Source organism: Struthio camelus, chromosome W, assembly GCF_040807025.1.
Source record: "Struthio camelus isolate bStrCam1 chromosome W, bStrCam1.hap1, whole genome shotgun sequence".
Lineage (NCBI taxonomy): Eukaryota > Metazoa > Chordata > Aves > Struthioniformes > Struthionidae > Struthio > Struthio camelus.
In genome coordinates, this window is record NC_090981.1 from 70,195,768 (window position 1) to 70,330,191 (window position 134,424).

The 134,424-nt window shown below is 60.7% G+C and overlaps 1 protein-coding gene and 7 long non-coding RNA genes across 34 annotated transcripts; 7 read left to right on the forward strand and 1 right to left on the reverse strand.

The window, feature by feature from the left end:
- Positions 1-6,284: 6,284 nt before the first annotated feature.
- Positions 6,285-13,165, reverse strand: LOC104139073 (uncharacterized). 3 transcript variants are annotated; one of them, XR_011137522.1, is made up of 3 exons: positions 8,616-13,165; positions 7,688-7,834; positions 6,285-6,758 (listed from the first exon to the last, which is right to left on the reverse strand). It is a non-coding gene; the product is annotated as an uncharacterized lncRNA (long non-coding RNA). The 3 variants fall into 3 exon arrangements; XR_693043.2 differs by having other exon boundaries at positions 6,285-6,766; XR_693038.2 differs by lacking the exon at positions 6,285-6,758 and adding an exon at positions 6,779-7,205.
- Positions 13,166-13,401: 236 nt separating this feature from the next.
- LOC138064223 (uncharacterized) lies at positions 13,402-16,781 on the forward strand. Its single transcript, XR_011137500.1, has 3 exons — positions 13,402-13,792; positions 14,243-14,326; positions 15,936-16,781. It is a non-coding gene; the product is annotated as an uncharacterized lncRNA (long non-coding RNA).
- A 13,364-nt stretch (positions 16,782-30,145) lies between these two features.
- LOC138064148 (uncharacterized) lies at positions 30,146-37,847 on the forward strand. Of its 5 annotated transcripts, XR_011137430.1 has the most exons (3): positions 30,167-30,524; positions 30,720-30,858; positions 34,297-37,847. It is a non-coding gene; the product is annotated as an uncharacterized lncRNA (long non-coding RNA). The 5 variants fall into 5 exon arrangements; XR_011137431.1 differs by lacking the exon at positions 30,720-30,858 and having other exon boundaries at positions 30,146-30,524; XR_011137428.1 differs by lacking the exons at positions 30,167-30,524; positions 30,720-30,858 and adding an exon at positions 30,865-32,858.
- A 1,203-nt stretch (positions 37,848-39,050) lies between these two features.
- LOC138064114 (uncharacterized) lies at positions 39,051-58,364 on the forward strand. Of its 15 annotated transcripts, none has more exons than XM_068925186.1 (5): positions 39,078-39,486; positions 39,910-39,993; positions 41,603-41,754; positions 54,814-55,232; positions 57,091-58,364. In XM_068925186.1, the coding sequence occupies exons 3-5, from the start codon at positions 41,739-41,741 to the stop codon at positions 57,334-57,336; spliced, it is 681 nt and encodes a 226-aa protein (XP_068781287.1). In that variant the 5' UTR covers positions 39,078-39,486; positions 39,910-39,993; positions 41,603-41,738; the 3' UTR covers positions 57,337-58,364. The 15 variants fall into 15 exon arrangements, 5 of the variants coding, with proteins under 5 accessions (XP_068781287.1, XP_068781286.1, XP_068781288.1 ...); XM_068925185.1 differs by having other exon boundaries at positions 39,078-39,461; XM_068925187.1 differs by having other exon boundaries at positions 39,078-39,461; positions 41,606-41,754.
- Positions 58,365-59,566: 1,202 nt separating this feature from the next.
- On the forward strand, positions 59,567-63,206 carry LOC138064224 (uncharacterized). Of its 2 annotated transcripts, none has more exons than XR_011137502.1 (3): positions 59,567-60,003; positions 60,426-60,509; positions 62,119-63,206. It is a non-coding gene; the product is annotated as an uncharacterized lncRNA (long non-coding RNA). The 2 variants fall into 2 exon arrangements; XR_011137501.1 differs by having other exon boundaries at positions 59,569-59,978.
- A 40,480-nt stretch (positions 63,207-103,686) lies between these two features.
- Positions 103,687-111,277, forward strand: LOC138064147 (uncharacterized). Of its 5 annotated transcripts, XR_011137424.1 has the most exons (3): positions 103,725-103,954; positions 104,150-104,288; positions 107,727-111,277. It is a non-coding gene; the product is annotated as an uncharacterized lncRNA (long non-coding RNA). The 5 variants fall into 5 exon arrangements; XR_011137425.1 differs by lacking the exon at positions 104,150-104,288 and having other exon boundaries at positions 103,687-103,954; XR_011137422.1 differs by lacking the exons at positions 103,725-103,954; positions 104,150-104,288 and adding an exon at positions 104,295-106,288.
- Positions 111,278-112,479: 1,202 nt separating this feature from the next.
- LOC138064227 (uncharacterized) lies at positions 112,480-116,118 on the forward strand. Of its 2 annotated transcripts, none has more exons than XR_011137505.1 (3): positions 112,480-112,916; positions 113,338-113,421; positions 115,031-116,118. It is a non-coding gene; the product is annotated as an uncharacterized lncRNA (long non-coding RNA). The 2 variants fall into 2 exon arrangements; XR_011137504.1 differs by having other exon boundaries at positions 112,481-112,891.
- An 11,746-nt stretch (positions 116,119-127,864) lies between these two features.
- LOC138064254 (uncharacterized) lies at positions 127,865-128,938 on the forward strand. Its single transcript, XR_011137528.1, has 2 exons — positions 127,865-128,002; positions 128,780-128,938. It is a non-coding gene; the product is annotated as an uncharacterized lncRNA (long non-coding RNA).
- Positions 128,939-134,424: the final 5,486 nt, after the last annotated feature.

Below are 134,424 nucleotides of genomic sequence, written 5' to 3' on the forward strand. Positions count from 1 at the left end.
AAAACACAATGAAAAACTGCAGTGATGGTTTGAGCACATTCATTCCTCAGCAAGTATGGGGATGAAAAGAAACAGCAGAATCGTGGCGTACAGGGCAGACGCAAGGAGAAAGCGCGTGTCCAAAGCGAGGGAAAGGTGGGTGTAGCGTTAACAGGCTGGCAGAGCTCCCAGGCAATGGGCTGGGCCCAGGGGTCTCGGGGAAATCCTATGCTGCCCAGAAGAGACGACAGCAGTCAGGGTGCCAGCACACATTTTGAGGGAACAATGCAGCCGGTGCTTCGCTGTGCAGAGGTGCTGTGTTCAGGTAGCTACTGCGCACTCCTTGACAGCTTCCACCTTTGTGCTATTCAACTGATTGTGGGGCCAAGCAACGAACTAGATGGAGGAACCGAGCTATGTTAAAAATATTGCCCGCTCCTGTTAGTTTAATTTGGAGTTTCTTGATCGAGTTCACTGCATAGTTCCCCTGTGCATGTACCAGCCTTGCTGGGTAGGAGGAAACAGAAAGAACAGTGGGGAAGGATGAGACAGGCTGAAAGTGTCTTAACCATTGAGGGAAATGCTTGTCTATCCTTGAGCAGGAGAGACTTTCAAGCAGTTTTAAGGAAGGACACACACCTGAGGAGCACATCTTTGCCATCTATTTTACAAGGTTTCTTAATATAAGCAGTCAGCTGCAAACTGGAAAATGTAAGTACACGGTGATAAATGCAGACTGGAGAGAGCTCTTATATTCCAGGCTGTGAGAGTATTTATGAAGCTAATGTAGCCCATACAGACAAGACGGCAGTGCATGAGTGCCCCCTTTTGCTCCAACGAGTCTTTAAGAGCTGTAAAGGAATCGTATACAGAAGAAAGGCTTCACAGCATTGAAAGGTGACTTTTACAATGGAAAAAGTGGCATGTACAGGGGATGTTGAGGAAGCTGAGCAGGTCTGTTACGAAGCACTAATACTGGAAGAATAGAGTAAGGAAAATCAAGAGATATATGCAACAATAGGGCAGAAAGGGGAGCAGGCAGAAGTTCTTGGTGTGCTAGTCTGGCCCAAAAAATGGTGGGAAGTATAGTAGCAGCAGGATCTAGGGTTATGTATTGCTCAGGCATAGCAAAGAGACTGAAAAGAAATGACATATCTCAGCCACATACCATAAGAACACGGGAAATACCGCTTGGCCTAACCAAGCTGGGCGCTCTGTCTGATGGGACAATAGGCAGTTCTGCCTACGGGAGCACATGGGCCCAGCTGGTGTCTACTGCCTCATCCTCCACGTTCCCCAGCCTCCACAGCTTCTGGATTAGGGTGCCAGGGAGTGTCAAGGGCAGCTGCTCCCTATGGGAAGGAGACCCAGGAGCTGCAAGGACAGTGAGGCTGACAGGGCACTGGGAATCCTGCCACTGAGCTGTCCCATCACTGAGGTGGGTGATGGGAGTTAAATACAACACCCCTTTTCTCTACAGTCCTCCCTAGGAAAGCAGACAAAACTGAGCATTCAGAATGATGAGTAACGTGTCTGTGTGCAGCGTGCACTTCATTCTCTGGATCACAAGAATCTTTTTACTTGGATGCACTTAGCTACCTCTCTCTGCCTTAGGCTTTAGGGCTTCTAAAGGCAGATAAAGTCCTGCCCTGGCAGAATCTTTCCTTCTGCCCACTGGAACCCTAGAAGTCATCTATGCTTGATACTTCAGAAGAAATTTTATTACTGCATGTGGTCCCTGCACTGGTGAATTCCTATGTATGACCTGGGGCTATAGAGAATACCTGGTCAAGCCTTCTATTCAGTTTGATCAAAAGAGTCCTGACACAACAAAGCATTTAGCTGAATGAGCATTTCACTATGAATAGCACAAATATTTGGATTCAAGTGTACGTCAGCAGCAATCAGTGGAAATCTTAATAATGAAGGCCTGTGGGAACTAAATGGAGATGAAAAGAAGAGGAAAAGATTCTTTGCAGGGATAAGTCAGGACATAAAGACATGCCTGCTCTATGTAAGCAGGGCAGCTGTGTTCTGCACAGAGCCAGAAATGTGCAGAAACTGTAGTATTCTGCCTAGCCCCTGCAGACCAACAATAAGGTGGTTATGGTGAAAGCAGATTGTAAATTTGCACCTACTGATAAAAGAATATAATATAACCTGCCCAGAACTGGTGGGCTGAGTGATTGCAGTAGAAGAAAGCTAGTGATTAATGCAGTGCTTTGGTCTGTGGTTTATGTATTTACATGTGAAATAACACATGGGGGCTAACAGAGGCAGCAAGTGATAGAGCTGGAAACGCACCAAACAGCTGTTATCCCAAAGGAGAGCAACAGCTGTGACCTTAGAGGAAACTAGATAGCTATAGGGTGATGGTCCCTGTTTTAAAAAGACTCAGCGCATATTGCTTTGAAGAACGTCATTGGGGAGCCAGAGCAACACCTATAAAGGAAAGAAAATGAGCAGAGAAAATCTACATGATTAAGCTGTCACAGGGCTTATCACACTGAGATAAAAAGGTCTTCTTTCAAGAACCAAATGCCTTAAAGAAACAGAGAGGAAACAGTACCAGAAAATATATTAGCTCTAAGGTAGAAAAGGTAAATATATATGAAAAAAAAGACTATGTACATAAGACACCTTTCCCTCACACACACATAAGTTATGATTCAGTGATGGAAGAAGGCACATTTTTAACAAATCGCCTGCATAGAGGTACCTCTCATTTAGGATGCTATTAGACAGGTGTCTGTTGGGGGATTTATCTGTTTGTTGTACTCTTCTTTATTATATTGTTATTTTAAACGCTGAGAGACGTTGAAAATAGCAAGATGCAAAATCTAACTAATTTGCGGCATTTGGAGCCACAAGAGGTGTATCCAGCACTTAAATGTGAAGGTATCCCTAGTGTCCAAGAGCAACGCATTAAACTGAAACAGTCAGCTATCCCTACTGCCTGCACAACAGGGTAACAGGCCGGGGCAGGGGCAACACCAAAACCAGTGGGTGTTACAACAAAGACTGCTCAGTACCTGCAAATGCTTCTCCACACATTTAGAAACTTAACTGTGTTCACACGTTTGTTCCTTAAGGACCAGGCCTTCATTTTTGACTCAGTCAGAATGTAAGCAATATTGACATCTTGAGCAAACACCCCCAAGAATACCTTTAAGTGGCTTAACTAGCACAAAAACCTGAGACTTCCTATATAGCCTCTTCTCCGCTCCCCATTCAGCCTGGAAATATCTCACTAAGTTGCCAGTTGCCTGCTTTCACCAGCACAGCACTGGGCAAAATGTCTGTGGGCAAAATGGTGATCCCAATGAGGTCAATGACTTCAGTGGTCTAGGAACTTCTGCCCAGCAGCTCATACAAATCTTCTCTTTCCTGAGTAATCCCTTCGGTAGCCTGACAGCCCTTCCTACATCAGATTATGGCATGGGGTGCAAAGGGCAAACCTTCTGGAGAGAGTCATAAACAGCTAGGTTAATTCCCTGGTGTCAGATGTTGAGGAGTTGCCAAATCTGGCAGAGACGAGGCTGCTGCAGCCCCACGCCCCCAGGTCCCACCAGCTGCGAGGCCGAGCATGTGTCCCCAGTAGGCACACACACAAACACACACATACAACGCACACATAGACACGTGGCCAGGCACACAGACCAGCACAGACAGACACACTCAGCACTCACACAAACACCACCAACGGCCTCGTCCTGTTCCCCTCTGGCCAATCAGGACCAAGGCTCGTTAGTGGGAAATACTCATACGTGCAATGTGGATCCCCCAGTGGCTGGCCTCAGACGTTCTCCCCGTCCAGTAGCTGCCCTGGATCCCTGGTCTCCCCAGCTGCTGGCACATGGACTTATGAGCCCCCGAGGCCTGCAGCCCCATGCCAGCTGCTGGAACAGACTCTCCCCCCCCCCCCCCCAACACATACAGACCGTGGATCCCTCCAGCAACTGGGCATAGACATGCAGTCCCTCTAGCAGCTGGTCCTAGGTCCTCGCTCTCCCCAGTTGCCTCCTGCAGAGGCACACAGATACAGACAGGTCTCTCAGTTGACCCCCCAAAGCTTATGGTCTCTCCAGCAGTTGGCCTGGACCTCCTGGTCCCTCCGGTCGCCAACTCGTCCTGGTGTCTCGCCCTCAGACACACAAACACACACACACACACACGTCTGGTTTCCAAGCCACTTGACCTCTTTGCCAGTTAGTCCAGCTTGATATTCGCCAGCAACCACGCACTGACTTACGCACCCTCGCTTGCTCCAGTTGCTGGCACCTGCTGACAGAGGCCCCTGTGACCCATGGGCCCACTCCAGTTCTTGGTGCTCAGACCTCCGTACACACACACAGACACAAGAATAGAGAACCCCTCACCCAAGAAAACAGTCAGAAATGGAGTTTACTGAGAAGACAGGACAGAACGATCAAGCGCAGGGCATGGCCAGACAAGCGTACCGACCAGCAGCCTGTTTGCAGGCAACCAGCCCCTTTTATCTCCTCCTCCTTCTCTTTTCCCACGCTTGTGCCTCCCCAAACCGCCGCGATCCCTCCCTTTCCCCTTTCCTTTGGTTCTGCCCTCAACATCCCACAGCAAGGCTCGCACGGTCCCCAAACGCTCGTCCCCTGCGTCCCGTAACGCGCCCCACACCCTCGGCCGTCATCCCCTCAGCGTGTGAGGTGATCCGGAGGCCTCTCCCGGGACTCCTCGCGGGGGTGTCCCCCGGCCCGTGGGGCTGCTGGTCTCCTGGGACAGCCCGGGGGGCCGGGGCTGCGGTTCATTTCTCTGACCAGCTCGTTGGGGCTCCCCTGCCTGGCACTGTGCTGCCCCGCACCTCCATGTGTGTGGAGCCTTTTATGGGTTGATCTCTCTCCTGTGATAGCTCTGCGATAGGTATTATTCCAGTTCCCTCACCTGCAATTGTTCCTGTGCACTCCTTGCTCCTTTGTGTGAGTGAAGATAAGCTTTTTATAATATAATCTAACACAGAACCACACTTCAAGCTTTGGAAAAATGCTCTAAAATTAGAATTGCACAATGACTTTGGTAGCTTGATTTGTCTCCAGGATAATCCCGAGGGCCAGCAACTTGAAGAAAAGCAGCTTGACCCATTCTGTTGATTTCAGTGATGTTGTTTTAAGGAAGCATGTAAATACAGAAGGGGCCTGGGATGGGTAGCAAACAAAAAAGGAAAGAGCAAGGAAGGTTTGAGAGAGAGGAAAAAGTAAGTGCCGAGAGTGACTGAAGTTGCTAAGGGCTGAGAGATCTGGGGGTTAAGCATGTGCATATGAGAGTCTGAGCGGGGATAATGCACAACAACAGTAACATACAGTGACTGATTTGCTTTCCAGTCTGGACTGATGCATGTGCCCTCGTTCTTGCAAGCGCAGACACTCTGGAGCTGTGCAGAGGCAAGCAGGTAGGCGCACAAGCAGCTTTTGGGCATGGGGTGCCTGGACTGAGCAGGTGCATGCCGGGGTGGGGGGAGCCCTGTGTGACAGGCAGGTGGGGAGTGAGCGGGGCTGGAGCAGGGTGAGGGCTGTTCTGGGACGTCTCGTCTTGGGCAAACACGGGCAGAGCGCATAGAGAGGAGAGCAGGAAGGAATACGGGGCACAAGCTCTTCATCCCCAGCAAGGTCACTGAGAACTGCTCCTCCTCAAGGGTTCCCCATGGGAACCAGCACCCCACCGGGACAGGACCACCCTGACCCCCCTGCCTGCAAACCCTTCCATCCGTGGCCATGCAGGTGCCCCCTAAACCAGCCCTCCCCAAAGCCCCTAGCCCCATAAGCCTGCTCAAACAGCATCACCGACCTCTAAAGCCCCCAGACCTCACAACCATGCCAAAACCCAGCCTCAGCAGCCCCCAGTCACCCCCAGCTCCTGCCCCCGCAGCACCACACCACTCTCCTCCCGAGAACTCCCACGGACCCCAAACACCCCAAGCCTTTCCCCGAAGCTCGCATCGGCCCCCCAGGCACCCACCAACCCTGGCCCCCAAGGGTGCCCCAAAACCTGTCCCAGGAGGCGGAGGTGTGGGGCGAAGGGTGGGGAGGGGGCTTGGGCGCGGTCTGCCGGCAGCGCGGGTCTGACCGTCCCTTTCCCCTGTGTCGCCCCCAGGGCCCCGGTTCCTCCCCGGCACGGCCGGGGTGGCACTCGCCCCCGCAGAGGCAGCCGGAGGAGCGGGGAGGCTGGCGGCCCCCGGAGCTCCTGCTGTGCGGGCCTGCCTGAGGGTGCTGGTATGCTGCAAGGAGGTTTAAAGCCGCTGGACCGAACAGACTGAAGGCCAGTTTGAGTCAGGAACAGCAAGTGCAGTCCCAAGTTATTTACTTGAGAATTGTAGCTAGGTGATGGATAGAAGAAAAATATTCCCGGACACCCAGAGGCCTCCCCCAGTCACAGACTGTGGGCACCAGCTAACCTGGGTGCCAGCTGGTCGAACCCCCCCCCACTGTGCCCTCCTATATAGCTGCCCCAAAGCCGTGGGGTTCCCTAGTCCAGTACGCGTCAATCAGTCCTCTGTTGTGTCTGACATCCACTCCGCAGGCACACGTACGCTGCACAGGGCTGTCGATATTTCCAGCAGTGACACAGCAGCCTGATGCCTCTTCTTGTCTGGGACGTGGGGTCCTTCACAGCTCTTCTGGGATATGGGGCCCTTGATGAACTCCCTGCTGCCTCTTCTGGCGTTCTCTACAAGCTCATAGATCCCTCCTCTTCCTCCTCCTCCTCCTCCTCCTCCTCCCCTGTGGTGGGGTGCAGACCAGTGGCTCTTCCTGCAAAGCTGACAGCCACATGCAGCACTACTACGCACTCAGTACTCATCTGGGATGGCACCCCCGCCCTGAGGGCCCTGCAGATTCCCACCCTTCCTGCAACCAGGCCCCCTAAAGCTGTGAAACTACTCAGAAGTCCTGCCCCGACACTCTCACAGACCCCAAAATGCCTCCAAACCCTGCTGCAACATTGTCGCTGACTCCAGACCTTCCCCTAAACTCTGTCCCCAAGCCCCAAACAATCCTAAAACCACTCCTAGACCCTGTCCCCACAGCAGCGAGGTGTCCTAATTAGAGGGTGTGATCTGTGTCCCCCTTGACTCAGTCCTGCTTTGGAGAAAAGAGAATTTGCAGCACTTCTTGGTGAAGAATGTTGGCAGGTGGGTGCACAGATGACAAACCGATTTTTCTCTCTTCTTCTGAGCCACCTCTCGGGACCCTCTGTGCCTGCAAGAGAACTCTCTAAATGCGGCTGGTCTAGGATAATTGTGCTCTGTGCAATGCTTAAGGAGAACATTAACATACAATTGCAGGCTAAGGAATAACCTAAACAAATAAAAGGCTCAGGAAAAGCCTAAGGGAACGCTGAAGGGCTATGGGAAGCCCCCAACCATACTGTAGAAAAAAGCGTGGGTCTTAGGCACGTCCTCAGAGAAGGAGAGATATGTTACTGCAACCCATAGACAATGGGTGCTATTAATTACCACCTTTAATTACCAAAAGTGTTGTGAAAGCAGAAGGGGCTAGAGATGATGCATAGCAGATTATTGACTATCGGCAAAGTTGAAACAAACAACCCCCTCTTAAAATAGAAATGGGTTAGTCCTAAGTAGCAGATGAACTTTGAGTTCATCTTTGAGTAATGTGAAGAGCAGCGGTTATGTCAATCACCCTGAAAGCCTTAGAGAAGCAGTACAAAAATCTGATACCCTCATGGCCTCATCAGTCTTTTGGGTTTGTTTGGCAGGGCAATCCACCGACGGAGGACATCTTGAAGAGAAGCAGCCTAGACCTCATGATCCAGGTGTTCACTTTGGTCATCACCTCTGAGACAAGCATCCACTTATAGGAGGAATCTAGGAGATGTATCAAAAAGGTAATAGATTCAAAACAGAGGCAAGCAAATTAAATGCTATCATTCTTCCACGCAGTTAAAGACTGAGAGAATTGTGCACTAAGCATGTGTATACAAGGGTTTGAGAAAGGATACTGGACAGTACGATAATACTGTACCAGAATAAACGTAATGTTTCATGGAAGATCGTGTAGGTAACTATTAGGTAATGTGCCTGCCTGTCTCATAACCTAGCTTTAACTGCTATATGTAATGTTTCCAGACAGTTTACCCTGTAATGTATGATGGCAAGTGCTGTGCTAAGACCTTTCCTTTAAGGAAAAGAAAAGGAAAAAGAAAAAAGAAAAAGAATATGGTAAAGAGAAAAAGAACGTGCATAAATCTAGAGCCTTTCATTGAAAGGAAAATGCAAGTTTATCTGTTTGTTATAGAGATGGAAGCAACGACAGCAAATGCTGACAAAGAGAAAAGATGGATGAGCAGTTTTTTGTGATTAATATGTAAGGGACTGCATGAAACAAGGAAGCAAAAATGCAGTGGACCCTTGATATCACCAGAAACTGCTACAGCAGGATGTGTTCTGGCATGCGTAATTAGGGTAAGTATTGATAATGACTGTTTGTTATTTCAGCCTCCCAGGGGCAAGACTGAGGACCAAGTAACCCATTCCCAGTGTGGATGTTGTTAACTGTATCTGGCTTAGCTTAGTTTTGCTTTGGTCATTTCTATTTTGTTTTGTTATCATATCTGCATATATAAAAAGGGAACGACATAATACTTACTTTTTAGATTAATTGCTATGGTTGAAGTTGAAGAGACCAGAAAAACGTAAGCAAGCTGAAGTAATAAAATCAAATGGATCCAAATGAAAGCTGTCTCCATCTCCCAACAAGAGAAACTCCATTCCTTCTGTAGAGGAAGTATCCCTATGAATAGCGATCAGGATAATAGATCACCAACATATAACAGAAGGTCTGTAAGCGTTATGAAAAGTACACTGCATACATACATTTCTCTGCATGTGACTTTATGTATCTAGGAAGGATCATATTTTATGAGCTTCAAGACAGCAAATTATTATCTTAGGTGAATGATAGTCAAGTGACCAGAGTTACCAAAGAGGAAGTGGCAGACACAAGTGTCTGAATTGTAAAATTAAGAGGTGAATTTCAGGAAGGCTCAATTGGTTGCAACCCCATGTTAATTACATGGGAATTGTGTTTGGGAAAACGGGAAGACAGGTAGATGAAAGAAAGGTTAAAGCTTTGCGGAATCAAGGCTCCTTCTCATCAGTTCCAACTTAAAGCAATTTCAGGAGGACTTAAATTCTTACAGCAGTGTTAATGTAGCTTTGGTGGTATCAGCAGACTGTGGTGGGAATTATGGGAAAGGAGTCAGAACTGTGTGCTGTCATGAGCTACAGGCTACCACCCTCAGACCTTGGTTACCACGTATCAAGAGCAGCCAGGAGAACCCAAATGGCTCTGGAGAGGTTCTCTGACAGGTCCTGATGAGGATCCCTCAGCTGTAGGAAGGTTGGCAGTGTCCTTACCGGACTTGTGAGCAATAAGCCACAATTCATGGATCAGCAAAGGAGAGCGGGAGTAGCAACTGGCAGCCTCGTGAATATGGCATTGCTATTGATAGCAGCACCACAGGCTCTGTCTGTAGCCTCACCTGCCTGTTTGCAGCTTTACTTTGGCCTGTTTATCTGGAATACCCAGTAAGGTCTAAAACGCAAATTTTCGTGGCTAGATGGGTAACCTGTGACCCCACCTGTCTTTGCCTTGCTTTGCTGCTTAACGCAATAACAGTAACTTGGGACCCCAGAATAAAAACTGTTACAATGCTTAAGGGAGGATCTGCATTTGCCCAGGTTAGGGAACCAAAATTAAAGTTTTTTGGGAAAAAAAAGCTCTAAAACGAGAATCTCCCAGTGACCTTGGTGGTCTGATTCATTTGCAGGATAATGTTCTGAGGGCCGGCAACTTGAAGATAAGCAGCTCAACCCGTTTTGTTGATTTTTGGTGATACTGTTTTAAGGAAGCATGTAAGTACCGGAGGGTCTGGGAGGGTTTTCAAACAAGACAGGGAAGAGCAAGGAAGATTTGAGAGTGTGGAAAAACTAGGTGCTATAGGTACTGAAGCTGTTAAGGGCTGAGAGAATTTGGGGTTAAGCATGTGCATATGAAAGTCTGAAAGGGGCTAATGCATGAGGAATAGTAAAATACTGTGACTGAACACAAGGATCCTCCCCAGTCTGGGCCTGTGGGTGCACCCTCGCTCTTGCAGACACAGACGCTCTGGAGGTGTAGGATACAGGCAAGCAGGCCCACAAGCGGACTTTGGGCACAGCAGCATGCAGAGAGCTCTGCATGCTCAGCAGGTGAGCAGAAGTGGAGTGTGTTGAAGGCTGTTCCGGGTTGTCTGGATCCATCCAGTTCCATTCCCTGTCCCTCTGTCCAGTTCTCCAGCTTTCTGTTTCTTTTCCCGTAGCTCTGTCCAGCACCCCGTCCCTTTGTTTAGCTACTCATTCCTCTGCCCAGCTCCCCATTCCTCTTGTACTCTTTCCATCCCTCTGTCAATATTTACATCCCTCTGACTGGCTCCCTATCACTCTATCCAGCTCTTGATCATCCTTTTCCCCTCTCTGTCCCACTACCTGCCCGCTGTCCATCTGTCCAGCTCCCCCTCCCACTGCCACTCTCTGCCGCTCTTGTCTGTCTCTTTGTACCTTTCCAGCCTTCTGTCCCCCTCTCCAGCCTTCTCTTTCTCTTTCCATCCCTCTGTTCAGCTCCCCATCCATTTGTCTCCTTATCCCTCTTTCTCCCTGTTCTATCTCATCTCTCTGACTTCCCCTCCCTCTTTTTCTCTCTCCACCTTTCGAGCTGGCTCTTCATCCTTCTCATTCTCTTCCCATTGCTCTGACTGGCTCCCTTTCCCTCTCTTCCAGTCCCCGTTCCTCTGTCTGGTTCTCCACCCTTCTCTTTTGCTTCCCGTCCCTCTGTCTGCTTCCCCTTCCCTCCTTTCCTCTCTTTATTCTTCTGTCCACTTCTACATCCCTCTTTTTCTCTCTTCTGCTCCCTGGTCCTCTGTCCAGCCCTCTATCCATTTGTCTGGCTCTCCATGCCTCTCTTTCTCTTCCTTTGTCCAGGGCCTTGACCCTGGGGCTAGGTCTCTATCCTTCTCTTTCTTTTTCCAATCATAATTGTGGGAATAGTTACGGGCCTTGGACTAGGGAGTAGTGCTAGGAGGGCTGTGCAGTTGCCTGGCCTCTCAGTAACTGTTCTGGCCTCTTTGCAGGTGCTGAAGCGTAGTCTAGCTGTGACAACGCTCCTTCGACTGCTAGCAGCTCTGCAGAGATCTGCGGCTGGCCGTGGAGGACAAGCTGTGACTTGCAGCATGGATACAGCTAAGTCCTGGGGCTGCGTTGTATGTGAGCAGGGCTGGGAGGTGGAAGGTGGTTGTCCCCTAGGTGGTTACTGGAGTCACTGGCTGTGGATGTTTGCCCATGGAGCTGAGGGGACCAAAAATATTAGTTGTCTGTAATGGAGATGAGTTAGTGCTTGCAGTGTTTCAGGTAGGTTCAGTGGAAGTGCAGCGTAGTGCGCTCTGCGGAGCAATGCTTGCACGTGCTCATGTTTGGTGGCTAAAGCCAAGCCTATAAACAGCAACTGTAACATGATTCTGATGCGCATCTTCCTGTTCTGCTGCACTTCTAAATGAATTATTACTTTATTTTGTGGGGTTGTCTTTATCAGTCAGGGTTTACAGTTTGCTGACTTAGCAATCAGGGTGCAGGATTTAAAATTTTAAAGCCTCTGCAACCATTTGGGTTCCAAGACTTGCAGTTTTTCACTTCAGGGTTTATGCCTTACTGATAAACGACAAGGGCTAAATCCTTAGGCTTCAGGGCTTACAGCTTATTACCTAAGCAGCAGGGTGCAAACCCTTCTCTGGGGTTCCTAACCTTCCCCTGTTCCCAGCGTTCAGCTTTGTGCACTGACCTGAGGTCTGGATTTGATAAGGCGCAGGCCCATCGCACTGAGAGTGGTGATGTGACAGGTGAGGTGAGAGCTGTGAAAGTGTCTTGCAGGGCTCTAGTCTGGGGTAGGGCAGTAGTGCAGACAGGCAGGATCAGAGATCAAAGATCTTCTCACCTGTCAGAGCTGAATCCTATCCCTGAAGGAAAAAGTAGAGGGGATAGGCTGTCAGCTACTCAGACGCCTGCCGCGTCAAGGGCAGCAGCAGGAGCTGACCCTTCCCCAAAGGACCGACGAACGCTGGTGCGGAGATGACTCTTCGGGTGTCACAGGGTAAGGGGAAGCATGCTGGCACTGAGCTCCATGGCAAACTCCCTCCCAGGTGTTGCTTCTGCGCAGTAAAACAATAAACAGTTGCTTTATTCTTTGCACTCGTGTCTGTGGTTCCTGCCGTCGCTTTGCCTGAAGATGATGCCCAGGGGAGGAGGTTACACATTGTGTCTGGGATTGGGAGCTGGTCCCCACATCCTTTGTTCTTGGGGGTCCCTGCGGTTCCCAGGGACCCCAGTGCTGTTCACAGGGCTCTGGGTAACTTCCCTTGCATTGCCTCGACCCTTGGGGCTCTTGGTGGAGTTTCCCATTATCCTGGGGGCAGCCAGGGCTCCGCAGGGCAGTGTGAGGGCCCCAGACTGCTCCCAGATTTGCTTTCAGCACTCTGCAACGTCTCTCATGTGTCGGTGGCGGGGGCCTGTGCGCCTGGGGCTGGGAGACACTTTCCCTGGGGACAGGGGGAGCCTGCAGGCACCGTCCCGTCAGCCGCGCTGAGCCCTGTGACATGTCCTGCTGCCCCTTCGGTGTGCACTGAGACCCTGCACTCGTACTTTGCTTTGCCCCACAGCCCTGCGTTTGCCCTCCGACGCCCTCAGGACCCCTCCGTTCACGTTCTGAGGTGCCCCCGATCCCTCTGTGTGCCCCGGGGCCCAGTGCTGGTTTTGCAGCACGCCACAAAGTTCTCTGCTGAGCTTTCTCCCCTGCCCAGGAGCTGTCCGGGTGCCTTCTGGCGCCTCCGGGCCCCGCAGAGTCCCTCCGTCTGCGCTGTCGTCGCCCGGTAACTTCCTTTTTTCCACTGTTCCTTTACGGCGGGGCTGGGAGTGGTGTCGGGAGGGCGGAGGGGTCCCAGGGGAGCCCTGCGGAGGGTCGCGGCGGTGCCGGGGATCGCGGGGCCGGGGGGCTCCGGGCTCCACGGCGGCTGCCGGGGACGGGACGGGATCGCCGCTGGGTCCAACCTCACGGAGCGCTGCTGCCCGCGGCATCCTGGGAGATGTAGTCTTCCGGCGCCGGGCGGCCATGCTGGTTTGGGAGTGCGGCATGCCGGGAGCAGTAGTCTTCCGGCGCCGGGCTTCCGGGCGGCCATTTTAGTCTGCAGAGCATTCTGGGAGATGTATTCTTCCGGTACCGAGCTTCCGGGCGGCCATGTTGTTTTGGGGGCGCGGCATGCCGGGAGCAGTAGTCTTCCGGCGCCGGGCTGCCGGGCGGCCATTTTCATCTGCGGAGCATTCTGGGAGATGTAGTGTCCCAGCACCGAGCTTCCGGGCGGCCATTTTAATCTGTTAGGCATGCCGGGAGGCGTTGGCTTCCCTTGCTGGGTTTCTGGGAGATCATGTTGTGCCTGTCGAGGTGGCAGGAGGTGCAGCTGTCAACAGGGTTCCCACCCGCTGGCCACGTCGTGCTCTGTGGCAGCCAGGAGCTGCCGTTCCAGGTGCCTGTGCCTCCTCAGCACTGCAGCAGTGGGCCAGTGTGTCTGTTCCTTACTTGTCATGTCATGGGGGAAGGACTATATGCTGCCGTGAAGAACTACGGGCTGCTGCCCTCAGACCTCTGTCAGTTATCGCGTGTCAGGAGCGGCCAGGAGAATCCAAATGCCAGCGGAAAGGTTCTCTGCCCGGTCCCGAAGAGGAGCCTTCGGCCGTAGGAAGGTTGGCAGCGTCCTTACCGTGACCCGTGAGCCACGCTTCGTGGACCAGCAAAGGAGAGGGGGGAGTAGCGCCTGGTAGCCCAGTCGCTATGGCATCGCTGGCGCTAGCAGGCCCGCGAGGTCTGTGTGAAGCCTCACCTGCCTGTCTGGAGCTTTATTTTGGTCTGTTTACCCGGAGTAACCGGCGAGGCCTAAAATGAGAATTTAGGATGGCTAGATGGGTAACCTGTGACCCGACCTGTCCTCGCCTTGCTTTGCTGCCTAGCAGCAAGTAATAACGGGAACTTGGGACCCCAGAATAAAAACTGTTGCAGTGCTTAAGGGAGGACCTGCGTTTGCCCAGGTTAGGGAACCGTAATGAAAGCTTGGGGGGGGGGGGGAGCGGGAGGGGGGAGAGGAAGCTCCAAAACAGGAACCTCCCGGTGACCTTGGTGGTTTGATTCATTTGCAGAATAGTGTTCCGAGGGCCAGCAACCTGAGGAGGAGCCGCTCGACCCGTTTTGTTGATTTCGGTGATGCTGTTTTAAGGAAGCACGTAAGTACAGAAGAGCTCTGGGAGGGTTTTCAAACAAGACGGGGAAGAGCGTGGGAAAGCTAGGTGCCGTGAGTACGGAAGTTGTTAAGGGCTGAGAGAATTTGGGGGGTTAAGCGTGCGCACGTGACGGTCTGAAAGGGGCTGATGCACAAGCAGTAGTAAAAGGGCGTGACGGAGTGCAAGGTTCCTCCCCGGTGTGGGCCCGTGCGTGCGCCCTCGCTCTCGCGGACGCAGGCGCTCTGGAGGCGCAGGGATTCGGGCAAGCAGGCCCACAGGCGGACTTGGGGAAAACGGTGTGCAGAGCGCTCGGCGGGTGAGCGGGGCTGGAGCGGGTCGAGGGCTGTCCCGGGCGGGCTGCCTGGGTCCATCCGGTTCTGCTCCCTGTCCCTCTGTCCAGCTCTCCATCTTTCTCTTTCTTTCCCCATAGCTCTGTCCGGTGCCCCATCCCTTTGTTTAACTACTCGTTGCTCTGCCCAGCTCCCCATCCCTCTTGTACTCTTCCCGTCCCTCTGTCAATACCTGCTTCCCTCTGTCTGCTTCTCCATCCCTCTGACTGGCTCCCTATCGCTCTGTCCAGCTCTTCGTCGTCCTCTTTCTCTCCCGATCCCACTACCTGCCTGCTGTCCCTCTGCCTGGCTCCCCATCCCTCCACCACCCCCCCCAACTGCTCTGTCTATCTGCCTCTTCATACCTCTCTTTGCCCCTTCAGCCCTCCATCCACCTCTCCAGTCTTCTCTGTTTCCATCCCTCTGTTCAGCTCCTCATCCATCTATTTGCCGCCTCCTTATCCCTCTTTTCCCCTGTACCATCCCATCTCTCTGTCCGACTTCCCCTCTCTCTTTTGGGGGGTTTAGTACCTTTTTTGGCAGACAATCGCGTGTCCCTTTAGGCCCCAGGAAGCAGAAAGTTCTGACCTGACAGCAAAGTATTTGGTCTTTTTAACGCTCTTGCGGCTGAAGGTGACTCCTAATGAAAAGCAATGAGAATTCTGAGGATTCACTGGAAACGTAAGAGACAGTATCTGCCCTTTTTAAAAGGCTGTGTGCTTCCGCTAATAATACCTGTAGTAATCAAGCCACTAGATTTTTCTGACAATAAGAGCCTTTAAGCTGCGATCGCTACTCGAAAAGTCCAGATATTTTAGAAACTGAACGAGCCTTCTGAGCTTGCTGACTGCAGTACCTCGAAAGATGATCAGAGTGCTGATGTTTTCATGCTTTAGTGTGGTAGAGATGCTCTGTGCAAACATCCCTTGTGTTTAATCTTCAAAACTGCGCAGACTGTCACGGAGCTCTCTTTTGACTATCTACTTTGCGTAACAAACAGAAAGGCAGGAGGTTGACAGTGCTAAATGAGTAAGGTCATTGCTTGTTTAGGGGTTGCAAATTTTATGGAATTTTGTCCTTTTAAATCTCATCTAGAATATGCTTGCAAAAAATCCCTGGGAAGAAAACAAGGAGTATAAGCAGCTTTTTAATATTATTAGCAATACTTACACGTTCTGGATGGGTTCTTAGGGTCCCCCATGGTCTTCTGCCCTCCCCATTACCCCCAAATTTACCCATTTTGCAGTGTTTTGGCACTTATTTTGCTCTTTCTTGTCCCGAAGCAGGTCAGGGTTTGGTGTGGACAGAGGGGGGAAGGAGCCAGCTGTGGGTAAATGGGCCCTGGATGGCATCGCGGGGACACGGCGAATCCTGGCACAGCCCATCTTCAGCACGGGGAGAGGCCGGAGTGCTGCCGTGATGAGTGCTGAGAAAGGTACCTCTCTTTGGATTATGTGCACCCCAGAGCCCACCTTCTGGCCTTTCATTCTCCCCCGATCCCTCCTGTCAAGTATTTGTGCTCTGCGGATGCCTGAGTTTGGCTTTTTGTGACTTGTAGGTTCCTCCGCTGAGGTTCTTTTTGCCCCTGAGGTCCTCCCTTTCACCATCTTGTCCCCACAGAACCCTGAATTGTTTCTTCTCCCTCGCCCAGCCCACAACATCCCTTCCTTTTCCTTTTCTTTTTTGCTGCCCCTCGATCCTTCCTTTTGCAATTTTGCACCACCAGTTCACTCTGTTAAGCTCTTCTCTCTTTTGGGCTTTTTGCACCCCCCACCCCCCACCCCCTTTGTAAAGCTTTTTTTGTGCCGCTTACAAGCTTCTGGCTTTTTTTCCCCTGAGAAGCCTTCCTTCTGGCTTTGTGTGTCAGCACCCTCCCCTTTTTGAATAAAGCAGAGATTAAAGGCAAACTCGGTATCTCTTTATGCAGCTGCAACCCTTTGGAGGGGAAGCAAATACGTTATTGTGGTTTGTAGTATTTCTGGGCTAACTCTGGGGAAATCCTCATCACAGTTTGGATTTTTTGTTGTTGTTTCTATAAGTTCGTTGCTTTGAAAGTTTGAAACTAGTATTCGTTTGGCTTACTGCCTTACTGTCATAACTGAGCGTAAAGCAGAGATTGTGTTGCCATTGCATATGACCTCCCTCATATGGTGCTTGCGTTCATATACGTGTGTTCTCCCCAGGAGTACTCTTGCCTTTTCCTTTCCTTTAGTAAACAAACGCCTTTCTGAGCCAATACCGAGCAACACGGTGGATGTGCTTCTAGCGCTAACGTCGCGTCGCAGGAGGCAGCTGAGAGCAGTCGATAAGCCGGTGCTCTAGACATGCAAAGGCAGGAAGAAGCGGACTAGCTATTGAGCTTCCCTCGAGAGCAGAGGAAGAGGAGAAGAAACCCAGGGGGCGGTCATACGCCCGCTGACGATTCCGGAGGCTTTGCCTTGCAATGCGTTTCTCCTGGTAGGCGGCAGCACTCATTGCCCGTGGCGGGTAAGGGCCGGAACCACCTTGCGCTGAGGGCTCAGCAGAACCAGAGAGGCGAGGGTGTCCCTGGGGTGGCTGCGGGTGCCTGGATTTCTCCGGCCCACCTCAAGGCATGCGTTGCGGGGAGAAAAGGGTGCGGGCTTTCAGGGGCCTGGCAGTGCTCTGCTCCGTGCGGGCACAGGGCAGGGTCTGCCCTGAACACATGTTTGCCTCTCCCTGTCTTTGTTTTAATTCCTGCCTTTAGGGCTGAGGTTCCTCCCCAGAGCAGACTTGTACGTGTGCCCTCGCTCGTGTAGATGCAGATGGCCTGGAGGTGTGGGGAGGCAGGCTGTCCCGCGAGAAGGACTTTTGCGCGGCGTCCCGGGGAGGATAGCTGCGATGTACCTCGTGCACCCAAGGGTGTTGGTAAGCGACAAGATAACAAGTGGCTGTTTCCTGGTCACTCCCCTCACTAGAGAAAAATCGATTTACAGATTGGCTTTCACATGGAGAGAGAAACAGTACACCTTTCCTCAGGTCTGGTTGGGGTTTCACAGTGTGCCTGCACTAACACGTGGTCGTTGTCAGAGACGGTTTAGACGGGTTGCCTGCAGAGAGGTAGGAAAGGCATTACCTTTCGTGGACAGTGCTGTGGTGGGCAGAGCTACGGACGAAGAGGTGTGAGAGCGAGGTGCCTGAGCCTTAAAACTGACTGGAAGGGACAGGATTCAAGGCCGGTTGGTGCACAGCACACAGCGCAACGCCAGGCTCATTACAAAGGTACTGTAATTGGGGAAACGGCCCGCTGACAGAAGAAGAAAGGTTAAAGCTCTGTGTGAAATAAAGGGTCCTTCCCATCAGTGCTGAGGAAGAGGGTCGCGTTTCTTAGAGCAGCATATCCGTCGTTTTTCTGGTAGCAGCAGAGCACCGCAGTGGGAGGTTCTGGAAGAGTCAGGAGCAGAACTGGCAGGAGGCTCTTTTCCCTGTCCGGATGGAAAAACGGCTGTAAGCACGCTTGCCAGAAACCGAGGAGGCCGAGGACGAGGCCCGGCTGGGGCCCTTGCCTTGGGCCCTGACTGCGGGCACCCGGCGCGCCCTGCCACCCGAGGCCTGCTCGCCCCAGGCGCGACTGCCACCGCCACCACCCCTCGGCGCTGCTGCGCCCCGGTGCTGCACCGCCGCCGAGACACGGGGTGCTCGTGAGGTCCCCGCCACCGTCTCCTCCTGCAGGACACAGGTGCCCGGGGGGAGGGTACGAAAGGGTCGGGGCGGCCCGACCGGAGGGTGCGGGGAGCGGCGGCGGCCGCTGCCGGCCTAGGCCAGCGGGGTCGCGCATGCGCACTGGATCAGACCGGCTCGCGGCTGCGGCAAGCGGAGTGGCGCATGCGCATTGGGGGGCGACCCGCTTACTCCCTGCTGCCCTCAAGTGACTACGAACCGGTACTGCAGGCAGGGGATTAACGCATGCGCACTGCTCCAGATGTGCTCCATGCTGCCCTCGGGTGATACCACCCCAATAGTGCAGCCAGCCGACGAACGCATGCGTCCTGGACGCATCGGTTCCTTGGTGCCCCTCGAGCGATGAAAGCCTGCCAGCCAACCAGCCGCCTCGCGCATGCGCGCCGCCCCGACACTGCTCCCTGCGGCCCTCAGCTACGAACAGCGTAGTACTGCAGGCAGCCGCAGCGCGCAGGCGCACTTGCTCGGCGTGGCTCGCTGGTGCCCTCGGCTGGCCAGAAATCGGTACTGCAGCCCGAAAAATCAGTACTGCAGCCGAAGCGGGGCGCAGGCGCAGTGGTTTCGGCGTGGCTCGTTGGTGCCCTCGGCTGGCCAAAAATCGGTACTGCAGCCCGAAATATCGGTCCTGCAGGCGAAGCGGGGCGCAGGCGCAGTGGTTTCGGCGTGGCTCGTGGGGGCCCTCGGCTGGCCAGAAATCGGTACTGCAGGCGAAGCGGGGCGCAGGCGCAGTGGTTTCGGCGTGGCTCGTTGGTGCCCTCGGCTGGCCAGAAATCGGTACTGCAGGCGAAGCGGGGCGCAGGCGCAGTGGTTTCGGCGTGGCTCGTGGGTGCCCTCGGCTGGCGAGAAATCGGTACTGCAGGCGAAGCGGGGCGCAGGCGCAGTGGTTTCGGCGTGGCTCGTTGGTGCCCTCGGCTGGCCAGAAATCGGTACTGCAGCGCGAAAAATCGGTACTGCAGGCGAAGCGGGGCGCATGCGCACTGGGTTTCGGTGTGGCTCGTTGGTGCCCTCGGCTGGCGAAAAATCGGTACTGCAGGCGAAGCGGGGCGCAGGCGCAGTGGTTTCGGCGTGGCTCGTTGGTGCCCTCGGCTGGCCAGAAATCGGTACTGCAGGCGAAGCGGGGTGCATGCGCAGTGGTTTCGGCGTGGCTCGTTGGTGCCCTCGGCTGGCCAGAAATCGGTACTGCAGGCGAAGCGGGGCGCATGCGCAGTGGTTTCGGCGTGGCTCGTTGGTGCCCTCGGCTGGCCAGAAATCGGTACTGCAGGCGAAGCGGGGCGCATGCGCAGTGGTTTCGGCGTGGCTCGTTGGTGCCCTCGGCTGGCCAGAAATCGGTACTGCAGGCGAAGCGGGGCGCATGCGCAGTGGTTTCGGCGTGGCTCGTTGGTGCCCTCGGCTGGCGAAAAATCGGTACTGCAGGCGAAGCGGGGCGCAGGCGCACTGGGTTTCGGCGTGGCTCGTTGGTGCCCTCGGCTGGCGAAAAATCGGTACTGCAGGCGAAGCGGGGCGCAGGCGCACTGGGTTTCGGCGTGGCTCGTTGGTGCCCTCGGCTGGCCAGAAATCGGTACTGCAGGCGAAGCGGGGCGCATGCCCACTGGGTTTCGGCGTGGCTCGTTGGTGCCCTCGGCTGGCCAGAAATCGGTACTGCAGGCGAAGCGGGGCGCAGGCGCACTGGGTTTCGGCGTGGCTCGTTGGTGCCCTCGGCTGGCGAAAAATCGGTACTGCAGGCGAAGCGGGGCGCAGGCGCACTGGGTTTCGGCGTGGCTCGTTGGTGCCCTCGGCTGGCGAAAAATCGGTACTGCAGGCGAAGCGGGGCGCATGCGCAGTGGTTTCGGCGTGGCTCGTTGGTGCCCTCGGCTGACCAGAAATCGGTACTGCAGCCCGAAAAATCGGTACTGCAGGCGAAGCGGGGCGCAGGCGCAGTGGTTTCGGCGTGGCTCGTTGGTGCCCTCGGCTGGCCAGAAATCGGTACTGCAGCCCGAAAAATCGGTACTGCAGGCGAAGCGGGGCGCATGCGCACTGGGTTTCGGCGTGGCTCGTTGGTGCCCTCGGCTGGCCAGAAATCGGTACTGCAGGCGAAGCGGGGCGCATGCGCACTGGTTTCGGCGTGGCTCGTTGGTGCCCTCGGCTGGCCAGAAATCGGTACTGCAGGCGAAGCGGGGCGCAGGCGCAGTGGTTTCGGCGTGGCTCGTTGGTGCCCTCGGCTGGCCAGAAATCGGTACTGCAGGCGAAGCGGGGCGCATGCGCAGTGGTTTCGGCGTGGCTCGTTGGTGCCCTCGGCTGGCCAGAAATCGGTACTGCAGGCGAAGCGGGGCGCATGCGCACTGGGTTTCGGCGTGGCTCGTGGGTGCCCTCGGCTGGCCAGAAATCGGTACTGCAGCCCGAAATATCGGTCCTGCAGGCGAAGCGGAGCGCAGGCGCACTGGGTTTCGGCGTGGGTCGTTGGTGCCCTCGGCTGGCCAGAAATCGGTACTGCAGGCGAAGCGGGGCGCAGGCGCACTGGGTTTCGGCGTGGCTCGTTGGTGCCCTCGGCTGGCCAGAAATCGGTACTGCAGCGCGAAAAATCGGTACTGCAGGCGAAGCGGGGCGCAGGCGCAGTGGTTTCGGCGTGGCTCGTGGGTGCCCTCGGCTGGCCAGAAATCGGTACTGCAGCGCGAAAAATCGGTACTGCAGGCGAAGCGGGGCGCATGCGCAGTGGTTTCGGCGTGGCTCGTTGGTGCCCTCGGCTGGCCAGAAATCGGTCCTGCAGGCGAAGCGGGGCGCATGCGCACTGGGTTTCGGCGTGGCTCGTGGGTGCCCTCGGCTGGCCAGAAATCGGTACTGCAGCCCGAAAAATCGGTACTGCAGGCGAAGCGGGGCGCATGCGCAGTGGTTTCGGCGTGGCTCGTTGGTGCCCTCGGCTGGCCAAAAATCGGTACTGCAGGCGAAGCGGGGTGCATGCGCAGTGGTTTCGGCGTGGCTCGTTGGTGCCCTCGGCTGGCCAGAAATCGGTACTGCAGGCGAAGCGGGGCGCATGCGCAGTGGTTTCGGCGTGGCTCGTTGGTGCCCTCGGCTGGCCAGAAATCGGTACTGCAGGCGAAGCGGGGCGCATGCGCAGTGGTTTCGGCGTGGCTCGTTGGTGCCCTCGGCTGGCCAGAAATCGGTACTGCAGGCGAAGCGGGGCGCAGGCGCAGTGGTTTCGGCGTGGCTCGTTGGTGCCCTCGGCTGGCGAAAAATCGGTACTGCAGGCGAAGCGGGGCGCATGCGCAGTGGTTTCGGCGTGGCTCGTTGGTGCCCTCGGCTGGCCAGAAATCGGTCCTGCAGGCGAAGCGGGGCGCATGCGCACTGGGTTTCGGCGTGGCTCGTTGGTGCCCTCGGCTGGCGAAAAATCGGTACTGCAGGCGAAGCGGGGCGCATGCGCACTGGGTTTCGGCGTGGCTCGTTGGTGCCCTCGGCTGGCCAGAAATCGGTACTGCAGGCGAAGCGGGGCGCAGGCGCAGTGGTTTCGGCGTGGCTCGTTGGTGCCCTCGGCTGGCCAGAAATCGGTACTGCAGCCCGAAAAATCAGTACTGCAGGCGAAGCGGGGCGCAGGCGCACTGGGTTTCGGCGTGGCTCGTTGGTGCCCTCGGCTGGCCAGAAATCGGTACTGCAGGCGAAGCGGGGCGCATGCGGAGTGGTTTCGGCGTGGCTCGTTGGTGCCCTCGGCTGGCCAGAAATCGGTACTGCAGGCGAAGCGGGGCGCATGCGCAGTGGTTTCGGCGTGGCTCGTTGGTGCCCTCGGCTGGCCAGAAATCGGTACTGCAGGCGAAGCGGGGCGCATGCGCAGTGGTTTCGGCGTGGCTCGTGGGTGCCCTCGGCTGGCCAGAAATCGGTACTGCAGGCGAAGCGGGGCGCATGCGCAGTGGTTTCGGCGTGGCTCGTTGGTGCCCTCGGCTGACCAGAAATCGGTACTGCAGCCCGAAAAATCGGTACTGCAGGCGAAGCGGGGCGCAGGCGCAGTGGTTTCGGCGTGGCTCGTTGGTGCCCTCGGCTGGCCAGAAATCGGTACTGCAGGCGAAGCGGGGCGCAGGCGCAGTGGTTTCGGCGTGGCTCGTTGGTGCCCTCGGCTGGCCAGAAATCGGTACTGCAGGCGAAGCGGGGCGCATGCGCACTGGGTTTCGGCGTGGCTCGTGGGTGCCCTCGGCTGGCCAGAAATCGGTACTGCAGGCGAAGCGGGGCGCATGCGCAGTGGTTTCGGCGTGGCTCGTTGGTGCCCTCGGCTGGCCAGAAATCGGTACTGCAGGCGAAGCGGGGCGCATGCGCAGTGGTTTCGGCGTGGCTCGTTGGTGCCCTCGGCTGGCCAGAAATCGGTACTGCAGGCGAAGCGGGGCGCATGCGCACTGAGTTTCGGCGTGGCTCGTGGGTGCCCTCGGCTGGCGAGAAATCGGTACTGCAGGCGAAGCGGGGCGCATGCGCAGTGGTTTCGGCGTGGCTCGTTGGTGCCCTCGGCTGGCCAGAAATCGGTACTGCAGGCGAAGCGGGGCGCAGGCGCAGTGGTTTCGGCGTGGCTCGTTGGTGCCCTCGGCTGGCCAGAAATCGGTACTGCAGGCGAAGCGGGGCGCAGGCGCACTGGGTTTCGGCGTGGCTCGTGGGTGCCCTCGGCTGGCCAGAAATCGGTCCTGCAGGCGAAGCGGGGCGCATGCGCACTGGGTTTCGGCGTGGATCGTGGGTGCCCTCGGCTGGCCAGAAATCGGTACTGCAGCCCGAAAAAACGGTCCTGCAGGCGAAGCGGGGCGCATGCGCACTGGGTTTCGGCGTGGGTCGTTGGTGCCCTCGGCTGGCCAGAAATCGGTACTGCAGGCGAAGCGGGGCGCATGCGCAGTGGTTTCGGCGTGGCTCGTTGGTGCCCTCGGCTGGCCAGAAATCGGTACTGCAGCCCGAAAAATCGGTACTGCAGGCGAAGCGGGGCGCATGCGCAGTGGTTTCGGCGTGGCTCGTTGGTGCCCTCGGCTGACCAGAAATCGGTACTGCAGCCCGAAAAATCGGTACTGCAGGCGAAGCGGGGCGCAGGCGCAGTGGTTTCGGCGTGGCTCGTTGGTGCCCTCGGCTGGCCAGAAATCGGTACTGCAGGCGAAGCGGGGCGCAGGCGCAGTGGTTTCGGCGTGGCTCGTTGGTGCCCTCGGCTGGCCAGAAATCGGTCCTGCAGGCGAAGCGGGGCGCATGCGCACTGGGTTTCGGCGTGGCTCGTGGGTGCCCTCGGCTGGCCAGAAATCGGTACTGCAGGCGAAGCGGGGCGCATGCGCAGTGGTTTCGGCGTGGCTCGTTGGTGCCCTCGGCTGGCCAGAAATCGGTACTGCAGGCGAAGCGTGGCGCATGCGCAGTGGTTTCGGCGTGGCTCGTTGGTGCCCTCGGCTGGCCAGAAATCGGTACTGCAGGCGAAGCGGGGCGCATGCGCACTGAGTTTCGGCGTGGCTCGTGGGTGCCCTCGGCTGGCGAGAAATCGGTACTGCAGGCGAAGCGGGGCGCATGCGCAGTGGTTTCGGCGTGGCTCGTTGGTGCCCTCGGCTGGCCAGAAATCGGTACTGCAGGCGAAGCGGGGCGCAGGCGCAGTGGTTTCGGCGTGGCTCGTTGGTGCCCTCGGCTGGCCAGAAATCGGTACTGCAGGCGAAGCGGGGCGCAGGCGCACTGGGTTTCGGCGTGGCTCGTTGGTGCCCTCGGCTGGCCAGAAATCGGTCCTGCAGGCGAAGCGGGGCGCATGCGCACTGGGTTTCGGCGTGGATCGTGGGTGCCCTCGGCTGGCCAGAAATCGGTACTGCAGCCCGAAAAAACGGTCCTGCAGGCGAAGCGGGGCGCATGCGCACTGGGTTTCGGCGTGGGTCGTTGGTGCCCTCGGCTGGCCAGAAATCGGTACTGCAGGCGAAGCGGGGCGCATGCGCAGTGGTTTCGGCGTGGCTCGTTGGTGCCCTCGGCTGGCCAGAAATCGGTACTGCAGCCCGAAAAATCGGTACTGCGGGCGAAGCGGGGCGCATGCGCAGTGGTTTCGGCGTGGCTCGTTGGTGCCCTCGGCTGACCAGAAATCGGTACTGCAGCCCGAAAAATCGGTACTGCAGGCGAAGCGGGGCGCATGCGCAGTGGTTTCGGCGTGGCTCGTTGGTGCCCTCGGCTGGCCAGTAATCGGTACTGCAGGCGAAGCGGGGCGCATGCGCAGTGGTTTCGGCGTGGCTCGTTGGTGCCCTCGGCTGGCCAGAAATCGGTACTGCAGGCGAAGCGGGGCGCATGCGCACTGGGTTTCGGCGTGGCTCGTTGGTGCCCTCGGCTGGCGAGAAATCGGTACTGCAGGCGAAGCGGGGCGCATGCGCAGTGGTTTCGGCGTGGCTCGTTGGTGCCCTCGGCTGGCGAGAAATCGGTACTGCAGGCGAAGCGGGGCGCATGCGCACTGGGTTTCGGCGTGGCTCGTTGGTGCCCTCGGCTGGCCAGAAATCGGTACTGCAGGCGAAGCGGGGCGCAGGCGCAGTGGTTTCGGCGTGGCTCGTGGGTGCCCTCGGCTGGCCAGAAATCGGTACTGCAGGCGAAGCGGGGCGCATGCGCAGTGGTTTCGGCGTGGCTCGTTGGTGCCCTCGGCTGGCCAGAAATCGGTACTGCAGCCCGAAAAATCGGTACTGCGGGCGAAGCGGGGCGCATGCGCAGTGGTTTCGGCGTGGCTCGTTGGTGCCCTCGGCTGACCAGAAATCGGTACTGCAGCCCGAAAAATCGGTACTGCAGGCGAAGCGGGGCGCAGGCGCAGTGGTTTCGGCGTGGCTCGTTGGTGCCCTCGGCTGGCCAGAAATCGGTACTGCAGGCGAAGCGGGGCGCATGCGCACTGGGTTTCGGCGTGGCTCGTGGGTGCCCTCGGCTGGCGAGAAATCGGTACTGCAGGCGAAGCGGGGCGCATGCGCACTGGGTTTCGGCGTGGCTCGTTGGTGCCCTCGGCTGGCCAGAAATCGGTACTGCAGGCGAAGCGGGGCGCAGGCGCAGTGGTTTCGGCGTGGCTCGTTGGTGCCCTCGGCTGGCCAGAAATCGGTACTGCAGGCGAAGCGGGGCGCAGGCGCAGTGGTTTCGGCGTGGCTCGTTGGTGCCCTCGGCTGGCCAGAAATCGGTACTGCAGGCGAAGCGGGGCGCAGGCGCAGTGGTTTCGGCGTGGCTCGTGGGTGCCCTCGGCTGGCCAGAAATCGGTACTGCAGGCGAAGCGGGGCGCAGGCGCAGTGGTTTCGGCGTGGCTCGTTGGTGCCCTCGGCTGGCCAGAAATCGGTACTGCAGGCGAAGCGGGGCGCATGCGCAGTGGTTTCGGCGTGGCTCGTTGGTGCCCTCGGCTGGCCAGAAATCGGTACTGCAGGCGAAGCGGGGCGCAGGCGCAGTGGTTTCGGCGTGGCTCGTTGGTGCCCTCGGCTGGCCAGAAATCGGTACTGCAGGCGAAGCGGGGCGCATGCGCACTGGGTTTCGGCGTGACTCGTGGGTGCCCTCGGCTGGCCAGAAATCGGTACTGCAGGCGAAGCGGGGCGCATGCGCACTGGGTTTCGGCGTGGCTCGTGGGTGCCCTCGGCTGGCCAGAAATCGGTACTGCAGGCGAAGCGGGGCGCAGGCGCAGTGGTTTCGGCGTGGCTCGTGGGTGCCCTCGGCTGGCCAGAAATCGGTACTGCAGGCGAAGCGGGGCGCATGCGCAGTGGTTTCGGCGTGGCTCGTTGGTGCCCTCGGCTGGCCAGAAATCGGTACTGCAGGCGAAGCGGGGCGCATGCGCAGTGGTTTCGGCGTGGCTCGTGGGTGCCCTCGGCTGGCGAGAAATCGGTACTGCAGGCGAAGCGGGGCGCAGGCGCAGTGGTTTCGGCGTGGCTCGTTGGTGCCCTCGGCTGGCCAGAAATCGGTACTGCAGGCGAAGCGGGGCGCAGGCGCACTGGGTTTCGGCGTGGCTCGTTGGTGCCCTCGGCTGGCCAGAAATCGGTACTGCAGGCGAAGCGGGGCGCATGCGCACTGGGTTTCGGCGTGGATCGTGGGTGCCCTCGGCTGGCCAGAAATCGGTACTGCAGCCCGAAAAAACGGTCCTGCAGGCGAAGCGGGGCGCATGCGCACTGGGTTTCGGCGTGGGTCGTTGGTGCCCTCGGCTGGCCAGAAATCGGTACTGCAGGCGAAGCGGGGCGCATGCGCAGTGGTTTCGGCGTGGCTCGTTGGTGCCCTCGGCTGGCCAAAAATCGGTACTGCAGCCCGAAAAATCGGTACTGCAGGCGAAGCGGGGCGCATGCGCAGTGGTTTCGGCGTGGCTCGTTGGTGCCCTCGGCTGGCCAGAAATCGGTACTGCAGCCCGAAAAATCGGTACTGCAGGCGAAGCGGGGCGCATGCGCAGTGGTTTCGGCGTGGCTCGTTGGTGCCCTCGGCTGGCCAGAAATCGGTCCTGCAGGCGAAGCGGGGCGCATGCGCAGTGGTTTCGGCGTGGCTCGTTGGTGCCCTCGGCTGGCCAGAAATCGGTACTGCAGGCGAAGCGGGGCGCATGCGCAGTGGTTTCGGCGTGGCTCGTTGGTGCCCTCGGCTGGCGAGAAATCGGTACTGCAGGCGAAGCGGGGCGCATGCGCAGTGGTTTCGGCGTGGCTCGTTGGTGCCCTCGGCTGGCCAGAAATCGGTACTGCAGGCGAAGCGGGGCGCATGCGCACTGGGTTTCGGCGTGGCTCGTTGGTGCCCTCGGCTGGCCAGAAATCGGTACTGCAGGCGAAGCGGGGCGCATGCGCAGTGGTTTCGGCGTGGCTCGTTGGTGCCCTCGGCTGGCCAGAAATCGGTACTGCAGGCGAAGCGGGGCGCATGCGCAGTGGTTTCGGCGTGGCTCGTTGGTGCCCTCGGCTGGCCAGAAATCGGTACTGCAGCCCGAAAAATCGGTACTGCGGGCGAAGCGGGGCGCATGCGCAGTGGTTTCGGCGTGGCTCGTTGGTGCCCTCGGCTGACCAGAAATCGGTACTGCAGCCCGAAAAATCGGTACTGCAGGCGAAGCGGGGCGCAGGCGCAGTGGTTTCGGCGTGGCTCGTTGGTGCCCTCGGCTGGCCAGAAATCGGTACTGCAGGCGAAGCGGGGCGCATGCGCACTGGGTTTCGGCGTGGCTCGTGGGTGCCCTCGGCTGGCGAGAAATCGGTACTGCAGGCGAAGCGGGGCGCAGGCGCAGTGGTTTCGGCGTGGCTCGTTGGTGCCCTCGGCTGGCCAGAAATCGGTACTGCAGGCGAAGCGGGGCGCAGGCGCAGTGGTTTCGGCGTGGCTCGTTGGTGCCCTCGGCTGGCCAGAAATCGGTACTGCAGGCGAAGCGGGGCGCAGGCGCAGTGGTTTCGGCGTGGCTCGTGGGTGCCCTCGGCTGGCCAGAAATCGGTACTGCAGGCGAAGCGGGGCGCAGGCGCAGTGGTTTCGGCGTGGCTCGTTGGTGCCCTCGGCTGGCCAGAAATCGGTACTGCAGGCGAAGCGGGGCGCATGCGCACTGGGATTCGGCGTGGCTCGTGGGTGCCCTCGGCTGGCCAGAAATCGGTACTGCAGGCGAAGCGGGGCGCAGGCGCAGTGGTTTCGGCGTGGCTCGTGGGTGCCCTCGGCTGGCCAGAAATCGGTACTGCAGGCGAAGCGGGGCGCATGCGCAGTGGTTTCGGCGTGGCTCGTTGGTGCCCTCGGCTGGCCAGAAATCGGTACTGCAGGCGAAGCGGGGCGCAGGCGCAGTGGTTTCGGCGTGGCTCGTTGGTGCCCTCGGCTGGCCAGAAATCGGTCCTGCAGGCGAAGCGGGGCGCATGCGCACTGGGTTTCGGCGTGACTCGTGGGTGCCCTCGGCTGGCCAGAAATCGGTACTGCAGGCGAAGCGGGGCGCATGCGCACTGGGTTTCGGCGTGGCTCGTTGGTGCCCTCGGCTGGCCAGAAATCGGTACTGCAGGCGAAGCGGGGCGCAGGCGCAGTGGTTTCGGCGTGGCTCGTTGGTGCCCTCGGCTGGCCAGAAATCGGTACTGCAGGCGAAGCGGGGCGCAGGCGCAGTGGTTTCGGCGTGACTCGTGGGTGCCCTCGGCTGGCCAGAAATCGGTACTGCAGGCGAAGCGGGGCGCATGCGCAGTGGTTTCGGCGTGGCTCGTGGGTGCCCTCGGCTGGCCAGAAATCGGTACTGCAGGCGAAGCGGGGCGCAGGCGCAGTGGTTTCGGCGTGACCCGTGGGTGCCCTCGGCTGGCCAGAAATCGGTACTGCAGGCGAAGCGGGGCGCAGGCGCAGTGGTTTCGGCGTGGCTCGTTGGTGCCCTCGGCTGGCGTGAAATCGGTACTGCAGGCGAAGCGGGGCGCAGGCGCAGTGGTTTCGGCGTGGCTCGTTGGTGCCCTCGGCTGGCCAGAAATCGGTACTGCAGGCGAAGCGGGGCGCATGCGCAGTGGTTTCGGAGTGGCTCGTTGGTGCCCTCGGCTGGCCAGAAATCGGTACTGCAGGCGAAGCGGGGCGCATGCGCACTGGGTTTCGGCGTGGCTCGTTGGTGCCCTCGGCTGGCCAGAAATCGGTACTGCAGCCCGAAAAAACGGTCCTGCAGGCGAAGCGGGGCGCATGCGCACTGGGTTTCGGCGTGGCTCGTGGGTGCCCTCGGCTGGCCAGAAATCGGTACTGCAGGCGAAGCGGGGCGCAGGCGCAGTGGTTTCGGCGTGGCTCGTTGGTGCCCTCGGCTGGCCAGAAATCGGTACTGCAGGCGAAGCGGGGCGCATGCGCAGTGGTTTCGGCGTGGCTCGTTGGTGCCCTCGGCTGGCCAGAAATCGGTACTGCAGGCGAAGCGGGGCGCAGGCGCAGTGGTTTCGGCGTGGCTCGTTGGTGCCCTCGGCTGGCCAGAAATCGGTACTGCAGGCGAAGCGGGGCGCAGGCGCAGTGGTTTCGGCGTGGCTCGTTGGTGCCCTCGGCTGGCGAAAAATCGGTACTGCAGGCGAAGCCGGGCGCATGCGCACTGGGTTTCGGCGTGGCTCGTGGGTGCCCTCGGCTGGCCAGAAATCGGTACTGCAGCCCGAAAAAACGGTCCTGCAGGCGAAGCGGGGCGCATGCGCACTGGGTTTCGGCGTGGGTCGTTGGTGCCCTCGGCTGGCCAGAAATCGGTACTGCAGCGCGAAAAATCGGTACTGCAGGCGAAGCGGGGCGCATGCGCAGTGGTTTCGGCGTGGCTCGTTGGTGCCCTCGGCTGGCGAGAAATCGGTACTGCAGGCGAAGCGTGGCGCATGCGCAGTGGTTTCGGCGTGGCTCGTTGGTGCCCTCGGCTGGCCAGAAATCGGTACTGCAGCCCGAAAAATCGGTCCTGCAGGCGAAGCGGGGCGCATGCGCAGTGGTTTCGGCGTGGCTCGTTGGTGCCCTCGGCTAGCCAGAAATCGGTACTGCAGGCGAAGCGGGGCGCAGGCGCAGTGGTTTCGGCGTGGCTCGTTGGTGCCCTCGGCTGGCCAGAAATCGGTACTGCAGGCGAAGCGGGGCGCATGCGCAGTGGTTTCGGCGTGGCTCGTTGGTGCCCTCGGCTGGCCAGAAATCGGTACTGCAGGCGAAGCGGGGCGCAGGCGCAGTGGTTTCGGCGTGGCTCGTTGGTGCCCTCGGCTGGCCAGAAATCGGTACTGCAGGCGAAGCGGGGCGCAGGCGCAGTGGTTTCGGCGTGGCTCGTGGGTGCCCTCGGCTGGCCAGAAATCGGTACTGCAGGCGAAGCGGGGCGCATGCGCAGTGGTTTCGGCGTGGCTCGTGGGTGCCCTCGGCTGGCCAAAAATCGGTACTGCAGGCGAAGCGGGGCGCAGGCGCAGTGGTTTCGGCGTGGCTCGTTGGTGCCCTCGGCTGGCCAGAAATCGGTACTGCAGGCGAAGCGGGGCGCAGGCGCAGTGGTTTCGGCGTGGCTCGTGGGTGCCCTCGGCTGGCCAGAAATCGGTACTGCAGGCGAAGCGGGGCGCAGGCGCAGTGGTTTCGGCGTGGCGAAGCGGGGCGCAGGTGCACTTGCTCGTCGGCGCTCGTTGGTGCCCTCGGCTGGCGAAAAGTGGGTACTGCAGGCGAAGCGGGGCGCATGCGCGGTGCTCGAGAGCCGGGCCCCCCGCGCTCCCGCGCCCCGTTCGCGATCGGCGCATGCGCGGAGGGCGGCGCATGCGCGGCGGCGGGCAGCAGCATGGCGGCGCGCGGGGACGGAGTTTTCGCTGGGGCGGCGGCGGGTGCGGGCCGAGGCCGCCCGGAGTCGGAGATCTGGGGGCCCCGGTGAGGTGAGCGCGTCCCCTCGGGCGGCCGCGGGCGTCGGGCGGTTTCTGCCCGCGGGGGCCGTCGCTGCGTGGAGGCGGAGGTGCGGGGCGAGATTTGGGGAGGGGGCTCGTGCCTGGCGCCGCGCCGCGCCGGCAGCGCGGCCCAGGGTCTGCCGGGAGCGCGGGTTTGACCGTCCGTTTGCCGTGTGTCGCCCTCAGGGCCCCGGTTCCTCCCTGGCGCGGCCGGGGCGGGCGCTCGCCCCTGCGGAGGCGGCCGGGAGGAGCGGCGAGGCTGGCGGGCCCCGGAGCGGCGCTGGGCGGACGGCTCCCGTCGCGGCAGGCCTGCCCGAGGGTGCTGGTAAGTCGCAAGGAAGCTTAAAGCTACCGGACCAAACCGACTTAAGGTCACTTTGAGCCAGGTGCAGTTAGCGCAGCGCCGAGAACGTTTACTTGAGAGTTGTAGCTAGGGAAACGAGAAGGTGGACAGGGGAAAAATACGCCCAGGCGCCCTGAGGCCTCCCCCAGTCGCAGGCACAGACTGTGGGCCCCAGCCAACCCGGGTACCAACTGACTGTAACCCCTGCTGAGCCTCGCTGAGCCCCGCGCCCTCCTGCACAGCTGCCCCACAGCTGTGGGGTTCCCCAGTCCAGTGTGTGTCGATGGGTCCTCCGTTGCCTCTTACATCTCCCCAGGCACGCGTATGCTGCACAGGAGTGTGGGTGTCTCCAGCAGTGGCACAGCAGCCTGATGCCTCTTGTCTGGAAGGTGGGGTCCTTCACAGCTCTTCTGGGCTCTTGGTGAGTTCCCTGCTGCCTCTTCTGGCATTCTGTACAAGCTCGTAGATCCTTCCTCCTCTTCCAGTGGCTTCTCCTGCAAAGCTGACAGCCACATGCAGCACTGCTGTGCACTCAGTACGCATCTGGGGTGGCACCCCTGCCGTTGAGGGCCCTGCAGATTCCCACCCTTCCTGCTTCCAGCTCCCCCAAAAGCCAAGAAACCACCCACAGATCCTGTCCTAACACCCCTACAGACCCCAAAATGCCTCCAAACCCTGCCACAACATTGTCACTGACTCCAGACTTTCCCCCTCCAAGCCCCATACAGTCCTAAAACCACTCCTAGACCCTGTCCCCACAGCAGCGAGGTGTCCTAATTAGAGGGTGTGATCTGTGTCCCCCTTGACTCAGTCCTGCTTTGGAGAAAAGAGAATTTGCAGCACTTCTTGGTGAAGAATGTTGGCAGGTGGGTGCACAGATGACAAACCGATTTTTCTCTCTCTTTTTCTGAGCCACCTCTCGGGACCCTCTGTGCCTGCAAGAGGACTTTCTAAATGCGGCTGGTCTAGGATAATTGTGCTCTGTGCAATGCTTAAGGAGAACATTAACATACAATTGCAGGCTAAGGAATAACCTAAACAAATAAAAGGCTCAGGAAAAGCCTAAGGGAACGCTGAAGGGCTATGGGAAGCCCCCAACCATACTGTAGAAAAAAGTGTGGGTCTTAGGCACGTCCTCAGAGAAGGAGAGATGTGTTACTCCAATCCATGGGACAATGGGTGCTATTAATTACCACCTGTAATTACCAAAAGTTCTGTAAAAGCAGAAGGGGCTAGAGATGATGCATAGCAGATTATGGACTATACGTAAAGTTGAAACAAACAACAACCCCCTCTTAAAATAGAAACAGGTTAGTCCTAGGCAGTAGATGAATGTAGCTTTGAGTAATGTGAAGAGCAGGGGTTATGTCAATCACCCTGAAAGCCCTGGAGAAGTGGTGCAAAAAATCTATACCCTTGTGGCCTCATCAGTCTTTTGGGTTTGTTTGGCAGGGTAGTCCACTGAAGGAGAACGTTTTGAAGAGAAGCAGCTAGACCTAGTGATCCAGTTGTTCACCTTTGGTCATTGCCTCTAAGGCAAGCATCCACGTATAGGAGGAATAATCTAGGAGATGTATCAAAAAGGTAACAGGTTTGAAACAGAGGCAGGCAAATTAAGTGCTGTCATTCTTCCATGTAGTTAAAGACTGAGAGAATTGTTGGTTAAGCATGTGTATACAAGGGTTTGAGAAAGGATATTGAATGGTACAATAACACTGAACCAGACTAAGGTTTCATGGAAGATGGCATAGGTGTGTATTAGGTGATGTGCCTGCCTGTCTAATAACCTAGCCCTAGTTGCTGTATGTTTTGTTACCAAACTGTTTACCTGTAACGTATGATGCCGAGGGCTGTTATAACTGCTGTCTCCATCTCCCCAAAAGGGAAACCCCATTCCTCCTGTTGAGGAAGGATCCCTAGGAATAGTGATCAGGATAACAGATCACCAACATATAACAGAAGGTCTGCACGTGTTACAAAAAGTATGCTGCATACATATTTCTTTGCATGTGACTTTATGTATCTATGAAGCATCATATTTTAAGAGCTACAAGACAGCAACTTATTATCATAGGGGAATGATAGTCAAGTGACCAGAGTTCCCGAAGAGGAAGTGAGAGTGAGAGAGAAGTATCTGAATTGTAAAATTAAGAGGTGAATTTCAGGAAGGCTCAATTGGTGCAACCCCAGGTTCCTGATATGGCAATGGTATTTGGGGAAACAGGAATATAGTAGCTAGAAAAAAGGTTAAAGCCTTATGAAATTAAGACTCTTTCTTGTCAGTTCCAACTTTAGGGCAATTTTAGGAGGATTTAATTTCCTCCGGCAGTGTTAATATAACTTGCGTGGTATCGGCAGACCACGGTGGGAATTACGGGAAAGGAGTCAGGAATGGAGCTGGAACAAGGAACATGATGCTGCTTTCACTCAACTGAAAGAAGCGGCTGTAAAATCTCCTGCCCTCAAATTCCCAGGACAAGGCAAGCCTTTTTCAGTAAGGATTCCCACATCTACTGATTCCATGGGAGCAGCGCTGCTGCAAAAGAGCAGTAGAGGGAAAGTGGGTGCCAGTGGCATCATCCTTACATCCCCTTTGAGGCCCGAACAGAAACTCTCTGGCTGTGAGAAAGACTGTTTAGAAGCAATCTGGGCTGTAACTGTCTTTGAGACTTTTACCTTTTATCAGCCCAGATGCAGCCCAATCTGCTCAATTCCCTCTAAACTAGCTCATGTCAGGGAAATAAATAGGCAGCAGAGTATCCTCTGTCTAAGTGGGACAGTGGGCACTGATCTTAACAAGGGGGGAGTTACAGTGCAAGTGTACCAAGAAGCGGATCATCTTCTGTGCATCTGAATTGAATGAGGGGTAGAGCGTGGTTGTGCCAAAAATGTGGACACAGAAGGCTTCTGAAAGATTAAGCTCTAGGAGCTACTTAGTCTAACTTCCCTTTCACAGCAACCCAAGTGTCTTCATGGCTTCCAAAAGGGGAGTTGGGGGAAGCGGTATTTGTGGCTTGCCTGTGCTCGTTTGCTTTGCTTGTGTGTATATTAGATCTGCTTTTGTGCATATAAACGGGTTTGTCTTATGATTTTCTGCAGAGCTCTGATTTTTTTTTTTTTTTTGCTTTGCTTTATACTTTCGGAGGATGATGGATTTTACCGTGCCTCCATCAACAAGCGCTGGCTGACAAAGTTATAACGTCCCAGCGGAGACTCTTAGGCAAGACGGAGGAGTTCAGACACGCAGCCTGCCAGAAGAACGTCACCTGGGAGGGGTTGCTAGCCTTGAGCTATAGGCGCTGATGCATATGGCTCATTCTGGCAGACACGGAGGGGTTTTCTTTGGTGGCAGAAATTGTAGCTTGACTGTACACCCTATAGCGGCAGTATTTTTGTGTTTATAAATTGTGTTAATCTTAGGTATTCAGAACATCGGGGATCGACTACATGCTGCCATGAAGAACTACAGGCTACCGCGCTCAGACCTTTGTAAGTTACAGCGTGTCAAGAGCGGCCAGGAGAATCCAAATGCCAGTGGAAAGATTCTCTGCGTGGTCCTGCTGAAGAACTTCGGCTGTAGGAAGGTTGGCTGCATCCTCACTGGACTTGTGAGTAATAAGCCACAATTCATGGACCAGCCAAGGAGAGAGGGGAATAGTGGGCCCGTGGGTGCACCCTCGCTCTTGCAGACACAGACACTCTGGAGGTATAGGGATACAGGCAAGCAGGCCCACAAGTGGCCTCCACGTGCCTTTCGGTGTGGCTGCGGGTCCTCCACACAGCAGTGCCCAAGTGGACTTTGGGCCCAGCGGTACACAGAGAGCTCTGCAGCTCAGCAGGTGAGTGGAACTGGAGCGTGTTGAGGGCTGTTCCGGGCTGTCTGGATCCATCTGGTTCCATTCGCTGTCCCTCTGTCCAGCGCTCCATCTTTTTCTTTCTTTCCCCGTAGCTCTGTCCGATACCCCGTCCCTTTGTTTAGCTACTCAGTGCCCTGCCCAGTTCCCCATCCCTCTGGTACTCTTTGCATCCCTCTGTCAATATCTTCCTCCCTCCGACTGGCTCCCTATCGCTCTATCCAGCTCTCCATCATCCTTTTCCCCTCTCTGTCCCACTACCTGCCCGCTGTTCCTCTGTCCAGCTCCCCATCCCTCTGCTGCTCTTGTCTGTCTCTTTGTACCTTTCCAGCCTTCTCTCCCCCTCTCCAGCCTTCTCTTTCTATTTCTGTCCCTCTGTTCAGCTCCCCATCCATCTATTTGTCTCCCTATCCCTCTTTTCCCCTGCTCTATCTCATCTCTCTGTCTGACTTCCCCTCCCTCTTTTTTTTCTCTCCACCTTTCTGGTTGGCTCTTCGTCCTTCTCACTCTCTTCCCATTGCTCTGACTGGCTCCCTTTCCCTCTCTTCCAGTCCCCGTTCCTCTGTCTGGTTCTCCACCCTTCTCTTTTGCTTCCCGTCCCTCTGTCTGCTTCCCCTTCCCTCCTTTCCTCTCTTTATTCTTCTGTCCACTTCTACATCCCTCTTTTTCTCTCTTCTGCTCCCTGGTCCTCTCTTCAGCCCTCCACCTGTCTGGCCCTCTGTCCTCTTTTTCTCTTCCTTTGTCCAGGGCCCTGACCCTGGGGCTAGGTCTCTATCCTTCTCTTTCTTTTTCCATCTGTCAGCCAAGCTCTCTATCCCTCTTTCCTTCTGTTCTGCTCCCTGTCCCTCTGTCCAGCTGAAGGTTCATCATTCCTTTGTGTTTTGTCTGGTGTGGAAGGTGTCAAGAGGCAATTGGTGCTCGGCAGAGACGATCAGTAGCAACCAGAGGGTCCCATCAATCTGCCTGGTTCAGGTCATGTCAGATACCCCTGCAGTGACTCTGTGCAGAGGCATGGGGCTGCGGATGTGCAGTGGGGGAGCACTAATGGGCCAAAGATGCTGTGGGGGGATGTGGTAGACATTAGCATGTGGTAGAGATTAGCAGAGGCTCTGAGTATTCGGGTGTTAGGACAGGTGCAGGTAGGGCAGGGTGTGCTAGGGCAGTCTGGAGCTGCTGTTGTCCGTCTTACACGTCAGCGCAGTCTGCAGTTACTGTGTCTTGTCTGCCTGTGCGCAGACAGGGCTGCTGCGCGGTGCAGTTGGAGTCGTGATTGTGTCGCTGGCATTGAGCCCTGTTTTCTGACTTTATGCAAACTGTTGTCTTCCCTACATCAGCCTTACTCTGCTCCTCTTCCAGGAGCCTGTGCTCAGCTCTGCTTTCCAACACGCTGTCACGTCACAGGGATTTCCAGCACGGTCTGTCTAACTTGGGCCACATGCTAGGCAGCCTGAACGAGTGAAGCAAAATCCTTCTTCTGTCATTGTCCAGGCCAGAGTCAGTTTCCCATCAGCTCAGTCTCCAGAGTTTGGAGTTTTTGGAGGCCTTAGTTTTTATCCTGCCTTGGCTGGACAGTGCTTTCTGAGAGTGTCCGTCAGCGGCACAGTTTCCCTGAGGAGGACCATCTACCGAAGGCTGGAGGTGGCCGAGTGCCTGAGCGAGCCTGACTGTATGTGAGGGCTGCCGTGACATCCTTGCGATAAAACGGAGCCTGAGAGAGTGACTGGAGCAGTGTAGAGGGTCAGTCATAATTGTGGGAACAGTTACGGGCCTTGGACAAGGGAGTAGTTCTAGGAGGGCTGCGCAGTTGCCTGGCCTCTCAGTAACTGTTCTGGCTTCTTTGCAGGTGCTGAAGCATAGTCTGGCAGTCGAAGGAGCGGTGTCACAGCTGGGAGCTCTGCGGAGATCTGTGGTTGGCCATGAAGGTCGAGCTCTGACTTGCAGCGTGGACGCAGCTAAGTCTTGGGGCTGCACTGTGTGTGTGCAGGGCTGGGAGGTGGAAGGTGGTTGTCCCCTAGGTGGTTGCTGGAGTCACTGGCTGTGGATGTTTGCCCATGGAGCTGAGGGGACCAAAAATATTAATTGTCTGTAATGGAGTTGAATAAGCGCTTGCAATGTTTCAGGTAGGTTCAGTGGAAGTGCAGCTTACTGCAGTCCTGTGGAGCGATTCTTGCATGTGCTCACATTTGAATGGTGGCTAAGACCAAGCTTATAAACAGCAACTGTAACGTGATTCTGATGCATATCTTCCTGTTCTGCTGTACTTCTAAATGAAGGGGAAACTTCTTAAGCTGTGGGCAAAACTTGCAAGCTCATGTGTACTTTGGTGTGTCTTGCTTAAAGCTGAGGGTTTGGAGTTTTTCACTTGAGGTTTATTGTTTAGTTTGTTGTTGAGGGTCTGTCACTCAGGGGCTATGGTTTATTACTTTATTTTGTGGGGCTGTCTTTATCAGTCAGGGTTTACAGTTTGCTGACTTAGCGATCAGGGCGCAGGATTTAAAATCCAACCTCATCCGTAAATTTTAAAGCAACCACTTGGGTTCCAAGATTTGCAATTTGTCACATAGGGTTCAGGGCTTACGCCTTACTGATAAATGACAAGGGCTGAATCCTTAGATAATAAACTGTAAGCCCCGAAGCCTAAGCAGCAGGGTGCAAACCCTTCTCTGGGGTTCCTAACCTTCCCCTGTTCCCAGCGTTCAGCTTTGTGCACTGACCTGAGGTCTGGATTTGATAAGGCGCAGGCCCATCGCACTGAGAGTGGTGATGTGACAGGTGAGGTGAGAGCTGTGAAAGTGTCTTGCAGGGCTCTAGTCTGGGGTAGGGCAGTAGTGCAGACAGGCAGGATCAGAGATCAAAGATCTTCTCACCTGTCAGAGCTGAATCCTATCCCTGAAGGAAAAAGTAGAGGGGATAGGCTGTCAGCTACTCAGACGCCTGCCGCGTCAAGGGCAGCAGCAGGAGCTGACCCTTCCCCAAAGGACCGACGAACGCTGGTGCGGAGATGACTCTTCAGGTGTCACAGGGTAAGGGGAAGCATGCTGGCACTGAGCTCCATGGCAAACTCCCTCCCAGGTGTTGCTTCTGCGCAGTAAAACAATAAACAGTTGCTTTACTCTTTGCACTCGTGTCTGTGGTTCCTGCCGTCGCTTTGCCTGAAGATGATGCCCAGGGGAGGAGGTTACACATTGTGTCTGGGATTGGGAGCTGGTCCCCACATCCTTTGTTCTTGGGGGTCCCTGCGGTTCCCAGGGACCCCAGTGCTGTTCACAGGGCTCGGGGTAACTTCCCTTGCATTGCCTCGACCCTTGGGGCTCTTGGTGGAGTTTCCCATTATCCTGGGGGCAGCCAGGGCTCCGCAGGGCAGTGTGAGGGCCCCAGACTGCTCCCAGATTTGCTTTCAGCACTCTGCAACGTCTCTCATGTGTCGGTGGCGGGGGCCTGTGCGCCTGGGGCTGGGAGACACTTTCCCTGGGGACAGGGGGAGCCTGCAGGCACCGTCCCGTCAGCCGCGCTGAGCCCTGTGACATGTCCTGCTGCCCCTTCGGTGTGCACTGAGACCCTGCACTCGTACTTTGCTTTGCCCCACAGCCCTGCGTTTGCCCTCCGACGCCCTCAGGACCCCTCCGTTCACGTTCTGAGGTGCCCCCGATCCCTCTGTGTGCCCCGGGGCCCAGTGCTGGTTTTGCAGCACGCCACAAAGTTCTCTGCTGAGCTTTCTCCCCTGCCCAGGAGCTGTCCGGGTGCCTTCTGGCGCCTCCGGGCCCCGCAGAGTCCCTCCGTCTGCGCTGTCGTCGCCCGGTAACTTCCTTTTTTCCACTGTTCCTTTACGGCGGGGCTGGGAGTGGTGTCGGGAGGGCGGAGGGGTCCCAGGGGAGCCCTGCGGAGGGTCGCGGCGGTGCCGGGGATCGCGGGGCCGGGGGGCTCCGGGCTCCACGGCGGCTGCCGGGGACGGGACGGGATCGCCGCTGGGTCCAACCTCACGGAGCGCTGCTGCCCGCGGCATCCTGGGAGATGTAGTCTTCCGGCGCCGGGCGGCCATGCTGGTTTGGGAGTGCGGCATGCCGGGAGCAGTAGTCTTCCGGCACCGGGCTGCCGGGCGGCCAGGCTGTCTGCGGGGCGCGGCATGCCGGGAGCAGTAGTCTTCCGGCGCCGGGCTTCCGGGCGGCCATTTTAGTCTGCAGAGCATTCTGGGAGATGTATTCTTCCGGTACCGAGCTTCCGGGCGGCCATGTTGTTTTGGGGGCGCGGCATGCCGGGAGCAGTAGTCTTCCGGCGCCGGGCTGCCGGGCGGCCATTTTCATCTGCGGAGCATTCTGGGAGATGTAGTGTCCCAGCACCGAGCTTCCGGGCGGCCATTTTAATCTGTTAGGCATGCCGGGAGGCGTTGGCTTCCCTTGCTGGGTTTCTGGGAGATCATGTTGTGCCTGTCGAGGTGGCAGGAGGTGCAGCTGTCAACAGGGTTCCCACCCGCTGGCCACGTCGTGCTCTGTGGCAGCCAGGAGCTGCCGTTCCAGGTGCCTGTGCCTCCTCAGCACTGCAGCAGTGGGCCAGTGTGTCTGTTCCTTACTTGTCATGTCATGGGGGAAGGACTATATGCTGCCGTGAAGAACTACGGGCTGCTGCCCTCAGACCTCTGTCAGTTATCGCGTGTCAGGAGCGGCCAGGAGAATCCAAATGCCAGCGGAAAGGTTCTCTGCCCGGTCCCGAAGAGGAGCCTTCGGCCGTAGGAAGGTTGGCAGCGTCCTTACCGTGACCCGTGAGCCACGCTTCGTGGACCAGCAAAGGAGAGGGGGGAGTAGCGCCTGGTAGCCCAGTCGCTATGGCATCGCTGGCGCTAGCAGGCCCGCGAGGTCTGTGTGAAGCCTCACCTGCCTGTCTGGAGCTTTATTTTGGTCTGTTTACCCGGAGTAACCGGCGAGGCCTAAAATGAGAATTTAGGATGGCTAGATGGGTTACCTGTGACCCGACCTGTCCTCGCCTTGCTTTGCTGCCTAGCAGCAAGCAATAACGGGAACTTGGGACCCCAGAATAAAAACTGTTGCAGTGCTTAAGGGAGGACCTGCGTTTGCCCAGGTTAGGGAACCGTAATGAAAGCTTGGGGGGGGGGGGGCGGGAGGGGGGAGAGGAAGCTCCAAAACAGGAACCTCCCGGTGACCTTGGTGGTTTGATTCATTTGCAGAATAGTGTTCCGAGGGCCAGCAACCTGAGGAGGAGCCGCTCGACCCGTTTTGTTGATTTCGGTGATGCTGTTTTAAGGAAGCACGTAAGTACAGAAGAGCTCTGGGAGGGTTTTCAAACAAGACGGGGAAGAGCGTGGGAAAGCTAGGTGCCGTGAGTACGGAAGTTGTTAAGGGCTGAGAGAATTTGGGGGGTTAAGCGTGCGCACGTGACGGTCTGAAAGGGGCTGATGCACAAGCAGTAGTAAAAGGGCGTGACGGAGTGCAAGGTTCCTCCCCGGTGTGGGCCCGTGCGTGCGCCCTCGCTCTCGCGGACGCAGGCGCTCTGGAGGCGCAGGGATTCGGGCAAGCAGGCCCACAGGCGGACTTGGGGAAAACGGTGTGCAGAGCGCTCGGCGGGTGAACGGGGCTGGAGCGGGTCGAGGGCTGTCCCGGGCGGGCTGCCTGGGTCCATCCGGTTCTGCTCCCTGTCCCTCTGTCCAGCTCTCCATCTTTCTCTTTCTTTCCCCATAGCTCTGTCCGGTGCCCCATCCCTTTGTTTAACTACTCGTTGCTCTGCCCAGCTCCCCATCCCTCTTGTACTCTTCCCGTCCCTCTGTCAATACCTGCTTCCCTCTGTCTGCTTCTCCATCCCTCTGACTGGCTCCCTATCGCTCTGTCCAGCTCTTCGTCGTCCTCTTTCTCTCCCGATCCCACTACCTGCCTGCTGTCCCTCTGCCTGGCTCCCCATCCCTCCACCACCCCCCCCAACTGCTCTGTCTATCTGCCTCTTCATACCTCTCTTTGCCCCTTCAGCCCTCCATCCACCTCTCCAGTCTTCTCTGTTTCCATCCCTCTGTTCAGCTCCTCATCCATCTATTTGCCGCCTCCTTATCCCTCTTTTCCCCTGTACCATCCCATCTCTCTGTCCGACTTCCCCTCTCTCTTTTGGGGGGTTTAGTACCTGTTTTAGCAGACAATCGCGTGTCCCTTTAGGCCCCAGGAAGCAGAAAGTTCTGACCTGACAGCAAAGTATTTGGTCTTTTTAACGCTCTTGCGGCTGAAGGTGACTCCTAATGAAAAGCAATGAGAATTCTGAGGATTCACTGGAAACGTAAGAGACAGTATCTGCCCTTTTTAAAAGGCTGTGTGCTTCCGCTAATAATACCTGTAGTAATCAAGCCACTAGATTTTTCTGACAATAAGAGCCTTTAAGCTGCGATCGCTACTCGAAAAGTCCAGATATTTTAGAAACTGAACGAGCCTTCTGAGCTTGCTGACTGCAGTACCTCGAAAGATGATCAGAGTGCTGATGTTTTCATGCTTTAGTGTGGTAGAGATGCTCTGTGCAAACATCCCTTGTGTTTAATCTTCAAAACTGCGCAGACTGTCACGGAGCTCTCTTTTGACTATCTACTTTGCGTAACAAACAGAAAGGCAGGAGGTTGACAGTGCTAAATGAGTAAGGTCATTGCTTGTTTAGGGGTTGCAAATTTTATGGAATTTTGTCCTTTTAAATCTCATCTAGAATATGCTTGCAAAAAATCCCTGGGAAGAAAACAAGGAGTATAAGCAGCTTTTGAATATTATTAGCAATACTTACACGTTCTGGATGGGTTCTTAGGGTCCCCCATGGTCTTCTGCCCTCCCCATTACCCCCAAATTTACCCATTTTGCAGTGTTTTGGCACTTATTTTGCTCTTTCTTGTCCCGAAGCAGGTCAGGGTTTGGTGTGGACAGAGGGGGGAAGGAGCCAGCTGTGGGTAAATGGGCCCTGGATGGCATCGCGGGGACACGGCGAATCCTGGCACAGCCCATCTTCAGCACGGGGAGAGGCCGGAGTGCTGCCGTGATGAGTGCTGAGAAAGGTACCTCTCTTTGGATTATGTGCACCCCAGAGCCCACCTTCTGGCCTTTCATTCTCCCCCGATCCCTCCTGTCAAGTATTTGTGCTCTGCGGATGCTTGAGTTTGGCTTTTTGTGACTTGTAGGTTCCTCCGCTGAGGTTCTTTTTGCCCCTGAGGTCCTCCCTTTCACCATCTTGTCCCCACAGAACCCTGAATTGTTTCTTCTCCCTCGCCCAGCCCACAACATCCCTTCCTTTTCCTTTTCTTTTTTGCTGCCCCTCGATCCTTCCTTTTGCAATTTTGCACCACCAGTTCACTCTGTTAAGCTCTTCTCTCTTTTGGGCTTTTTGCACCCCCCACCCCCCACCCCCTTTGTAAAGCTTTTTTTGTGCCGCTTACAAGCTTCTGGCTTTTTTTCCCCTGAGAAGCCTTCCTTCTGGCTTTGTGTGTCAGCACCCTCCCCTTTTTGAATAAAGCAGAGATTAAAGGCAAACTCGGTATCTCTTTATGCAGCTGCAACCCTTTGGAGGGGAAGCAAATACGTTATTGTGGTTTGTAGTATTTCTGGGCTAACTCTGGGGAAATCCTCATCACAGTTTGGATTTTTTGTTGTTGTTTCTATAAGTTCGTTGCTTTGAAAGTTTGAAACTAGTATTCGTTTGGCTTACTGCCTTACTGTCATAACTGAGCGTAAAGCAGAGATTGTGTTGCCATTGCATATGACCTCCCTCATATGGTGCTTGCGTTCATATACGTGTGTTCTCCCCAGGAGTACTCTTGCCTTTTCCTTTCCTTTAGTAAACAAACGCCTTTCTGAGCCAATACCGAGCAACACGGTGGATGTGCTTCTAGCGCTAACGTCGCGTCGCAGGAGGCAGCTGAGAGCAGTCGATAAGCCGGTGCTCTAGACATGCAAAGGCAGGAAGAAGCGGACTAGCTATTGAGCTTCCCTCGAGAGCAGAGGAAGAGGAGAAGAAACCCAGGGGGCGGTCATACGCCCGCTGACGATTCCGGAGGCTTTGCCTTGCAATGCGTTTCTCCTGGTAGGCGGCAGCACTCATTGCCCGTGGCGGGTAAGGGCCGGAACCACCTTGCGCTGAGGGCTCAGCAGAACCAGAGAGGCGAGGGTGTCCCTGGGGTGGCTGCGGGTGCCTGGATTTCTCCGGCCCACCTCAAGGCATGCGTTGCGGGGAGAAAAGGGTGCGGGCTTTCAGGGGCCTGGCAGTGCTCTGCTCCGTGCGGGCACAGGGCAGGGTCTGCCCTGAACACATGTTTGCCTCTCCCTGTCTTTGTTTTAATTCCTGCCTTTAGGGCTGAGGTTCCTCCCCAGAGCAGACTTGTACGTGTGCCCTCGCTCGTGTAGATGCAGATGGCCTGGAGGTGTGGGGAGGCAGGCTGTCCCGCGAGAAGGACTTTTGCGCGGCGTCCCGGGGAGGATAGCTGCGATGTACCTCGTGCACCCAAGGGTGTTGGTAAGCGACAAGATAACAAGTGGCTGTTTCCTGGTCACTCCCCTCACTAGAGAAAAATCGATTTACAGATTGGCTTTCACATGGAGAGAGAAACAGTACACCTTTCCTCAGGTCTGGTTGGGGTTTCACAGTGTGCCTGCACTAACACGTGGTCGTTGTCAGAGACGGTTTAGACGGGTTGCCTGCAGAGAGGTAGGAAAGGCATTACCTTTCGTGGACAGTGCTGTGGTGGGCAGAGCTACGGACGAAGAGGTGTGAGAGCGAGGTGCCTGAGCCTTAAAACTGACTGGAAGGGACAGGATTCAAGGCCGGTTGGTGCACAGCACACAGCGCAACGCCAGGCTCATTATAAAGGTACTGTAATTGGGGAAACGGCCCGCTGACAGAAGAAGAAAGGTTAAAGCTCTGTGTGAAATAAAGGGTCCTTCCCATCAGTGCTGAGGAAGAGGGTCGCGTTTCTTAGAGCAGCATATCCGTCGTTTTTCTGGTAGCAGCAGAGCACCGCAGTGGGAGGTTCTGGAAGAGTCAGGAGCAGAACTGGCAGGAGGCTCTTTTCCCTGTCCGGATGGAAAAACGGCTGTAAGCACGCTTGCCAGAAACCGAGGAGGCCGAGGACGAGGCCCGGCTGGGGCCCTTGCCTTGGGCCCTGACTGCGGGCACCCGGCGCGCCCTGCCACCCGAGGCCTGCTCGCCCCAGGCGCGACTGCCACCGCCACCACCCCTCGGCGCTGCTGCGCCCCGGTGCTGCACCGCCGCCGAGACACGGGGTGCTCGTGAGGTCCCCGCCACCGTCTCCTCCTGCAGGACACAGGTGCCCGGGGGGAGGGTACGAAAGGGTCGGGGCGGCCCGACCGGAGGGTGCGGGGAGCGGCGGCGGCCGCTGCCGGCCTAGGCCAGCGGGGTCGCGCATGCGCACTGGATCAGACCGGCTCGCGGCTGCGGCAAGCGGAGTGGCGCATGCGCATTGGGGGGGCGACCCGCTTACTCCCTGCTGCCCTCAAGTGACTACGAACCGGTACTGCAGGCAGGGGATTAACGCATGCGCACTGCTCCAGATGTGCTCCATGCTGCCCTCGGGTGATGCCACCCCAATAGTGCAGCCAGCCGACGAACGCATGCGTCCTGGACGCATCGGTTCCTTGGTGCCCCTCGAGCGATGAAAGCCTGCCAGCCAACCAGCCGCCTCGCGCATGCGCGCCGCCCCGACACTGCTCCCTGCGGCCCTCAGCTACGAACAGCGTAGTACTGCAGGCAGCCGCAGCGCGCAGGCGCACTTGCTCGGCGTGGCTCGCTGGTGCCCTCGGCTGGCCAGAAATCGGTACTGCAGCCCGAAAAATCAGTACTGCAGGCGAAGCGGGGCGCAGGCGCAGTGGTTTCGGCGTGGCTCGTTGGTGCCCTCGGCTGGCCAGAAATCGGTACTGCAGGTGAAGCGGGGCGCAGGCGCAGTGGTTTCGGCGTGGCTCGTGGGTGCCCTCGGCTGGCCAGAAATCGGTACTGCAGGCGAAGCGGGGCGCAGGCGCAGTGGTTTCGGCGTGGCTCGTTGGTGCCCTCGGCTGGCCAGAAATCGGTACTGCAGGCGAAGCGGGGCGCAGGCGGAGTGGTTTCGGCGTGGCTCGTGGGTGCCCTCGGCTGGCCAGAAATCGGTCCTGCAGGCGAAGCGGGGCGCATGCGCAGTGGTTTCGGCGTGGCTCGTTGGTGCCCTCGGCTGGCCAGAAATCGGTACTGCAGGCGAAGCGGGGCGCATGCGCAGTGGTTTCGGCGTGGCTCGTTGGTGCCCTCGGCTGGCGAAAAATCGGTACTGCAGGCGAAGCGGGGCGCATGCGCAGTGGTTTCGGCGTGGCTCGTTGGTGCCCTCGGCTGGCCAGAAATCGGTACTGCAGGCGAAGCGGGGCGCATGCGCAGTGGTTTCGGCGTGGCTCGTGGGTGCCCTCGGCTGGCCAGAAATCGGTACTGCAGGCGAAGCGGGGCGCAGGCGCAGTGGTTTCGGCGTGGCTCGTTGGTGCCCTCGGCTGGCCAGAAATCGGTACTGCAGGCGAAGCGGGGCGCAGGCGCAGTGGTTTCGGCGTGGCTCGTGGGTGCCCTCGGCTGGCCAGAAATCGGTACTGCAGGCGAAGCGGGGCGCATGCGCAGTGGTTTCGGCGTGGCTCGTTGGTGCCCTCGGCTGGCCAGAAATCGGTACTGCAGCCCGAAAAATCGGTACTGCGGGCGAAGCGGGGCGCAGGCGCAGTGGTTTCGGCGTGGCTCGTTGGTGCCCTCGGCTGACCAGAAATCGGTACTGCAGCCCGAAAAATCGGTACTGCAGGCGAAGCGGGGCGCAGGCGCAGTGGTTTCGGCGTGGCTCGTTGGTGCCCTCGGCTGGCCAGAAATCGGTACTGCAAGCGAAGCGGGGCGCATGCGCACTGGGTTTCGGCGTGGCTCGTGGGTGCCCTCGGCTGGCCAGAAATCGGTACTGCAGGCGAAGCGGGGCGCATGCGCACTGGGTTTCGGCGTGGCTCGTTGGTGCCCTCGGCTGGCCAGAAATCGGTACTGCAGGTGAAGCGGGGCGCAGGCGCAGTGGTTTCGGCGTGGCTCGTTGGTGCCCTCGGCTGGCCAGAAATCGGTACTGCAGGCGAAGCGGGGCGCAGGCGCAGTGGTTTCGGCGTGGCTCGTTGGTGCCCTCGGCTGGCCAGAAATCGGTACTGCAGGCGAAGCGGGGCGCAGGCGCAGTGGTTTCGGCGTGGCTCGTGGGTGCCCTCGGCAGGCCAGAAATCGGTACTGCAGGCGAAGCGGGGCGCAGGCGCAGTGGTTTCGGCGTGGCTCGTTGGTGCCCTCGGCTGGCCAGAAATCGGTACTGCAGGCGAAGCGGGGCGCATGCGCAGTGGTTTCGGCGTGGCTCGTTGGTGCCCTCGGCTGGCCAGAAATCGGTACTGCAGGCGAAGCGGGGCGCAGGCGCAGTGGTTTCGGCGTGGCTCGTGGGTGCCCTCGGCTGGCCAGAAATCGGTACTGCAGGCGAAGCGGGGCGCATGCGCACTGGGTTTCGGCGTGACTCGTGGGTGCCCTCGGCTGGCCAGAAATCGGTACTGCAGGCGAAGCGGGGCGCATGCGCACTGGGTTTCGGCGTGGGTCGTTGGTGCCCTCGGCTGGCCAGAAATCGGTACTGCAGGCGAAGCGGGGCGCAGGCGCAGTGGTTTCGGCGTGGCTCGTTGGTGCCCTCGGCTGGCCAGAAATCGGTACTGCAGGCGAAGCGGGGCGCAGGCGCAGTGGTTTCGGCGTGACTCGTGGGTGCCCTCGGCTGGCCAGAAATCGGTACTGCAGGCGAAGCGGGGCGCATGCGCAGTGGTTTCGGCGTGGCTCGTTGGTGCCCTCGGCTGGCCAGAAATCGGTACTGCAGGCGAAGCGGGGCGCAGGCGCAGTGGTTTTGGCGTGACCCGTGGGTGCCCTCGGCTGGCCAGAAATCGGTACTGCAGGCGAAGCGGGGCGCAGGCGCAGTGGTTTCGGCGTGGCTCGTTGGTGCCCTCGGCTGGCCAGAAATCGGTACTGCAGGCGAAGCGGGGCGCATGCGCAGTGGTTTCGGCGTGGCTCGTTGGTGCCCTCGGCTGGCCAGAAATCGGTACTGCAGGCGAAGCGGGGCGCATGCGCACTGGGTTTCGGCGTGGCTCGTTGGTGCCCTCGGCTGGCCAGAAATCGGTACTGCAGCCCGAAAAAACGGTCCTGCAGGCGAAGCGGGGCGCATGCGCACTGGGTTTCGGCGTGGCTCGTGGGTGCCCTCGGCTGGCCAGAAATCGGTACTGCAGGCGAAGCGGGGCGCATGCGCAGTGGTTTCGGCGTGGCTCGTTGGTGCCCTCGGCTGGCCAGAAATCGGTACTGCAGGCGAAGCGGGGCGCATGCGCAGTGGTTTCGGCGTGGCTCGTTGGTGCCCTCGGCTGGCCAGAAATCGGTACTGCAGGCGAAGCGGGGCGCAGGCGCAGTGGTTTCGGCGTGGCTCGTTGGTGCCCTCGGCTGGCGAAAAATCGGTACTGCAGGCGAAGCGGGGCGCATGCGCAGTGGTTTCGGCGTGGCTCGTTGGTGCCCTCGGCTGACCAGAAATCGGTACTGCAGCCCGAAAAATCGGTACTGCAGGCGAAGCGGGGCGCAGGCGCAGTGGTTTCGGCGTGGCTCGTTGGTGCCCTCGGCTGGCCAGAAATCGGTACTGCAGGCGAAGCGGGGCGCAGGCGCAGTGGTTTCGGCGTGGCTCGTTGGTGCCCTCGGCTGGCCAGAAATCGGTACTGCAGGCGAAGCGGGGCGCAGGCGCAGTGGTTTCGGCGTGGCTCGTTGGTGCCCTCGGCTGGCCAGAAATCGGTACTGCAGGCGAAGCGGGGCGCATGCGCACTGGGTTTCGGCGTGGCTCGTTGGTGCCCTCGGCTGGCCAGAAATCGGTACTGCAGGCGAAGCGGGGCGCAGGCGCAGTGGTTTCGGCGTGGCTCGTTGGTGCCCTCGGCTGGCCAGAAATCGGTACTGCAGGCGAAGCGGGGCGCATGCGCACTGGGTTTCGGCGTGACTCGTGGGTGCCCTCGGCTGGCCAGAAATCGGTACTGCAGGCGAAGCGGGGCGCATGCGCAGTGGTTTCGGCGTGGCTCGTTGGTGCCCTCGGCTGGCCAGAAATCGGTACTGCAGGCGAAGCGGGGCGCATGCGCAGTGGTTTCGGCGTGGCTCGTGGGGGCCCTCGGCTGGCCAGAAATCGGTACTGCAGGCGAAGCGGGGCGCATGCGCAGTGGTTTCGGCGTGGCTCGTTGGTGCCCTCGGCTGGCCAGAAATCGGTACTGCAGGCGAAGCGGGGCGCATGCGCAGTGGTTTCGGCGTGGCTCGTTGGTGCCCTCGGCTGGCGAAAAATCGGTACTGCAGGCGAAGCGGGGCGCAGGCGCAGTGGTTTCGGCGTGGCTCGTTGGTGCCCTCGGCTGGCCAGAAATCGGTACTGCAGCCCGAAAAATCGGTACTGCAGGCGAAGCGGGGCGCATGCGCAGTGGTTTCGGCGTGGCTCGTTGGTGCCCTCGGCTGGCCAGAAATTGGTACTGCAGGCGAAGCGGGGCGCATGCGCAGTGGTTTCGGCGTGGCTCGTTGGTGCCCTCGGCTGGCGAAAAATCGGTACTGCAGGCGAAGCGGGGCGCAGGCGCAGTGGTTTCGGCGTGGCTCGTTGGTGCCCTCGGCTGGCCAGAAATCGGTACTGCAGGCGAAGCGGGGCGCAGGCGCAGTGGTTTCGGCGTGGCTCGTTGGTGCCCTCGGCTGGCCAGAAATTGGTACTGCAGGCGAAGCGGGGCGCATGCGCAGTGGTTTCGGCGTGGCTCGTGGGTGCCCTCGGCTGGCCAGAAATCGGTACTGCAGCGCGAAAAATCGGTACTGCAGGCGAAGCGGGGCGCATGCGCACTGGGTTTCGGCGTGGCTCGTTGGTGCCCTCGGCTGGCCAGAAATCGGTACTGCAGCCCGAAAAATCGGTACTGCAGGCGAAGCGGGGCGCATGCGCACTGGGTTTCGGCGTGGCTCGTTGGTGCCCTCGGCTGGCCAGAAATCGGTACTGCAGGCGAAGCGGGGCGCATGCGCAGTGGTTTCGGCGTGGCTCGTTGGTGCCCTCGGCTGGCCAGAAATCGGTACTGCAGGCGAAGCGGGGCGCAGGCGCAGTGGTTTCGGCGTGGCTCGTTGGTGCCCTCGGCTGGCCAGAAATCGGTACTGCAGGCGAAGCGGGGCGCAGGCGCAGTGGTTTCGGCGTGACTCGTGGGTGCCCTCGGCTGGCCAGAAATCGGTACTGCAGGCGAAGCGGGGCGCATGCGCAGTGGTTTCGGCGTGGCTCGTTGGTGCCCTCGGCTGGCCAGAAATCGGTACTGCAGGCGAAGCGGGGCGCAGGCGCAGTGGTTTCGGCGTGACCCGTGGGTGCCCTCGGCTGGCCAGAAATCGGTACTGCAGGCGAAGCGGGGCGCAGGCGCAGTGGTTTCGGCGTGGGTCGTTGGTGCCCTCGGCTGGCCAGAAATCGGTACTGCAGGCGAAGCGGGGCGCAGGCACACTGGGTTTCGGCGTGGCTCGTTGGTGCCCTCGGCTGGCCAGAAATCGGTACTGCAGGCGAAGCGGGGCGCATGCGCACTGGGTTTCGGCGTGGCTCGTGGGTGCCCTCGGCTGGCCAGAAATCGGTACTGCAGCCCGAAAAAACGGTCCTGCAGGCGAAGCGGGGCGCATGCGCACTGGGTTTCGGCGTGGCTCGTTGGTGCCCTCGGCTGGCCAGAAATCGGTACTGCAGGCGAAGCGGGGCGCATGCGCAGTGGTTTCGGCGTGGCTCGTTGGTGCCCTCGGCTGGCCAGAAATCGGTACTGCAGGCGAAGCGGGGCGCATGCGCAGTGGTTTCGGCGTGGCTCGTTGGTGCCCTCGGCTGGCCAGAAATCGGTACTGCAGGCGAAGCGGGGCGCATGCGCAGTGGTTTCGGCGTGGCTCGTTGGTGCCCTCGGCTGGCCAGAAATCGGTACTGCAGGCGAAGCGGGGCGCATGCGCACTGGGTTTCGGCGTGGCTCGTTGGTGCCCTCGGCTGGCCAGAAATCGGTACTGCAGCGCGAAAAATCGGTACTGCAGGCGAAGCGGGGCGCAGGCGCAGTGGTTTCGGCGTGGCTCGTGGGTGCCCTCGGCTGGCCAGAAATCGGTACTGCAGGCGAAGCGGGGCGCATGCGCAGTGGTTTCGGCGTGGCTCGTTGGTGCCCTCGGCTGGCCAGAAATCGGTCCTGCAGCGCGAAAAATCGGTACTGCAGGCGAAGCGGGGCGCATGCGCAGTGGTTTCGGCGTGGCTCGTTGGTGCCCTCGGCTGGCCAGAAATCGGTACTGCAGCGCGAAAAATCCGTACTGCAGGCGAAGCGGGGCGCATGCGCACTGGGTTTCGGTGTGGCTCGTTGGTGCCCTCGGCTGACGAAAAATCGGTACTGCAGGCGAAGCGGGGCGCATGCGCAGTGGTTTCGGCGTGGCTCGTTGGTGCCCTCGGCTGGCCAAAAATCGGTACTGCAGGCGAAGCGGGGTGCATGCGCAGTGGTTTCGGCGTGGCTCGTTGGTGCCCTCGGCTGGCCAGAAATCGGTACTGCAGGCGAAGCGGGGCGCAGGCGCAGTGGTTTCGGCGTGGCTCGTTGGTGCCCTCGGCTGGCCAGAAATCGGTACTGCAGGCGAAGCGGGGCGCATGCGCAGTGGTTTCGGCGTGGCTCGTTGGTGCCCTCGGCTGGCCAGAAATCGGTACTGCAGGCGAAGCGGGGCGCATGCGCAGTGGTTTCGGCGTGGCTCGTGGGTGCCCTCGGCTGGCCAGAAATCGGTACTGCAGGCGAAGCGGGGCGCATGCGCAGTGGTTTCGGCGTGGCTCGTGGGTGCCCTCGGCTGGCCAAAAATCGGTACTGCAGGCGAAGCGGGGCGCAGGCGCAGTGGTTTCGGCGTGGCTCGTTGGTGCCCTCGGCTGGCCAGAAATCGGTACTGCAGGCGAAGCGGGGCGCAGGCGCAGTGGTTTCGGCGTGGCTCGTTGGTGCCCTCGGCTGGCCAGAAATCGGTACTGCAGGCGAAGCGGGGCGCAGGCGCAGTGGTTTCGGCGTGGCGAAGCGGGGCGCAGGTGCACTTGCTCGTCGGCGCTCGTTGGTGCCCTCGGCTGGCGAAAAGTGGGTACTGCAGGCGAAGCGGGGCGCATGCGCGGTGCTCGAGAGCCGGGCCCCCCGCGCTCCCGCGCCCCGTTCGCGATCGGCGCATGCGCGGAGGGCGGCGCATGCGCGGCGGCGGGCAGCAGCATGGCGGCGCGCGGGGACGGAGTTTTCGCTGGGGCGGCGGCGGGTGCGGGCCGAGGCCGCCCGGAGTCGGAGATCTGGGGGCCCCGGTGAGGTGAGCGCGTCCCCTCGGGCGGCCGCGGGCGTCGGGCGGTTTCTGCCCGCGGGGGCCGTCGCTGCGTGGAGGCGGAGGTGCGGGGCGAGATTTGGGGAGGGGGCTCGTGCCTGGCGCCGCGCCGCGCCGGCAGCGCGGCCCAGGGTCTGCCGGGAGCGCGGGTTTGACCGTCCGTTTGCCGTGTGTCGCCCTCAGGGCCCCGGTTCCTCCCTGGCGCGGCCGGGGCGGGCGCTCGCCCCTGCGGAGGCGGCCGGGAGGAGCGGCGAGGCTGGCGGGCCCCGGAGCGGCGCTGGGCGGACGGCTCCCGTCGCGGCAGGCCTGCCCGAGGGTGCTGGTAAGTCGCAAGGAAGCTTAAAGCTACCGGACCAAACCGACTTAAGGTCACTTTGAGCCAGGTGCAGTTAGCGCAGCGCCGAGAACGTTTACTTGAGAGTTGTAGCTAGGGAAACGAGAAGGTGGACAGGGGAAAAATACGCCCAGGCGCCCTGAGGCCTCCCCCAGTCGCAGGCACAGACTGTGGGCCCCAGCCAACCCGGGTACCAACTGACTGTAACCCCTGCTGAGCCTCGCTGAGCCCCGCGCCCTCCTGCACAGCTGCCCCACAGCTGTGGGGTTCCCCAGTCCAGTGTGTGTCGATGGGTCCTCCGTTGCCTCTTACATCTCCCCAGGCACGCGTATGCTGCACAGGAGTGTGGGTGTCTCCAGCAGTGGCACAGCAGCCTGATGCCTCTTGTCTGGAAGGTGGGGTCCTTCACAGCTCTTCTGGGCTCTTGGTGAGTTCCCTGCTGCCTCTTCTGGCATTCTGTACAAGCTCGTAGATCCTTCCTCCTCTTCCAGTGGCTTCTCCTGCAAAGCTGACAGCCACATGCAGCACTGCTGTGCACTCAGTACGCATCTGGGGTGGCACCCCTGCCGTTGAGGGCCCTGCAGATTCCCACCCTTCCTGCTTCCAGCTCCCCCAAAAGCCAAGAAACCACCCACAGATCCTGTCCTAACACCCCTACAGACCCCAAAATGCCTCCAAACCCTGCCACAACATTGTCACTGACTCCAGACTTTCCCCCTCCAAGCCCCATACAGTCCTAAAACCACTCCTAGACCCTGTCCCCACAGCAGCGAGGTGTCCTAATTAGAGGGTGTGATCTGTGTCCCCCTTGACTCAGTCCTGCTTTGGAGAAAAGAGAATTTGCAGCACTTCTTGGTGAAGAATGTTGGCAGGTGGGTGCACAGATGACAAACCGATTTTTCTCTCTCTTTTTCTGAGCCACCTCTCGGGACCCTCTGTGCCTGCAAGAGGACTTTCTAAATGCGGCTGGTCTAGGATAATTGTGCTCTGTGCAATGCTTAAGGAGAACATTAACATACAATTGCAGGCTAAGGAATAACCTAAACAAATAAAAGGCTCAGGAAAAGCCTAAGGGAACGCTGAAGGGCTATGGGAAGCCCCCAACCATACTGTAGAAAAAAGTGTGGGTCTTAGGCACGTCCTCAGAGAAGGAGAGATGTGTTACTCCAATCCATGGGACAATGGGTGCTATTAATTACCACCTGTAATTACCAAAAGTTCTGTAAAAGCAGAAGGGGCTAGAGATGATGCATAGCAGATTATGGACTATACGTAAAGTTGAAACAAACAACAACCCCCTCTTAAAATAGAAACAGGTTAGTCCTAGGCAGTAGATGAATGTAGCTTTGAGTAATGTGAAGAGCAGGGGTTATGTCAATCACCCTGAAAGCCCTGGAGAAGTGGTGCAAAAAATCTATACCCTTGTGGCCTCATCAGTCTTTTGGGTTTGTTTGGCAGGGTAGTCCACTGAAGGAGAACGTTTTGAAGAGAAGCAGCTAGACCTAGTGATCCAGTTGTTCACCTTTGGTCATTGCCTCTAAGGCAAGCATCCACGTATAGGAGGAATAATCTAGGAGATGTATCAAAAAGGTAACAGGTTTGAAACAGAGGCAGGCAAATTAAGTGCTGTCATTCTTCCATGTAGTTAAAGACTGAGAGAATTGTTGGTTAAGCATGTGTATACAAGGGTTTGAGAAAGGATATTGAATGGTACAATAACACTGAACCAGACTAAGGTTTCATGGAAGATGGCATAGGTGTGTATTAGGTGATGTGCCTGCCTGTCTAATAACCTAGCCCTAGTTGCTGTATGTTTTGTTACCAAACTGTTTACCTGTAACGTATGATGCCGAGGGCTGTTATAACTGCTGTCTCCATCTCCCCAAAAGGGAAACCCCATTCCTCCTGTTGAGGAAGGATCCCTAGGAATAGTGATCAGGATAACAGATCACCAACATATAACAGAAGGTCTGCACGTGTTACAAAAAGTATGCTGCATACATATTTCTTTGCATGTGACTTTATGTATCTATGAAGCATCATATTTTAAGAGCTACAAGACAGCAACTTATTATCATAGGGGAATGATAGTCAAGTGACCAGAGTTCCCGAAGAGGAAGTGAGAGTGAGAGAGAAGTATCTGAATTGTAAAATTAAGAGGTGAATTTCAGGAAGGCTCAATTGGTGCAACCCCAGGTTCCTGATATGGCAATGGTATTTGGGGAAACAGGAATATAGTAGCTAGAAAAAAGGTTAAAGCCTTATGAAATTAAGACTCTTTCTTGTCAGTTCCAACTTTAGGGCAATTTTAGGAGGATTTAATTTCCTCCGGCAGTGTTAATATAACTTGCGTGGTATCGGCAGACCACGGTGGGAATTACGGGAAAGGAGTCAGGAATGGAGCTGGAACAAGGAACATGATGCTGCTTTCACTCAACTGAAAGAAGCGGCTGTAAAATCTCCTGCCCTCAAATTCCCAGGACAAGGCAAGCCTTTTTCAGTAAGGATTCCCACATCTACTGATTCCATGGGAGCAGCGCTGCTGCAAAAGAGCAGTAGAGGGAAAGTGGGTGCCAGTGGCATCATCCTTACATCCCCTTTGAGGCCCGAACAGAAACTCTCTGGCTGTGAGAAAGACTGTTTAGAAGCAATCTGGGCTGTAACTGTCTTTGAGACTTTTACCTTTTATCAGCCCAGATGCAGCCCAATCTGCTCAATTCCCTCTAAACTAGCTCATGTCAGGGAAATAAATAGGCAGCAGAGTATCCTCTGTCTAAGTGGGACAGTGGGCACTGATCTTAACAAGGGGGGAGTTACAGTGCAAGTGTACCAAGAAGCGGATCATCTTCTGTGCATCTGAATTGAATGAGGGGTAGAGCGTGGTTGTGCCAAAAATGTGGACACAGAAGGCTTCTGAAAGATTAAGCTCTAGGAGCTACTTAGTCTAACTTCCCTTTCACAGCAACCCAAGTGTCTTCATGGCTTCCAAAAGGGGAGTTGGGGGAAGCGGTATTTGTGGCTTGCCTGTGCTCGTTTGCTTTGCTTGTGTGTATATTAGATCTGCTTTTGTGCATATAAACGGGTTTGTCTTATGATTTTCTGCAGAGCTCTGATTTTTTTTTTTTTTTTGCTTTGCTTTATACTTTCGGAGGATGATGGATTTTACCGTGCCTCCATCAACAAGCGCTGGCTGACAAAGTTATAACGTCCCAGCGGAGACTCTTAGGCAAGACGGAGGAGTTCAGACACGCAGCCTGCCAGAAGAACGTCACCTGGGAGGGGTTGCTAGCCTTGAGCTATAGGCGCTGATGCATATGGCTCATTCTGGCAGACACGGAGGGGTTTTCTTTGGTGGCAGAAATTGTAGCTTGACTGTACACCCTATAGCGGCAGTATTTTTGTGTTTATAAATTGTGTTAATCTTAGGTATTCAGAACATCGGGGATCGACTACATGCTGCCATGAAGAACTACAGGCTACCGCGCTCAGACCTTTGTAAGTTACAGCGTGTCAAGAGCGGCCAGGAGAATCCAAATGCCAGTGGAAAGATTCTCTGCGTGGTCCTGCTGAAGAACTTCGGCTGTAGGAAGGTTGGCTGCATCCTCACTGGACTTGTGAGTAATAAGCCACAATTCATGGACCAGCCAAGGAGAGAGGGGAATAGTGGGCCCGTGGGTGCACCCTCGCTCTTGCAGACACAGACACTCTGGAGGTATAGGGATACAGGCAAGCAGGCCCACAAGTGGCCTCCACGTGCCTTTCGGTGTGGCTGCGGGTCCTCCACACAGCAGTGCCCAAGTGGACTTTGGGCCCAGCGGTACACAGAGAGCTCTGCAGCTCAGCAGGTGAGTGGAACTGGAGCGTGTTGAGGGCTGTTCCGGGCTGTCTGGATCCATCTGGTTCCATTCGCTGTCCCTCTGTCCAGCGCTCCATCTTTTTCTTTCTTTCCCCGTAGCTCTGTCCGATACCCCGTCCCTTTGTTTAGCTACTCAGTGCCCTGCCCAGTTCCCCATCCCTCTGGTACTCTTTGCATCCCTCTGTCAATATCTTCCTCCCTCCGACTGGCTCCCTATCGCTCTATCCAGCTCTCCATCATCCTTTTCCCCTCTCTGTCCCACTACCTGCCCGCTGTTCCTCTGTCCAGCTCCCCATCCCTCTGCTGCTCTTGTCTGTCTCTTTGTACCTTTCCAGCCTTCTCTCCCCCTCTCCAGCCTTCTCTTTCTATTTCTGTCCCTCTGTTCAGCTCCCCATCCATCTATTTGTCTCCCTATCCCTCTTTTCCCCTGCTCTATCTCATCTCTCTGTCTGACTTCCCCTCCCTCTTTTTTTTCTCTCCACCTTTCTGGTTGGCTCTTCGTCCTTCTCACTCTCTTCCCATTGCTCTGACTGGCTCCCTTTCCCTCTCTTCCAGTCCCCGTTCCTCTGTCTGGTTCTCCACCCTTCTCTTTTGCTTCCCGTCCCTCTGTCTGCTTCCCCTTCCCTCCTTTCCTCTCTTTATTCTTCTGTCCACTTCTACATCCCTCTTTTTCTCTCTTCTGCTCCCTGGTCCTCTCTTCAGCCCTCCACCTGTCTGGCCCTCTGTCCTCTTTTTCTCTTCCTTTGTCCAGGGCCCTGACCCTGGGGCTAGGTCTCTATCCTTCTCTTTCTTTTTCCATCTGTCAGCCAAGCTCTCTATCCCTCTTTCCTTCTGTTCTGCTCCCTGTCCCTCTGTCCAGCTGAAGGTTCATCATTCCTTTGTGTTTTGTCTGGTGTGGAAGGTGTCAAGAGGCAATTGGTGCTCGGCAGAGACGATCAGTAGCAACCAGAGGGTCCCATCAATCTGCCTGGTTCAGGTCATGTCAGATACCCCTGCAGTGACTCTGTGCAGAGGCATGGGGCTGCGGATGTGCAGTGGGGGAGCACTAATGGGCCAAAGATGCTGTGGGGGGATGTGGTAGACATTAGCATGTGGTAGAGATTAGCAGAGGCTCTGAGTATTCGGGTGTTAGGACAGGTGCAGGTAGGGCAGGGTGTGCTAGGGCAGTCTGGAGCTGCTGTTGTCCGTCTTACACGTCAGCGCAGTCTGCAGTTACTGTGTCTTGTCTGCCTGTGCGCAGACAGGGCTGCTGCGCGGTGCAGTTGGAGTCGTGATTGTGTCGCTGGCATTGAGCCCTGTTTTCTGACTTTATGCAAACTGTTGTCTTCCCTACATCAGCCTTACTCTGCTCCTCTTCCAGGAGCCTGTGCTCAGCTCTGCTTTCCAACACGCTGTCACGTCACAGGGATTTCCAGCACGGTCTGTCTAACTTGGGCCACATGCTAGGCAGCCTGAACGAGTGAAGCAAAATCCTTCTTCTGTCATTGTCCAGGCCAGAGTCAGTTTCCCATCAGCTCAGTCTCCAGAGTTTGGAGTTTTTGGAGGCCTTAGTTTTTATCCTGCCTTGGCTGGACAGTGCTTTCTGAGAGTGTCCGTCAGCGGCACAGTTTCCCTGAGGAGGACCATCTACCGAAGGCTGGAGGTGGCCGAGTGCCTGAGCGAGCCTGACTGTATGTGAGGGCTGCCGTGACATCCTTGCGATAAAACGGAGCCTGAGAGAGTGACTGGAGCAGTGTAGAGGGTCAGTCATAATTGTGGGAACAGTTACGGGCCTTGGACAAGGGAGTAGTTCTAGGAGGGCTGCGCAGTTGCCTGGCCTCTCAGTAACTGTTCTGGCTTCTTTGCAGGTGCTGAAGCATAGTCTGGCAGTCGAAGGAGCGGTGTCACAGCTGGGAGCTCTGCGGAGATCTGTGGTTGGCCATGAAGGTCGAGCTCTGACTTGCAGCGTGGACGCAGCTAAGTCTTGGGGCTGCACTGTGTGTGTGCAGGGCTGGGAGGTGGAAGGTGGTTGTCCCCTAGGTGGTTGCTGGAGTCACTGGCTGTGGATGTTTGCCCATGGAGCTGAGGGGACCAAAAATATTAATTGTCTGTAATGGAGTTGAATAAGCGCTTGCAATGTTTCAGGTAGGTTCAGTGGAAGTGCAGCTTACTGCAGTCCTGTGGAGCGATTCTTGCATGTGCTCACATTTGAATGGTGGCTAAGACCAAGCTTATAAACAGCAACTGTAACGTGATTCTGATGCATATCTTCCTGTTCTGCTGTACTTCTAAATGAAGGGGAAACTTCTTAAGCTGTGGGCAAAACTTGCAAGCTCATGTGTACTTTGGTGTGTCTTGCTTAAAGCTGAGGGTTTGGAGTTTTTCACTTGAGGTTTATTGTTTAGTTTGTTGTTGAGGGTCTGTCACTCAGGGGCTATGGTTTATTACTTTATTTTGTGGGGCTGTCTTTATCAGTCAGGGTTTACAGTTTGCTGACTTAGCGATCAGGGCGCAGGATTTAAAATCCAACCTCATCCGTAAATTTTAAAGCAACCACTTGGGTTCCAAGATTTGCAATTTGTCACATAGGGTTCAGGGCTTACGCCTTACTGATAAATGACAAGGGCTGAATCCTTAGATAATAAACTGTAAGCCCCGAAGCCTAAGCAGCAGGGTGCAAACCCTTCTCTGGGGTTCCTAACCTTCCCCTGTTCCCAGCGTTCAGCTTTGTGCACTGACCTGAGGTCTGGATTTGATAAGGCGCAGGCCCATCGCACTGAGAGTGGTGATGTGACAGGTGAGGTGAGAGCTGTGAAAGTGTCTTGCAGGGCTCTAGTCTGGGGTAGGGCAGTAGTGCAGACAGGCAGGATCAGAGATCAAAGATCTTCTCACCTGTCAGAGCTGAATCCTATCCCTGAAGGAAAAAGTAGAGGGGATAGGCTGTCAGCTACTCAGACGCCTGCCGCGTCAAGGGCAGCAGCAGGAGCTGACCCTTCCCCAAAGGACCGACGAACGCTGGTGCGGAGATGACTCTTCAGGTGTCACAGGGTAAGGGGAAGCATGCTGGCACTGAGCTCCATGGCAAACTCCCTCCCAGGTGTTGCTTCTGCGCAGTAAAACAATAAACAGTTGCTTTACTCTTTGCACTCGTGTCTGTGGTTCCTGCCGTCGCTTTGCCTGAAGATGATGCCCAGGGGAGGAGGTTACACATTGTGTCTGGGATTGGGAGCTGGTCCCCACATCCTTTGTTCTTGGGGGTCCCTGCGGTTCCCAGGGACCCCAGTGCTGTTCACAGGGCTCGGGGTAACTTCCCTTGCATTGCCTCGACCCTTGGGGCTCTTGGTGGAGTTTCCCATTATCCTGGGGGCAGCCAGGGCTCCGCAGGGCAGTGTGAGGGCCCCAGACTGCTCCCAGATTTGCTTTCAGCACTCTGCAACGTCTCTCATGTGTCGGTGGCGGGGGCCTGTGCGCCTGGGGCTGGGAGACACTTTCCCTGGGGACAGGGGGAGCCTGCAGGCACCGTCCCGTCAGCCGCGCTGAGCCCTGTGACATGTCCTGCTGCCCCTTCGGTGTGCACTGAGACCCTGCACTCGTACTTTGCTTTGCCCCACAGCCCTGCGTTTGCCCTCCGACGCCCTCAGGACCCCTCCGTTCACGTTCTGAGGTGCCCCCGATCCCTCTGTGTGCCCCGGGGCCCAGTGCTGGTTTTGCAGCACGCCACAAAGTTCTCTGCTGAGCTTTCTCCCCTGCCCAGGAGCTGTCCGGGTGCCTTCTGGCGCCTCCGGGCCCCGCAGAGTCCCTCCGTCTGCGCTGTCGTCGCCCGGTAACTTCCTTTTTTCCACTGTTCCTTTACGGCGGGGCTGGGAGTGGTGTCGGGAGGGCGGAGGGGTCCCAGGGGAGCCCTGCGGAGGGTCGCGGCGGTGCCGGGGATCGCGGGGCCGGGGGGCTCCGGGCTCCACGGCGGCTGCCGGGGACGGGACGGGATCGCCGCTGGGTCCAACCTCACGGAGCGCTGCTGCCCGCGGCATCCTGGGAGATGTAGTCTTCCGGCGCCGGGCGGCCATGCTGGTTTGGGAGTGCGGCATGCCGGGAGCAGTAGTCTTCCGGCACCGGGCTGCCGGGCGGCCAGGCTGTCTGCGGGGCGCGGCATGCCGGGAGCAGTAGTCTTCCGGCGCCGGGCTTCCGGGCGGCCATTTTAGTCTGCAGAGCATTCTGGGAGATGTATTCTTCCGGTACCGAGCTTCCGGGCGGCCATGTTGTTTTGGGGGCGCGGCATGCCGGGAGCAGTAGTCTTCCGGCGCCGGGCTGCCGGGCGGCCATTTTCATCTGCGGAGCATTCTGGGAGATGTAGTGTCCCAGCACCGAGCTTCCGGGCGGCCATTTTAATCTGTTAGGCATGCCGGGAGGCGTTGGCTTCCCTTGCTGGGTTTCTGGGAGATCATGTTGTGCCTGTCGAGGTGGCAGGAGGTGCAGCTGTCAACAGGGTTCCCACCCGCTGGCCACGTCGTGCTCTGTGGCAGCCAGGAGCTGCCGTTCCAGGTGCCTGTGCCTCCTCAGCACTGCAGCAGTGGGCCAGTGTGTCTGTTCCTTACTTGTCATGTCATGGGGGAAGGACTATATGCTGCCGTGAAGAACTACGGGCTGCTGCCCTCAGACCTCTGTCAGTTATCGCGTGTCAGGAGCGGCCAGGAGAATCCAAATGCCAGCGGAAAGGTTCTCTGCCCGGTCCCGAAGAGGAGCCTTCGGCCGTAGGAAGGTTGGCAGCGTCCTTACCGTGACCCGTGAGCCACGCTTCGTGGACCAGCAAAGGAGAGGGGGGAGTAGCGCCTGGTAGCCCAGTCGCTATGGCATCGCTGGCGCTAGCAGGCCCGCGAGGTCTGTGTGAAGCCTCACCTGCCTGTCTGGAGCTTTATTTTGGTCTGTTTACCCGGAGTAACCGGCGAGGCCTAAAATGAGAATTTAGGATGGCTAGATGGGTTACCTGTGACCCGACCTGTCCTCGCCTTGCTTTGCTGCCTAGCAGCAAGCAATAACGGGAACTTGGGACCCCAGAATAAAAACTGTTGCAGTGCTTAAGGGAGGACCTGCGTTTGCCCAGGTTAGGGAACCGTAATGAAAGCTTGGGGGGGGGGGGCGGGAGGGGGGAGAGGAAGCTCCAAAACAGGAACCTCCCGGTGACCTTGGTGGTTTGATTCATTTGCAGAATAGTGTTCCGAGGGCCAGCAACCTGAGGAGGAGCCGCTCGACCCGTTTTGTTGATTTCGGTGATGCTGTTTTAAGGAAGCACGTAAGTACAGAAGAGCTCTGGGAGGGTTTTCAAACAAGACGGGGAAGAGCGTGGGAAAGCTAGGTGCCGTGAGTACGGAAGTTGTTAAGGGCTGAGAGAATTTGGGGGGTTAAGCGTGCGCACGTGACGGTCTGAAAGGGGCTGATGCACAAGCAGTAGTAAAAGGGCGTGACGGAGTGCAAGGTTCCTCCCCGGTGTGGGCCCGTGCGTGCGCCCTCGCTCTCGCGGACGCAGGCGCTCTGGAGGCGCAGGGATTCGGGCAAGCAGGCCCACAGGCGGACTTGGGGAAAACGGTGTGCAGAGCGCTCGGCGGGTGAGCGGGGCTGGAGCGGGTCGAGGGCTGTCCCGGGCGGGCTGCCTGGGTCCATCCGGTTCTGCTCCCTGTCCCTCTGTCCAGCTCTCCATCTTTCTCTTTCTTTCCCCATAGCTCTGTCCGGTGCCCCATCCCTTTGTTTAACTACTCGTTGCTCTGCCCAGCTCCCCATCCCTCTTGTACTCTTCCCGTCCCTCTGTCAATACCTGCTTCCCTCTGTCTGCTTCTCCATCCCTCTGACTGGCTCCCTATCGCTCTGTCCAGCTCTTCGTCGTCCTCTTTCTCTCCCGATCCCACTACCTGCCTGCTGTCCCTCTGCCTGGCTCCCCATCCCTCCACCACCCCCCCCAACTGCTCTGTCTATCTGCCTCTTCGTACCTCTCTTTGCCCCTTCAGCCCTCCATCCACCTCTCCAGTCTTCTCTGTTTCCATCCCTCTGTTCAGCTCCTCATCCATCTATTTGCCGCCTCCTTATCCCTCTTTTCCCCTGTACCATCCCATCTCTCTGTCCGACTTCCCCTCTCTCTTTTGGGGGGTTTAGTACCTTTTTTGGCAGACAATCGCGTGTCCCTTTAGGCCCCAGGAAGCAGAAAGTTCTGACCTGACAGCAAAGTATTTGGTCTTTTTAATGCTCTTGCGGCTGAAGGTGACTCCTAATGAAAAGCAATGAGAATTCTGAGGATTCACTGGAAACGTAAAAGACAGTATCTGCCCTTTTTAAAAGGCTGTGTGCTTCCGCTAATAATACCTGTAGTAATCAAGCCACTAGATTTTTCTGACAATAAGAGCCTTTAAGCTGCGATCGCTACTCGAAAAGTCCAGATATTTTAGAAACTGAACGAGCCTTCTGAGCTTGCTGACTGCAGTACCTCGAAAGATGATCAGAGTGCTGATGTTTTCATGCTTTAGTGTGGTAGAGATGCTCTGTGCAAACATCCCTTGTGTTTAATCTTCAAAACTGCGCAGACTGTCACGGAGCTCTCTTTTGACTATCTACTTTGCGTAACAAACAGAAAGGCAGGAGGTTGACAGTGCTAAATGAGTAAGGTCATTGCTTGTTTAGGGGTTGCAAATTTTATGGAATTTTGTCCTTTTAAATCTCATCTAGAATATGCTTGCAAAAAATCCCTGGGAAGAAAACAAGGAGTATAAGCAGCTTTTGAATATTATTAGCAATACTTACACGTTCTGGATGGGTTCTTAGGGTCCCCCATGGTCTTCTGCCCTCCCCATTACCCCCAAATTTACCCATTTTGCAGTGTTTTGGCACTTATTTTGCTCTTTCTTGTCCCGAAGCAGGTCAGGGTTTGGTGTGGACAGAGGGGGGAAGGAGCCAGCTGTGGGTAAATGGGCCCTGGATGGCATCGCGGGGACACGGCGAATCCTGGCACAGCCCATCTTCAGCACGGGGAGAGGCCGGAGTGCTGCCGTGATGAGTGCTGAGAAAGGTACCTCTCTTTGGATTATGTGCACCCCAGAGCCCACCTTCTGGCCTTTCATTCTCCCCCGATCCCTCCTGTCAAGTATTTGTGCTCTGCGGATGCCTGAGTTTGGCTTTTTGTGACTTGTAGGTTCCTCCGCTGAGGTTCTTTTTGCCCCTGAGGTCCTCCCTTTCACCATCTTGTCCCCACAGAACCCTGAATTGTTTCTTCTCCCTCGCCCAGCCCACAACATCCCTTCCTTTTCCTTTTCTTTTTTGCTGCCCCTCGATCCTTCCTTTTGCAATTTTGCACCACCAGTTCACTCTGTTAAGCTCTTCTCTCTTTTGGGCTTTTTGCACCCCCCACCCCCCACCCCCTTTGTAAAGCTTTTTTTGTGCCGCTTACAAGCTTCTGGCTTTTTTTCCCCTGAGAAGCCTTCCTTCTGGCTTTGTGTGTCAGCACCCTCCCCTTTTTGAATAAAGCAGAGATTAAAGGCAAACTCGGTATCTCTTTATGCAGCTGCAACCCTTTGGAGGGGAAGCAAATACGTTATTGTGGTTTGTAGTATTTCTGGGCTAACTCTGGGGAAATCCTCATCACAGTTTGGATTTTTTGTTGTTGTTTCTATAAGTTCGTTGCTTTGAAAGTTTGAAACTAGTATTCGTTTGGCTTACTGCCTTACTGTCATAACTGAGCGTAAAGCAGAGATTGTGTTGCCATTGCATATGACCTCCCTCATATGGTGCTTGCGTTCATATACGTGTGTTCTCCCCAGGAGTACTCTTGCCTTTTCCTTTCCTTTAGTAAACAAACGCCTTTCTGAGCCAATACCGAGCAACACGGTGGATGTGCTTCTAGCGCTAACGTCGCGTCGCAGGAGGCAGCTGAGAGCAGTCGATAAGCCGGTGCTCTAGACATGCAAAGGCAGGAAGAAGCGGACTAGCTATTGAGCTTCCCTCGAGAGCAGAGGAAGAGGAGAAGAAACCCAGGGGGCGGTCATACGCCCGCTGACGATTCCGGAGGCTTTGCCTTGCAATGCGTTTCTCCTGGTAGGCGGCAGCACTCATTGCCCGTGGCGGGTAAGGGCCGGAACCACCTTGCGCTGAGGGCTCAGCAGAACCAGAGAGGCGAGGGTGTCCCTGGGGTGGCTGCGGGTGCCTGGATTTCTCCGGCCCACCTCAAGGCATGCGTTGCGGGGAGAAAAGGGTGCGGGCTTTCAGGGGCCTGGCAGTGCTCTGCTCCGTGCGGGCACAGGGCAGGGTCTGCCCTGAACACATGTTTGCCTCTCCCTGTCTTTGTTTTAATTCCTGCCTTTAGGGCTGAGGTTCCTCCCCAGAGCAGACTTGTACGTGTGCCCTCGCTCGTGTAGATGCAGATGGCCTGGAGGTGTGGGGAGGCAGGCTGTCCCGCGAGAAGGACTTTTGCGCGGCGTCCCGGGGAGGATAGCTGCGATGTACCTCGTGCACCCAAGGGTGTTGGTAAGCGACAAGATAACAAGTGGCTGTTTCCTGGTCACTCCCCTCACTAGAGAAAAATCGATTTACAGATTGGCTTTCACATGGAGAGAGAAACAGTACACCTTTCCTCAGGTCTGGTTGGGGTTTCACAGTGTGCCTGCACTAACACGTGGTCGTTGTCAGAGACGGTTTAGACGGGTTGCCTGCAGAGAGGTAGGAAAGGCATTACCTTTCGTGGACAGTGCTGTGGTGGGCAGAGCTACGGACGAAGAGGTGTGAGAGCGAGGTGCCTGAGCCTTAAAACTGACTGGAAGGGACAGGATTCAAGGCCGGTTGGTGCACAGCACACAGCGCAACGCCAGGCTCATTATAAAGGTACTGTAATTGGGGAAACGGCCCGCTGACAGAAGAAGAAAGGTTAAAGCTCTGTGTGAAATAAAGGGTCCTTCCCATCAGTGCTGAGGAAGAGGGTCGCGTTTCTTAGAGCAGCATATCCGTCGTTTTTCTGGTAGCAGCAGAGCACCGCAGTGGGAGGTTCTGGAAGAGTCAGGAGCAGAACTGGCAGGAGGCTCTTTTCCCTGTCCGGATGGAAAAACGGCTGTAAGCACGCTTGCCAGAAACCGAGGAGGCCGAGGACGAGGCCCGGCTGGGGCCCTTGCCTTGGGCCCTGACTGCGGGCACCCGGCGCACCCTGCCACCCGAGGCCTGCTCGCCCCAGGCGCGACTGCCACCGCCACCACCCCTCGGCGCTGCTGCGCCCCGGTGCTGCACCGCCGCCGAGACACGGGGTGCTCGTGAGGTCCCCGCCACCGTCTCCTCCTGCAGGACACAGGTGCCCGGGGGGAGGGTACGAAAGGGTCGGGGCGGCCCGACCGGAGGGTGCGGGGAGCGGCGGCGGCCGCTGCCGGCCTAGGCCAGCGGGGTCGCGCATGCGCACTGGATCAGACCGGCTCGCGGCTGCGGCAAGCGGAGTGGCGCATGCGCATTGGGGGGCGACCCGCTTACTCCCTGCTGCCCTCAAGTGACTACGAACCGGTACTGCAGGCAGGGGATTAACGCATGCGCACTGCTCCAGATGTGCTCCATGCTGCCCTCGGGTGATGCCACCCCAATAGTGCAGCCAGCCGACGAACGCATGCGTCCTGGACGCATCGGTTCCTTGGTGCCCCTCGAGCGATGAAAGCCTGCCAGCCAAACAGCCGCCTCGCGCATGCGCGCCGCCCCGACACTGCTCCCTGCGGCCCTCAGCTACGAACAGCGTAGTACTGCAGGCAGCCGCAGCGCGCAGGCGCACTTGCTCGGCGTGGCTCGCTGGTGCCCTCGGCTGGCCAGAAATCGGTACTGCAGCCCGAAAAATCAGTACTGCAGCCGAAGCGGGGCGCAGGCGCAGTGGTTTCGGCGTGGCTCGTTGGTGCCCTCGGCTGGCCAGAAATCGGTACTGCAGGCGAAGCGGGGCGCATGCGCAGTAGTTTCGGCGTGGCTCGTGGGTGCCCTCGGCTGGCCAGAAATCGGTACTGCAGCGCGAAAAATCGGTACTGCAGGCGAAGCGGGGCGCATGCGCACTGGGTTTCGGCGTGGCTCGTTGGTGCCCTCGGCTGGCCAGAAATCGGTACTGCAGCCCGAAAAATCGGTACTGCAGGCGAAGCGGGGCGCATGCGCACTGGGTTTCGGCGTGGCTCGTGGGTGCCCTCGGCTGGCCAGAAATCGGTACTGCAGGCGAAGCGGGGCGCATGCGCAGTGGTTTCGGCGTGGCTCGTTGGTGCCCTCGGCTGGCCAGAAATTGGTACTGCAGGCGAAGCGGGGCGCAGGCGCAGTGGTTTCGGCGTGGCTCGTTGGTGCCCTCGGCTGGCCAGAAATCGGTACTGCAGGCGAAGCGGGGCGCATGCGCACTGGGTTTCGGCGTGGCTCGTTGGTGCCCTCGGCTGGCCAGAAATCGGTACTGCAGGCGAAGCGGGGCGCAGGCGCAGTGGTTTCGGCGTGGCTCGTTGGTGCCCTCGGCTGGCCAGAAATCGGTACTGCAGGCGAAGCGGGGCGCAGGCGCAGTGGTTTCGGCGTGACTCGTGGGTGCCCTCGGCTGGCCAGAAATCGGTACTGCAGGCGAAGCGGGGCGCATGCGCAGTGGTTTCGGCGTGGCTCGTGGGTGCCCTCGGCTGGCCAGAAATCGGTACTGCAGGCGAAGCGGGGCGCAGGCGCACTGGGTTTCGGCGTGGCTCGTTGGTGCCCTCGGCTGGCCAGAAATCGGTACTGCAGGCGAAGCGGGGCGCATGCGCACTGGGTTTCGGCGTGGCTCGTGGGTGCCCTCGGCTGGCCAGAAATCGGTACTGCAGCCCGAAAAAACGGTCCTGCAGGCGAAGCGGGGCGCATGCGCACTGGGTTTCGGCGTGGGTCGTTGGTGCCCTCGGCTGGCCAGAAATCGGTACTGCAGGCGAAGCGGGGCGCATGCGCAGTGGTTTCGGCGTGGCTCGTTGGTGCCCTCGGCTGGCCAGAAATCGGTACTGCAGGCGAAGCGGGGCGCAGGCGCAGTGGTTTCGGCGTGGCTCGTTGGTGCCCTCGGCTGGCCAGAAATCGGTACTGCAGGCGAAGCGGGGCGCATGCGCACTGGGTTTCGGCGTGGCTCGTTGGTGCCCTCGGCTGGCCAGAAATCGGTACTGCAGGCGAAGCGGGGCGCATGCGCAGTAGTTTCGGCGTGGCTCGTGGGTGCCCTCGGCTGGCCAGAAATCGGTACTGCAGCGCGAAAAATCGGTACTGCAGGCGAAGCGGGGCGCATGCGCACTGGGTTTCGGCGTGGCTCGTTGGTGCCCTCGGCTGGCCAGAAATCGGTCCTGCAGCGCGAAAAATCGGTACTGCAGGCGAAGCGGGGCGCATGCGCACTGGGTTTCGGCGTGGCTCGTTGGTGCCCTCGGCTGGCCAGAAATCGGTACTGCAGGCGAAGCGGGGCGCAGGCGCAGTGGTTTCGGCGTGGCTCGTTGGTGCCCTCGGCTGGCCAGAAATCGGTACTGCAGGCGAAGCGGGGCGCAGGCGCACTGGGTTTCGGCGTGGCTCGTTGGTGCCCTCGGCTGGCCAGAAATCGGTACTGCAGGCGAAGCGGGGCGCATGCGCACTGGGTTTCGGCGTGGCTCGTGGGTGCCCTCGGCTGGCCAGAAATCGGTACTGCAGCCCGAAAAAACGGTCCTGCAGGCGAAGCGGGGCGCATGCGCACTGGGTTTCGGCGTGGGTCGTTGGTGCCCTCGGCTGGCCAGAAATCGGTACTGCAGGCGAAGCGGGGCGCATGCGCAGTGGTTTCGGCGTGGCTCGTTGGTGCCCTCGGCTGGCCAGAAATCGGTACTGCAGGCGAAGCGGGGCGCAGGCGCAGTGGTTTCGGCGTGGCTCGTTGGTGCCCTCGGCTGGCCAGAAATCGGTACTGCAGGCGAAGCGGGGCGCATGCGCACTGGGTTTCGGCGTGGCTCGTTGGTGCCCTCGGCTGGCCAGAAATCGGTACTGCAGCGCGAAAAATCGGTACTGCAGGCGAAGCGGGGCGCAGGCGCAGTGGTTTCGGCGTGGCTCGTGGGTGCCCTCGGCTGGCCAGAAATCGGTACTGCAGGCGAAGCGGGGCGCATGCGCAGTGGTTTCGGCGTGGCTCGTTGGTGCCCTCGGCTGGCCAGAAATCGGTCCTGCAGCGCGAAAAATCGGTACTGCAGGCGAAGCGGGGCGCATGCGCACTGGGTTTCGGCGTGACTCGTGGGTGCCCTCGGCTGGCCAGAAATCGGTACTACAGCCCGAAAAATCGGTACTGCAGGCGAAGCGGGGCGCAGGCGCAGTGGTTTCGGCGTGGCTCGTTGGTGCCCTCGGCTGGCCAGAAATCGGTACTGCAGCGCGAAAAATCCGTACTGCAGGCGAAGCGGGGCGCATGCGCACTGGGTTTCGGTGTGGCTCGTTGGTGCCCTCGGCTGGCGAAAAATCGGTACTGCAGGCGAAGCGGGGCGCATGCGCAGTGGTTTCGGCGTGGCTCGTTGGTGCCCTCGGCTGGCCAAAAATCGGTACTGCAGGCGAAGCGGGGTGCATGCGCAGTGGTTTCGGCGTGGCTCGTTGGTGCCCTCGGCTGGCCAGAAATCGGTCCTGCAGGCGAAGCGGGGCGCAGGCGCAGTGGTTTCGGCGTGGCTCGTTGGTGCCCTCGGCTGGCCAGAAATCGGTACTGCAGGCGAAGCGGGGCGCATGCGCAGTGGTTTCGGCGTGGCTCGTTGGTGCCCTCGGCTGGCCAGAAATCGGTACTGCAGGCGAAGCGGGGCGCAGGCGCAGTGGTTTCGGCGTGGCTCGTTGGTGCCCTCGGCTGGCGAGAAATCGGTACTGCAGGCGAAGCGGGGCGCATGCGCAGTAGTTTCGGCGTGGCTCGTGGGTGCCCTCGGCTGGCCAGAAATCGGTACTGCAGCCCGAAAAATCGGTACTGCAGGCGAAGCGGGGCGCATGCGCACTGGGTTTCGGCGTGGCTCGTTGGTGCCCTCGGCTGGCCAGAAATCGGTACTGCAGCCCGAAAAATCGGTACTGCAGGCGAAGCGGGGCGCATGCGCACTGGGTTTCGGCGTGGCTCGTGGGTGCCCTCGGCTGGCCAGAAATCGGTACTGCAGGCGAAGCGGGGCGCAGGCGCAGTGGTTTCGGCGTGGCTCGTTGGTGCCCTCGGCTGGCCAGAAATCGGTACTGCAGGCGAAGCGGGGCGCAGGCGCAGTGGTTTCGGCGTGGCTCGTTGGTGCCCTCGGCTGGCCAGAAATCGGTACTGCAGGCGAAGCGGGGCGCAGGCGCACTGGGTTTCGGCGTGGCTCGTTGGTGCCCTCGGCTGGCCAGAAATCGGTACTGCAGGCGAAGCGGGGCGCATGCGCACTGGGTTTCGGCGTGGCTCGTGGGTGCCCTCGGCTGGCCAGAAATCGGTACTGCAGCCCGAAAAAACGGTCCTGCAGGCGAAGCGGGGCGCATGCGCACTGGGTTTCGGCGTGGGTCGTTGGTGCCCTCGGCTGGCCAGAAATCGGTACTGCAGGCGAAGCGGGGCGCATGCGCAGTGGTTTCGGCGTGGCTCGTTGGTGCCCTCGGCTGGCCAGAAATCGGTACTGCAGGCGAAGCGGGGCGCAGGCGCAGTGGTTTCGGCGTGGCTCGTTGGTGCCCTCGGCTGGCCAGAAATCGGTACTGCAGGCGAAGCGGGGCGCATGCGCAGTGGTTTCGGCGTGGCTCGTTGGTGCCCTCGGCTGGCCAGAAATCGGTACTGCAGCGCGAAAAATCAGTACTGCAGGCGAAGCGGGGCGCATGCGCACTGGGTTTCGGCGTGACTCGTGGGTGCCCTCGGCTGGCCAGAAATCGGTACTACAGCCCGAAAAATCGGTACTGCAGGCGAAGCGGGGCGCAGGCGCAGTGGTTTCGGCGTGGCTCGTTGGTGCCCTCGGCTGGCCAGAAATCGGTACTGCAGGCGAAGCGGGGTGCATGCGCAGTGGTTTCGGCGTGGCTCGTTGGTGCCCTCGGCTGGCCAGAAATCGGTACTGCAGGCGAAGCGGGGCGCAGGCGCAGTGGTTTCGGCGTGGCTCGTGGGTGCCCTCGGCTGGCCAGAAATCGGTACTGCAGGCGAAGCGGGGCGCATGCGCAGTGGTTTCGGCGTGGCTCGTTGGTGCCCTCGGCTGGCCAGAAATCGGTACTGCAGGCGAAGCGGGGCGCAGGCGCAGTGGTTTCGGCGTGGCTCGTTGGTGCCCTCGGCTGGCCAGAAATCGGTACTGCAGGCGAAGCGGGGCGCAGGCGCAGTGGTTTCGGCGTGGCTCGTTGGTGCCCTCGGCTGGCGAAAAATCGGTACTGCAGGCGAAGCGGGGCGCATGCGCACTGGGTTTCGGCGTGGCTCGTTGGTGCCCTCGGCTGGCCAGAAATCGGTACTGCAGGCGAAGCGGGGCGCATGCGCAGTGGTTTCGGCGTGGCTCGTGGGTGCCCTCGGCTGGCCAGAAATCGGTACTGCAGGCGAAGCGGGGCGCAGGCGCAGTGGTTTCGGCGTGGCTCGTTGGTGCCCTCGGCTGGCCAGAAATCGGTACTGCAGCGCGAAAAATCGGTCCTGCAGGCGAAGCGGGGCGCATGCGCAGTGGTTTCGGCGTGGCTCGTTGGTGCCCTCGGCTAGCCAGAAATCGGTACTGCAGGCGAAGCGGGGCGCAGGCGCAGTGGTTTCGGCGTGGCTCGTTGGTGCCCTCGGCTGGCCAGAAATCGGTACTGCAGGCGAAGCGGGGCGCATGCGCAGTGGTTTCGGCGTGGCTCGTTGGTGCCCTCGGCTGGCCAGAAATCGGTACTGCAGGCGAAGCGGGGCGCAGGCGCAGTGGTTTCGGCGTGGCTCGTTGGTGCCCTCGGCTGGCCAGAAATCGGTCCTGCAGGCGAAGCGGGGCGCATGCGCAGTGGTTTCGGCGTGGCTCGTTGGTGCCCTCGGCTGGCCAGAAATCGGTACTGCAGGCGAAGCGGGGCGCAGGCGCAGTGGTTTCGGCGTGGCTCGTTGGTGCCCTCGGCTGGCCAAAAATCGGTACTGCAGGCGAAGCGGGGCGCAGGCGCAGTGGTTTCGGCGTGGCTCGTTGGTGCCCTCGGCTGGCCAGAAATCGGTACTGCAGGCGAAGCGGGGCGCAGGCGCAGTGGTTTCGGCGTGGCTCGTTGGTGCCCTCGGCTGGCCAGAAATCGGTACTGCAGGCGAAGCGGGGCGCAGGCGCAGTGGTTTCGGCGTGGCTCGTGGGTGCCCTCGGCTGGCCAGAAATCGGTACTGCAGGCGAAGCGGGGCGCAGGCGCAGTGGTTTCGGCGTGGCTCGTTGGTGCCCTCGGCTGGCGAAAAATCGGTACTGCAGGCGAAGCGGGGCGCATGCGCACTGGGTTTCGGCGTGGCTCGTTGGTGCCCTCGGCTGGCCAGAAATCGGTACTGCAGGCGAAGCGGGGCGCATGCGCAGTGGTTTCGGCGTGGCTCGTGGGTGCCCTCGGCTGGCCAGAAATCGGTACTGCAGGCGAAGCGGGGCGCAGGCGCACTGGGTTTCGGCGTGGCTCGTTGGTGCCCTCGGCTGGCCAGAAATCGGTCCTGCAGCGCGAAAAATCGGTCCTGCAGGCGAAGCGGGGCGCATGCGCAGTGGTTTCGGCGTGGCTCGTTGGTGCCCTCGGCTAGCCAGAAATCGGTACTGCAGGCGAAGCGGGGCGCAGGCGCAGTGGTTTCGGCGTGGCTCGTTGGTGCCCTCGGCTGGCCAGAAATCGGTACTGCAGGCGAAGCGGGGCGCATGCGCAGTGGTTTCGGCGTGGCTCGTTGGTGCCCTCGGCTGGCCAGAAATCGGTACTGCAGGCGAAGCGGTGCGCAGGCGCAGTGGTTTCGGCGTGGCTCGTTGGTGCCCTCGGCTGGCCAGAAATCGGTCCTGCAGGCGAAGCGGGGCGCATGCGCAGTGGTTTCGGCGTGGCTCGTTGGTGCCCTCGGCTGGCCAAAAATCGGTACTGCAGGCGAAGCGGGGCGCAGGCGCAGTGGTTTCGGCGTGGCTCGTTGGTGCCCTCGGCTGGCGAAAAATCGGTACTGCAGGCGAAGCGGTGCGCAGGCGCAGTGGTTTCGGCGTGGCTCGTGGGGGCCCTCGGCTGGCCAGAAATCGGTACTGCAGGCGAAGCGGGGCGCATGCGCAGTGGTTTCGGCGTGGCTCGTTGGTGCCCTCGGCTGGCCAGAAATCGGTACTGCAGCACGAAAAATCGGTACTGCAGGCGAAGCGGGGCGCATGCGCACTGGGTTTCGGCGTGGCTCGTTGGTGCCCTCGGCTGGCCAGAAATCGGTACTGCAGCCCGAAAAATCGGTACTGCAGGCGAAGCGGGGCGCATGCGCAGTGGTTTCGGCGTGGCTCGTTGGTGCCCTCGGCTGGCCAGAAATCGGTACTGCAGGCGAAGCGGGGCGCATGCGCAGTGGTTTCGGCGTGGCTCGTTGGTGCCCTCGGCTGGCCAGAAATTGGTACTGCAGGCGAAGCGGGGCGCAGGCGCAGTGGTTTCGGCGTGGCTCGTTGGTGCCCTCGGCTGGCGAAAAATCGGTACTGCAGGCGAAGCGGGGCGCAGGCGCAGTGGTTTCGGCGTGGCTCGTTGGTGCCCTCGGCTGGCCAGAAATCGGTACTGCAGCCCGAAAAAACGGTCCTGCAGGCGAAGCGGGGCGCATGCGCACTGGGTTTCGGCGTGGGTCGTTGGTGCCCTCGGCTGGCCAGAAATCGGTACTGCAGGCGAAGCGGGGCGCATGCGCAGTGGTTTCGGCGTGGCTCGTTGGTGCCCTCGGCTGGCCAGAAATCGGTACTGCAGGCGAAGCGGGGCGCATGCGCACTGGGTTTCGGCGTGGCTCGTTGGTGCCCTCGGCTGGCCAGAAATCGGTACTGCAGCGCGAAAAATCGGTACTGCAGGCGAAGCGGGGCGCAGGCGCAGTGGTTTCGGCGTGGCTCGTGGGTGCCCTCGGCTGGCCAGAAATCGGTACTGCAGGCGAAGCGGGGCGCATGCGCAGTGGTTTCGGCGTGGCTCGTTGGTGCCCTCGGCTGGCCAGAAATCGGTACTGCAGCGCGAAAAATCCGTACTGCAGGCGAAGCGGGGCGCATGCGCACTGGGTTTCGGTGTGGCTCGTTGGTGCCCTCGGCTGACGAAAAATCGGTACTGCAGGCGAAGCGGGGCGCATGCGCAGTGGTTTCGGCGTGGCTCGTTGGTGCCCTCGGCTGGCCAAAAATCGGTACTGCAGGCGAAGCGGGGTGCATGCGCAGTGGTTTCGGCGTGGCTCGTTGGTGCCCTCGGCTGGCCAGAAATCGGTACTGCAGGCGAAGCGGGGCGCAGGCGCAGTGGTTTCGGCGTGGCTCGTTGGTGCCCTCGGCTGGCCAGAAATCGGTACTGCAGGCGAAGCGGGGCGCATGCGCAGTGGTTTCGGCGTGGCTCGTTGGTGCCCTCGGCTGGCCAGAAATCGGTACTGCAGGCGAAGCGGGGCGCAGGCGCAGTGGTTTCGGCGTGGGTCGTTGGTGCCCTCGGCTGGCCAGAAATCGGTACTGCAGGCGAAGCGGGGCGCATGCGCAGTAGTTTCGGCGTGGCTCGTGGGTGCCCTCGGCTGGCCAGAAATCGGTACTGCAGCCCGAAAAATCGGTACTGCAGGCGAAGCGGGGCGCATGCGCACTGGGTTTCGGCGTGGCTCGTTGGTGCCCTCGGCTGGCCAGAAATCGGTACTGCAGCCCGAAAAATCGGTACTGCAGGCGAAGCGGGGCGCATGCGCACTGGGTTTCGGCGTGGCTCGTGGGTGCCCTCGGCTGGCCAGAAATCGGTACTGCAGGCGAAGCGGGGCGCATGCGCAGTGGTTTCGGCGTGGCTCGTTGGTGCCCTCGGCTGGCCAGAAATTGGTACTGCAGGCGAAGCGGGGCGCAGGCGCAGTGGTTTCGGCGTGGCTCGTTGGTGCCCTCGGCTGGCGAAAAATCGGTACTGCAGGCGAAGCGGGGCGCATGCGCAGTGGTTTCGGCGTGGCTCGTTGGTGCCCTCGGCTGGCCAGAAATCGGTACTGCAGGCGAAGCGGGGCGCATGCGCAGTGGTTTCGGCGTGGCTCGTGGGTGCCCTCGGCTGGCCAGAAATCGGTACTGCAGGCGAAGCGGGGCGCATGCGCAGTGGTTTCGGCGTGGCTCGTTGGTGCCCTCGGCTGGCCAGAAATCGGTACTGCAGGCGAAGCGGGGCGCATGCGCACTGGGTTTCGGCGTGGCTCGTTGGTGCCCTCGGCTGGCCAGAAATCGGTACTGCAGGCGAAGCGGGGCGCAGGCGCAGTGGTTTCGGCGTGGCTCGTGGGTGCCCTCGGCTGGCCAGAAATCGGTACTGCAGGCGAAGCGGGGCGCAGGCGCACTGGGTTTCGGCGTGGCTCGTTGGTGCCCTCGGCTGGCCAGAAATCGGTACTGCAGGCGAAGCGGGGCGCATGCGCACTGGGTTTCGGCGTGGCTCGTGGGTGCCCTCGGCTGGCCAGAAATCGGTACTGCAGCCCGAAAAAACGGTCCTGCAGGCGAAGCGGGGCGCATGCGCACTGGGTTTCGGCGTGGGTCGTTGGTGCCCTCGGCTGGCCAGAAATCGGTACTGCAGGCGAAGCGGGGCGCATGCGCAGTGGTTTCGGCGTGGCTCGTTGGTGCCCTCGGCTGGCCAGAAATCGGTACTGCAGGCGAAGCGGGGCGCATGCGCAGTGGTTTCGGCGTGGCTCGTTGGTGCCCTCGGCTGGCCAGAAATCGGTACTGCAGGCGAAGCGGGGCGCATGCGCACTGGGTTTCGGCGTGGCTCGTTGGTGCCCTCGGCTGGCCAGAAATCGGTACTGCAGCCCGAAAAAACGGTCCTGCAGGCGAAGCGGGGCGCATGCGCACTGGGTTTCGGCGTGGGTCGTTGGTGCCCTCGGCTGGCCAGAAATCGGTACTGCAGGCGAAGCGGGGCGCAGGCGCAGTGGTTTCGGCGTGGCTCGTTGGTGCCCTCGGCTGGCCAGAAATCGGTACTGCAGGCGAAGCGGGGCGCAGGCGCACTGGGTTTCGGCGTGGCTCGTTGGTGCCCTCGGCTGGCCAGAAATCGGTACTGCAGGCGAAGCGGGGCGCATGCGCACTGGGTTTCGGCGTGGCTCGTGGGTGCCCTCGGCTGGCCAGAAATCGGTACTGCAGCCCGAAAAAACGGTCCTGCAGGCGAAGCGGGGCGCATGCGCACTGGGTTTCGGCGTGGGTCGTTGGTGCCCTCGGCTGGCCAGAAATCGGTACTGCAGGCGAAGCGGGGCGCATGCGCAGTGGTTTCGGCGTGGCTCGTTGGTGCCCTCGGCTGGCCAGAAATCGGTACTGCAGGCGAAGCGGGGCGCAGGCGCAGTGGTTTCGGCGTGGCTCGTTGGTGCCCTCGGCTGGCCAGAAATCGGTACTGCAGGCGAAGCGGGGCGCATGCGCACTGGGTTTCGGCGTGGCTCGTTGGTGCCCTCGGCTGGCCAGAAATCGGTACTGCAGCGCGAAAAATCGGTACTGCAGGCGAAGCGGGGCGCAGGCGCAGTGGTTTCGGCGTGGCTCGTGGGTGCCCTCGGCTGGCCAGAAATCGGTACTGCAGGCGAAGCGGGGCGCATGCGCAGTGGTTTCGGCGTGGCTCGTTGGTGCCCTCGGCTGGCCAGAAATCGGTCCTGCAGCGCGAAAAATCGGTACTGCAGGCGAAGCGGGGCGCATGCGCACTGGGTTTCGGCGTGGCTCGTTGGTGCCCTCGGCTGGCCAGAAATCGGTACTGCAGCCCGAAAAATCGGTACTGCAGGCGAAGCGGGGCGCATGCGCACTGGGTTTCGGCGTGGCTCGTGGGTGCCCTCGGCTGGCCAGAAATCGGTACTGCAGGCGAAGCGGGGCGCATGCGCAGTGGTTTCGGCGTGGCTCGTTGGTGCCCTCGGCTGGCCAGAAATCGGTACTGCAGGCGAAGCGGGGCGCAGGCGCAGTGGTTTCGGCGTGGCTCGTTGGTGCCCTCGGCTGGCCAGAAATCGGTACTGCAGGCGAAGCGGGGCGCAGGCGCACTGGGTTTCGGCGTGGCTCGTTGGTGCCCTCGGCTGGCCAGAAATCGGTACTGCAGGCGAAGCGGGGCGCATGCGCACTGGGTTTCGGCGTGGCTCGTGGGTGCCCTCGGCTGGCCAGAAATCGGTACTGCAGCCCGAAAAAACGGTCCTGCAGGCGAAGCGGGGCGCATGCGCAGTGGTTTCGGCGTGGCTCGTTGGTGCCCTCGGCTGGCCAGAAATCGGTACTGCAGGCGAAGCGGGGCGCATGCGCAGTGGTTTCGGCGTGGCTCGTTGGTGCCCTCGGCTGGCCAGAAATCGGTACTGCAGGCGAAGCGGGGCGCAGGCGCAGTGGTTTCGGCGTGGCTCGTGGGTGCCCTCGGCTGGCCAGAAATCGGTACTGCAGGCGAAGCGGGGCGCAGGCGCACTGGGTTTCGGCGTGGCTCGTTGGTGCCCTCGGCTGGCCAGAAATCGGTACTGCAGCGCGAAAAATCGGTACTGCAGGCGAAGCGGGGCGCATGCGCACTGGGTTTCGGCGTGACTCGTGGGTGCCCTCGGCTGGCCAGAAATCGGTACTACAGCCCGAAAAATCGGTACTGCAGGCGAAGCGGGGCGCAGGCGCAGTGGTTTCGGCGTGGCTCGTTGGTGCCCTCGGCTGGCCAGAAATCGGTACTGCAGCACGAAAAATCGGTACTGCAGGCGAAGCGGGGCGCATGCGCACTGGGTTTCGGCGTGGCTCGTTGGTGCCCTCGGCTGGCCAGAAATCGGTACTGCAGCCCGAAAAATCGGTACTGCAGGCGAAGCGGGGCGCATGCGCAGTGGTTTCGGCGTGGCTCGTTGGTGCCCTCGGCTGGCCAGAAATCGGTACTGCAGGCGAAGCGGGGCGCATGCGCAGTGGTTTCGGCGTGGCTCGTTGGTGCCCTCGGCTGGCCAGAAATCGGTACTGCAGCGCGAAAAATCCGTACTGCAGGCGAAGCGGGGCGCATGCGCACTGGGTTTCGGTGTGGCTCGTTGGTGCCCTCGGCTGGCGAAAAATCGGTACTGCAGGCGAAGCGGGGCGCATGCGCAGTGGTTTCGGCGTGGCTCGTTGGTGCCCTCGGCTGGCCAGAAATCGGTACTGCAGGCGAAGCGGGGTGCATGCGCAGTGGTTTCGGCGTGGCTCGTTGGTGCCCTCGGCTGGCCAGAAATCGGTACTGCAGGCGAAGCGGGGCGCAGGCGCAGTGGTTTCGGCGTGGCTCGTGGGTGCCCTCGGCTGGCCAGAAATCGGTACTGCAGGCGAAGCGGGGCGCATGCGCAGTGGTTTCGGCGTGGCTCGTTGGTGCCCTCGGCTGGCCAGAAATCGGTACTGCAGGCGAAGCGGGGCGCAGGCGCAGTGGTTTCGGCGTGGCTCGTTGGTGCCCTCGGCTGGCCAGAAATCGGTACTGCAGGCGAAGCGGGGCGCAGGCGCAGTGGTTTCGGCGTGGCTCGTTGGTGCCCTCGGCTGGCGAAAAATCGGTACTGCAGGCGAAGCGGGGCGCATGCGCACTGGGTTTCGGCGTGGCTCGTTGGTGCCCTCGGCTGGCCAGAAATCGGTACTGCAGGCGAAGCGGGGCGCATGCGCAGTGGTTTCGGCGTGGCTCGTGGGTGCCCTCGGCTGGCCAGAAATCGGTACTGCAGGCGAAGCGGGGCGCAGGCGCAGTGGTTTCGGCGTGGCTCGTTGGTGCCCTCGGCTGGCCAGAAATCGGTACTGCAGCGCGAAAAATCGGTCCTGCAGGCGAAGCGGGGCGCATGCGCAGTGGTTTCGGCGTGGCTCGTTGGTGCCCTCGGCTAGCCAGAAATCGGTACTGCAGGCGAAGCGGGGCGCAGGCGCAGTGGTTTCGGCGTGGCTCGTTGGTGCCCTCGGCTGGCCAGAAATCGGTACTGCAGGCGAAGCGGGGCGCATGCGCAGTGGTTTCGGCGTGGCTCGTTGGTGCCCTCGGCTGGCCAGAAATCGGTACTGCAGGCGAAGCGGGGCGCAGGCGCAGTGGTTTCGGCGTGGCTCGTTGGTGCCCTCGGCTGGCCAGAAATCGGTCCTGCAGGCGAAGCGGGGCGCATGCGCAGTGGTTTCGGCGTGGCTCGTTGGTGCCCTCGGCTGGCCAGAAATCGGTACTGCAGGCGAAGCGGGGCGCAGGCGCAGTGGTTTCGGCGTGGCTCGTTGGTGCCCTCGGCTGGCGAAAAATCGGTACTGCAGGCGAAGCGGGGCGCAGGCGCAGTGGTTTCGGCGTGGCTCGTTGGTGCCCTCGGCTGGCCAGAAATCGGTACTGCAGGCGAAGCGGGGCGCAGGCGCAGTGGTTTCGGCGTGGCTCGTTGGTGCCCTCGGCTGGCCAGAAATCGGTACTGCAGGCGAAGCGGGGCGCAGGCGCAGTGGTTTCGGCGTGGCTCGTGGGTGCCCTCGGCTGGCCAGAAATCGGTACTGCAGGCGAAGCGGGGCGCAGGCGCAGTGGTTTCGGCGTGGCTCGTTGGTGCCCTCGGCTGGCGAAAAATCGGTACTGCAGGCGAAGCGGGGCGCATGCGCACTGGGTTTCGGCGTGGCTCGTTGGTGCCCTCGGCTGGCCAGAAATCGGTACTGCAGGCGAAGCGGGGCGCATGCGCAGTGGTTTCGGCGTGGCTCGTGGGTGCCCTCGGCTGGCCAGAAATCGGTACTGCAGGCGAAGCGGGGCGCAGGCGCACTGGGTTTCGGCGTGGCTCGTTGGTGCCCTCGGCTGGCCAGAAATCGGTCCTGCAGCGCGAAAAATCGGTCCTGCAGGCGAAGCGGGGCGCATGCGCAGTGGTTTCGGCGTGGCTCGTTGGTGCCCTCGGCTAGCCAGAAATCGGTACTGCAGGCGAAGCGGGGCGCAGGCGCAGTGGTTTCGGCGTGGCTCGTTGGTGCCCTCGGCTGGCCAGAAATCGGTACTGCAGGCGAAGCGGGGCGCATGCGCAGTGGTTTCGGCGTGGCTCGTTGGTGCCCTCGGCTGGCCAGAAATCGGTACTGCAGGCGAAGCGGTGCGCAGGCGCAGTGGTTTCGGCGTGGCTCGTTGGTGCCCTCGGCTGGCCAGAAATCGGTACTGCAGCCCGAAAAAACGGTCCTGCAGGCGAAGCGGGGCGCATGCGCACTGGGTTTCGGCGTGGGTCGTTGGTGCCCTCGGCTGGCCAGAAATCGGTACTGCAGGCGAAGCGGGGCGCATGCGCAGTGGTTTCGGCGTGGCTCGTTGGTGCCCTCGGCTGGCCAGAAATCGGTACTGCAGGCGAAGCGGGGCGCAGGCGCAGTGGTTTCGGCGTGGCTCGTTGGTGCCCTCGGCTGGCGAAAAATCGGTACTGCAGGCGAAGCGGGGCGCATGCGCAGTGGTTTCGGCGTGGCTCGTTGGTGCCCTCGGCTGGCCAGAAATCGGTACTGCAGGCGAAGCGGGGCGCATGCGCACTGGGTTTCGGCGTGGCTCGTTGGTGCCCTCGGCTGGCCAGAAATCGGTACTGCAGCGCGAAAAATCGGTACTGCAGGCGAAGCGGGGCGCAGGCGCAGTGGTTTCGGCGTGGCTCGTGGGTGCCCTCGGCTGGCCAGAAATCGGTACTGCAGGCGAAGCGGGGCGCATGCGCAGTGGTTTCGGCGTGGCTCGTTGGTGCCCTCGGCTGGCCAGAAATCGGTACTGCAGCGCGAAAAATCCGTACTGCAGGCGAAGCGGGGCGCATGCAGACTGGGTTTCGGTGTGGCTCGTTGGTGCCCTCGGCTGACGAAAAATCGGTACTGCAGGCGAAGCGGGGCGCATGCGCAGTGGTTTCGGCGTGGCTCGTTGGTGCCCTCGGCTGGCCAAAAATCGGTACTGCAGGCGAAGCGGGGTGCATGCGCAGTGGTTTCGGCGTGGCTCGTTGGTGCCCTCGGCTGGCCAGAAATCGGTACTGCAGGCGAAGCGGGGCGCAGGCGCAGTGGTTTCGGCGTGGCTCGTTGGTGCCCTCGGCTGGCCAGAAATCGGTACTGCAGGCGAAGCGGGGCGCATGCGCAGTGGTTTCGGCGTGGCTCGTTGGTGCCCTCGGCTGGCCAGAAATCGGTACTGCAGGCGAAGCGGGGCGCAGGCGCAGTGGTTTCGGCGTGGGTCGTTGGTGCCCTCGGCTGGCCAGAAATCGGTACTGCAGGCGAAGCGGGGCGCATGCGCAGTAGTTTCGGCGTGGCTCGTGGGTGCCCTCGGCTGGCCAGAAATCGGTACTGCAGCCCGAAAAATCGGTACTGCAGGCGAAGCGGGGCGCATGCGCACTGGGTTTCGGCGTGGCTCGTTGGTGCCCTCGGCTGGCCAGAAATCGGTACTGCAGCCCGAAAAATCGGTACTGCAGGCGAAGCGGGGCGCATGCGCACTGGGTTTCGGCGTGGCTCGTGGGTGCCCTCGGCTGGCCAGAAATCGGTACTGCAGGCGAAGCGGGGCGCATGCGCAGTGGTTTCGGCGTGGCTCGTTGGTGCCCTCGGCTGGCCAGAAATTGGTACTGCAGGCGAAGCGGGGCGCAGGCGCAGTGGTTTCGGCGTGGCTCGTTGGTGCCCTCGGCTGGCGAAAAATCGGTACTGCAGGCGAAGCGGGGCGCATGCGCAGTGGTTTCGGCGTGGCTCGTTGGTGCCCTCGGCTGGCCAGAAATCGGTACTGCAGGCGAAGCGGGGCGCATGCGCAGTGGTTTCGGCGTGGCTCGTGGGTGCCCTCGGCTGGCCAGAAATCGGTACTGCAGGCGAAGCGGGGCGCATGCGCAGTGGTTTCGGCGTGGCTCGTTGGTGCCCTCGGCTGGCCAGAAATCGGTACTGCAGGCGAAGCGGGGCGCATGCGCACTGGGTTTCGGCGTGGCTCGTTGGTGCCCTCGGCTGGCCAGAAATCGGTACTGCAGGCGAAGCGGGGCGCAGGCGCAGTGGTTTCGGCGTGGCTCGTGGGTGCCCTCGGCTGGCCAGAAATCGGTACTGCAGGCGAAGCGGGGCGCAGGCGCACTGGGTTTCGGCGTGGCTCGTTGGTGCCCTCGGCTGGCCAGAAATCGGTACTGCAGGCGAAGCGGGGCGCATGCGCACTGGGTTTCGGCGTGGCTCGTGGGTGCCCTCGGCTGGCCAGAAATCGGTACTGCAGCCCGAAAAAACGGTCCTGCAGGCGAAGCGGGGCGCATGCGCACTGGGTTTCGGCGTGGGTCGTTGGTGCCCTCGGCTGGCCAGAAATCGGTACTGCAGGCGAAGCGGGGCGCATGCGCAGTGGTTTCGGCGTGGCTCGTTGGTGCCCTCGGCTGGCCAGAAATCGGTACTGCAGGCGAAGCGGGGCGCATGCGCAGTGGTTTCGGCGTGGCTCGTTGGTGCCCTCGGCTGGCCAGAAATCGGTACTGCAGGCGAAGCGGGGCGCATGCGCACTGGGTTTCGGCGTGGCTCGTTGGTGCCCTCGGCTGGCCAGAAATCGGTACTGCAGCCCGAAAAATCGGTACTGCAGGCGAAGCGGGGCGCATGCGCACTGGGTTTCGGCGTGGGTCGTTGGTGCCCTCGGCTGGCCAGAAATCGGTACTGCAGGCGAAGCGGGGCGCAGGCGCAGTGGTTTCGGCGTGGCTCGTTGGTGCCCTCGGCTGGCCAGAAATCGGTACTGCAGGCGAAGCGGGGCGCAGGCGCACTGGGTTTCGGCGTGGCTCGTTGGTGCCCTCGGCTGGCCAGAAATCGGTACTGCAGGCGAAGCGGGGCGCAGGCGCACTGGGTTTCGGCGTGGCTCGTTGGTGCCCTCGGCTGGCCAGAAATCGGTACTGCAGCCCGAAAAATCGGTACTGCAGGCGAAGCGGGGCGCATGCACACTGGGTTTCGGCGTGGGTCGTTGGTGCCCTCGGCTGGCCAGAAATCGGTACTGCAGGCGAAGCGGGGCGCAGGCGCAGTGGTTTCGGCGTGGCTCGTTGGTGCCCTCGGCTGGCCAGAAATCGGTACTGCAGGCGAAGCGGGGCGCATGCGCACTGGGTTTCGGCGTGGCTCGTGGGTGCCCTCGGCTGGCCAGAAATCGGTACTGCAGCCCGAAAAAACGGTCCTGCAGGCGAAGCGGGGCGCATGCGCACTGGGTTTCGGCGTGGGTCGTTGGTGCCCTCGGCTGGCCAGAAATCGGTACTGCAGGCGAAGCGGGGCGCATGCGCAGTGGTTTCGGCGTGGCTCGTTGGTGCCCTCGGCTGGCCAGAAATCGGTACTGCAGGCGAAGCGGGGCGCAGGCGCAGTGGTTTCGGCGTGGCTCGTTGGTGCCCTCGGCTGGCCAGAAATCGGTACTGCAGGCGAAGCGGGGCGCATGCGCACTGGGTTTCGGCGTGGCTCGTTGGTGCCCTCGGCTGGCCAGAAATCGGTACTGCAGCGCGAAAAATCGGTACTGCAGGCGAAGCGGGGCGCAGGCGCAGTGGTTTCGGCGTGGCTCGTGGGTGCCCTCGGCTGGCCAGAAATCGGTACTGCAGGCGAAGCGGGGCGCATGCGCAGTGGTTTCGGCGTGGCTCGTTGGTGCCCTCGGCTGGCCAGAAATCGGTCCTGCAGCGCGAAAAATCGGTACTGCAGGCGAAGCGGGGCGCATGCGCACTGGGTTTCGGCGTGGCTCGTTGGTGCCCTCGGCTGGCCAGAAATCGGTACTGCAGCCCGAAAAATCGGTACTGCAGGCGAAGCGGGGCGCATGCGCACTGGGTTTCGGCGTGGCTCGTGGGTGCCCTCGGCTGGCCAGAAATCGGTACTGCAGGCGAAGCGGGGCGCATGCGCAGTGGTTTCGGCGTGGCTCGTTGGTGCCCTCGGCTGGCCAGAAATCGGTACTGCAGGCGAAGCGGGGCGCAGGCGCAGTGGTTTCGGCGTGGCTCGTTGGTGCCCTCGGCTGGCCAGAAATCGGTACTGCAGGCGAAGCGGGGCGCAGGCGCACTGGGTTTCGGCGTGGCTCGTTGGTGCCCTCGGCTGGCCAGAAATCGGTACTGCAGGCGAAGCGGGGCGCATGCGCACTGGGTTTCGGCGTGGCTCGTGGGTGCCCTCGGCTGGCCAGAAATCGGTACTGCAGCCCGAAAAAACGGTCCTGCAGGCGAAGCGGGGCGCATGCGCAGTGGTTTCGGCGTGGCTCGTTGGTGCCCTCGGCTGGCCAGAAATCGGTACTGCAGGCGAAGCGGGGCGCATGCGCAGTGGTTTCGGCGTGGCTCGTTGGTGCCCTCGGCTGGCCAGAAATCGGTACTGCAGGCGAAGCGGGGCGCAGGCGCAGTGGTTTCGGCGTGGCTCGTGGGTGCCCTCGGCTGGCCAGAAATCGGTACTGCAGGCGAAGCGGGGCGCATGCGCACTGGGTTTCGGCGTGGCTCGTTGGTGCCCTCGGCTGGCCAGAAATCGGTACTGCAGCGCGAAAAATCGGTACTGCAGGCGAAGCGGGGCGCATGCGCACTGGGTTTCGGCGTGACTCGTGGGTGCCCTCGGCTGGCCAGAAATCGGTACTACAGCCCGAAAAATCGGTACTGCAGGCGAAGCGGGGCGCAGGCGCAGTGGTTTCGGCGTGGCTCGTTGGTGCCCTCGGCTGGCCAGAAATCGGTACTGCAGCACGAAAAATCGGTACTGCAGGCGAAGCGGGGCGCATGCGCACTGGTTTTCGGCGTGGCTCGTTGGTGCCCTCGGCTGGCCAGAAATCGGTACTGCAGGCGAAGCGGGGCGCATGCGCACTGGGTTTCGGCGTGGCTCGTGGGTGCCCTCGGCTGGCGAGAAATCGGTACTGCAGGCGAAGCGGGGCGCATGCGCACTGGGTTTCGGCGTGGCTCGTTGGTGCCCTCGGCTGGCCAGAAATCGGTACTGCAGGTGAAGCGGGGCGCAGGCGCAGTGGTTTCGGCGTGGCTCGTGGGTGCCCTCGGCTGGCCAGAAATCGGTACTGCAGGCGAAGCGGGGCGCAGGCGCAGTGGTTTCGGCGTGGCTCGTTGGTGCCCTCGGCTGGCCAGAAATCGGTACTGCAGGCGAAGCGGGGCGCAGGCGGAGTGGTTTCGGCGTGGTTCGTGGGTGCCCTCGGCTGGCCAGAAATCGGTCCTGCAGGCGAAGCGGGGCGCATGCGCAGTGGTTTCGGCGTGGCTCGTTGGTGCCCTCGGCTGGCCAGAAATCGGTACTGCAGGCGAAGCGGGGCGCAGGCGCAGTGGTTTCGGCGTGGCTCGTTGGTGCCCTCGGCTGGCCAGAAATCGGTACTGCAGGCGAAGCGGGGCGCAGGCGCAGTGGTTTCGGCGTGACTCGTTGGTGCCCTCGGCTGGCCAGAAATCGGTACTGCAGGCGAAGCGGGGCGCATGCGCAGTGGTTTCGGCGTGGCTCGTGGGTGCCCTCGGCTGGCCAGAAATCGGTACTGCAGGCGAAGCGGGGCGCAGGCGCACTGGGTTTCGGCGTGGCTCGTTGGTGCCCTCGGCTGGCCAGAAATCGGTACTGCAGGCGAAGCGGGGCGCATGCGCACTGGGTTTCGGCGTGGCTCGTGGGTGCCCTCGGCTGGCCAGAAATCGGTACTGCAGCCCGAAAAAACGGTCCTGCAGGCGAAGCGGGGCGCATGCGCACTGGGTTTCGGCGTGGGTCGTTGGTGCCCTCGGCTGGCCAGAAATCGGTACTGCAGGCGAAGCGGGGCGCATGCGCAGTGGTTTCGGCGTGGCTCGTTGGTGCCCTCGGCTGGCCAGAAATCGGTACTGCAGGCGAAGCGGGGCGCAGGCGCAGTGGTTTCGGCGTGGCTCGTTGGTGCCCTCGGCTGGCCAGAAATCGGTACTGCAGGCGAAGCGGGGCGCATGCGCACTGGGTTTCGGCGTGGCTCGTTGGTGCCCTCGGCTGGCCAGAAATCGGTACTGCAGGCGAAGCGGGGCGCATGCGCAGTAGTTTCGGCGTGGCTCGTGGGTGCCCTCGGCTGGCCAGAAATCGGTACTGCAGCGCGAAAAATCGGTACTGCAGGCGAAGCGGGGCGCATGCGCACTGGGTTTCGGCGTGGCTCGTTGGTGCCCTCGGCTGGCCAGAAATCGGTCCTGCAGCGCGAAAAATCGGTACTGCAGGCGAAGCGGGGCGCATGCGCACTGGGTTTCGGCGTGGCTCGTTGGTGCCCTCGGCTGGCCAGAAATCGGTACTGCAGGCGAAGCGGGGCGCAGGCGCAGTGGTTTCGGCGTGGCTCGTTGGTGCCCTCGGCTGGCCAGAAATCGGTACTGCAGGCGAAGCGGGGCGCAGGCGCACTGGGTTTCGGCGTGGCTCGTTGGTGCCCTCGGCTGGCCAGAAATCGGTACTGCAGGCGAAGCGGGGCGCATGCGCACTGGGTTTCGGCGTGGCTCGTGGGTGCCCTCGGCTGGCCAGAAATCGGTACTGCAGCCCGAAAAAACGGTCCTGCAGGCGAAGCGGGGCGCATGCGCACTGGGTTTCGGCGTGGGTCGTTGGTGCCCTCGGCTGGCCAGAAATCGGTACTGCAGGCGAAGCGGGGCGCATGCGCAGTGGTTTCGGCGTGGCTCGTTGGTGCCCTCGGCTGGCCAGAAATCGGTACTGCAGGCGAAGCGGGGCGCAGGCGCAGTGGTTTCGGCGTGGCTCGTGGGTGCCCTCGGCTGGCCAGAAATCGGTACTGCAGCGCGAAAAATCGGTACTGCAGGCGAAGCGGGGCGCAGGCGCAGTGGTTTCGGCGTGGCTCGTGGGTGCCCTCGGCTGGCCAGAAATCGGTACTGCAGGCGAAGCGGGGCGCATGCGCAGTGGTTTCGGCGTGGCTCGTTGGTGCCCTCGGCTGGCCAGAAATCGGTCCTGCAGCGCGAAAAATCGGTACTGCAGGCGAAGCGGGGCGCATGCGCACTGGGTTTCGGCGTGACTCGTGGGTGCCCTCGGCTGGCCAGAAATCGGTACTACAGCCCGAAAAATCGGTACTGCAGGCGAAGCGGGGCGCAGGCGCAGTGGTTTCGGCGTGGCTCGTTGGTGCCCTCGGCTGGCCAGAAATCGGTACTGCAGCGCGAAAAATCCGTACTGCAGGCGAAGCGGGGCGCATGCGCACTGGGTTTCGGTGTGGCTCGTTGGTGCCCTCGGCTGGCGAAAAATCGGTACTGCAGGCGAAGCGGGGCGCATGCGCAGTGGTTTCGGCGTGGCTCGTTGGTGCCCTCGGCTGGCCAAAAATCGGTACTGCAGGCGAAGCGGGGTGCATGCGCAGTGGTTTCGGCGTGGCTCGTTGGTGCCCTCGGCTGGCCAGAAATCGGTACTGCAGGCGAAGCGGGGCGCAGGCGCAGTGGTTTCGGCGTGGCTCGTTGGTGCCCTCGGCTGGCCAGAAATCGGTACTGCAGGCGAAGCGGGGCGCATGCGCAGTGGTTTCGGCGTGGCTCGTTGGTGCCCTCGGCTGGCCAGAAATCGGTACTGCAGGCGAAGCGGGGCGCAGGCGCAGTGGTTTCGGCGTGGCTCGTTGGTGCCCTCGGCTGGCGAGAAATCGGTACTGCAGGCGAAGCGGGGCGCATGCGCAGTAGTTTCGGCGTGGCTCGTGGGTGCCCTCGGCTGGCCAGAAATCGGTACTGCAGCGCGAAAAATCGGTACTGCAGGCGAAGCGGGGCGCATGCGCACTGGGTTTCGGCGTGGCTCGTTGGTGCCCTCGGCTGGCCAGAAATCGGTACTGCAGCCCGAAAAATCGGTACTGCAGGCGAAGCGGGGCGCATGCGCACTGGGTTTCGGCGTGGCTCGTGGGTGCCCTCGGCTGGCCAGAAATCGGTACTGCAGGCGAAGCGGGGCGCAGGCGCAGTGGTTTCGGCGTGGCTCGTTGGTGCCCTCGGCTGGCCAGAAATCGGTACTGCAGGCGAAGCGGGGCGCAGGCGCAGTGGTTTCGGCGTGGCTCGTTGGTGCCCTCGGCTGGCCAGAAATCGGTACTGCAGGCGAAGCGGGGCGCAGGCGCACTGGGTTTCGGCGTGGCTCGTTGGTGCCCTCGGCTGGCCAGAAATCGGTACTGCAGGCGAAGCGGGGCGCATGCGCACTGGGTTTCGGCGTGGCTCGTGGGTGCCCTCGGCTGGCCAGAAATCGGTACTGCAGCCCGAAAAAACGGTCCTGCAGGCGAAGCGGGGCGCATGCGCACTGGGTTTCGGCGTGGGTCGTTGGTGCCCTCGGCTGGCCAGAAATCGGTACTGCAGGCGAAGCGGGGCGCATGCGCAGTGGTTTCGGCGTGGCTCGTTGGTGCCCTCGGCTGGCCAGAAATCGGTACTGCAGGCGAAGCGGGGCGCAGGCGCAGTGGTTTCGGCGTGGCTCGTTGGTGCCCTCGGCTGGCCAGAAATCGGTACTGCAGGCGAAGCGGGGCGCATGCGCAGTGGTTTCGGCGTGGCTCGTTGGTGCCCTCGGCTGGCCAGAAATCGGTACTGCAGCGCGAAAAATCGGTACTGCAGGCGAAGCGGGGCGCATGCGCACTGGGTTTCGGCGTGACTCGTGGGTGCCCTCGGCTGGCCAGAAATCGGTACTACAGCCCGAAAAATCGGTACTGCAGGCGAAGCGGGGCGCAGGCGCAGTGGTTTCGGCGTGGCTCGTTGGTGCCCTCGGCTGGCCAGAAATCGGTACTGCAGCGCGAAAAATCCGTACTGCAGGCGAAGCGGGGCGCATGCGCACTGGGTTTCGGTGTGGCTCGTTGGTGCCCTCGGCTGGCGAAAAATCGGTACTGCAGGCGAAGCGGGGCGCATGCGCAGTGGTTTCGGCGTGGCTCGTTGGTGCCCTCGGCTGGCCAGAAATCGGTACTGCAGGCGAAGCGGGGTGCATGCGCAGTGGTTTCGGCGTGGCTCGTTGGTGCCCTCGGCTGGCCAGAAATCGGTACTGCAGGCGAAGCGGGGCGCAGGCGCAGTGGTTTCGGCGTGGCTCGTGGGTGCCCTCGGCTGGCCAGAAATCGGTACTGCAGGCGAAGCGGGGCGCATGCGCAGTGGTTTCGGCGTGGCTCGTTGGTGCCCTCGGCTGGCCAGAAATCGGTACTGCAGGCGAAGCGGGGCGCAGGCGCAGTGGTTTCGGCGTGGCTCGTTGGTGCCCTCGGCTGGCCAGAAATCGGTACTGCAGGCGAAGCGGGGCGCAGGCGCAGTGGTTTCGGCGTGGCTCGTTGGTGCCCTCGGCTGGCGAAAAATCGGTACTGCAGGCGAAGCGGGGCGCATGCGCACTGGGTTTCGGCGTGGCTCGTTGGTGCCCTCGGCTGGCCAGAAATCGGTACTGCAGGCGAAGCGGGGCGCATGCGCAGTGGTTTCGGCGTGGCTCGTTGGTGCCCTCGGCTGGCCAGAAATCGGTACTGCAGGCGAAGCGGGGCGCAGGCGCAGTGGTTTCGGCGTGGCTCGTTGGTGCCCTCGGCTGGCCAGAAATCGGTACTGCAGCGCGAAAAATCGGTCCTGCAGGCGAAGCGGGGCGCATGCGCAGTGGTTTCGGCGTGGCTCGTTGGTGCCCTCGGCTAGCCAGAAATCGGTACTGCAGGCGAAGCGGGGCGCAGGCGCAGTGGTTTCGGCGTGGCTCGTTGGTGCCCTCGGCTGGCCAGAAATCGGTACTGCAGGCGAAGCGGGGCGCATGCGCAGTGGTTTCGGCGTGGCTCGTTGGTGCCCTCGGCTGGCCAGAAATCGGTACTGCAGGCGAAGCGGGGCGCAGGCGCAGTGGTTTCGGCGTGGCTCGTTGGTGCCCTCGGCTGGCCAGAAATCGGTCCTGCAGGCGAAGCGGGGCGCATGCGCAGTGGTTTCGGCGTGGCTCGTTGGTGCCCTCGGCTGGCCAGAAATCGGTACTGCAGGCGAAGCGGGGCGCAGGCGCAGTGGTTTCGGCGTGGCTCGTTGGTGCCCTCGGCTGGCCAAAAATCGGTACTGCAGGCGAAGCGGGGCGCAGGCGCAGTGGTTTCGGCGTGGCTCGTTGGTGCCCTCGGCTGGCCAGAAATCGGTACTGCAGGCGAAGCGGGGCGCAGGCGCAGTGGTTTCGGCGTGGCTCGTTGGTGCCCTCGGCTGGCCAGAAATCGGTACTGCAGGCGAAGCGGGGCGCAGGCGCAGTGGTTTCGGCGTGGCTCGTGGGTGCCCTCGGCTGGCCAGAAATCGGTACTGCAGGCGAAGCGGGGCGCAGGCGCAGTGGTTTCGGCGTGGCTCGTTGGTGCCCTCGGCTGGCGAAAAATCGGTACTGCAGGCGAAGCGGGGCGCATGCGCACTGGGTTTCGGCGTGGCTCGTTGGTGCCCTCGGCTGGCCAGAAATCGGTACTGCAGGCGAAGCGGGGCGCATGCGCAGTGGTTTCGGCGTGGCTCGTGGGTGCCCTCGGCTGGCCAGAAATCGGTACTGCAGGCGAAGCGGGGCGCAGGCGCACTGGGTTTCGGCGTGGCTCGTTGGTGCCCTCGGCTGGCCAGAAATCGGTCCTGCAGCGCGAAAAATCGGTCCTGCAGGCGAAGCGGGGCGCATGCGCAGTGGTTTCGGCGTGGCTCGTTGGTGCCCTCGGCTAGCCAGAAATCGGTACTGCAGGCGAAGCGGGGCGCAGGCGCAGTGGTTTCGGCGTGGCTCGTTGGTGCCCTCGGCTGGCCAGAAATCGGTACTGCAGGCGAAGCGGGGCGCATGCGCAGTGGTTTCGGCGTGGCTCGTTGGTGCCCTCGGCTGGCCAGAAATCGGTACTGCAGGCGAAGCGGTGCGCAGGCGCAGTGGTTTCGGCGTGGCTCGTTGGTGCCCTCGGCTGGCCAGAAATCGGTCCTGCAGGCGAAGCGGGGCGCATGCGCAGTGGTTTCGGCGTGGCTCGTTGGTGCCCTCGGCTGGCCAAAAATCGGTACTGCAGGCGAAGCGGGGCGCAGGCGCAGTGGTTTCGGCGTGGCTCGTTGGTGCCCTCGGCTGGCGAAAAATCGGTACTGCAGGCGAAGCGGTGCGCAGGCGCAGTGGTTTCGGCGTGGCTCGTGGGGGCCCTCGGCTGGCCAGAAATCGGTACTGCAGGCGAAGCGGGGCGCATGCGCAGTGGTTTCGGCGTGGCTCGTTGGTGCCCTCGGCTGGCCAGAAATCGGTACTGCAGCACGAAAAATCGGTACTGCAGGCGAAGCGGGGCGCATGCGCACTGGGTTTCGGCGTGGCTCGTTGGTGCCCTCGGCTGGCCAGAAATCGGTACTGCAGCCCGAAAAATCGGTACTGCAGGCGAAGCGGGGCGCATGCGCAGTGGTTTCGGCGTGGCTCGTTGGTGCCCTCGGCTGGCCAGAAATCGGTACTGCAGGCGAAGCGGGGCGCATGCGCAGTGGTTTCGGCGTGGCTCGTTGGTGCCCTCGGCTGGCCAGAAATTGGTACTGCAGGCGAAGCGGGGCGCAGGCGCAGTGGTTTCGGCGTGGCTCGTTGGTGCCCTCGGCTGGCGAAAAATCGGTACTGCAGGCGAAGCGGGGCGCAGGCGCAGTGGTTTCGGCGTGGCTCGTTGGTGCCCTCGGCTGGCCAGAAATCGGTACTGCAGCCCGAAAAAACGGTCCTGCAGGCGAAGCGGGGCGCATGCGCACTGGGTTTCGGCGTGGGTCGTTGGTGCCCTCGGCTGGCCAGAAATCGGTACTGCAGGCGAAGCGGGGCGCATGCGCAGTGGTTTCGGCGTGGCTCGTTGGTGCCCTCGGCTGGCCAGAAATCGGTACTGCAGGCGAAGCGGGGCGCAGGCGCAGTGGTTTCGGCGTGGCTCGTTGGTGCCCTCGGCTGGCGAAAAATCGGTACTGCAGGCGAAGCGGGGCGCATGCGCAGTGGTTTCGGCGTGGCTCGTTGGTGCCCTCGGCTGGCCAGAAATCGGTACTGCAGGCGAAGCGGGGCGCATGCGCACTGGGTTTCGGCGTGGCTCGTTGGTGCCCTCGGCTGGCCAGAAATCGGTACTGCAGCGCGAAAAATCGGTACTGCAGGCGAAGCGGGGCGCAGGCGCAGTGGTTTCGGCGTGGCTCGTGGGTGCCCTCGGCTGGCCAGAAATCGGTACTGCAGGCGAAGCGGGGCGCATGCGCAGTGGTTTCGGCGTGGCTCGTTGGTGCCCTCGGCTGGCCAGAAATCGGTACTGCAGCGCGAAAAATCCGTACTGCAGGCGAAGCGGGGCGCATGCGCACTGGGTTTCGGTGTGGCTCGTTGGTGCCCTCGGCTGACGAAAAATCGGTACTGCAGGCGAAGCGGGGCGCATGCGCAGTGGTTTCGGCGTGGCTCGTTGGTGCCCTCGGCTGGCCAAAAATCGGTACTGCAGGCGAAGCGGGGTGCATGCGCAGTGGTTTCGGCGTGGCTCGTTGGTGCCCTCGGCTGGCCAGAAATCGGTACTGCAGGCGAAGCGGGGCGCAGGCGCAGTGGTTTCGGCGTGGCTCGTTGGTGCCCTCGGCTGGCCAGAAATCGGTACTGCAGGCGAAGCGGGGCGCATGCGCAGTGGTTTCGGCGTGGCTCGTTGGTGCCCTCGGCTGGCCAGAAATCGGTACTGCAGGCGAAGCGGGGCGCAGGCGCAGTGGTTTCGGCGTGGGTCGTTGGTGCCCTCGGCTGGCCAGAAATCGGTACTGCAGGCGAAGCGGGGCGCATGCGCAGTGGTTTCGGCGTGGCTCGTGGGTGCCCTCGGCTGGCCAGAAATCGGTACTGCAGCACGAAAAATCGGTACTGCAGGCGAAGCGGGGCGCATGCGCACTGGGTTTCGGCGTGGCTCGTTGGTGCCCTCGGCTGGCCAGAAATCGGTACTGCAGCCCGAAAAATCGGTACTGCAGGCGAAGCGGGGCGCATGCGCACTGGGTTTCGGCGTGGCTCGTGGGTGCCCTCGGCTGGCCAGAAATCGGTACTGCAGGCGAAGCGGGGCGCATGCGCAGTGGTTTCGGCGTGGCTCGTTGGTGCCCTCGGCTGGCCAGAAATTGGTACTGCAGGCGAAGCGGGGCGCAGGCGCAGTGGTTTCGGCGTGGCTCGTTGGTGCCCTCGGCTGGCGAAAAATCGGTACTGCAGGCGAAGCGGGGCGCATGCGCAGTGGTTTCGGCGTGGCTCGTTGGTGCCCTCGGCTGGCCAGAAATCGGTACTGCAGGCGAAGCGGGGCGCATGCGCAGTGGTTTCGGCGTGGCTCGTGGGTGCCCTCGGCTGGCCAGAAATCGGTACTGCAGGCGAAGCGGGGCGCATGCGCAGTGGTTTCGGCGTGGCTCGTTGGTGCCCTCGGCTGGCCAGAAATCGGTACTGCAGGCGAAGCGGGGCGCATGCGCACTGGGTTTCGGCGTGGCTCGTTGGTGCCCTCGGCTGGCCAGAAATCGGTACTGCAGGCGAAGCGGGGCGCAGGCGCAGTGGTTTCGGCGTGGCTCGTGGGTGCCCTCGGCTGGCCAGAAATCGGTACTGCAGGCGAAGCGGGGCGCAGGCGCACTGGGTTTCGGCGTGGCTCGTTGGTGCCCTCGGCTGGCCAGAAATCGGTACTGCAGGCGAAGCGGGGCGCATGCGCACTGGGTTTCGGCGTGGCTCGTGGGTGCCCTCGGCTGGCCAGAAATCGGTACTGCAGCCCGAAAAAACGGTCCTGCAGGCGAAGCGGGGCGCATGCGCACTGGGTTTCGGCGTGGGTCGTTGGTGCCCTCGGCTGGCCAGAAATCGGTACTGCAGGCGAAGCGGGGCGCATGCGCAGTGGTTTCGGCGTGGCTCGTTGGTGCCCTCGGCTGGCCAGAAATCGGTACTGCAGGCGAAGCGGGGCGCATGCGCAGTGGTTTCGGCGTGGCTCGTTGGTGCCCTCGGCTGGCCAGAAATCGGTACTGCAGGCGAAGCGGGGCGCATGCGCACTGGGTTTCGGCGTGGCTCGTTGGTGCCCTCGGCTGGCCAGAAATCGGTACTGCAGCCCGAAAAATCGGTACTGCAGGCGAAGCGGGGCGCATGCGCACTGGGTTTCGGCGTGGGTCGTTGGTGCCCTCGGCTGGCCAGAAATCGGTACTGCAGGCGAAGCGGGGCGCAGGCGCAGTGGTTTCGGCGTGGCTCGTTGGTGCCCTCGGCTGGCCAGAAATCGGTACTGCAGGCGAAGCGGGGCGCAGGCGCACTGGGTTTCGGCGTGGCTCGTTGGTGCCCTCGGCTGGCCAGAAATCGGTACTGCAGGCGAAGCGGGGCGCAGGCGCACTGGGTTTCGGCGTGGCTCGTTGGTGCCCTCGGCTGGCCAGAAATCGGTACTGCAGCCCGAAAAATCGGTACTGCAGGCGAAGCGGGGCGCATGCGCACTGGGTTTCGGCGTGGGTCGTTGGTGCCCTCGGCTGGCCAGAAATCGGTACTGCAGGCGAAGCGGGGCGCAGGCGCAGTGGTTTCGGCGTGGCTCGTTGGTGCCCTCGGCTGGCCAGAAATCGGTACTGCAGGCGAAGCGGGGCGCATGCGCACTGGGTTTCGGCGTGGCTCGTGGGTGCCCTCGGCTGGCCAGAAATCGGTACTGCAGCCCGAAAAAACGGTCCTGCAGGCGAAGCGGGGCGCATGCGCACTGGGTTTCGGCGTGGGTCGTTGGTGCCCTCGGCTGGCCAGAAATCGGTACTGCAGGCGAAGCGGGGCGCATGCGCAGTGGTTTCGGCGTGGCTCGTTGGTGCCCTCGGCTGGCCAGAAATCGGTACTGCAGGCGAAGCGGGGCGCAGGCGCAGTGGTTTCGGCGTGGCTCGTTGGTGCCCTCGGCTGGCCAGAAATCGGTACTGCAGGCGAAGCGGGGCGCATGCGCACTGGGTTTCGGCGTGGCTCGTTGGTGCCCTCGGCTGGCCAGAAATCGGTACTGCAGCGCGAAAAATCGGTACTGCAGGCGAAGCGGGGCGCAGGCGCAGTGGTTTCGGCGTGGCTCGTGGGTGCCCTCGGCTGGCCAGAAATCGGTACTGCAGGCGAAGCGGGGCGCATGCGCAGTGGTTTCGGCGTGGCTCGTTGGTGCCCTCGGCTGGCCAGAAATCGGTCCTGCAGCGCGAAAAATCGGTACTGCAGGCGAAGCGGGGCGCATGCGCACTGGGTTTCGGCGTGGCTCGTTGGTGCCCTCGGCTGGCCAGAAATCGGTACTGCAGCCCGAAAAATCGGTACTGCAGGCGAAGCGGGGCGCATGCGCACTGGGTTTCGGCGTGGCTCGTGGGTGCCCTCGGCTGGCCAGAAATCGGTACTGCAGGCGAAGCGGGGCGCATGCGCAGTGGTTTCGGCGTGGCTCGTTGGTGCCCTCGGCTGGCCAGAAATCGGTACTGCAGGCGAAGCGGGGCGCAGGCGCAGTGGTTTCGGCGTGGCTCGTTGGTGCCCTCGGCTGGCCAGAAATCGGTACTGCAGGCGAAGCGGGGCGCAGGCGCACTGGGTTTCGGCGTGGCTCGTGGGTGCCCTCGGCTGGCCAGAAATCGGTACTGCAGCCCGAAAAAACGGTCCTGCAGGCGAAGCGGGGCGCATGCGCAGTGGTTTCGGCGTGGCTCGTTGGTGCCCTCGGCTGGCCAGAAATCGGTACTGCAGGCGAAGCGGGGCGCATGCGCAGTGGTTTCGGCGTGGCTCGTTGGTGCCCTCGGCTGGCCAGAAATCGGTACTGCAGGCGAAGCGGGGCGCAGGCGCAGTGGTTTCGGCGTGGCTCGTGGGTGCCCTCGGCTGGCCAGAAATCGGTACTGCAGGCGAAGCGGGGCGCAGGCGCACTGGGTTTCGGCGTGGCTCGTTGGTGCCCTCGGCTGGCCAGAAATCGGTACTGCAGCGCGAAAAATCGGTACTGCAGGCGAAGCGGGGCGCATGCGCACTGGGTTTCGGCGTGACTCGTGGGTGCCCTCGGCTGGCCAGAAATCGGTACTACAGCCCGAAAAATCGGTACTGCAGGCGAAGCGGGGCGCAGGCGCAGTGGTTTCGGCGTGGCTCGTTGGTGCCCTCGGCTGGCCAGAAATCGGTACTGCAGCACGAAAAATCGGTACTGCAGGCGAAGCGGGGCGCATGCGCACTGGGTTTCGGCGTGGCTCGTTGGTGCCCTCGGCTGGCCAGAAATCGGTACTGCAGGCGAAGCGGGGCGCATGCGCAGTGGTTTCGGCGTGGCTCGTTGGTGCCCTCGGCTGGCCAGAAATTGGTACTGCAGGCGAAGCGGGGCGCATGCGCAGTGGTTTCGGCGTGGCTCGTTGGTGCCCTCGGCTGGCGAAAAATCGGTACTGCAGGCGAAGCGGGGCGCAGGCGCAGTGGTTTCGGCGTGGCTCGTTGGTGCCCTCGGCTGGCCAGAAATCGGTACTGCAGCCCGAAAAAACGGTCCTGCAGGCGAAGCGGGGCGCATGCGCACTGGGTTTCGGCGTGGGTCGTTGGTGCCCTCGGCTGGCCAGAAATCGGTACTGCAGGCGAAGCGGGGCGCATGCGCAGTGGTTTCGGCGTGGCTCGTTGGTGCCCTCGGCTGGCCAGAAATCGGTACTGCAGGCGAAGCGGGGCGCAGGCGCACTGGGTTTCGGCGTGGCTCGTTGGTGCCCTCGGCTGGCCAGAAATCGGTACTGCAGGCGAAGCGGGGCGCAGGCGCAGTGGTTTCGGCGTGGCTCGTTGGTGCCCTCGGCTGGCCAGAAATCGGTACTGCAGGCGAAGCGGGGCGCAGGCGCAGTGGTTTCGGCGTGGCTCGTTGGTGCCCTCGGCTGGCCAGAAATCGGTACTGCAGCGCGAAAAATCGGTACTGCAGGCGAAGCGGGGCGCAGGCGCAGTGGTTTCGGCGTGGCTCGTGGGTGCCCTCGGCTGGCCAGAAATCGGTACTGCAGGCGAAGCGGGGCGCAGGCGCAGTGGTTTCGGCGTGGCTCGTTGGTGCCCTCGGCTGGCCAGAAATCGGTACTGCAGCGCGAAAAATCCGTACTGCAGGCGAAGCGGGGCGCATGCGCACTGGGTTTCGGTGTGGCTCGTTGGTGCCCTCGGCTGACGAAAAATCGGTACTGCAGGCGAAGCGGGGCGCATGCGCAGTGGTTTCGGCGTGGCTCGTTGGTGCCCTCGGCTGGCCAAAAATCGGTACTGCAGGCGAAGCGGGGTGCATGCGCAGTGGTTTCGGCGTGGCTCGTTGGTGCCCTCGGCTGGCCAGAAATCGGTACTGCAGGCGAAGCGGGGCGCAGGCGCAGTGGTTTCGGCGTGGCTCGTTGGTGCCCTCGGCTGGCCAGAAATCGGTACTGCAGGCGAAGCGGGGCGCATGCGCAGTGGTTTCGGCGTGGCTCGTTGGTGCCCTCGGCTGGCCAGAAATCGGTACTGCAGGCGAAGCGGGGCGCAGGCGCAGTGGTTTCGGCGTGGCTCGTTGGTGCCCTCGGCTGGCCAGAAATCGGTACTGCAGGCGAAGCGGGGCGCATGCGCAGTAGTTTCGGCGTGGCTCGTGGGTGCCCTCGGCTGGCCAGAAATCGGTACTGCAGCGCGAAAAATCGGTACTGCAGGCGAAGCGGGGCGCATGCGCACTGGGTTTCGGCGTGGCTCGTTGGTGCCCTCGGCTGGCCAGAAATCGGTACTGCAGCCCGAAAAATCGGTACTGCAGGCGAAGCGGGGCGCATGCGCACTGGGTTTCGGCGTGGCTCGTGGGTGCCCTCGGCTGGCCAGAAATCGGTACTGCAGGCGAAGCGGGGCGCATGCGCAGTGGTTTCGGCGTGGCTCGTTGGTGCCCTCGGCTGGCCAGAAATTGGTACTGCAGGCGAAGCGGGGCGCAGGCGCAGTGGTTTCGGCGTGGCTCGTTGGTGCCCTCGGCTGGCCAGAAATCGGTACTGCAGGCGAAGCGGGGCGCAGGCGCACTGGGTTTCGGCGTGACTCGTGGGTGCCCTCGGCTGGCCAGAAATCGGTACTGCAGGCGAAGCGGGGCGCATGCGCACTGGGTTTCGGCGTGGCTCGTTGGTGCCCTCGGCTGGCCAGAAATCGGTACTGCAGGCGAAGCGGGGCGCAGGCGCAGTGGTTTCGGCGTGGCTCGTTGGTGCCCTCGGCTGGCCAGAAATCGGTACTGCAGGCGAAGCGGGGCGCAGGCGCAGTGGTTTCGGCGTGACTCGTTGGTGCCCTCGGCTGGCCAGAAATCGGTACTGCAGGCGAAGCGGGGCGCATGCGCAGTGGTTTCGGCGTGGCTCGTGGGTGCCCTCGGCTGGCCAGAAATCGGTACTGCAGGCGAAGCGGGGCGCAGGCGCACTGGGTTTCGGCGTGGGTCGTTGGTGCCCTCGGCTGGCCAGAAATCGGTACTGCAGGCGAAGCGGGGCGCATGCGCACTGGGTTTCGGCGTGGCTCGTGGGTGCCCTCGGCTGGCCAGAAATCGGTACTGCAGCCCGAAAAATCGGTCCTGCAGGCGAAGCGGGGCGCATGCGCACTGGGTTTCGGCGTGGGTCGTTGGTGCCCTCGGCTGGCCAGAAATCGGTACTGCAGGCGAAGCGGGGCGCATGCGCACTGGGTTTCGGCGTGGCTCGTTGGTGCCCTCGGCTGGCCAGAAATCGGTACTGCAGGCGAAGCGGGGCGCATGCGCAGTAGTTTCGGCGTGGCTCGTGGGTGCCCTCGGCTGGCCAGAAATCGGTACTGCAGCGCGAAAAATCGGTACTGCAGGCGAAGCGGGGCGCATGCGCACTGGGTTTTGGCGTGGCTCGTTGGTGCCCTCGGCTGGCCAGAAATCGGTACTGCAGCCCGAAAAATCGGTCCTGCAGGCGAAGCGGGGCGCAGGCGCACTGGGTTTCGGCGTGGGTCGTTGGTGCCCTCGGCTGGCCAGAAATCGGTACTGCAGGCGAAGCGGGGCGCAGGCGCAGTGGTTTCGGCGTGGCTCGTTGGTGCCCTCGGCTGGCCAGAAATCGGTACTGCAGGCGAAGCGGGGCGCAGGCGCAGTGGTTTCGGCGTGGCTCGTTGGTGCCCTCGGCTGGCCAGAAATCGGTACTGCAGGCGAAGCGGGGCGCATGCGCACTGGGTTTCGGCGTGGCTCGTTGGTGCCCTCGGCTGGCCAGAAATCGGTACTGCAGCGCGAAAAATCGGTACTGCAGGCGAAGCGGGGCGCAGGCGCAGTGGTTTCGGCGTGGCTCGTGGGTGCCCTCGGCTGGCCAGAAATCGGTACTGCAGGCGAAGCGGGGCGCATGCGCAGTGGTTTCGGCGTGGCTCGTTGGTGCCCTCGGCTGGCCAGAAATCGGTCCTGCAGCGCGAAAAATCGGTACTGCAGGCGAAGCGGGGCGCATGCGCACTGGGTTTCGGCGTGACTCGTGGGTGCCCTCGGCTGGCCAGAAATCGGTACTACAGCCCGAAAAATCGGTACTGCAGGCGAAGCGGGGCGCAGGCGCAGTGGTTTCGGCGTGGCTCGTTGGTGCCCTCGGCTGGCCAGAAATCGGTCCTGCAGCGCGAAAAATCGGTACTGCAGGCGAAGCGGGGCGCATGCGCACTGGGTTTCGGCGTGACTCGTGGGTGCCCTCGGCTGGCCAGAAATCGGTACTACAGCCCGAAAAATCGGTACTGCAGGCGAAGCGGGGCGCATGCGCACTGGGTTTCGGTGTGGCTCGTTGGTGCCCTCGGCTGGCGAAAAATCGGTACTGCAGGCGAAGCGGGGCGCATGCGCAGTGGTTTCGGCGTGGCTCGTGGGTGCCCTCGGCTGGCCAGAAATCGGTACTACAGCCCGAAAAATCGGTACTGCAGGCGAAGCGGGGCGCAGGCGCAGTGGTTTCGGCGTGGCTCGTTGGTGCCCTCGGCTGGCCAGAAATCGGTACTGCAGCGCGAAAAATCCGTACTGCAGGCGAAGCGGGGCGCATGCGCACTGGGTTTCGGTGTGGCTCGTTGGTGCCCTCGGCTGGCGAAAAATCGGTACTGCAGGCGAAGCGGGGCGCATGCGCAGTGGTTTCGGCGTGGCTCGTTGGTGCCCTCGGCTGGCCAAAAATCGGTACTGCAGGCGAAGCGGGGCGCATGCGCACTGGGTTTCGGCGTGGCTCGTTGGTGCCCTCGGCTGGCCAGAAATCGGTACTGCAGGCGAAGCGGGGCGCAGGCGCAGTGGTTTCGGCGTGGCTCGTTGGTGCCCTCGGCTGGCCAGAAATCGGTACTGCAGGCGAAGCGGGGCGCATGCGCAGTGGTTTCGGCGTGGCTCGTTGGTGCCCTCGGCTGGCCAGAAATCGGTACTGCAGGCGAAGCGGGGCGCAGGCGCAGTGGTTTCGGCGTGGCTCGTTGGTGCCCTCGGCTGGCCAGAAATCGGTACTGCAGGCGAAGCGGGGCGCATGCGCAGTAGTTTCGGCGTGGCTCGTGGGTGCCCTCGGCTGGCCAGAAATCGGTACTGCAGCCCGAAAAATCGGTACTGCAGGCGAAGCGGGGCGCATGCGCACTGGGTTTCGGCGTGGCTCGTTGGTGCCCTCGGCTGGCCAGAAATCGGTACTGCAGCCCGAAAAATCGGTACTGCAGGCGAAGCGGGGCGCATGCGCACTGGGTTTCGGCGTGGCTCGTGGGTGCCCTCGGCTGGCCAGAAATCGGTACTGCAGGCGAAGCGGGGCGCAGGCGCAGTGGTTTCGGCGTGGCTCGTTGGTGCCCTCGGCTGGCCAGAAATCGGTACTGCAGGCGAAGCGGGGCGCAGGCGCAGTGGTTTCGGCGTGGCTCGTTGGTGCCCTCGGCTGGCCAGAAATCGGTACTGCAGGCGAAGCGGGGCGCAGGCGCACTGGGTTTCGGCGTGGCTCGTTGGTGCCCTCGGCTGGCCAGAAATCGGTACTGCAGGCGAAGCGGGGCGCATGCGCACTGGGTTTCGGCGTGGCTCGTGGGTGCCCTCGGCTGGCCAGAAATCGGTACTGCAGCCCGAAAAAACGGTCCTGCAGGCGAAGCGGGGCGCATGCGCACTGGGTTTCGGCGTGGGTCGTTGGTGCCCTCGGCTGGCCAGAAATCGGTACTGCAGGCGAAGCGGGGCGCATGCGCAGTGGTTTCGGCGTGGCTCGTTGGTGCCCTCGGCTGGCCAGAAATCGGTACTGCAGGCGAAGCGGGGCGCAGGCGCAGTGGTTTCGGCGTGGCTCGTTGGTGCCCTCGGCTGGCCAGAAATCGGTACTGCAGGCGAAGCGGGGCGCATGCGCACTGGGTTTCGGCGTGGCTCGTTGGTGCCCTCGGCTGGCCAGAAATCGGTACTGCAGCGCGAAAAATCGGTACTGCAGGCGAAGCGGGGCGCAGGCGCAGTGGTTTCGGCGTGGCTCGTTGGTGCCCTCGGCTGGCCAGAAATCGGTACTGCAGCGCGAAAAATCCGTACTGCAGGCGAAGCGGGGCGCATGCGCACTGGGTTTCGGTGTGGCTCGTTGGTGCCCTCGGCTGGCGAAAAATCGGTACTGCAGGCGAAGCGGGGCGCATGCGCAGTGGTTTCGGCGTGGCTCGTTGGTGCCCTCGGCTGGCCAGAAATCGGTACTGCAGGCGAATCGGGGTGCATGCGCAGTGGTTTCGGCGTGGCTCGTTGGTGCCCTCGGCTGGCCAGAAATCGGTACTGCAGGCGAAGCGGGGCGCAGGCGCAGTGGTTTCGGCGTGGCTCGTGGGTGCCCTCGGCTGGCCAGAAATCGGTACTGCAGGCGAAGCGGGGCGCATGCGCAGTGGTTTCGGCGTGGCTCGTGGGTGCCCTCGGCTGGCCAGAAATCGGTACTGCAGGCGAAGCGGGGCGCAGGCGCAGTGGTTTCGGCGTGGCTCGTTGGTGCCCTCGGCTGGCCAGAAATCGGTACTGCAGGCGAAGCGGGGCGCAGGCGCAGTGGTTTCGGCGTGGCTCGTTGGTGCCCTCGGCTGGCGAAAAATCGGTACTGCAGGCGAAGCGGGGCGCATGCGCACTGGGTTTCGGCGTGGCTCGTTGGTGCCCTCGGCTGGCCAGAAATCGGTACTGCAGGCGAAGCGGGGCGCATGCGCAGTGGTTTCGGCGTGGCTCGTGGGTGCCCTCGGCTGGCCAGAAATCGGTACTGCAGGCGAAGCGGGGCGCAGGCGCAGTGGTTTCGGCGTGGCTCGTTGGTGCCCTCGGCTGGCCAGAAATCGGTACTGCAGCGCGAAAAATCGGTCCTGCAGGCGAAGCGGGGCGCATGCGCAGTGGTTTCGGCGTGGCTCGTTGGTGCCCTCGGCTAGCCAGAAATCGGTACTGCAGGCGAAGCGGGGCGCAGGCGCAGTGGTTTCGGCGTGGCTCGTTGGTGCCCTCGGCTGGCCAGAAATCGGTACTGCAGGCGAAGCGGGGCGCATGCGCAGTGGTTTCGGCGTGGCTCGTTGGTGCCCTCGGCTGGCCAGAAATCGGTACTGCAGGCGAAGCGGGGCGCAGGCGCAGTGGTTTCGGCGTGGCTCGTTGGTGCCCTCGGCTGGCCAGAAATCGGTACTGCAGGCGAAGCGGGGCGCATGCGCAGTGGTTTCGGCGTGGCTCGTGGGGGCCCTCGGCTGGCCAGAAATCGGTACTGCAGGCGAAGCGGGGCGCAGGCGCAGTGGTTTCGGCGTGGCTCGTTGGTGCCCTCGGCTGGCCAAAAATCGGTACTGCAGGCGAAGCGGGGCGCAGGCGCAGTGGTTTCGGCGTGGCTCGTTGGTGCCCTCGGCTGGCCAGAAATCGGTACTGCAGGCGAAGCGGGGCGCAGGCGCAGTGGTTTCGGCGTGGCTCGTGGGTGCCCTCGGCTGGCCAGAAATCGGTACTGCAGGCGAAGCGGGGCGCAGGCGCAGTGGTTTCGGCGTGGCTCGTTGGTGCCCTCGGCTGGCGAAAAATCGGTACTGCAGGCGAAGCGGGGCGCATGCGCACTGGGTTTCGGCGTGGCTCGTTGGTGCCCTCGGCTGGCCAGAAATCGGTACTGCAGGCGAAGCGGGGCGCATGCGCAGTGGTTTCGGCGTGGCTCGTGGGTGCCCTCGGCTGGCCAGAAATCGGTACTGCAGGCGAAGCGGGGCGCAGGCGCACTGGGTTTCGGCGTGGCTCGTTGGTGCCCTCGGCTGGCCAGAAATCGGTACTGCAGCGCGAAAAATCGGTCCTGCAGGCGAAGCGGGGCGCATGCGCAGTGGTTTCGGCGTGGCTCGTTGGTGCCCTCGGCTGGCCAGAAATCGGTACTGCAGGCGAAGCGGGGCGCATGCGCAGTGGTTTCGGCGTGGCTCGTTGGTGCCCTCGGCTGGCCAGAAATCGGTACTGCAGGCGAAGCGGGGCGCAGGCGCAGTGGTTTCGGCGTGGCTCGTTGGTGCCCTCGGCTGGCCAGAAATCGGTCCTGCAGGCGAAGCGGGGCGCATGCGCAGTGGTTTCGGCGTGGCTCGTTGGTGCCCTCGGCTGGCCAAAAATCGGTACTGCAGGCGAAGCGGGGCGCAGGCGCAGTGGTTTCGGCGTGGCTCGTTGGTGCCCTCGGCTGGCCAGAAATCGGTACTGCAGGCGAAGCGGGGCGCAGGCGCAGTGGTTTCGGCGTGGCTCGTTGGTGCCCTCGGCTGGCCAGAAATCGGTACTGCAGGCGAAGCGGGGCGCAGGCGCAGTGGTTTCGGCGTGGCTCGTGGGTGCCCTCGGCTGGCCAGAAATCGGTACTGCAGGCGAAGCGGGGCGCAGGCGCAGTGGTTTCGGCGTGGCTCGTTGGTGCCCTCGGCTGGCCAGAAATCGGTACTGCAGGCGAAGCGGGGCGCAGGCGCAGTGGTTTCGGCGTGGCTCGTGGGTGCCCTCGGCTGGCCAGAAATCGGTACTGCAGGCGAAGCGGGGCGCATGCGCACTGGGTTTCGGCGTGGCTCGTTGGTGCCCTCGGCTGGCCAGAAATCGGTACTGCAGCGCGAAAAATCGGTACTGCAGGCGAAGCGGGGCGCAGGCGCAGTGGTTTCGGCGTGGCTCGTGGGTGCCCTCGGCTGGCCAGAAATCGGTACTGCAGGCGAAGCGGGGCGCATGCGCAGTGGTTTCGGCGTGGCTCGTTGGTGCCCTCGGCTGGCCAGAAATCGGTCCTGCAGCGCGAAAAATCGGTCCTGCAGGCGAAGCGGGGCGCATGCGCACTGGGTTTCGGCGTGACTCGTGGGTGCCCTCGGCTGGCCAGAAATCGGTACTACAGCCCGAAAAATCGGTACTGCAGGCGAAGCGGGGCGCAGGCGCAGTGGTTTCGGCGTGGCTCGTTGGTGCCCTCGGCTGGCCAGAAATCGGTACTGCAGGCGAAGCGGGGCGCAGGCGCAGTGGTTTCGGCGTGGCTCGTTGGTGCCCTCGGCTGGCCAGAAATCGGTACTGCAGGCGAAGCGGGGCGCATGCGCAGTGGTTTCGGCGTGGCTCGTTGGTGCCCTCGGCTGGCCAGAAATCGGTACTGCAGGCGAAGCGGGGCGCAGGCGCAGTGGTTTCGGCGTGGCTCGTTGGTGCCCTCGGCTGGCCAGAAATCGGTACTGCAGGCGAAGCGGGGCGCAGGCGCAGTGGTTTCGGCGTGGCTCGTTGGTGCCCTCGGCTGGCGAAAAATCGGTACTGCAGGCGAAGCGGGGCGCATGCGCAGTGGTTTCGGCGTGGCTCGTTGGTGCCCTCGGCTGGCCAGAAATCGGTACTGCAGGCGAAGCGGGGCGCATGCGCAGTGGTTTCGGCGTGGCTCGTGGGTGCCCTCGGCTGGCCAGAAATCGGTACTGCAGGCGAAGCGGGGCGCAGGCGCAGTGGTTTCGGCGTGGCTCGTTGGTGCCCTCGGCTGGCCAGAAATCGGTCCTGCAGGCGAAGCGGGGCGCATGCGCAGTGGTTTCGGCGTGGCTCGTGGGGGCCCTCGGCTGGCCAGAAATCGGTACTGCAGGCGAAGCGGGGCGCATGCGCAGTGGTTTCGGCGTGGCTCGTTGGTGCCCTCGGCTGGCCAAAAATCGGTACTGCAGGCGAAGCGGGGCGCAGGCGCAGTGGTTTCGGCGTGGCTCGTTGGTGCCCTCGGCTGGCCAGAAATCGGTACTGCAGGCGAAGCGGGGCGCAGGCGCAGTGGTTTCGGCGTGGCTCGTGGGTGCCCTCGGCTGGCCAGAAATCGGTACTGCAGGCGAAGCGGGGCGCAGGCGCACTGGGTTTCGGCGTGGCTCGTTGGTGCCCTCGGCTGGCCAGAAATCGGTACTGCAGCGCGAAAAATCGGTCCTGCAGGCGAAGCGGGGCGCATGCGCAGTGGTTTCGGCGTGGCTCGTTGGTGCCCTCGGCTAGCCAGAAATCGGTACTGCAGGCGAAGCGGGGCGCATGCGCAGTGGTTTCGGCGTGGCTCGTTGGTGCCCTCGGCTGGCCAGAAATCGGTACTGCAGGCGAAGCGGGGCGCATGCGCAGTGGTTTCGGCGTGGCTCGTTGGTGCCCTCGGCTGGCCAGAAATCGGTCCTGCAGGCGAAGCGGGGCGCATGCGCAGTGGTTTCGGCGTGGCTCGTTGGTGCCCTCGGCTGGCCAGAAATCGGTACTGCAGGCGAAGCGGGGCGCATGCGCAGTGGTTTCGGCGTGGCTCGTTGGTGCCCTCGGCTGGCCAGAAATCGGTACTGCAGGCGAAGCGGGGCGCATGCGCAGTGGTTTCGGCGTGGCTCGTTGGTGCCCTCGGCTGGCCAAAAATCGGTACTGCAGGCGAAGCGGGGCGCAGGCGCAGTGGTTTCGGCGTGGCTCGTTGGTGCCCTCGGCTGGCCAGAAATCGGTACTGCAGGCGAAGCGGGGTGCATGCGCAGTGGTTTCGGCGTGGCTCGTTGGTGCCCTCGGCTGGCCAGAAATCGGTACTGCAGGCGAAGCGGGGCGCATGCGCAGTGGTTTCGGCGTGGCTCGTTGGTGCCCTCGGCTGGCCAGAAATCGGTACTGCAGGCGAAGCGGGGCGCAGGCGCAGTGGTTTCGGCGTGGCTCGTTGGTGCCCTCGGCTGGCCAGAAATCGGTACTGCAGGCGAAGCGGGGCGCAGGCGCAGTGGTTTCGGCGTGGCGAAGCGGGGCGCAGGTGCACTTGCTCGTCGGCGCTCGTTGGTGCCCTCGGCTGGCGAAAAGTGGGTACTGCAGGCGAAGCGGGGCGCATGCGCGGTGCTCGAGAGCCGGGCCCCCCGCGCTCCCGCGCCCCGTTCGCGATCGGCGCATGCGCGGAGGGCGGCGCATGCGCGGCGGCGGGCAGCAGCATGGCGGCGCGCGGGGACGGAGTTTTCGCTGGGGCGGCGGCGGGTGCGGGCCGAGGCCGCCCGGAGTCGGAGATCTGGGGGCCCCGGTGAGGTGAGCGCGTCCCCTCGGGCGGCCGCGGGCGTCGGGCGGTTTCTGCCCGCGGGGGCCGTCGCTGCGTGGAGGCGGAGGTGCGGGGCGAGATTTGGGGAGGGGGCTCGTGCCTGGCGCCGCGCCGCGCCGGCAGCGCGGCCCAGGGTCTGCCGGGAGCGCGGGTTTGACCGTCCGTTTGCCGTGTGTCGCCCTCAGGGCCCCGGTTCCTCCCTGGCGCGGCCGGGGCGGGCGCTCGCCCCTGCGGAGGCGGCCGGGAGGAGCGGCGAGGCTGGCGGGCCCCGGAGCGGCGCTGGGCGGACGGCTCCCGTCGCGGCAGGCCTGCCCGAGGGTGCTGGTAAGTCGCAAGGAAGCTTAAAGCTACCGGACCAAACCGACTTAAGGTCACTTTGAGCCAGGTGCAGTTAGCGCAGCGCCGAGAACGTTTACTTGAGAGTTGTAGCTAGGGAAACGAGAAGGTGGACAGGGGAAAAATACGCCCAGGCGCCCTGAGGCCTCCCCCAGTCGCAGGCACAGACTGTGGGCCCCAGCCAACCCGGGTACCAACTGACTGTAACCCCTGCTGAGCCTCGCTGAGCCCCGCGCCCTCCTGCACAGCTGCCCCACAGCTGTGGGGTTCCCCAGTCCAGTGTGTGTCGATGGGTCCTCCGTTGCCTCTTACATCTCCCCAGGCACGCGTATGCTGCACAGGAGTGTGGGTGTCTCCAGCAGTGGCACAGCAGCCTGATGCCTCTTGTCTGGAAGGTGGGGTCCTTCACAGCTCTTCTGGGCTCTTGGTGAGTTCCCTGCTGCCTCTTCTGGCATTCTGTACAAGCTCGTAGATCCTTCCTCCTCTTCCAGTGGCTTCTCCTGCAAAGCTGACAGCCACATGCAGCACTGCTGTGCACTCAGTACGCATCTGGGGTGGCACCCCTGCCGTTGAGGGCCCTGCAGATTCCCACCCTTCCTGCTTCCAGCTCCCCCAAAAGCCAAGAAACCACCCACAGATCCTGTCCTAACACCCCTACAGACCCCAAAATGCCTCCAAACCCTGCCACAACATTGTCACTGACTCCAGACTTTCCCCCTCCAAGCCCCATACAGTCCTAAAACCACTCCTAGACCCTGTCCCCACAGCAGCGAGGTGTCCTAATTAGAGGGTGTGATCTGTGTCCCCCTTGACTCAGTCCTGCTTTGGAGAAAAGAGAATTTGCAGCACTTCTTGGTGAAGAATGTTGGCAGGTGGGTGCACAGATGACAAACCGATTTTTCTCTCTCTTTTTCTGAGCCACCTCTCGGGACCCTCTGTGCCTGCAAGAGGACTTTCTAAATGCGGCTGGTCTAGGATAATTGTGCTCTGTGCAATGCTTAAGGAGAACATTAACATACAATTGCAGGCTAAGGAATAACCTAAACAAATAAAAGGCTCAGGAAAAGCCTAAGGGAACGCTGAAGGGCTATGGGAAGCCCCCAACCATACTGTAGAAAAAAGTGTGGGTCTTAGGCACGTCCTCAGAGAAGGAGAGATGTGTTACTCCAATCCATGGGACAATGGGTGCTATTAATTACCACCTGTAATTACCAAAAGTTCTGTAAAAGCAGAAGGGGCTAGAGATGATGCATAGCAGATTATGGACTATACGTAAAGTTGAAACAAACAACAACCCCCTCTTAAAATAGAAACAGGTTAGTCCTAGGCAGTAGATGAATGTAGCTTTGAGTAATGTGAAGAGCAGGGGTTATGTCAATCACCCTGAAAGCCCTGGAGAAGTGGTGCAAAAAATCTATACCCTTGTGGCCTCATCAGTCTTTTGGGTTTGTTTGGCAGGGTAGTCCACTGAAGGAGAACGTTTTGAAGAGAAGCAGCTAGACCTAGTGATCCAGTTGTTCACCTTTGGTCATTGCCTCTAAGGCAAGCATCCACGTATAGGAGGAATAATCTAGGAGATGTATCAAAAAGGTAACAGGTTTGAAACAGAGGCAGGCAAATTAAGTGCTGTCATTCTTCCATGTAGTTAAAGACTGAGAGAATTGTTGGTTAAGCATGTGTATACAAGGGTTTGAGAAAGGATATTGAATGGTACAATAACACTGAACCAGACTAAGGTTTCATGGAAGATGGCATAGGTGTGTATTAGGTGATGTGCCTGCCTGTCTAATAACCTAGCCCTAGTTGCTGTATGTTTTGTTACCAAACTGTTTACCTGTAACGTATGATGCCGAGGGCTGTTATAACTGCTGTCTCCATCTCCCCAAAAGGGAAACCCCATTCCTCCTGTTGAGGAAGGATCCCTAGGAATAGTGATCAGGATAACAGATCACCAACATATAACAGAAGGTCTGCACGTGTTACAAAAAGTATGCTGCATACATATTTCTTTGCATGTGACTTTATGTATCTATGAAGCATCATATTTTAAGAGCTACAAGACAGCAACTTATTATCATAGGGGAATGATAGTCAAGTGACCAGAGTTCCCGAAGAGGAAGTGAGAGTGAGAGAGAAGTATCTGAATTGTAAAATTAAGAGGTGAATTTCAGGAAGGCTCAATTGGTGCAACCCCAGGTTCCTGATATGGCAATGGTATTTGGGGAAACAGGAATATAGTAGCTAGAAAAAAGGTTAAAGCCTTATGAAATTAAGACTCTTTCTTGTCAGTTCCAACTTTAGGGCAATTTTAGGAGGATTTAATTTCCTCCGGCAGTGTTAATATAACTTGCGTGGTATCGGCAGACCACGGTGGGAATTACGGGAAAGGAGTCAGGAATGGAGCTGGAACAAGGAACATGATGCTGCTTTCACTCAACTGAAAGAAGCGGCTGTAAAATCTCCTGCCCTCAAATTCCCAGGACAAGGCAAGCCTTTTTCAGTAAGGATTCCCACATCTACTGATTCCATGGGAGCAGCGCTGCTGCAAAAGAGCAGTAGAGGGAAAGTGGGTGCCAGTGGCATCATCCTTACATCCCCTTTGAGGCCCGAACAGAAACTCTCTGGCTGTGAGAAAGACTGTTTAGAAGCAATCTGGGCTGTAACTGTCTTTGAGACTTTTACCTTTTATCAGCCCAGATGCAGCCCAATCTGCTCAATTCCCTCTAAACTAGCTCATGTCAGGGAAATAAATAGGCAGCAGAGTATCCTCTGTCTAAGTGGGACAGTGGGCACTGATCTTAACAAGGGGGGAGTTACAGTGCAAGTGTACCAAGAAGCGGATCATCTTCTGTGCATCTGAATTGAATGAGGGGTAGAGCGTGGTTGTGCCAAAAATGTGGACACAGAAGGCTTCTGAAAGATTAAGCTCTAGGAGCTACTTAGTCTAACTTCCCTTTCACAGCAACCCAAGTGTCTTCATGGCTTCCAAAAGGGGAGTTGGGGGAAGCGGTATTTGTGGCTTGCCTGTGCTCGTTTGCTTTGCTTGTGTGTATATTAGATCTGCTTTTGTGCATATAAACGGGTTTGTCTTATGATTTTCTGCAGAGCTCTGATTTTTTTTTTTTTTTTGCTTTGCTTTATACTTTCGGAGGATGATGGATTTTACCGTGCCTCCATCAACAAGCGCTGGCTGACAAAGTTATAACGTCCCAGCGGAGACTCTTAGGCAAGACGGAGGAGTTCAGACACGCAGCCTGCCAGAAGAACGTCACCTGGGAGGGGTTGCTAGCCTTGAGCTATAGGCGCTGATGCATATGGCTCATTCTGGCAGACACGGAGGGGTTTTCTTTGGTGGCAGAAATTGTAGCTTGACTGTACACCCTATAGCGGCAGTATTTTTGTGTTTATAAATTGTGTTAATCTTAGGTATTCAGAACATCGGGGATCGACTACATGCTGCCATGAAGAACTACAGGCTACCGCGCTCAGACCTTTGTAAGTTACAGCGTGTCAAGAGCGGCCAGGAGAATCCAAATGCCAGTGGAAAGATTCTCTGCGTGGTCCTGCTGAAGAACTTCGGCTGTAGGAAGGTTGGCTGCATCCTCACTGGACTTGTGAGTAATAAGCCACAATTCATGGACCAGCCAAGGAGAGAGGGGAATAGTGGGCCCGTGGGTGCACCCTCGCTCTTGCAGACACAGACACTCTGGAGGTATAGGGATACAGGCAAGCAGGCCCACAAGTGGCCTCCACGTGCCTTTCGGTGTGGCTGCGGGTCCTCCACACAGCAGTGCCCAAGTGGACTTTGGGCCCAGCGGTACACAGAGAGCTCTGCAGCTCAGCAGGTGAGTGGAACTGGAGCGTGTTGAGGGCTGTTCCGGGCTGTCTGGATCCATCTGGTTCCATTCGCTGTCCCTCTGTCCAGCGCTCCATCTTTTTCTTTCTTTCCCCGTAGCTCTGTCCGATACCCCGTCCCTTTGTTTAGCTACTCAGTGCCCTGCCCAGTTCCCCATCCCTCTGGTACTCTTTGCATCCCTCTGTCAATATCTTCCTCCCTCCGACTGGCTCCCTATCGCTCTATCCAGCTCTCCATCATCCTTTTCCCCTCTCTGTCCCACTACCTGCCCGCTGTTCCTCTGTCCAGCTCCCCATCCCTCTGCTGCTCTTGTCTGTCTCTTTGTACCTTTCCAGCCTTCTCTCCCCCTCTCCAGCCTTCTCTTTCTATTTCTGTCCCTCTGTTCAGCTCCCCATCCATCTATTTGTCTCCCTATCCCTCTTTTCCCCTGCTCTATCTCATCTCTCTGTCTGACTTCCCCTCCCTCTTTTTTTTCTCTCCACCTTTCTGGTTGGCTCTTCGTCCTTCTCACTCTCTTCCCATTGCTCTGACTGGCTCCCTTTCCCTCTCTTCCAGTCCCCGTTCCTCTGTCTGGTTCTCCACCCTTCTCTTTTGCTTCCCGTCCCTCTGTCTGCTTCCCCTTCCCTCCTTTCCTCTCTTTATTCTTCTGTCCACTTCTACATCCCTCTTTTTCTCTCTTCTGCTCCCTGGTCCTCTCTTCAGCCCTCCACCTGTCTGGCCCTCTGTCCTCTTTTTCTCTTCCTTTGTCCAGGGCCCTGACCCTGGGGCTAGGTCTCTATCCTTCTCTTTCTTTTTCCATCTGTCAGCCAAGCTCTCTATCCCTCTTTCCTTCTGTTCTGCTCCCTGTCCCTCTGTCCAGCTGAAGGTTCATCATTCCTTTGTGTTTTGTCTGGTGTGGAAGGTGTCAAGAGGCAATTGGTGCTCGGCAGAGACGATCAGTAGCAACCAGAGGGTCCCATCAATCTGCCTGGTTCAGGTCATGTCAGATACCCCTGCAGTGACTCTGTGCAGAGGCATGGGGCTGCGGATGTGCAGTGGGGGAGCACTAATGGGCCAAAGATGCTGTGGGGGGATGTGGTAGACATTAGCATGTGGTAGAGATTAGCAGAGGCTCTGAGTATTCGGGTGTTAGGACAGGTGCAGGTAGGGCAGGGTGTGCTAGGGCAGTCTGGAGCTGCTGTTGTCCGTCTTACACGTCAGCGCAGTCTGCAGTTACTGTGTCTTGTCTGCCTGTGCGCAGACAGGGCTGCTGCGCGGTGCAGTTGGAGTCGTGATTGTGTCGCTGGCATTGAGCCCTGTTTTCTGACTTTATGCAAACTGTTGTCTTCCCTACATCAGCCTTACTCTGCTCCTCTTCCAGGAGCCTGTGCTCAGCTCTGCTTTCCAACACGCTGTCACGTCACAGGGATTTCCAGCACGGTCTGTCTAACTTGGGCCACATGCTAGGCAGCCTGAACGAGTGAAGCAAAATCCTTCTTCTGTCATTGTCCAGGCCAGAGTCAGTTTCCCATCAGCTCAGTCTCCAGAGTTTGGAGTTTTTGGAGGCCTTAGTTTTTATCCTGCCTTGGCTGGACAGTGCTTTCTGAGAGTGTCCGTCAGCGGCACAGTTTCCCTGAGGAGGACCATCTACCGAAGGCTGGAGGTGGCCGAGTGCCTGAGCGAGCCTGACTGTATGTGAGGGCTGCCGTGACATCCTTGCGATAAAACGGAGCCTGAGAGAGTGACTGGAGCAGTGTAGAGGGTCAGTCATAATTGTGGGAACAGTTACGGGCCTTGGACAAGGGAGTAGTTCTAGGAGGGCTGCGCAGTTGCCTGGCCTCTCAGTAACTGTTCTGGCTTCTTTGCAGGTGCTGAAGCATAGTCTGGCAGTCGAAGGAGCGGTGTCACAGCTGGGAGCTCTGCGGAGATCTGTGGTTGGCCATGAAGGTCGAGCTCTGACTTGCAGCGTGGACGCAGCTAAGTCTTGGGGCTGCACTGTGTGTGTGCAGGGCTGGGAGGTGGAAGGTGGTTGTCCCCTAGGTGGTTGCTGGAGTCACTGGCTGTGGATGTTTGCCCATGGAGCTGAGGGGACCAAAAATATTAATTGTCTGTAATGGAGTTGAATAAGCGCTTGCAATGTTTCAGGTAGGTTCAGTGGAAGTGCAGCTTACTGCAGTCCTGTGGAGCGATTCTTGCATGTGCTCACATTTGAATGGTGGCTAAGACCAAGCTTATAAACAGCAACTGTAACGTGATTCTGATGCATATCTTCCTGTTCTGCTGTACTTCTAAATGAAGGGGAAACTTCTTAAGCTGTGGGCAAAACTTGCAAGCTCATGTGTACTTTGGTGTGTCTTGCTTAAAGCTGAGGGTTTGGAGTTTTTCACTTGAGGTTTATTGTTTAGTTTGTTGTTGAGGGTCTGTCACTCAGGGGCTATGGTTTATTACTTTATTTTGTGGGGCTGTCTTTATCAGTCAGGGTTTACAGTTTGCTGACTTAGCGATCAGGGCGCAGGATTTAAAATCCAACCTCATCCGTAAATTTTAAAGCAACCACTTGGGTTCCAAGATTTGCAATTTGTCACATAGGGTTCAGGGCTTACGCCTTACTGATAAATGACAAGGGCTGAATCCTTAGATAATAAACTGTAAGCCCCGAAGCCTAAGCAGCAGGGTGCAAACCCTTCTCTGGGGTTCCTAACCTTCCCCTGTTCCCAGCGTTCAGCTTTGTGCACTGACCTGAGGTCTGGATTTGATAAGGCGCAGGCCCATCGCACTGAGAGTGGTGATGTGACAGGTGAGGTGAGAGCTGTGAAAGTGTCTTGCAGGGCTCTAGTCTGGGGTAGGGCAGTAGTGCAGACAGGCAGGATCAGAGATCAAAGATCTTCTCACCTGTCAGAGCTGAATCCTATCCCTGAAGGAAAAAGTAGAGGGGATAGGCTGTCAGCTACTCAGACGCCTGCCGCGTCAAGGGCAGCAGCAGGAGCTGACCCTTCCCCAAAGGACCGACGAACGCTGGTGCGGAGATGACTCTTCAGGTGTCACAGGGTAAGGGGAAGCATGCTGGCACTGAGCTCCATGGCAAACTCCCTCCCAGGTGTTGCTTCTGCGCAGTAAAACAATAAACAGTTGCTTTACTCTTTGCACTCGTGTCTGTGGTTCCTGCCGTCGCTTTGCCTGAAGATGATGCCCAGGGGAGGAGGTTACACATTGTGTCTGGGATTGGGAGCTGGTCCCCACATCCTTTGTTCTTGGGGGTCCCTGCGGTTCCCAGGGACCCCAGTGCTGTTCACAGGGCTCGGGGTAACTTCCCTTGCATTGCCTCGACCCTTGGGGCTCTTGGTGGAGTTTCCCATTATCCTGGGGGCAGCCAGGGCTCCGCAGGGCAGTGTGAGGGCCCCAGACTGCTCCCAGATTTGCTTTCAGCACTCTGCAACGTCTCTCATGTGTCGGTGGCGGGGGCCTGTGCGCCTGGGGCTGGGAGACACTTTCCCTGGGGACAGGGGGAGCCTGCAGGCACCGTCCCGTCAGCCGCGCTGAGCCCTGTGACATGTCCTGCTGCCCCTTCGGTGTGCACTGAGACCCTGCACTCGTACTTTGCTTTGCCCCACAGCCCTGCGTTTGCCCTCCGACGCCCTCAGGACCCCTCCGTTCACGTTCTGAGGTGCCCCCGATCCCTCTGTGTGCCCCGGGGCCCAGTGCTGGTTTTGCAGCACGCCACAAAGTTCTCTGCTGAGCTTTCTCCCCTGCCCAGGAGCTGTCCGGGTGCCTTCTGGCGCCTCCGGGCCCCGCAGAGTCCCTCCGTCTGCGCTGTCGTCGCCCGGTAACTTCCTTTTTTCCACTGTTCCTTTACGGCGGGGCTGGGAGTGGTGTCGGGAGGGCGGAGGGGTCCCAGGGGAGCCCTGCGGAGGGTCGCGGCGGTGCCGGGGATCGCGGGGCCGGGGGGCTCCGGGCTCCACGGCGGCTGCCGGGGACGGGACGGGATCGCCGCTGGGTCCAACCTCACGGAGCGCTGCTGCCCGCGGCATCCTGGGAGATGTAGTCTTCCGGCGCCGGGCGGCCATGCTGGTTTGGGAGTGCGGCATGCCGGGAGCAGTAGTCTTCCGGCACCGGGCTGCCGGGCGGCCAGGCTGTCTGCGGGGCGCGGCATGCCGGGAGCAGTAGTCTTCCGGCGCCGGGCTTCCGGGCGGCCATTTTAGTCTGCAGAGCATTCTGGGAGATGTATTCTTCCGGTACCGAGCTTCCGGGCGGCCATGTTGTTTTGGGGGCGCGGCATGCCGGGAGCAGTAGTCTTCCGGCGCCGGGCTGCCGGGCGGCCATTTTCATCTGCGGAGCATTCTGGGAGATGTAGTGTCCCAGCACCGAGCTTCCGGGCGGCCATTTTAATCTGTTAGGCATGCCGGGAGGCGTTGGCTTCCCTTGCTGGGTTTCTGGGAGATCATGTTGTGCCTGTCGAGGTGGCAGGAGGTGCAGCTGTCAACAGGGTTCCCACCCGCTGGCCACGTCGTGCTCTGTGGCAGCCAGGAGCTGCCGTTCCAGGTGCCTGTGCCTCCTCAGCACTGCAGCAGTGGGCCAGTGTGTCTGTTCCTTACTTGTCATGTCATGGGGGAAGGACTATATGCTGCCGTGAAGAACTACGGGCTGCTGCCCTCAGACCTCTGTCAGTTATCGCGTGTCAGGAGCGGCCAGGAGAATCCAAATGCCAGCGGAAAGGTTCTCTGCCCGGTCCCGAAGAGGAGCCTTCGGCCGTAGGAAGGTTGGCAGCGTCCTTACCGTGACCCGTGAGCCACGCTTCGTGGACCAGCAAAGGAGAGGGGGGAGTAGCGCCTGGTAGCCCAGTCGCTATGGCATCGCTGGCGCTAGCAGGCCCGCGAGGTCTGTGTGAAGCCTCACCTGCCTGTCTGGAGCTTTATTTTGGTCTGTTTACCCGGAGTAACCGGCGAGGCCTAAAATGAGAATTTAGGATGGCTAGATGGGTTACCTGTGACCCGACCTGTCCTCGCCTTGCTTTGCTGCCTAGCAGCAAGCAATAACGGGAACTTGGGACCCCAGAATAAAAACTGTTGCAGTGCTTAAGGGAGGACCTGCGTTTGCCCAGGTTAGGGAACCGTAATGAAAGCTTGGGGGGGGGGGCGGGAGGGGGGAGAGGAAGCTCCAAAACAGGAACCTCCCGGTGACCTTGGTGGTTTGATTCATTTGCAGAATAGTGTTCCGAGGGCCAGCAACCTGAGGAGGAGCCGCTCGACCCGTTTTGTTGATTTCGGTGATGCTGTTTTAAGGAAGCACGTAAGTACAGAAGAGCTCTGGGAGGGTTTTCAAACAAGACGGGGAAGAGCGTGGGAAAGCTAGGTGCCGTGAGTACGGAAGTTGTTAAGGGCTGAGAGAATTTGGGGGGTTAAGCGTGCGCACGTGACGGTCTGAAAGGGGCTGATGCACAAGCAGTAGTAAAAGGGCGTGACGGAGTGCAAGGTTCCTCCCCGGTGTGGGCCCGTGCGTGCGCCCTCGCTCTCGCGGACGCAGGCGCTCTGGAGGCGCAGGGATTCGGGCAAGCAGGCCCACAGGCGGACTTGGGGAAAACGGTGTGCAGAGCGCTCGGCAGGTGAGCGGGGCTGGAGCGGGTCGAGGGCTGTCCCGGGCGGGCTGCCTGGGTCCATCCGGTTCTGCTCCCTGTCCCTCTGTCCAGCTCTCCATCTTTCTCTTTCTTTCCCCATAGCTCTGTCCGGTGCCCCATCCCTTTGTTTAACTACTCGTTGCTCTGCCCAGCTCCCCATCCCTCTTGTACTCTTCCCGTCCCTCTGTCAATACCTGCTTCCCTCTGTCTGCTTCTCCATCCCTCTGACTGGCTCCCTATCGCTCTGTCCAGCTCTTCGTCGTCCTCTTTCTCTCCCGATCCCACTACCTGCCTGCTGTCCCTCTGCCTGGCTCCCCATCCCTCCACCACCCCCCCCAACTGCTCTGTCTATCTGCCTCTTCGTACCTCTCTTTGCCCCTTCAGCCCTCCATCCACCTCTCCAGTCTTCTCTGTTTCCATCCCTCTGTTCAGCTCCTCATCCATCTATTTGCCGCCTTCTTATCCCTCTTTTCCCCTGTACCATCCCATCTCTCTGTCCGACTTCCCCTCTCTCTTTTGGGGGGTTTAGTACCTTTTTTGGCAGACAATCGCGTGTCCCTTTAGGCCCCAGGAAGCAGAAAGTTCTGACCTGACAGCAAAGTATTTGGTCTTTTTAATGCTCTTGCGGCTGAAGGTGACTCCTAATGAAAAGCAATGAGAATTCTGAGGATTCACTGGAAACGTAAAAGACAGTATCTGCCCTTTTTAAAAGGCTGTGTGCTTCCGCTAATAATACCTGTAGTAATCAAGCCACTAGATTTTTCTGACAATAAGAGCCTTTAAGCTGCGATCGCTACTCGAAAAGTCCAGATATTTTAGAAACTGAACGAGCCTTCTGAGCTTGCTGACTGCAGTACCTCGAAAGATGATCAGAGTGCTGATGTTTTCATGCTTTAGTGTGGTAGAGATGCTCTGTGCAAACATCCCTTGTGTTTAATCTTCAAAACTGCGCAGACTGTCACGGAGCTCTCTTTTGACTATCTACTTTGCGTAACAAACAGAAAGGCAGGAGGTTGACAGTGCTAAATGAGTAAGGTCATTGCTTGTTTAGGGGTTGCAAATTTTATGGAATTTTGTCCTTTTAAATCTCATCTAGAATATGCTTGCAAAAAATCCCTGGGAAGAAAACAAGGAGTATAAGCAGCTTTTGAATATTATTAGCAATACTTACACGTTCTGGATGGGTTCTTAGGGTCCCCCATGGTCTTCTGCCCTCCCCATTACCCCCAAATTTACCCATTTTGCAGTGTTTTGGCACTTATTTTGCTCTTTCTTGTCCCGAAGCAGGTCAGGGTTTGGTGTGGACAGAGGGGGGAAGGAGCCAGCTGTGGGTAAATGGGCCCTGGATGGCATCGCGGGGACACGGCGAATCCTGGCACAGCCCATCTTCAGCACGGGGAGAGGCCGGAGTGCTGCCGTGATGAGTGCTGAGAAAGGTACCTCTCTTTGGATTATGTGCACCCCAGAGCCCACCTTCTGGCCTTTCATTCTCCCCCGATCCCTCCTGTCAAGTATTTGTGCTCTGCGGATGCCTGAGTTTGGCTTTTTGTGACTTGTAGGTTCCTCCGCTGAGGTTCTTTTTGCCCCTGAGGTCCTCCCTTTCACCATCTTGTCCCCACAGAACCCTGAATTGTTTCTTCTCCCTCGCCCAGCCCACAACATCCCTTCCTTTTCCTTTTCTTTTTTGCTGCCCCTCGATCCTTCCTTTTGCAATTTTGCACCACCAGTTCACTCTGTTAAGCTCTTCTCTCTTTTGGGCTTTTTGCACCCCCCACCCCCCACCCCCTTTGTAAAGCTTTTTTTGTGCCGCTTACAAGCTTCTGGCTTTTTTTCCCCTGAGAAGCCTTCCTTCTGGCTTTGTGTGTCAGCACCCTCCCCTTTTTGAATAAAGCAGAGATTAAAGGCAAACTCGGTATCTCTTTATGCAGCTGCAACCCTTTGGAGGGGAAGCAAATACGTTATTGTGGTTTGTAGTATTTCTGGGCTAACTCTGGGGAAATCCTCATCACAGTTTGGATTTTTTGTTGTTGTTTCTATAAGTTCGTTGCTTTGAAAGTTTGAAACTAGTATTCGTTTGGCTTACTGCCTTACTGTCATAACTGAGCGTAAAGCAGAGATTGTGTTGCCATTGCATATGACCTCCCTCATATGGTGCTTGCGTTCATATACGTGTGTTCTCCCCAGGAGTACTCTTGCCTTTTCCTTTCCTTTAGTAAACAAACGCCTTTCTGAGCCAATACCGAGCAACACGGTGGATGTGCTTCTAGCGCTAACGTCGCGTCGCAGGAGGCAGCTGAGAGCAGTCGATAAGCCGGTGCTCTAGACATGCAAAGGCAGGAAGAAGCGGACTAGCTATTGAGCTTCCCTCGAGAGCAGAGGAAGAGGAGAAGAAACCCAGGGGGCGGTCATACGCCCGCTGACGATTCCGGAGGCTTTGCCTTGCAATGCGTTTCTCCTGGTAGGCGGCAGCACTCATTGCCCGTGGCGGGTAAGGGCCGGAACCACCTTGCGCTGAGGGCTCAGCAGAACCAGAGAGGCGAGGGTGTCCCTGGGGTGGCTGCGGGTGCCTGGATTTCTCCGGCCCACCTCAAGGCATGCGTTGCGGGGAGAAAAGGGTGCGGGCTTTCAGGGGCCTGGCAGTGCTCTGCTCCGTGCGGGCACAGGGCAGGGTCTGCCCTGAACACATGTTTGCCTCTCCCTGTCTTTGTTTTAATTCCTGCCTTTAGGGCTGAGGTTCCTCCCCAGAGCAGACTTGTACGTGTGCCCTCGCTCGTGTAGATGCAGATGGCCTGGAGGTGTGGGGAGGCAGGCTGTCCCGCGAGAAGGACTTTTGCGCGGCGTCCCGGGGAGGATAGCTGCGATGTACCTCGTGCACCCAAGGGTGTTGGTAAGCGACAAGATAACAAGTGGCTGTTTCCTGGTCACTCCCCTCACTAGAGAAAAATCGATTTACAGATTGGCTTTCACATGGAGAGAGAAACAGTACACCTTTCCTCAGGTCTGGTTGGGGTTTCACAGTGTGCCTGCACTAACACGTGGTCGTTGTCAGAGACGGTTTAGACGGGTTGCCTGCAGAGAGGTAGGAAAGGCATTACCTTTCGTGGACAGTGCTGTGGTGGGCAGAGCTACGGACGAAGAGGTGTGAGAGCGAGGTGCCTGAGCCTTAAAACTGACTGGAAGGGACAGGATTCAAGGCCGGTTGGTGCACAGCACACAGCGCAACGCCAGGCTCATTATAAAGGTACTGTAATTGGGGAAACGGCCCGCTGACAGAAGAAGAAAGGTTAAAGCTCTGTGTGAAATAAAGGGTCCTTCCCATCAGTGCTGAGGAAGAGGGTCGCGTTTCTTAGAGCAGCATATCCGTCGTTTTTCTGGTAGCAGCAGAGCACCGCAGTGGGAGGTTCTGGAAGAGTCAGGAGCAGAACTGGCAGGAGGCTCTTTTCCCTGTCCGGATGGAAAAACGGCTGTAAGCACGCTTGCCAGAAACCGAGGAGGCCGAGGACGAGGCCCGGCTGGGGCCCTTGCCTTGGGCCCTGACTGCGGGCACCCGGCGCACCCTGCCACCCGAGGCCTGCTCGCCCCAGGCGCGACTGCCACCGCCACCACCCCTCGGCGCTGCTGCGCCCCGGTGCTGCACCGCCGCCGAGACACGGGGTGCTCGTGAGGTCCCCGCCACCGTCTCCTCCTGCAGGACACAGGTGCCCGGGGGGAGGGTACGAAAGGGTCGGGGCGGCCCGACCGGAGGGTGCGGGGAGCGGCGGCGGCCGCTGCCGGCCTAGGCCAGCGGGGTCGCGCATGCGCACTGGATCAGACCGGCTCGCGGCTGCGGCAAGCGGAGTGGCGCATGCGCATTGGGGGGCGACCCGCTTACTCCCTGCTGCCCTCAAGTGACTACGAACCGGTACTGCAGGCAGGGGATTAACGCATGCGCACTGCTCCAGATGTGCTCCATGCTGCCCTCGGGTGATGCCACCCCAATAGTGCAGCCAGCCGACGAACGCATGCGTCCTGGACGCATCGGTTCCTTGGTGCCCCTCGAGCGATGAAAGCCTGCCAGCCAAACAGCCGCCTCGCGCATGCGCGCCGCCCCGACACTGCTCCCTGCGGCCCTCAGCTACGAACAGCGTAGTACTGCAGGCAGCCGCAGCGCGCAGGCGCACTTGCTCGGCGTGGCTCGCTGGTGCCCTCGGCTGGCCAGAAATCGGTACTGCAGCCCGAAAAATCAGTACTGCAGCCGAAGCGGGGCGCAGGCGCAGTGGTTTCGGCGTGGCTCGTTGGTGCCCTCGGCTGGCCAGAAATCGGTACTGCAGGCGAAGCGGGGCGCATGCGCACTGGGTTTCGGCGTGGCTCGTTGGTGCCCTCGGCTGGCCAGAAATCGGTACTGCAGGCGAAGCGGGGCGCATGCGCACTGGGTTTCGGCGTGGCTCGTGGGTGCCCTCGGCTGGCGAGAAATCGGTACTGCAGGCGAAGCGGGGCGCATGCGCACTGGGTTTCGGCGTGGCTCGTTGGTGCCCTCGGCTGGCCAGAAATCGGTACTGCAGGTGAAGCGGGGCGCAGGCGCAGTGGTTTCGGCGTGGCTCGTGGGTGCCCTCGGCTGGCCAGAAATCGGTACTGCAGGCGAAGCGGGGCGCAGGCGCAGTGGTTTCGGCGTGGCTCGTTGGTGCCCTCGGCTGGCCAGAAATCGGTACTGCAGGCGAAGCGGGGCGCAGGCGGAGTGGTTTCGGCGTGGTTCGTGGGTGCCCTCGGCTGGCCAGAAATCGGTCCTGCAGGCGAAGCGGGGCGCATGCGCAGTGGTTTCGGCGTGGCTCGTTGGTGCCCTCGGCTGGCCAGAAATCGGTACTGCAGGCGAAGCGGGGCGCATGCGCAGTGGTTTCGGCGTGGCTCGTTGGTGCCCTCGGCTGGCGAAAAATCGGTACTGCAGGCGAAGCGGGGCGCATGCGCAGTGGTTTCGGCGTGGCTCGTTGGTGCCCTCGGCTGGCCAGAAATCGGTACTGCAGGCGAAGCGGGGCGCATGCGCAGTGGTTTCGGCGTGGCTCGTGGGTGCCCTCGGCTGGCCAGAAATCGGTACTGCAGGCGAAGCGGGGCGCATGCGCAGTGGTTTCGGCGTGGCTCGTTGGTGCCCTCGGCTGGCCAGAAATCGGTACTGCAGGCGAAGCGGGGCGCATGCGCACTGGGTTTCGGCGTGGCTCGTTGGTGCCCTCGGCTGGCCAGAAATCGGTACTGCAGGCGAAGCGGGGCGCAGGCGCAGTGGTTTCGGCGTGGCTCGTGGGTGCCCTCGGCTGGCCAGAAATCGGTACTGCAGGCGAAGCGGGGCGCATGCGCAGTGGTTTCGGCGTGGCTCGTTGGTGCCCTCGGCTGGCCAGAAATCGGTACTGCAGCGCGAAAAATCGGTACTGCGGGCGAAGCGGGGCGCATGCGCAGTGGTTTCGGCGTGGCTCGTTGGTGCCCTCGGCTGACCAGAAATCGGTACTGCAGCCCGAAAAATCGGTACTGCAGGCGAAGCGGGGCGCAGGCGCAGTGGTTTCGGCGTGGCTCGTTGGTGCCCTCGGCTGGCCAGAAATCGGTACTGCAAGCGAAGCGGGGCGCATGCGCACTGGGTTTCGGCGTGGCTCGTGGGTGCCCTCGGCTGGCCAGAAATCGGTACTGCAGGCGAAGCGGGGCGCATGCGCACTGGGTTTCGGCGTGGCTCGTTGGTGCCCTCGGCTGGCCAGAAATCGGTACTGCAGGTGAAGCGGGGCGCAGGCGCAGTGGTTTCGGCGTGGCTCGTTGGTGCCCTCGGCTGGCCAGAAATCGGTACTGCAGGCGAAGCGGGGCGCAGGCGCAGTGGTTTCGGCGTGGCTCGTTGGTGCCCTCGGCTGGCCAGAAATCGGTACTGCAGGCGAAGCGGGGCGCAGGCGCAGTGGTTTCGGCGTGGCTCGTGGGTGCCCTCGGCTGGCCAGAAATAGGTACTGCAGGCGAAGCGGGGCGCAGGCGCAGTGGTTTCGGCGTGGCTCGTTGGTGCCCTCGGCTGGCCAGAAATCGGTACTGCAGGCGAAGCGGGGCGCATGCGCAGTGGTTTCGGCGTGGCTCGTTGGTGCCCTCGGCTGGCCAGAAATCGGTACTGCAGGCGAAGCGGGGCGCAGGCGCAGTGGTTTCGGCGTGGCTCGTGGGTGCCCTCGGCTGGCCAGAAATCGGTACTGCAGGCGAAGCGGGGCGCATGCGCACTGGGTTTCGGCGTGACTCGTGGGTGCCCTCGGCTGGCCAGAAATCGGTACTGCAGGCGAAGCGGGGCGCAGGCGCAGTGGTTTCGGCGTGGCTCGTTGGTGCCCTCGGCTGGCCAGAAATCGGTACTGCAGGCGAAGCGGGGCGCAGGCGCAGTGGTTTCGGCGTGGCTCGTTGGTGCCCTCGGCTGGCCAGAAATCGGTACTGCAGGCGAAGCGGGGCGCAGGCGCAGTGGTTTCGGCGTGACTCGTGGGTGCCCTCGGCTGGCCAGAAATCGGTACTGCAGGCGAAGCGGGGCGCATGCGCAGTGGTTTCGGCGTGGCTCGTTGGTGCCCTCGGCTGGCCAGAAATCGGTACTGCAGGCGAAGCGGGGCGCAGGCGCAGTGGTTTCGGCGTGACCCGTGGGTGCCCTCGGCTGGCCAGAAATCGGTACTGCAGGCGAAGCGGGGCGCAGGCGCAGTGGTTTCGGCGTGGCTCGTTGGTGCCCTCGGCTGGCCAGAAATCGGTACTGCAGGCGAAGCGGGGCGCATGCGCAGTGGTTTCGGCGTGGCTCGTTGGTGCCCTCGGCTGGCCAGAAATCGGTACTGCAGGCGAAGCGGGGCGCATGCGCAGTGGTTTCGGCGTGGCTCGTTGGTGCCCTCGGCTGGCCAGAAATCGGTACTGCAGGCGAAGCGGGGCGCATGCGCACTGGGTTTCGGCGTGGCTCGTTGGTGCCCTCGGCTGGCCAGAAATCGGTACTGCAGCCCGAAAAAACGGTCCTGCAGGCGAAGCGGGGCGCATGCGCACTGGGTTTCGGCGTGGCTCGTGGGTGCCCTCGGCTGGCCAGAAATCGGTACTGCAGGCGAAGCGGGGCGCATGCGCAGTGGTTTCGGCGTGGCTCGTTGGTGCCCTCGGCTGGCCAGAAATCGGTACTGCAGGCGAAGCGGGGCGCATGCGCAGTGGTTTCGGCGTGGCTCGTTGGTGCCCTCGGCTGGCCAGAAATCGGTACTGCAGGCGAAGCGGGGCGCATGCGCAGTGGTTTCGGCGTGGCTCGTTGGTGCCCTCGGCTGGCCAGAAATCGGTACTGCAGGCGAAGCGGGGCGCATGCGCAGTGGTTTCGGCGTGGCTCGTTGGTGCCCTCGGCTGGCCAAAAATCGGTACTGCAGCCCGAAATATCGGTACTGCAGGCGAAGCGGGGCGCATGCGCAGTGGTTTCGGCGTGGCTCGTTGGTGCCCTCGGCTGGCCAGAAATCGGTACTGCAGGCGAAGCGGGGCGCAGGCGCAGTGGTTTCGGCGTGGCTCGTTGGTGCCCTCGGCTGGCCAGAAATCGGTACTGCAGGCGAAGCGGGGCGCAGGCGCAGTGGTTTCGGCGTGGCTCGTTGGTGCCCTCGGCTGGCCAGAAATCGGTACTGCAGGCGAAGCGGGGCGCATGCGCACTGGGTTTCGGCGTGGCTCGTTGGTGCCCTCGGCTGGCCAGAAATCGGTACTGCAGGCGAAGCGGGGCGCAGGCGCAGTGGTTTCGGCGTGGCTCGTTGGTGCCCTCGGCTGGCGAGAAATCGGTACTGCAGGCGAAGCGGGGCGCATGCGCACTGGGTTTCGGCGTGGCTCGTGGGTGCCCTCGGCTGGCCAGAAATCGGTACTGCAGGCGAAGCGGGGCGCATGCGCAGTGGTTTCGGCGTGGCTCGTTGGTGCCCTCGGCTGGCCAGAAATCGGTACTGCAGGCGAAGCGGGGCGCATGCGCAGTGGTTTCGGCGTGGCTCGTGGGGGCCCTCGGCTGGCCAGAAATCGGTACTGCAGGCGAAGCGGGGCGCATGCGCAGTGGTTTCGGCGTGGCTCGTTGGTGCCCTCGGCTGGCCAGAAATCGGTACTGCAGGCGAAGCGGGGCGCATGCGCAGTGGTTTCGGCGTGGCTCGTTGGTGCCCTCGGCTGGCCAGAAATCGGTACTGCAGGCGAAGCGGGGCGCAGGCGCAGTGGTTTCGGCGTGGCTCGTTGGTGCCCTCGGCTGGCCAGAAATCGGTACTGCAGGCGAAGCGGGGCGCATGCGCAGTGGTTTCGGCGTGGCTCGTTGGTGCCCTCGGCTGGCGAAAAATCGGTACTGCAGGCGAAGCGGTGCGCAGGCGCAGTGGTTTCGGCGTGGCTCGTGGGGGCCCTCGGCTGGCCAGAAATCGGTACTGCAGGCGAAGCGGGGCGCATGCGCAGTGGTTTCGGCGTGGCTCGTTGGTGCCCTCGGCTGGCCAGAAATCGGTACTGCAGCACGAAAAATCGGTACTGCAGGCGAAGCGGGGCGCATGCGCACTGGGTTTCGGCGTGGGTCGTTGGTGCCCTCGGCTGGCCAGAAATCGGTACTGCAGCCCGAAAAATCGGTACTGCAGGCGAAGCGGGGCGCATGCGCAGTGGTTTCGGCGTGGCTCGTTGGTGCCCTCGGCTGGCCAGAAATCGGTACTGCAGGCGAAGCGGGGCGCATGCGCAGTGGTTTCGGCGTGGCTCGTTGGTGCCCTCGGCTGGCCAGAAATTGGTACTGCAGGCGAAGCGGGGCGCATGCGCAGTGGTTTCGGCGTGGCTCGTTGGTGCCCTCGGCTGGCGAAAAATCGGTACTGCAGGCGAAGCGGGGCGCAGGCGCAGTGGTTTCGGCGTGGCTCGTTGGTGCCCTCGGCTGGCCAGAAATCGGTACTGCAGGCGAAGCGGGGCGCAGGCGCAGTGGTTTCGGCGTGGCTCGTTGGTGCCCTCGGCTGGCCAGAAATTGGTACTGCAGGCGAAGCGGGGCGCATGCGCAGTGGTTTCGGCGTGGCTCGTGGGTGCCCTCGGCTGGCCAGAAATCGGTACTGCAGCGCGAAAAATCGGTACTGCAGGCGAAGCGGGGCGCATGCGCACTGGGTTTCGGCGTGGCTCGTTGGTGCCCTCGGCTGGCCAGAAATCGGTACTGCAGCCCGAAAAATCGGTACTGCAGGCGAAGCGGGGCGCATGCGCACTGGGTTTCGGCGTGGCTCGTTGGTGCCCTCGGCTGGCCAGAAATCGGTACTGCAGGCGAAGCGGGGCGCATGCGCAGTGGTTTCGGCGTGGCTCGTTGGTGCCCTCGGCTGGCCAGAAATCGGTACTGCAGGCGAAGCGGGGCGCAGGCGCAGTGGTTTCGGCGTGGCTCGTTGGTGCCCTCGGCTGGCCAGAAATCGGTACTGCAGGCGAAGCGGGGCGCAGGCGCAGTGGTTTCGGCGTGACTCGTGGGTGCCCTCGGCTGGCCAGAAATCGGTACTGCAGGCGAAGCGGGGCGCATGCGCAGTGGTTTCGGCGTGGCTCGTTGGTGCCCTCGGCTGGCCAGAAATCGGTCCTGCAGGCGAAGCGGGGCGCAGGCGCAGTGGTTTCGGCGTGACTCGTGGGTGCCCTCGGCTGGCCAGAAATCGGTACTGCAGGCGAAGCGGGGCGCAGGCGCAGTGGTTTCGGCGTGGCTCGTTGGTGCCCTCGGCTGGCCAGAAATCGGTACTGCAGGCGAAGCGGGGCGCAGGCGCACTGGGTTTCGGCGTGGCTCGTTGGTGCCCTCGGCTGGCCAGAAATCGGTACTGCAGGCGAAGCGGGGCGCATGCGCACTGGGTTTCGGCGTGGCTCGTGGGTGCCCTCGGCTGGCCAGAAATCGGTACTGCAGCCCGAAAAAACGGTCCTGCAGGCGAAGCGGGGCGCATGCGCACTGGGTTTCGGCGTGGCTCGTTGGTGCCCTCGGCTGGCCAGAAATCGGTACTGCAGGCGAAGCGGGGCGCATGCGCAGTGGTTTCGGCGTGGCTCGTTGGTGCCCTCGGCTGGCCAGAAATCGGTACTGCAGGCGAAGCGGGGCGCAGGCGCAGTGGTTTCGGCGTGGCTCGTTGGTGCCCTCGGCTGGCCAGAAATCGGTACTGCAGGCGAAGCGGGGCGCAGGCGCAGTGGTTTCGGCGTGGCTCGTTGGTGCCCTCGGCTGGCCAGAAATCGGTACTGCAGGCGAAGCGGGGCGCATGCGCACTGGGTTTCGGCGTGGCTCGTTGGTGCCCTCGGCTGGCCAGAAATCGGTACTGCAGCGCGAAAAATCGGTACTGCAGGCGAAGCGGGGCGCAGGCGCAGTGGTTTCGGCGTGGCTCGTGGGTGCCCTCGGCTGGCCAGAAATCGGTACTGCAGGCGAAGCGGGGCGCATGCGCAGTGGTTTCGGCGTGGCTCGTTGGTGCCCTCGGCTGGCCAGAAATCGGTACTGCAGGCGAAGCGGGGCGCATGCGCAGTGGTTTCGGCGTGGCTCGTTGGTGCCCTCGGCTGGCCAGAAATCGGTACTGCAGGCGAAGCGGGGCGCATGCGCACTGGGTTTCGGCGTGGCTCGTTGGTGCCCTCGGCTGGCCAGAAATCGGTACTGCAGCCCGAAAAAACGGTCCTGCAGGCGAAGCGGGGCGCATGCGCACTGGGTTTCGGCGTGGCTCGTGGGTGCCCTCGGCTGGCCAGAAATCGGTACTGCAGGCGAAGCGGGGCGCATGCGCAGTGGTTTCGGCGTGGCTCGTTGGTGCCCTCGGCTGGCCAGAAATCGGTACTGCAGGCGAAGCGGGGCGCATGCGCAGTGGTTTCGGCGTGGCTCGTTGGTGCCCTCGGCTGGCCAGAAATCGGTACTGCAGGCGAAGCGGGGCGCATGCGCAGTGGTTTCGGCGTGGCTCGTTGGTGCCCTCGGCTGGCCAGAAATCGGTACTGCAGGCGAAGCACACGATCCCTCTGTGTGCCCCGGGGCCCAGTGCTGGTTTTGCAGCACGCCACAAAGTTCTCTGCTGAGCTTTCTCCCCTGCCCAGGAGCTGTCCGGGTGCCTTCTGGCGCCTCCGGGCCCCGCAGAGTCCCTCCGTCTGCGCTGTCGTCGCCCGGTAACTTCCTTTTTTCCACTGTTCCTTTACGGCGGGGCTGGGAGTGGTGTCGGGAGGGCGGAGGGGTCCCAGGGGAGCCCTGCGGAGGGTCGCGGCGGTGCCGGGGATCGCGGGGCCGGGGGGCTCCGGGCTCCACGGCGGCTGCCGGGGACGGGACGGGATCGCCGCTGGGTCCAACCTCACGGAGCGCTGCTGCCCGCGGCATCCTGGGAGATGTAGTCTTCCGGCGCCGGGCGGCCATGCTGGTTTGGGAGTGCGGCATGCCGGGAGCAGTAGTCTTCCGGCACCGGGCTGCCGGGCGGCCAGGCTGTCTGCGGGGCGCGGCATGCCGGGAGCAGTAGTCTTCCGGCACCAGGCTTCCGAGCGGCCATTTTAGTCTGCAGAGCATTCTGGGAGATGTATTCTTCCGGTACCGAGCTTCCGGGCGGCCATGTTGTTTTGGGGGCGCGGCATGCCGGGAGCAGTAGTCTTCCGGCGCCGGGCTGCCGGGCGGCCATTTTCATCTGCGGAGCATTCTGGGAGATGTAGTGTCCCAGCACCGAGCTTCCGGGCGGCCATTTTAATCTGTTAGGCATGCCGGGAGGCGTTGGCTTCCCTTGCTGGGTTTCTGGGAGATCATGTTGTGCCTGTCGAGGTGGCAGGAGGTGCAGCTGTCAACAGGGTTCCCACCCGCTGGCCACGTCGTGCTCTGTGGCAGCCAGGAGCTGCCGTTCCAGGTGCCTGTGCCTCCTCAGCACTGCAGCAGTGGGCCAGTGTGTCTGTTCCTTACTTGTCATGTCATGGGGGAAGGACTATATGCTGCCGTGAAGAACTACGGGCTGCTGCCCTCAGACCTCTGTCAGTTATCGCGTGTCAGGAGCGGCCAGGAGAATCCAAATGCCAGCGGAAAGGTTCTCTGCCCGGTCCCGAAGAGGAGCCTTCGGCCGTAGGAAGGTTGGCAGCGTCCTTACCGTGACCCGTGAGCCACGCTTCGTGGACCAGCAAAGGAGAGGGGGGAGTAGCGCCTGGTAGCCCAGTCGCTATGGCATCGCTGGCGCTAGCAGGCCCGCGAGGTCTGTGTGAAGCCTCACCTGCCTGTCTGGAGCTTTATTTTGGTCTGTTTACCCGGAGTAACCGGCGAGGCCTAAAATGAGAATTTAGGATGGCTAGATGGGTTACCTGTGACCCGACCTGTCCTCGCCTTGCTTTGCTGCCTAGCAGCAAGCAATAACGGGAACTTGGGACCCCAGAATAAAAACTGTTGCAGTGCTTAAGGGAGGACCTGCGTTTGCCCAGGTTAGGGAACCGTAATGAAAGCTTGGGGGGGGGGGGCGGGAGGGGGGAGAGGAAGCTCCAAAACAGGAACCTCCCGGTGACCTTGGTGGTTTGATTCATTTGCAGAATAGTGTTCCGAGGGCCAGCAACCTGAGGAGGAGCCGCTCGACCCGTTTTGTTGATTTCGGTGATGCTGTTTTAAGGAAGCACATAAGTACAGAAGAGCTCTGGGAGGGTTTTCAAACAAGACGGGGAAGAGCGTGGGAAAGCTAGGTGCCGTGAGTACGGAAGTTGTTAAGGGCTGAGAGAATTTGGGGGGTTAAGCGTGCGCACGTGACGGTCTGAAAGGGGCTGATGCACAAGCAGTAGTAAAAGGGCGTGACGGAGTGCAAGGTTCCTCCCCGGTGTGGGCCCGTGCGTGCGCCCTCGCTCTCGCGGACGCAGGCGCTCTGGAGGCGCAGGGATTCGGGCAAGCAGGCCCACAGGCGGACTTGGGGAAAACGGTGTGCAGAGCGCTCGGCGGGTGAGCGGGGCTGGAGCGGGTCGAGGGCTGTCCCGGGCGGGCTGCCTGGGTCCATCCGGTTCTGCTCCCTGTCCCTCTGTCCAGCTCTCCATCTTTCTCTTTCTTTCCCCATAGCTCTGTCCGGTGCCCCATCCCTTTGTTTAACTACTCGTTGCTCTGCCCAGCTCCCCATCCCTCTTGTACTCTTCCCGTCCCTCTGTCAATACCTGCTTCCCTCTGTCTGCTTCTCCATCCCTCTGACTGGCTCCCTATCGCTCTGTCCAGCTCTTCGTCGTCCTCTTTCTCTCCCGATCCCACTACCTGCCTGCTGTCCCTCTGCCTGGCTCCCCATCCCTCCACCACCCCCCCCAACTGCTCTGTCTATCTGCCTCTTCGTACCTCTCTTTGCCCCTTCAGCCCTCCATCCACCTCTCCAGTCTTCTCTGTTTCCATCCCTCTGTTCAGCTCCTCATCCATCTATTTGCCGCCTCCTTATCCCTCTTTTCCCCTGTACCATCCCATCTCTCTGTCCGACTTCCCCTCTCTCTTTTGGGGGGTTTAGTACCTTTTTTGGCAGACAATCGCGTGTCCCTTTAGGCCCCAGGAAGCAGAAAGTTCTGACCTGACAGCAAAGTATTTGGTCTTTTTAATGCTCTTGCGGCTGAAGGTGACTCCTAATGAAAAGCAATGAGAATTCTGAGGATTCACTGGAAACGTAAAAGACAGTATCTGCCCTTTTTAAAAGGCTGTGTGCTTCCGCTAATAATACCTGTAGTAATCAAGCCACTAGATTTTTCTGACAATAAGAGCCTTTAAGCTGCGATCGCTACTCGAAAAGTCCAGATATTTTAGAAACTGAACGAGCCTTCTGAGCTTGCTGACTGCAGTACCTCGAAAGATGATCAGAGTGCTGATGTTTTCATGCTTTAGTGTGGTAGAGATGCTCTGTGCAAACATCCCTTGTGTTTAATCTTCAAAACTGCGCAGACTGTCACGGAGCTCTCTTTTGACTATCTACTTTGCGTAACAAACAGAAAGGCAGGAGGTTGACAGTGCTAAATGAGTAAGGTCATTGCTTGTTTAGGGGTTGCAAATTTTATGGAATTTTGTCCTTTTAAATCTCATCTAGAATATGCTTGCAAAAAATCCCTGGGAAGAAAACAAGGAGTATAAGCAGCTTTTGAATATTATTAGCAATACTTACACGTTCTGGATGGGTTCTTAGGGTCCCCCATGGTCTTCTGCCCTCCCCATTACCCCCAAATTTACCCATTTTGCAGTGTTTTGGCACTTATTTTGCTCTTTCTTGTCCCGAAGCAGGTCAGGGTTTGGTGTGGACAGAGGGGGGAAGGAGCCAGCTGTGGGTAAATGGGCCCTGGATGGCATCGCGGGGACACGGCGAATCCTGGCACAGCCCATCTTCAGCACGGGGAGAGGCCGGAGTGCTGCCGTGATGAGTGCTGAGAAAGGTACCTCTCTTTGGATTATGTGCACCCCAGAGCCCACCTTCTGGCCTTTCATTCTCCCCCGATCCCTCCTGTCAAGTATTTGTGCTCTGCGGATGCCTGAGTTTGGCTTTTTGTGACTTGTAGGTTCCTCCGCTGAGGTTCTTTTTGCCCCTGAGGTCCTCCCTTTCACCATCTTGTCCCCACAGAACCCTGAATTGTTTCTTCTCCCTCGCCCAGCCCACAACATCCCTTCCTTTTCCTTTTCTTTTTTGCTGCCCCTCGATCCTTCCTTTTGCAATTTTGCACCACCAGTTCACTCTGTTAAGCTCTTCTCTCTTTTGGGCTTTTTGCACCCCCCACCCCCCACCCCCTTTGTAAAGCTTTTTTTGTGCCGCTTACAAGCTTCTGGCTTTTTTTCCCCTGAGAAGCCTTCCTTCTGGCTTTGTGTGTCAGCACCCTCCCCTTTTTGAATAAAGCAGAGATTAAAGGCAAACTCGGTATCTCTTTATGCAGCTGCAACCCTTTGGAGGGGAAGCAAATACGTTATTGTGGTTTGTAGTATTTCTGGGCTAACTCTGGGGAAATCCTCATCACAGTTTGGATTTTTTGTTGTTGTTTCTATAAGTTCGTTGCTTTGAAAGTTTGAAACTAGTATTCGTTTGGCTTACTGCCTTACTGTCATAACTGAGCGTAAAGCAGAGATTGTGTTGCCATTGCATATGACCTCCCTCATATGGTGCTTGCGTTCATATACGTGTGTTCTCCCCAGGAGTACTCTTGCCTTTTCCTTTCCTTTAGTAAACAAACGCCTTTCTGAGCCAATACCGAGCAACACGGTGGATGTGCTTCTAGCGCTAACGTCGCGTCGCAGGAGGCAGCTGAGAGCAGTCGATAAGCCGGTGCTCTAGACATGCAAAGGCAGGAAGAAGCGGACTAGCTATTGAGCTTCCCTCGAGAGCAGAGGAAGAGGAGAAGAAACCCAGGGGGCGGTCATACGCCCGCTGACGATTCCGGAGGCTTTGCCTTGCAATGCGTTTCTCCTGGTAGGCGGCAGCACTCATTGCCCGTGGCGGGTAAGGGCCGGAACCACCTTGCGCTGAGGGCTCAGCAGAACCAGAGAGGCGAGGGTGTCCCTGGGGTGGCTGCGGGTGCCTGGATTTCTCCGGCCCACCTCAAGGCATGCGTTGCGGGGAGAAAAGGGTGCGGGCTTTCAGGGGCCTGGCAGTGCTCTGCTCCGTGCGGGCACAGGGCAGGGTCTGCCCTGAACACATGTTTGCCTCTCCCTGTCTTTGTTTTAATTCCTGCCTTTAGGGCTGAGGTTCCTCCCCAGAGCAGACTTGTACGTGTGCCCTCGCTCGTGTAGATGCAGATGGCCTGGAGGTGTGGGGAGGCAGGCTGTCCCGCGAGAAGGACTTTTGCGCGGCGTCCCGGGGAGGATAGCTGCGATGTACCTCGTGCACCCAAGGGTGTTGGTAAGCGACAAGATAACAAGTGGCTGTTTCCTGGTCACTCCCCTCACTAGAGAAAAATCGATTTACAGATTGGCTTTCACATGGAGAGAGAAACAGTACACCTTTCCTCAGGTCTGGTTGGGGTTTCACAGTGTGCCTGCACTAACACGTGGTCGTTGTCAGAGACGGTTTAGACGGGTTGCCTGCAGAGAGGTAGGAAAGGCATTACCTTTCGTGGACAGTGCTGTGGTGGGCAGAGCTACGGACGAAGAGGTGTGAGAGCGAGGTGCCTGAGCCTTAAAACTGACTGGAAGGGACAGGATTCAAGGCCGGTTGGTGCACAGCACACAGCGCAACGCCAGGCTCATTATAAAGGTACTGTAATTGGGGAAACGGCCCGCTGACAGAAGAAGAAAGGTTAAAGCTCTGTGTGAAATAAAGGGTCCTTCCCATCAGTGCTGAGGAAGAGGGTCGCGTTTCTTAGAGCAGCATATCCGTCGTTTTTCTGGTAGCAGCAGAGCACCGCAGTGGGAGGTTCTGGAAGAGTCAGGAGCAGAACTGGCAGGAGGCTCTTTTCCCTGTCCGGATGGAAAAACGGCTGTAAGCACGCTTGCCAGAAACCGAGGAGGCCGAGGACGAGGCCCGGCTGGGGCCCTTGCCTTGGGCCCTGACTGCGGGCACCCGGCGCACCCTGCCACCCGAGGCCTGCTCGCCCCAGGCGCGACTGCCACCGCCACCACCCCTCGGCGCTGCTGCGCCCCGGTGCTGCACCGCCGCCGAGACACGGGGTGCTCGTGAGGTCCCCGCCACCGTCTCCTCCTGCAGGACACAGGTGCCCGGGGGGAGGGTACGAAAGGGTCGGGGCGGCCCGACCGGAGGGTGCGGGGAGCGGCGGCGGCCGCTGCCGGCCTAGGCCAGCGGGGTCGCGCATGCGCACTGGATCAGACCGGCTCGCGGCTGCGGCAAGCGGAGTGGCGCATGCGCATTGGGGGGCGACCCGCTTACTCCCTGCTGCCCTCAAGTGACTACGAACCGGTACTGCAGGCAGGGGATTAACGCATGCGCACTGCTCCAGATGTGCTCCATGCTGCCCTCGGGTGATGCCACCCCAATAGTGCAGCCAGCCGACGAACGCATGCGTCCTGGACGCATCGGTTCCTTGGTGCCCCTCGAGCGATGAAAGCCTGCCAGCCAAACAGCCGCCTCGCGCATGCGCGCCGCCCCGACACTGCTCCCTGCGGCCCTCAGCTACGAACAGCGTAGTACTGCAGGCAGCCGCAGCGCGCAGGCGCACTTGCTCGGCGTGGCTCGCTGGTGCCCTCGGCTGGCCAGAAATCGGTACTGCAGCCCGAAAAATCAGTACTGCAGCCGAAGCGGGGCGCAGGCGCAGTGGTTTCGGCGTGGCTCGTTGGTGCCCTCGGCTGGCCAGAAATCGGTACTGCAGGCGAAGCGGGGCGCAGGCGCAGTGGTTTCGGCGTGGCTCGTTGGTGCCCTCGGCTGGCCAGAAATCGGTACTGCAGGCGAAGCGGGGCGCATGCGCACTGGGTTTCGGCGTGGCTCGTTGGTGCCCTCGGCTGGCGAGAAATCGGTACTGCAGGCGAAGCGGGGCGCATGCGCACTGGGTTTCGGCGTGGCTCGTTGGTGCCCTCGGCTGGCCAGAAATCGGTACTGCAGGTGAAGCGGGGCGCAGGCGCAGTGGTTTCGGCGTGGCTCGTGGGTGCCCTCGGCTGGCCAGAAATCGGTACTGCAGGCGAAGCGGGGCGCAGGCGCAGTGGTTTCGGCGTGGCTCGTTGGTGCCCTCGGCTGGCCAGAAATCGGTACTGCAGGCGAAGCGGGGCGCAGGCGGAGTGGTTTCGGCGTGGCTCGTGGGTGCCCTCGGCTGGCCAGAAATCGGTCCTGCAGGCGAAGCGGGGCGCATGCGCAGTGGTTTCGGCGTGGCTCGTTGGTGCCCTCGGCTGGCCAGAAATCGGTACTGCAGGCGAAGCGGGGCGCATGCGCAGTGGTTTCGGCGTGGCTCGTTGGTGCCCTCGGCTGGCGAAAAATCGGTACTGCAGGCGAAGCGGGGCGCATGCGCAGTGGTTTCGGCGTGGCTCGTTGGTGCCCTCGGCTGGCCAGAAATCGGTACTGCAGGCGAAGCGGGGCGCATGCGCAGTGGTTTCGGCGTGGCTCGTGGGTGCCCTCGGCTGGCCAGAAATCGGTACTGCAGGCGAAGCGGGGCGCATGCGCAGTGGTTTCGGCGTGGCTCGTTGGTGCCCTCGGCTGGCCAGAAATCGGTACTGCAGGCGAAGCGGGGCGCATGCGCACTGGGTTTCGGCGTGGCTCGTTGGTGCCCTCGGCTGGCCAGAAATCGGTACTGCAGGCGAAGCGGGGCGCAGGCGCAGTGGTTTCGGCGTGGCTCGTGGGTGCCCTCGGCTGGCCAGAAATCGGTACTGCAGGCGAAGCGGGGCGCATGCGCAGTGGTTTCGGCGTGGCTCGTTGGTGCCCTCGGCTGGCCAGAAATCGGTACTGCAGCCCGAAAAATCGGTACTGCGGGCGAAGCGGGGCGCATGCGCAGTGGTTTCGGCGTGGCTCGTTGGTGCCCTCGGCTGACCAGAAATCGGTACTGCAGCCCGAAAAATCGGTACTGCAGGCGAAGCGGGGCGCAGGCGCAGTGGTTTCGGCGTGGCTCGTTGGTGCCCTCGGCTGGCCAGAAATCGGTACTGCAAGCGAAGCGGGGCGCATGCGCACTGGGTTTCGGCGTGGCTCGTGGGTGCCCTCGGCTGGCCAGAAATCGGTCCTGCAGGCGAAGCGGGGCGCATGCGCAGTGGTTTCGGCGTGGCTCGTTGGTGCCCTCGGCTGGCCAGAAATCGGTACTGCAGGTGAAGCGGGGCGCAGGCGCAGTGGTTTCGGCGTGGCTCGTTGGTGCCCTCGGCTGGCCAGAAATCGGTACTGCAGGCGAAGCGGGGCGCAGGCGCAGTGGTTTCGGCGTGGCTCGTTGGTGCCCTCGGCTGGCCAGAAATCGGTACTGCAGGCGAAGCGGGGCGCAGGCGCAGTGGTTTCGGCGTGGCTCGTGGGTGCCCTCGGCTGGCCAGAAATAGGTACTGCAGGCGAAGCGGGGCGCAGGCGCAGTGGTTTCGGCGTGGCTCGTTGGTGCCCTCGGCTGGCCAGAAATCGGTACTGCAGGCGAAGCGGGGCGCATGCGCAGTGGTTTCGGCGTGGCTCGTTGGTGCCCTCGGCTGGCCAGAAATCGGTACTGCAGGCGAAGCGGGGCGCAGGCGCAGTGGTTTCGGCGTGGCTCGTGGGTGCCCTCGGCTGGCCAGAAATCGGTACTGCAGGCGAAGCGGGGCGCATGCGCACTGGGTTTCGGCGTGACTCGTGGGTGCCCTCGGCTGGCCAGAAATCGGTACTGCAGGCGAAGCGGGGCGCAGGCGCAGTGGTTTCGGCGTGGCTCGTTGGTGCCCTCGGCTGGCCAGAAATCGGTACTGCAGGCGAAGCGGGGCGCAGGCGCAGTGGTTTCGGCGTGGCTCGTTGGTGCCCTCGGCTGGCCAGAAATCGGTACTGCAGGCGAAGCGGGGCGCAGGCGCAGTGGTTTCGGCGTGACTCGTGGGTGCCCTCGGCTGGCCAGAAATCGGTACTGCAGGCGAAGCGGGGCGCATGCGCAGTGGTTTCGGCGTGGCTCGTTGGTGCCCTCGGCTGGCCAGAAATCGGTACTGCAGGCGAAGCGGGGCGCAGGCGCAGTGGTTTCGGCGTGACCCGTGGGTGCCCTCGGCTGGCCAGAAATCGGTACTGCAGGCGAAGCGGGGCGCAGGCGCAGTGGTTTCGGCGTGGCTCGTTGGTGCCCTCGGCTGGCCAGAAATCGGTACTGCAGGCGAAGCGGGGCGCATGCGCAGTGGTTTCGGCGTGGCTCGTTGGTGCCCTCGGCTGGCCAGAAATCGGTACTGCAGGCGAAGCGGGGCGCATGCGCAGTGGTTTCGGCGTGGCTCGTTGGTGCCCTCGGCTGGCCAGAAATCGGTACTGCAGGCGAAGCGGGGCGCATGCGCACTGGGTTTCGGCGTGGCTCGTTGGTGCCCTCGGCTGGCCAGAAATCGGTACTGCAGCCCGAAAAAACGGTCCTGCAGGCGAAGCGGGGCGCATGCGCACTGGGTTTCGGCGTGGCTCGTTGGTGCCCTCGGCTGGCCAGAAATCGGTACTGCAGGCGAAGCGGGGCGCATGCGCAGTGGTTTCGGCGTGGCTCGTTGGTGCCCTCGGCTGGCCAGAAATCGGTACTGCAGGCGAAGCGGGGCGCATGCGCAGTGGTTTCGGCGTGGCTCGTTGGTGCCCTCGGCTGGCCAGAAATCGGTACTGCAGGCGAAGCGGGGCGCATGCGCAGTGGTTTCGGCGTGGCTCGTTGGTGCCCTCGGCTGGCCAGAAATCGGTACTGCAGGCGAAGCGGGGCGCATGCGCAGTGGTTTCGGCGTGGCTCGTTGGTGCCCTCGGCTGGCCAAAAATCGGTACTGCAGCCCGAAATATCGGTACTGCAGGCGAAGCGGGGCGCATGCGCAGTGGTTTCGGCGTGGCTCGTTGGTGCCCTCGGCTGGCCAGAAATCGGTACTGCAGGCGAAGCGGGGCGCAGGCGCAGTGGTTTCGGCGTGGCTCGTTGGTGCCCTCGGCTGGCCAGAAATCGGTACTGCAGGCGAAGCGGGGCGCAGGCGCAGTGGTTTCGGCGTGGCTCGTTGGTGCCCTCGGCTGGCCAGAAATCGGTACTGCAGGCGAAGCGGGGCGCATGCGCACTGGGTTTCGGCGTGGCTCGTTGGTGCCCTCGGCTGGCCAGAAATCGGTACTGCAGGCGAAGCGGGGCGCAGGCGCAGTGGTTTCGGCGTGGCTCGTTGGTGCCCTCGGCTGGCGAGAAATCGGTACTGCAGGCGAAGCGGGGCGCATGCGCACTGGGTTTCGGCGTGACTCGTGGGTGCCCTCGGCTGGCCAGAAATCGGTCCTGCAGGCGAAGCGGGGCGCATGCGCAGTGGTTTCGGCGTG

Coding starts and splice junctions, on each gene's coding strand:
- LOC138064114 (XM_068925184.1), top strand. CDS start 40,963: ATGAAAAGCAATGAGAATTCTGAGGATTCACTGGAAAC. Junction 41,755..54,813: donor CGTGATGAGTGCTGAGAAAG/GTACCTCTCTTT, acceptor TGTTAATCTTAG/GTATTCAGAACATCGGGGAT. Junction 55,233..57,090: donor AGAGCTCTGCAGCTCAGCAG/GTGAGTGGAACT, acceptor GCTTCTTTGCAG/GTGCTGAAGCATAGTCTGGC.